Source organism: Diprion similis, chromosome 8 (genome assembly GCF_021155765.1).
Source record: "Diprion similis isolate iyDipSimi1 chromosome 8, iyDipSimi1.1, whole genome shotgun sequence".
Taxonomy (NCBI): Eukaryota; Metazoa; Arthropoda; class Insecta; order Hymenoptera; family Diprionidae; genus Diprion; species Diprion similis.
In genome coordinates this window covers 10426385-10564551 of record NC_060112.1, presented here as the reverse complement: position 1 = coordinate 10564551, position 138167 = coordinate 10426385, and the positions used below count along the sequence as shown (strand labels likewise).

Here is a 138167-nt window from a genome sequence, read left to right as displayed (position 1 = left end):
AAAGAAAAAAGCGTCTCAAATGACTTGTTCATCTCTATGGAAAATCACGAAAATCCTCAATTTTCTAGTCTTTCACCTCACCCTTTGACGATCCATGGGGCAAATAAGACTGCCGCAAAATCTGCAAGCCTTCCGACAAGGAAATATTTGCGACTTGATTTGTCCATACTCGACAATGAACTCGCTGATGATCTGGGAAATTGGATTGACCTGCTGGCCCATCAGCGACGCTGCCAAATTTACAGAAACAAAAACGCAACCATGCACAAGTGTGAATTGCGCATAAGCAGAATTTCGTCACCACACGATTCGTCATTGAACCTATGCAACAATTATATTACAGAGAACAGACCTGCGCCAGGCTGACCGCATGACATCAATTTATTCTTCATGTTTCTAACCACCGATGACAATATCTCTAGTCTGCTGGCAACAGCGGCGCATGGCAGCCTCGCGATCGCACGAAGAATCCCTTTGATGCAGATTTCCAAGTCTCCGAAGCTTCCCATCGTAATTTCCTTCAATCCTTGCAGCTTATTATCGACCTGGAATAGGCGTGGGCTGATATTTGGACTGGAGTTTGTTCAACGCGTTATTTAGTCGAAACAATCTCTGTAGAATCATTCCAAAATTGAATTTATATTTTGTAGAACTGTATGAGCACGTAGAAAAATATTTCTGTAGAAAGATCAAATTTAATATTACATCATCAATTTTTACAACGTTTTGCGCAGAGACACTCTATGCAGGGTTTTCTGTATATATGTATATAGAGAATAAATTTTAGGATATTCCCTATAGAACTTGTATTCTGTAGAACAGATTTCTGTAGAAACGAATCAGACTTCTCATGAAAGACGAATCCCAAAATTGCAACTCTGACCAGATATTCTACCTCTTCTATCTCTGGGAGCTTTTCATATTCACATCTGCTGGTTCTGTTGACAGATTGACGTCCGGTGCATCCGGATGTTCGAGTACAGTTAAGGCAGACCGGCGTCGAAGGTGGTTGCTTAGGAACAGCCGAATGCATCGCAGAGATCATGGCTCTCATTGCGACGTCGAGGGCCTCGCTTAGCGGTATTTTTACGTCGTCGTAATCGCGAGGTCGAGAACCACGAAAACTAAAAGCTCAAGGGGCAATAAAAAAAGAGATCTTTGAAAGAAATTATGAAGGAAACCACCAAGTGGATCCTAGAACAAGAAAGAAGAAACTACTGTAGCAATACAATCGATGGATAGAATGATCGTTGCAAGAGAAACCACGTCAAGACTCAAAATCAAACTACATAAGATTCCCATTAAATACTAAAAGATTTAAGAGGATAAAAAATCATCAATTAATCACAAACTATTCTTATCAAAATCCTGCCTCGATATTATAGCGGTAATTCTTCATCATCTTAAGTATGAGAATTAGGATCAAAAGAACAAATCTTCTGATATTATTTTTAGTAGTATTAGCGTTGAATACTTTAAAAGTAGAATTTCTCAACTTTTTTCGCATATCGTATAAGGCAATCAAAGTCGAGGAGTTTCCGAAAATCTACTCACTTCATCAGGCCAATATAGTTGTGGAGCATCTGCTGCAGCTTAACGAATACGTCGAGGGTGATTTTCATTGTGTAAGAATCGTCCTTGCACATCGTTCTCGGGTTTGGACAGGACCTCATGCGTTCCGCACACTGTGCACCATACCAACTGTGATCCTTGATCAGCCATTCTATCTCCGCCACGAGGGTGTTCAAATCTGCATCGACGAGACGTTGGTTAGAACCGTGAATGAGATTCTGCAAGCACATTTCGCCCACCTGGTTTGCATGACATGATGGTTTTACCACTTGAGAGAAAATCACTCTGCTATCTAGTCCTAAGTAGTATAAAGTAATGAAAATTTGTTTTACGCGACGTTCTCTGAATAATAATTATTATAGAAAAATTGTTCGCTTCATTTAAGTTCACTGAAGTTCTGACAGACTCATTTGCAATTTGTTTCATTGCAATTGAGAACGACACGGTATTTTTTTTTTTTTTTTTTAATGAGAGTTTGATGATCACTGAATTAATTGATCTTTAACTGATACTAATCAAATTTCGAATAGCGGGTTCGATGAGGCAGATTGATGTTTCGGAAAATGATGTGACTAGCAGTTCCTCAGTTTTTGAATTCTCTGAAAACGATACTGAGACCAGAATTCAAGAATTTATGGATTAATTTAACACAATTGTAAATGATTAGATTTTTTGAATTTCCAAATTCTTGGAATATAATCGAATTTGTAAACTCTGCGCACATTTTCGGAATAAAGAATTATAGTAAACGCATCTATATTGAAAGTATCGGTTGTTTATGTTCTGGATTGAAAGGAATCTGAGGTGAGAATGATATTATTACAGTCGTAAACCACGTCGCAATAACCAGTAGATCTATCATTGACAACAAATCGCATTAAGAGGATTTGTTGGCTAAAAATTTAATTGTATATCAATTATTATATCTATGAGCCACGAAGGACGCCTAGAAAATACAAAAATAGAAAATACTGGGATTATCAAAACTTGCAATATCGATACTCCGTTTTAAATAGTTTTAAAAAATTTCAATACCTATCAGAATCGTTAGATTTCACTTTACAACGAGTAATTTTATTCAGAATCCTGTTTTCTACAAAGACAGTGAAACAGCTATTTTTTCTCAAGTATTGAATTCAAGATTACCATATTTTTTAACATAATCGGTATCGGTGCAATATTATAGAAATGAATATTCAGTAGTATCAGCACCATTAAAACGAAGTGCTTTAGGGGATTAGTAGAAACAGTATTCTGAACATAATGTTTGATTTCGATTTGAAATAAAGCATCGACATCTAAAAGTCTTTATAATTTAAGTATTTTCTATTCTTCATGTGTTTGAAGAGATCTTCGTGAATTTCGAATACAATAATTTGACGAACTCTCAACATTCGATACACTCGTGTAATAAAGTTAATAAAAAGTATTCACATTTGGCGAACCAACCCTCTTGAAAGTTTATAAGCAAAAATCTGATTTGATTTGAGTTGCGGAAAAGCGAATTGAACCACAAATGAAAAGAGAGAAAATAATATTAGCAACGCGTAGACTAGATTTATTTGCCGCGTTCCTCGCCTCAATAAGATATAATTCATCCAACTTCTTACCACTTCCTTCCACTTTATACGACTCTTCCCTCTATAACTGCAATATTCATTTGAATATCTCGGGGGGGCCGCCACTCGTAAAAGGGGGAGTAGTAAGTCGAAAATAGGAAAATCAGCATATACGGCCACGTAAATCGTTGGAAAAAAACTTCTCCCATCTCCCGTCTCGCACTCGCCTTGTATGCAGAAACTGCCAGACCACCATCCAATTTCACCGGGAAACTCATAAGTATTATAGTGTAGAAAACAAAGATATGCATGTACGGGGAATTCTGCGGCACTTCGGCCCAACCCTTTTCAATTTTCACCCCCATTTTTCTCATTACGCCAAAGTAGGATCTTCGACGAAGCGCTTTTCGATTTTTATTCCGCTATTTTATTTTCTAAAAACTTGTTTAAGTTCATGACAATTATTTTTATTTCGTTCCTCCGACAAAAGTCGCACCGTTTTATCAATTTCAAGATCTTTGCAGCCCGAAATTCAAAGTGAATTAGGCAATAAGGACGAAGGACACCCAAGGGGCCTCAAAGGAGAAAAAACCGACCTGCAAGATGCCCTGACGGCACGTCACCGAGATATGATAACTGATGGCCAAAATCCGTCATGTGCACACGGTACTCACGCGGCCAAAACTTCCCACCGCCGAGATTCTCTCTCTTGGCTCTCTCAATTTTTCTTACTTTGGCCAAATTGCGAGCTTTCTTCTTCCATCTTCCTCGGCATTTACCCCCTCTTTTCATCCCGCTTTTATTTATTTATTTTTTTCTCTAATTTCTTCACGTTATACTCCGTGCAAAGCGACATCCGTTTTTTTTTTTTCTTCAAATTTTCGGGTGAACTGGTTGCGCCAAATTCTTCCTGCGGATTTGTAGGCCGCTGTTCTGCGGCAAGGAATTTCACAGCCGAGTTTATTAATATTACTTCTATAGGAGCTATAGGGGAACGTGGAAGAATTTCACATGCACGAGCCTTTCGTGTGATAATTATTACATGCCGTGATATATTCGGGCTACGGGTCGTAATATATGCCAAGCATTGCTCACATCCATTTTGAATCCTGCGAGCGTTATTAGGGATTACTTAAAAAAGTTAATAATTCCATAATTTACACCGCAAACGTTTTTTTTTTTTCTTCACAATCAGTTTCCGTCAAATGCTTCATATGATACGCAGGTAAAGTATAAATGATAAAAAAGGAAGGCTTCACAAAAATCCGTCGTAGATTTTGGAACGTGGAGAGGCAAGGAACCTTAAGGACCCTTCGATTCTAACTTTGCGGATATTGGAATTCGACTCACGATCGTTGGCTGGATTATAGACTTTCCGACAGCGTAAAACGCTAACCGTTCCTAAGTATAGCGTGTAACGGATGAATGGCTAATATAGATATAAGATTCAAGATTGATCGAGTGTTTGAAATTAAAATTTTCTCCACACTTCATGAAAGTTTCAACGCATAACCTGCAGTATAATTGATGCGCTGTGGCTGCGTTGTCAAAAATAATTCATTGATGGTATTGAATATTTTCAACGATAAAATATCTACTATTAAATTGCAAAATATTCGTGTTTACTCATGCATTTCGCATTCATTGATACTTGTTCTCTAAAATCTATCAAAAGATAAGTTTTGAAAAATTTCAACGTAGTTAACAAACTAATAGATATATCATATAACACCGTGATTAGCATTAAAAATTCTTGAGAAAATCCATGGTTTTGATTTCAGCGTTCCGAATCTTGGCGCGTGAATTCTTATAATTATCCAGATGAAACGTTGTGTGCTTTTTAGGAATTGTACAAAAAAAAAGACGACTAAAAACGAAAACGAAAATGCTTATACCTACATTGCGTTATATACGTATAAAAGCTTTTGATCTCTGAGGGAAAGTGGCTATCTCGACTCCTTTGATCCTGTAATTGATGGCGTTTTATCCCTAAGGAGGGAACCCTCGGATAACTCACCCTCTCTCTATAGTATTCACGTTTGTGCGTAACAGCTCTGAATGTACACGTAAGCAGAAATATCGCACATGTATTTGCACAGACATCAACACAGCGCAACGTGACGCTGATAACTGGGGAACGATTTCTCTTCTCATATTTGCCTTCAATTAATAACGGTAGAAGAGAAAATTTCGTACGCGACTGATTTACTTAAAATAAAGTTCATAGCATGAAGCAGTAAGCAAAAATAATCGAAAATTCCATTTTCAGGTTTTAATTTACATCATCAAACTGGAAACGGAAAAAGTGAGAGACTGGAATTCGTGCAAGTTTATCGTACTAAAGGAGACGCGTGATCATTTTGAAATCAACCACGATTTTTCAAAAATCCATGTAGTTATTTATGCGATGCAAATTTAGATAATTATTATTCATAGAACAAGTCCAACTTTAGTAACTCTTAGCTATTTTCTTAAAAAAAATATCAAAAACGGCACATCCACAAGTGATTCCATATCAGCATCATCTTATTCCTCTTTTAAATTCTCCAAGTCTCATATAAGACTTCTTCTCCTCTCTTTTTCCATTTCCAAGATATTCATCTGGGACGATTAAAACCGACCACCTTATATACCTACTCGTAGAATAAAAAAATAAAACGAATGGAATCGTCAAGTTACGGAAGTGCAGCAGGGTGATTCTAGGCGACGAAGAGGTTGTAAAAATTGAACCGTAAAGAAATTCTATGGAGTCAATAATAAAGTCCATAAACTTATACGCGGTTTTACGGTTCAAGACGGGCTCATTTTCCCTGCTCTTCTATTTTCGCTCGACATTTTCCCATCCCGCACCCTATAGATATAATTTTCGGATTTTCGTTTCTAACTTTGGCCATACTCGCCTCGAGGCAATTGGCTAACTACGGGAAAATCGGGCGAGACTTACGCAACCGTAAAAATAAACATAAAATCAAACTGCCTGGCTCCCTTTTTCCTGCCTTGCAAATCGCCGGCTCAGAGCACTCTGGGAAAATGAGCTTTCCACCTCTTCTTCTCACAAGCTTCTCCAACTGGGAATAGTTGAGGATTAATCGACATCGATCGAAGGCTACGGAATAATCCTTATCATCATTCTAAAGCCGAAGGAAGCGTAGTGTGAGACGATTCGGGATCGCCGATAAATCTACTTGTCGCCGACATCGCTAATAGCCACGATTTCGAGGAACTATTCATTATGTTCGAAACGGACGAACCTTATGCCATTGGCTTAAATTACAGGATGTTAAGAAAGTTAATTATTCAGTTTGACTCTGGGTTGAATGAGTTGAAATCGGAATTAAAGGGGAGTTACAAATATTTTTCTTTTATTTTCCAGCTTGCCTTTTTTCTTTTTTCTCGCATAAATGCAGACCACGAGGTATTTTGCTGAAAACTCCGACAACCTGATTTCGGTGCTGAATAAACGGAACGATACTGTGATTTTTTTATAATTAATAATAACTGTACTTTCTTAAATTGAATTGGTAATTATGAACTTTATTACCTCGAGTTGAAATTTCTAAAACTCAATGTTACCTCTTTTATTTTTACTCCATCAATTTTCCCAGTTTTTGTTTTTGTATGGTCTCGATGTTTTCAGAATTGCGCAGATTGCACTTAAAATAGGTACAACAAAATTACAAAATAATTCATCAAAAAATCGCCAAAGTTGGTTCGTAATCGTCATTTGGAACATGAATCTTGCACTTTGGAGTAAAAATCTTGCGTCGAAACATTATACAAAATCATACATAACAGCGAAACAACGACTATTAAAGAAAAGCGAGTGAATAACGCTAAAACCCAAACGATAATTTATTCATGGAATAAAATGATAATTGAACGATTCCCCACCCTCGGTGAATCGCCATTGATTTCAAAGTAACTTTTGTTGCTAGCCGGCATGCAATGCCAATGAAGGCCCGGTTCTCCGAACTGCTTAATTTTGTATACCTAATTAAACTCGTGGATCCCCTGTCATCGGCACGAAGCTCTAATCACGGCGCGAGCAGCGACCGAAACCCCGCGGGGGACTTTGCATAAAAATTTCCCCGCTTCGAAATGAAATTGATTAACAAACAGCTGCAGTATGGAGTTCCGATCAGAACAACGTATACAGCCGGAGCAAATCGGATGCGTGCGGCGTTATCGAAAATTTTTTTTCAAGGCTTATACGTTTTTCACGTGAACGTTTTCATCGCTGTTACAATACAGGCAATTTCAGCTGACAATATTCCAAGCTTTGCAACTCATTTTAATTTGCTTGTGTATATACATTTTTTGTTTTGTTGTTTTTGTTGTTTTCTGTTTTGTGAAAAAACTGCGAGGGCGAAGGGAAAAATTAATAACGTTTATTACACAAAAGAATTATTCGTTGATGCCAGTTGAAAAGGAATAGATGGACAATGCGTATAACAGGAACAACTTTTTTTTTATTTATAGCTGTTCAATTTATCTAATTACACCAATCGGTGTTTTCTAATGTGAAAGTCCTGGATTGAGCAACAGTTCATCGGCAATAAAATCTATGTTTTAGGTATGCAATACCACTTTCGAAAAGATGGATTTGTTTTTCTGATTTTCTGTTTTTTCACAAAGAATTCACAATCAGTGAAAAATTTATTTTGAACAATATATATAGAACTATTGTTCTTTTGTGATCCCTATACTTATAAGATACACTAACAAGGACATTGAATTGAACTCGGAATTGAAAATGGTGAGCGTTATGGTTAGTTTGAAATGATCTGGAATGCCATGTATATATAGTAAACGCATAGACTGTTTCGAATCAGGACAGATTTATTTCCCGGAACGAGGTTTAAACATTGAAATCTCAAATTTTTGGTGCAGCAAAACCTACAGTAGTGTTCAATAGTATTTTGACAATATGAAATTCTTTACTATTTTGATCCATAATTTTTCTTATATTAACTTCATTTACTAACGAACGAAAGTTAATTTTCTGTTAATAAAAAGTATCATTGATTTTTGTATCTTACATTTGTTTCCAATCAACCCAATTACCAAACACTTTTGATCGCAACCGTATCATGTAAACCTTATCGCAGCAAAGACGGGAGTAAAAAGAAAAAAAGAAAATCCCCAATCAGAAGCACTGCAAATACACTATTATTACAAACTCCAAAAATCGCAATGAATGATAGATAGATATATGTATACAATGAGAAAAGAATTGTAAATAAAAATCGAAAATTACTACACCGTTTAAAAGTAACTATGAAAGAAACGCCGAATTCGTAGATAAAATCGAGGCTCCATTGATCACGTGTCTCCCACGTGTCGTTGACTCTTAACGTCGTCCTGTAGATATGCTAATAAGCGTAGTAACAACCGGGCTAGACGACAGGATCAGAGGGGCCAGGATGCATCGGAAATGCGTGAGGCTATAAGCGCCGGGGATTCCCCGAATGTAAATCGTCCCGTGTCGTTTCGCTCGTGACTGAGGGTGGATCGAAGGGGTGGAAGGGGGCGTTCGTTGATGCGTTTGCAAATTGTTATCGTAATGGCGACGAGGTCAGAGCCGGAGCGAAGAAAATCAGGTGACTGTACCTGGAAGTAATTAATGACGCGGAGTGGCCGCCGCGCCGGTCGTTTATTATAGAGCCAGGAACGCACGACTAAACGGGACAAAAGACAAAAGACTCAAGTTGCAAGCAGAAGACACGGAGGATCTCTCACCCGCGAAACTGTTCGTCTTCCTTCGCTCCTGGCTCATTGTCAGGAGCATTTATCACCGCCTGTGCCGCGTCGTTTGATCCTATCGCTCAGACTTGGACCTTTTTCTTTTCGTTTTTTCTTTCTTTGCTTTTGTTTTCAACGACTTAAGTCACCGGAGTTCACGCGGAGAGAGAGGAAACACCCTTGTGTTATCGATTATGGTTATACCAGAACCGAAGTGATACTACAGGGAACGAGATTGGTTCGAAAATTTTATGAAACTGTGTTGTTTTTTTTTTTTTTTTTTTTGCAAGGAGGTTTTGCTAAAAGATAATTGAAAGTCGTGAATGTCGATACCGCTTTTCTGAAAGCGGAAGTTATCGTAACACAATCACTACGAAAATTGAATATTCAGTTTCCACTTTGGCCTTTATTGTTTTTAAGTCTGGAAGTTAAAAACTCTGGAAATTTGTAGTGTCTAACCCTCCAGCAAGTGGTTTTAGTCATCGAGAAATTCACAATTCATGCCATCAATTCATTATTTCGGAAAACAGAAGGTTCGATAATTGGATCCAAAGGTGTCGATGACAGAGTTTTCAAGTTTCGTCTACTTCCTGTCTGCCACACGTTCGTCGAGCGAGAAATATTCGTGATGCACTCATATCGTGAGCACAGACGTCGTTAGGGATGGAGGAACGCTGTAAGGGCTGCGAAAGTTGCGCTGGCAGCATATCTTATTCGATGGAAGGGTAAGGATAAGGGTAAGGGTAGGTACCGGTAAGCGAGGAAAGTATTTCAGTACCCACGTCCCGTCCCGTCCCGTTCCTTTCCCTCTTTCTCTCCCCTTTTTGTTCCTCCTTATATGAACGCTGGGAGAGACTTACGGGATTACATGGGAAGCTGTGATGGCATCCAGACAAATTTCGCGATGCCAAGAGCTCGTAAAAGTTCCGAGACCCCAACGGCGCGGCGGGCGTACAGAATTCAGGCTAGTCCTCTCTGGTTGTAGATTTTTTTATTACACTATTTGTTCCGAGGTTTGAATGGACTCTGCTCAATGGGCCGGAGTTCCGGTATTACTTGTATTACTTTCGACAATAAACCACATCGCCGCCCCGCGACCCTCTTGTCATGCTCTGAACGTAGCCGCGCAATGCCGACTTCTTTCTCTCCTCGAAACTGTTTCGTTCGTACGTATATGCATTAGTATTACACATACTTATTCGCACACGTTTCCCCTACACATGCATCGGCAACTTTTTGGCAATGTTTCAATTCGTTGTGCATAATCCGTCGTTTATACGTAAGGATAAATTTAAAAAAAAAAGAGATGAAGATTTATTTTTGTTTCTGTTTTGATTTTAATGCTGTACAAAGCTAGGAGAAATGAAATCCAGAGATTAAAATCAAGCTCATGGTCTAACTGATATTACGGCTTAAACACACCTAGACAGGGCTTAGCCACGTTATTAAATACCCCAAGGAAACTTCTTCTCTCTGCACGGTTCAAGGGACCAGCGTAAATTTCCTTTGACGAATGGCGAAAGTACGGATTTAGTCTCACTTTAATTACTCTATGAAAAAACTACCTCCTCCCTTTGTATAATACCTCATAGACGTGTGATACATATCAATAATATCAATATGAGTTTTGTAGTTGCATAGGATGCTGAATTAAAAATAATTTCATTCGACTATGATGTATGACAATCAGTGATCAGAATGCGCAGATTCCAAATTCAATGGATCTTCAAAAAAGTTATGTTTTGCTTAATGGGTGAAAAACGAGTATTTTATCAAATTCAGACAATTTTATGTAAAAAATAATGTATTTTTTACGAAAGTTCTGAGTTTTAGAAGCTAATATCAAAATGTTTAGTTCGTTCGATTTTTCTGCAAACAAACCAGGGTCTGATTCAATAAAAACTAAAAGTTTTCTGTAGAAAAATCAGAGGTATGACCCGTCCGTGTCACGATTACCGAAAAGGTTGTTGTAAGCACTATTTCACGTCTCGATACATTAGACCATTCCATTTGAAACTGAGATCTTTCAGTCTCCTGCCCAAGGAATACGCATGGATAATTCCAGAAAAATTCCAGAAAATATGCTCCCTTCGTCGTTGTGTAAACGGCGATTGAAACTCGAGTGCTGGAGATGAAGCGTTTTCAGTTATTGGTCTAACGGTATATATGTACAACAAATATTTGTTTTTCTTGATTGGGAATCTGAAGAGCTGATTGGCGGGTGGGTCGAAGGTGACGATCACGTGGTACTCGGTGGAGCCAAACAACGCGACACGGTGGTAAGCCGCTCCCTGAAAGAACCGTCACGCAGACGGGCTTAAGGGTGGTCCAGACTCCGGAGGTGCTCTTCCGAAGAATGTCCACTATTAATTTAATGCCGGCAAATTGCCTTGTTTTCGAGGCCACCCACGGAGACCAATAAACGCGGTACGCTTAAGAAGACGATAAAACACACCGCCTTCTTCATCCTCCGCACAATATGTGGTACCGCTCTCTTAATCCTAGTCTCAGAAGTTGAGTGCGGAAGACGGTATGCTGGAGTGGTTGGTCTGAGAAATAACTTGATCACCTTTTGCAATTGATTTAATCCGTGCACGGGGTAAATTGCGATTATTAACTGTTCGCGGCTGGAAGCGTTTGCGATGGATTCGTTTTTGATGAGTGGACGAAACTTCTTCGTCACCAGAAGCCTCATGTATTTTCAATTTCCGGCACCCTGTAGCTTGATGTTTCTCTTTGGAACGATCGAATCAACATCCTGAGGTTCGAACCGAGACATTGTGACCGGTTTAATTTTACTCAATAAATTTATCCGTCTTCCCCCGCGGCGTAACCGTTGCAGTGCTAGGGCGGAACTCTTGGGTTGATTATTACAATACCAAGGATCGGAGAGGAAAAGGGAACGGAAGAAAGCGAGAGCGAGGGGGAGTATAAATATTGATATGGAAAACTTTTCGGGAATTGTTAATACCTGTATTTTTATATTAGGCAGAGCCTAACCAAATATTAATACAGGAAGGCGTGTACCCACGCTTGGTAAACGCGAGGGGTTGCTGTATAAGTAACCCTACTGAACAAAGGAAGAATCAAGCACTAAAGAAATTGCCTAAAATTCAAGAAACTCGTCGAGACGGTTGATCTGCTGACTCTATAATGAGCGGACCTGTTATTGCAGAATAAAAGATGCTGGGAAATCGTTTGCCGAGATTTCAGGCACCGGGAAATCGAGCATTTCGTACATTTAGAGCAAAGCTACATTTCGGTCGAAATAAGTTTGTTGAAATTACAAACAGTAACTAGAAATTTGAATTAAATTGAGTATTAGAATAGAAACAATAGGATTGCTATGATTTTTTGAACAAATCATGTTCGGGGAGTATCACTATCATGATACTGCAATTTTTTTTTTTTTTTGTCTAAAAACGTGGCATTATTTTAATGTTTGGAATTTGTTATTAGCGCCAATAATAGTGAATATAAAAACGAAACAATATCTCTGCTGTGGACTAGGAACAAATGTGAGAATAATTGACACAAGCTATCAATAATTTGAGAAAAGAGTTTATTTAGAAAGTTCAAAATGATCAAACTCTGGTGTTTTTTATCCTCTTCTGATGAGGTTTTGTTTATTTTTTCTATCAATGAGATCTTCAAAGATTGTATCAAAAAAATTACAAATACATAGTTACCGTGAGAAAGGGTATTCATAGGTCCTTTGATCAAGCACTAAAAATTCTGGTTAATAACTAAAAATCATGAATAATTGAGATTCAAACCTGAAGAAATTTGAAAAAAAACTAAAAAAAAGTCAAATTTACTTCTCACAGATTAATTATTTTTTAAAAGCAGTTGACAAGCGTTTTCATAAAAATCGTCAACTATATATAAATCTACGATCAGTAACAAAAAAACAAGCATAATTCGCTGTTCGTTTATAATTTTAAGGACCTTGTTTCATTCCAATTCACTTATACCACGAACCCAAGCAATATAACCTGAGGTTTTTCAAACGGTTTTATTCGCGGCCCTCAACTTCCGATTAAGACAGTCGAGCTAAATATCATTGTAAAGAGAATATCCTTCTTGGGGGCTGATGGAGATTCGCGAAGAGCGATTCGATACACGCTCCGGTTCACAATTACCAATTAGATCCCCGATCTCGCGCCGCCATTGATATTCATATGGCGTCTTGCACATTAGCTTCGATCGGAATGCTGGCTGTTTGAGATAAGGGTGGAACCAGGGCGGCGCACCCCTCGCGGTGTGTCAGCCGATGGAACCTTCATCCTGCAATATGCTCTCCTCTCTATAGAAACTTATGCTCTTCCCCACGCCGAAGGATTCGCCGGGTTCAGAAGTGTACGAGGCGTTGCGCGTTGGTGTGTGCATCGATGCTTTCGAAGCCCGGTGCGTGTGGCTCTGCCATGCCGAGGATATTACGGAGTACGCAGGACTTCTTATCGCTGCGGACCACATTGAGTGAGCATCGAAATAGGGATTTCACGTTTGTTTCCCCGCGTTCGCACGTTGGCTGGAAGCCCGAAGTCCTCCGGGGATATTTTCGAATCGAAAATACGGTTGGAAAAATCCCTGGCAATCGATTTTTGCGGTGACAAATTCATGATCATTGGAAATCTGGCCTTTCGATGGGTATCATTCAGCCTGTCGGAACTTTTCTTTCAATTTTAGCGTTAAAAAGTGAATACCGAAGAAAATGATTGTGTATGTTTCTATGACCTAAAATTCCTTTGAATAAGTCAGACAGAAGGAATCGATTTACTCGATTGAACCGAATTTGTAATCTTGAATCCGAAAAAAAAATTATTTTTATAGTTGAAATTCTGTGTAGGTATATTGTGTGAGCAGATGGTTGGAAAAATGTTCTTTTCATGCACCAGAGTGCTAAAGTAGCGTTGCACAGGGTTCCGAAAGCCCTTTCCATTGAATAACATTCATCGAGACGGCTTTTAACGGATTTTAAATTTGGCTTAATTGTTAGGTCGAAAGGGGTGACAGGATGCCGAGTCGCAATAGGGTGGAAAATTTTTTAGCTTCGATATTTGCCCACCCGATGTTTACTCTTCACGTGTAAAATGTTACTGATAAAACGTTGCCCGCCTACAACGAAAGGGGAGCTAAAATTTCGCCCAATCTAATTTTCTAGCTTGATAATATCGATGCGAAAAGTTTTCCAATAATTACGTTTGTAAAATTTAAAAGCTTGTTCAGCATCTGTTTGCAATCTGCTATTTATTTTTTTGCCCCAAATTTTTTTCGCTATCATATATGCTGAACTAAATGTATTATGCATAAAAAAAAAAAAAATCTATTCTCTGATATTCTGCAAGGTCTTAATGTCCGATTTTCTAACTAAAGTTGTTTGGCGTTTATAAATTTCTAATTTATCACGTTTCTGTTCCAACATTTTTCCGCCTCACTGTACGTCCCTCATATCTTCGATAATCTTTGACGATAAGCGTGACCTTCTCAATTCCACTTGTCTCGACCCCTGCTTCCGCATACATCAGCCGCAATCCGGCCAGCAAAGAGCGCGCCGCGGAATTCAAATCTTCAGTGCAAAGGGTCGATTATTATCGGAGGGCCCGATAAAGTGTAGACGGTGAGGTATTGTCAGGTGGTCCACAATATCAGCCGATCGAAGGGTACATAAGTTAATAACGGAAGAATGAATTTTGAAAATTGGGGGAACCCGGGAAGCGCTGCCGGGTCACTTTGTGCAGCGTTCCGTTTCAGTGGTTCGCCGGGTCTTCCGCACCGGCAAATATCATTTAGGTACGCCGCGACGCGAAAATTTCTCGATCGATATTGAAATATAATCGGACGGCCGGCGGATGCACAGATAACGCACGATTTGCCAAACAATTCCGTAAATCCGAGATGCGCTGCACATCCATCGCTTCTCTCTCTCTTTCTCTCTCTCACTACGCACGCACACACAAAGCTTGCGGAGGCTTCGAGGCGGGCTCTAATTCGGCCAATTCCAATAATTTTCGCCTCGCTTTGTCTCATTAGACTGCGCAGCCTCGATTCACACGGTAGGTGATGTTATTATGGAAATATATGCGGCTGGTCCTCGACACCGAGCGATTCCCCGCCTCCAAAATCGGCAAAGAAATATCTCGATTCACGAATCGATCAACGAGACGGAATCTACTGCGGCAGATTTTATCGGAATTATCAACTTTCCTTCTTTTCTTGCGAGTAAAAATTTTCCAACTACTTTAAAAGAATTCAGGCCCCATATTTAAACTCTCCCGATTCTTACAATTAGAGTTCAACAATTTGACTCGATAGAGTCTTGAAGTTCTAAAAAATTCTAGGTAGAAATTGAACCTTGAGATCCTCACATCTCAGTCGACTCAACAAGATAAGAAAAGCTCAAGTATTTATTGCGGTCTAAACTATGAATATTGCAGTTGGGACTTCAAAGGACTAAATGAGTCTTCATTTCAGTTTTCATTAGAATTTGAAATATCGAAATCGGGACTTATGCCTAGTTTTGAGGTATTTTGTACTCCATTTTTTCTCCTAAGCTTATGCTAGAAAACTTCGAATTTTTATAACTTCCAATTCAAGTAAAAAATCTAAATGACTTTGGGTAAAAAAAAAATACCTAATTTTTGTGCATAAAAAGCTTGGGAAGAATGAAAGATCACCTCACGGTCGTGTGTCGCGAACGAAGTGAACTTCTTGCAATAATCTCAATGGAAGAAGTGCAGGAAAGGTCAATTAGAGAAAACCTTGACCGAGGAAAGATGTTGATATAAATATGATGTTTATTACCTTTATCTTGATGGCAATAATCCGAGCCTCTCAAGGATTTCTTATGCTCTCAGGACACACACACACACACACTCGCGGGATGAACTTGACTTGGAGCACGTCGATTCACACCGAGTGTTATGATCCAACTGACGAGCTTACCTGTCAGAGGTGTCTCCCCCCCCCCCCGGGCCCTCTCAAGTGGGTACAAGAACTCGAATATATTCTAAATGCGCACTTAGCGTTACAATTTTCATATTTCTTTTGTCAGTTTCAGCTGATTTTAGATGGTTTTAAGGATGCATGGTTAGGTCGAAACTGTGGATAAAAATTATAAATTCTGAAAATTAAACCTAAGGATCTCATTTCGTCAACAATTTCAGAGAAATGATGTTATGCTATTATTTTTCAGCGAAAAATATGCGTTGTTTGTCCGTTTCTGTTTAACAATAGATCATTTTATTCGTTAATTAATTTTTTATAGACCATTTGACTTGTATTTTGGACAATATTGATGTATTTATAACGAATCGCAAGTTTCTCGTATGTAAATTATAACGATTGTAGGTATTTATAGATCAGATTTTTTTTTCTAAATAACGAATTTAAGAAAATATGGGTGTTAGAAAATTCTTAGTGTATACGTTTATGAATCAAAATCAGACGCTCATCATGGATTTCTCGGTAAACGTCAGGTGAAGTGATTTCTGGAACGTTTTTAATTACAAGACGTTTACGATTGAAATTGAGTATTTATGTATCTGTTTCTGCATTGCAGGGACTTTTTTTTAATTAAACTTAAATCAATAACATTCAATTTTACTTTATAAACCTTCATTGTCTAATTTTTTTGTTTCGACGCATTCAAACTTTTTTAATACAATTATTTAAATCCTTAAATACCATTTAGATCACTTTTCTAATAATTTAAACTACCTTGGGATGATTCAAATTTTTAAGCTTAATACGAAAAACTTTTTTGTTGATTGTTTCAGAGAGGTGTTGGCATAAAACATTTTTTTACCGCAGTCACATATATATAAATATCCACATATAATATAGACTTATAAAAAAAAAATGGAGTAAAAAATAACAACTATTATCACAAGTAGAATAAACTTGATATTTATAAATTATGTCAAAATAAAATGTGTTCTGCTCGACAGTAGTTGTTATATTCAACTCAATTTTTTTCCATAAGTCTATGTTATACGTACATATTTTATAATTCTTACTACATGTATACATTGTTTCTTGTAAAAATTTCAATTTTCACAATTTATTCTTTTAAAAATGTCCATCATTGCCGAAAACTCACGAGTATATTTGCACATTCCAACACCGAGAATCGATGATTTTTCAAGGTCCAGGTCCTCATCCTGAAACCTTTGAGCACAGAATACGTGGAAGCAATTTCCGCGCAGAATTATCACCTCTTTTTCCTTTCGTCCTGCAGCCCTTTCACAACTTCATCGTCGTCCTGCGCCGAGGGCCGAGTAGCTTTGAGTAGCGACACGTTGTTAATAAATTATTGAAAGAGATTCCAAAGCTGTAGGGTCGGGTATCGACTGTTTCTTTGTTCTCGAGGCCCCGGCACAGTGACGGCACTAATTGAATTCTTAGGTACATAATTTTTCGAGTCCTATCTGCAGGCGGTATTAATTGCTCCACACGTCGACTCTCGAAAGCGAAATGAAAATAAGGCGGAAGTGTGAGCGGCGGCTGCTCACAGAGTGAGGATTACGTCGAACCTACGCGGTGCAAACAAGTCATCGATTTCCAATTATTATTAATTAACGGAGTTAATGATCGAGCTGATTGGCGCGAAACTCAGCAGGCTCGGTGTCTGAAGGGGTTCTTGTTAGTCCGTCTGTTTGTTTCCCTCCGCAGGGACTTTAATTGAAAAAAAATTCGATTTTAATTGTCTAGGAATTTCATCAGCCCCTCACCAATCGCGAGAGAGATGCGGATTACACCCTCTAGCTTCCGTCTCATCGTTCCCAAGTGGATTAAATGAATTAAACGTTATTGCGTGCGCGTAGACTATATTTTCCGGTACAAACACGAACGCCGTGTCGCAAACCACCAGTCTAGCTATTTCTTTGCCACTAATGAGAAGCGAGATTGTTTCAACATGGGTCGTTTGAACGCGGGCTAACCGAAAGTTCTCGGCCTTCCAGTTCATAGTTTTTTTTTTTAATTTTTGTTTTGCAAAAATATTCCCTGGAGTTTGAATATTGAGAAAATGTTTTTTTTTTTTTGAAATTCGAACAACAAGCTGTTCTAACTTGCGCGCCAGTTTTTGAAAATTGAACGATCTTTTGACTCAACTCTTGACACTTTTTTTTTTCTCAACTGTTTTGAAAAGTAAATGCTCTTGTTTTATTACTAGATTGAAAATTTCACAGAACGTAATAAATGAATCATTGCTTCTGCAAAGTATGTACTTTTCTACTGAATAAGAAGAATATTCAATCGATCATCATGACGAATAACAGTTATTATCGTTTGATTATTAAAAAGAAACTTGTTTCTTTTTTTACGAGATACAACTTCATATTTGATTTATGAATGCATGTTTCAAGATCAAAAAAAAAAAAATTGTGTTTCAACTTTTTTTAATATCGATTCTCGTTCTTGAGTCATATTTATTCGAAAAGTTGGAACAAGAAAATTTTTTGCAACTTTATAAACGAAGAACAAGTGAAGATGAAAATATCGAAAAAATCATACATGCTCCTTTCGATATGGGAAAACTAAATAAAAAAAAAAAAAAAAAACACTACTAATTCCACCTTAAAATCTGGACTAATTTCACAAAAAATACCCCATATATACGTAAAATAGCTAACACGTCAAGGTATTTAAAAAAGCATACATTTCACTTGCAATGTTCCGAATTTTGAAAGCTTAGGGCAGTAAGCCTGCCACGTTTCCGGCTGTTTCCCCCCCTAAAAGAAAATTCGAGATATACTCAAAGCCACTTGGCCCGCGGCGTTGGTCTCCTGGACGACGGTAGGTGCGCCGATTTCATTCCTCCTTGAGAAATCGGGGGAGTCTAGCCGCGATCCGAGTTTCCGTGCCCCGCGGCTGGGATGTAAAAGTTTTAATTTGCCGAACGGGACAGCAACTTGGGCCCTACTGTGGGGCCCGCTGCAGGGGATGAAACGGCGAAGAATGGATGAGAGGCGAAAGAGAGATCCTGGCAGGTTTGACGGGGCTAATTAATCCTGCGTTGTAATCGAAGTCCTGTTCACACCATGCGCTTCGTGTACGCACGTACTATATACGCAAAGTTTAATTCGCAGAGATCAAATTGGGAACAGTCAAACCGTCGGCAACAAGCGGGGTGCAGATTCGAGTTAATTAAATTCTGTCCCCCATTTTCCCCAGCCTCGAATCCAATTTCATTCTCGGATATCATACTTTTCATCCTTATGATATTCCTGTATCGCGCGAAATAAAACTCCCACCATTACCACGATCAGTTGTTATCCATTTTCTACTGTAATTGCTTTTTTTTCCTGGACGATTGTGGAAAACGACAGGGTCGAAATTATTTACCTATTTTCGTGGACAGAAAAAAAAAAACGGTTGTTGAATTACTAATATTGAATATTATTTTCTGAAATTGCACAAAAATCACAGCATTTTCTAAAGCATCAGAGTCTTCGAAAGCTTTACAGATTTTTACTGGATTTGTTGACTGTGAAGAGTTTTTTCCCGAGATTTGGAAAAACATAATTTGAAATTCCGATTTCACAATACTTCCAGCAATTGCTTCAAAAATGAACCATCAAACATTGCAATGATAAAAAAAAAAAAAAAAATGCACTAATTTTTCTCTGTAATGCACAGAAATATTTAACCTGAGAAATTAATTTGCATCAACGATGATGTATGAATAACGATCGTCAGCGTCGAGCACCAGCGTCATGTGGTATAAATAATTCCGAGTGATTCGTCTACCTGAACGTGAAAAGCTCCTTGTTATAATTAATTTCGAGGTTTTATTGCGATCCCACCCGGCCATCAAACCAGCTTTTCATGTATATCCGCGCTGCTTTAAGGTGCTGGAAATTTTCGCACATAAATGCGAGAGTAAGCTGATATTTCCGGGGTTACGAACACAGCGCAAGCCGCATACGAAGGTTTTCCAGTGCAACGACAAGGTGAACCCGGATTATATACACAGAGAACCGTGCGAACCGCAAAACCGCGATGAGGCGGCGGATGTACTTGGGAAGTAAAGCTTTGTGCACGGCAGCATGAGTTTGGCGAATTGTTTGTTAACGAGGAAAGGTTTGACGTTGAAAATTTGTAGGCGAGAAGCGAGAAGCGAGGAGTGAGGAGCGGCGACGGGACTCTAATTAGAATTTCGAATGGTCGATCAATTTGCCAGAATTACCTACGTATGTATTTGCAATTTCTGAAATCGGATTTCTCCCGGCTTTGGCCGCGTGGCGGGCGCTTGCGCTGCAAGCTCGACCCTCGAGGCGGGCAGGAATTCTTCAGTCGCGTCCCGACGCCAACGACGTCCGTTTCTCAACGTCACCTTCCTGCGTCCTGGGCTTGCAGAAGCCACGTGACTCGGATTGCTTGAGGTGTGACGAAAGAAAAGCGTCAAATTATAATCGGAAATCAAAGCTTCTGTTTCAATTCACTATTTTTCAATTTCATTAAACTCCAAAAACCAAAAAATGGTTCGTAATAAAGCATCGCCAGTGTGAGATATGAAAATGGAATGACAGTAATCGCCGCGAAATAAGAAGGGATCGCATCGAGTGAGTGTCGCAAAAGTGAGGGATGGGAGGGTTGAAAAATGCGCAGTGAAGTTCGGTGCGGCGAGGATATACTCGGAGGGTTTTTAACGACGTAGTGTAACCGTCAAGTATCGCAAAGCATGTGACAATGCGTCGGAGAAGGTACTGCAACCTTCTGACCTTCACTATGGTGTTGCTCATTTTTGTCGGACGCAGCGACGGCTATTTGAACATCTTCATCAGCAAAGCTCAGGTCATGAAACTCCTTGGTGGGTAGAGTGAATGGATAAATTTTCAAAATTTGAATTTTTATAGCGACTATTTAGTCAATTATTCAACAGTTGGAATTCCACTTGTAAATCAAAGGAACTTTTATGTCTGAAATATTCTTTGAAATGACTTGGAAGTAACCAAGGTAGCTAAAATCATTGAAAATCATTACGAATCACTCAAAGTCATATAGTGGCGTTGATGAAATTGTACGAAAAGCGTTAAAAATCATCGAAATCATTAAAAGTTTTATGGTAGACGCTAAATTCCAGTGTAAAAATATGATTTCAATTAAATAAAATTTCAACGATTACTACGCTATCAAGTACTTTCGTTGATTTTCGGTATACCAATTGATTTCCATTGATAACAAATGATTCCCCAGTATTTTCAGTGACTTGTAGTAAATTCGTGTAATTTCGTCTAATTCGAAAATCTCTGAAAATTGCCTAGAACGCTAGGAAATCACCGAAAATCACATGACAAGATAGAAATCATTGGACATCATTTGGAACAAATGTAGATGGATTGAAGAAAATCAGATGAGCTTCGATAACTTCTGAAATGCGTTCAAGACTAAAGTCGTAAAATGATGTGAAATTATTGAAAAAAAATGCATCCGCGCTGCATAATCTTTGCAAGGCTGCAAAGTGAACAGTTTTGAGAAACGCATCAATCGCTTTAAATCCCTGAGACTTGATTAACGAAAGCTTTGTAGTGTAAAGTGCTTGAGAAGAAGCGTCAAGCATCATTGAGGTACCGGACTGCGTCCACTTGATTGTTTCTCTCTCTCAGTATGCAAACGCGATTTTTAAGTACGCACAATGATTGCGGCTGTTGTTGGGGCCCTGAGTGGACAAAGATATTACTTTAGAGCGCCATGAATCACCCCCATAACAAAGCTGACGCACTCTCGCCTGCTCTAGTGCATAAAATATTTTATCGCCATCTAGTGTTTCAAGATTATATAGGTAGCTATAGATGCATGTATATATATATATATGTATGTAAGCGTGATGCCGAGCTCTCGGTGAACGGAGGGCGACTTGTCAAGGGCTGATTTCACCCCATCCCCACCTGCCGTCCCTTGATTGATCGTCCAAACTTGACGCTGATTGCAAATTAACGTTATTATAGATGTTGCACCTGAATTTCGAGGGCAGCTGATGAGTCTATTTTTATTTTCAACAACGCTTATCCCGAGGGGATGTTTCCATCTCGGGGGAATATCTTGAGAACGATCTTTTCCTCGCTGAAGATAAACTTTATTTTCATACTAAAATATTATGCACTTGGATAATGAAGACATGAAAAGGGGAAGTTGAAGGGAAAGGGATTGCAGTAGGACAAATTATTACACCCCGAGTACATAAAATGTTATTCATTTATTTTATCAGTTGTGAAATTAAACTGTTCGAATGTTAAAAAGTTCCTGAAGCGCCGATTTATCTAAGCTGCAAAACGCAGTGCGATTAATACAGTTTATTATTTTTTTTTCTTGTTCCATTCAATCTTATCTTCATGCTTATTTCACGTGAAATTTTTTTACGAAGAAAGGTGCTTCATATTTGATGAACGTGGCGGCTGTTGTGATTGTGATTTGCATGTAATGGAAATTTTAGTCAGAAGAATATTCTACAAAATTTGTTATACAGTCGAAAATTATCGGATAATTCAACCAACAAGGATACGTAAAATCGTATACAAATGAGTGCGAAAATTTTAGTAGATCACAGTTTATTATTCATGGAAAAGCATGAAAAAACATGAAAATTAAAAAAAGAAAAACAAACAGTGAATGACGAACTCGCGGCTACTTCCGCGCGGAATTACGACGCAGCAGCAACTTTTCATAAAAAATTTTCTTCCTCGCATAATTGGGGGAGCTTTTGAAAACATCTATAGAGATCTGAACAATTAAACTCCGGCAGTAACAGAGTTCATTTGATGAAAAATTGTCTCACGTTCGTTTCAATATTTATATGACTGTTTCCAATTGCTGATAACAAATGATAGGTAAAATACGTGTCAGAGTATTTAAGTCACGTTCATTCTTATAAAAATAATTATCGTTATAGTTGTGAAAATGCGATCCCGATATCCCGATCTCCGAGTCAAGAGAACTTTTTACTGTCAAACGATCGAATCAAGATTGCGCATGGTCGATAACTGTAATAAAGTGCAGATGTAGACATAGCCTGAATGTCGGTGATCTAGGAATGGGATTGAGAAACTAACTAACTTGGCCAACCTTCAGACTTTTCTGATTTTTCGAGAAGGCTGCACGACATAGCCGAAAGCGGAGGTTGGGTGCAAGCTGACTTGTTCGTTCAGAAGGAAACTGTCGGCAAGTTCCAACCGCAAAGCTCTCGAAAGTCACTTAACTTAGATTGCACCGGTTAAATGACTTTACTTTGAAGCGAACTTGCCCCTGCAGGTATTCTCACGACGAGCGGCAACGGAAAACGTATAAGGAAAAAGAAAACACCGGCTTTCAGGCATGCAGTTAATCAAAGAAAAGATGTTTCTTCGTTTTCCAAGGTGGAAATTCGCATTCGCAATTTGCATCTGTCTTCTTTATGCTTAAGAGCACACTTACTCGATTGATTAATAAGTCTTTGAATAGCCGCAATTGATCCGAAAAGATTTTCAAATTATCATTGATTATACGATTCAAAAATTGTAGGTTTATTTTTATTGAAAGTTGCAAAATTTCTAAAAATTATTCATAGTTATTTAAGAGTGTTGATTGGACAAAAATCGGTACTTATCATCAATTTTATCACGAATTGTTATACATTGGATATTTATTAAATTATTGTACTCGTTTAGGTACGATGATCTTTTAGAAAATTTATAAAAATTCAAAATTCTGCTTTCTTCAATGTCGCCGAAGGAGATTTTTATTTTTTAGGAATTGATTCAATATTTTGTTTTGTCAGTCATGATCAAAGTCGATACAATGTTATGAAATTTAATATTCAACGACGCCAACGTGATACAAAAAAGTCTTTCCGTGAATTTGTCCAAAATAGTCTTCCGAATAAAATAATAACATGTGAATCGAACAAACTGTTTTTTTTTTTAATACTTTTATTATTTTCTATTCATATTTCCAAGAAGATTTTCGCAGAGAAAAATTTGAAAATTTGATAAACATTTAACCAACGATTATTTCGCAGTAAAAATAATAAAATAAAAAGTATCGATGCTTGGCCAACCAAGATCATTAAAAGTTCAACCTTCTTAACTCCGGTAATTCTCACAGTTAAATTATCGCAGTTAAACAATTACAGAGCATTATTCAAACTTCAAAGTTTGAAGCAAAGGTAAAAGTAGTATCTTTCATTCGTATAATCGTTCGTCATTCGCGAAACGTTCCGTATCGATAGCACATATTCAAAGTTAAGTTGAAAATCAAAGGCAGAAGGGTGAAAACCTCCCTCGAAGCTATTTCGCGCCGAGGCAGGTTATTCCCCAAAGCAATTTGAAATCAATGCTAAAGTTAGCCAGAGTGAATTGACAGCCTGGTTCTACCGCTGCTGGGACGTGCCATTTCATTTTGTTAACTTTCAAAGAGTCTGCGAACAATTTCCGGGCCGTTCGAGGGTCGCGATCCGTTTCCTGCCATGGGCACGAAAAGCAGAGCGCGTGCTGCGAAACAAACGGCTTCGAAGTTGAATTGATTTTTAATTTGCTTTCGATGTAGGTACACGCCGTGTTTGCCCCGTCTGGTGAATCGAGCTGCACAAAAACCTCCGACGCTCCACCCTCGCATAGGTGTGGAAATTCAGATTGGATTTCGGAAAAGACCAACCGGGGCGGAAAAATCGTCTCGCGTATTTTTCGAAAACGCAATTATTTTTTATCTTCTTTCGCTTTTTAATAAAACATTTATATTCCAAAAAATTTACACTAATTTCCTTAAAATATATTTGCTTCACTGTGTCTCGGTGAAACGAATTGAATTATCGAACATATGGTTTCAAAATTTTACTTTAGTATGTGACGAAGCATTTTATGCAAACTCAATTGGGTTTTAAACGCACCATTTGCTATTCGAAACTTTTTGAGGTAACAGTACTGCCTTCGTTGCACCAATTCATTTATTTCTCTTTTTTTATACAATGTTTTTGATAATATCAAAACCTTTTCGAAGCTTCATTTGATTGCTAATTTTCAAAAATTTTCGTTGTTATTCCAACCATTTTAATATCGGTTTTATAATGAATTTAACCTTTTGTATAATCTTAGCATATTTGTCACAGATTTGAAAATTTGTTTCGGAACTTTCAAGCGTAGATTTAAGTGAATAAAAAAAAAATAAACCGTTTCCAAAATATTTAAAACGGAAAAGGAAGCGTTTGAAAACATTGCGAGAAGTTTAAACAGGATATAATTACGGAAACGTTTGAATATTTATAACTTAAGAATGGTTGCGTAAGAAAATGAACATAAAAAACTGAATTAGATTTTTCAGAGGCGCTATCACCCGAAAAAATTTCAATAACATGTAAAGCAACGAGGTCCGTACGTAAGTTAATATCAAAGTTGAGCTATTCCGAGAAATGTTACGAGTTCATTCATACATGAATCGAGATCTGAATTTTGAGTTCATGGAACTGAATCGGTCCGTGAAAATGACAAGATTTATCTCCTTTGTTGTATTCAAGATGCAATTCGCTCGACATGGAGCTTCTTGGAAAAACAATCAAGTGGTTACACCCATGAGCTGAGAGGTGTGCGTGGGATCTGATAACAGCTCCACTGTGAGAAGACGAGAGAGGAGTTTAACGTTCCGTGAACGTGATTTCGAAGTTTCAGTTCAACAGGGTCGGAATACGTGAGTTGGCATGAACAGAATAAGCAAGTCGTATAAAGCATCGTAGATTCATTCGAGGCGAAATTGCGAATCGCGAATGATCAAAGCCGAAAGCTCGATGCTCACGGCAGCGGAATTTCATCGTTCGATTTCAAAATTTTCCAATTCTGAGAACCGGCAGCGGACAGTTTTATTGAAACTCGCGTAAAAATGAAGAAAAATTTGCACATGGGAGGTGTATGAAGTCACTTGGATAAAAGTGAAGAAAAATTCCCGGAACGAGTCACTGATTTTTTTTCTCTGTTTTACCATCAAAGACTTTTTAAAAATGTTTTTTCACGAGCTGTTTAGAAGTGATAATTTTTTCCCTTGTCGTTGAGGAACAAAATTCGAGACTTCCCTAATTAAAAATTTGATAACTACTGAAAAAAAACATCAAGAACTTGAAGTATAAAGAAAAATTTGTGTATTAAAAAAATATTTTTGTAAGCCTGACAAGCCTCGCAGTGATTCTGATTTCTGTATTCAAATTTTCTATATTTCGTATGTAAATTTACCAAGAAAAAAACCAAGTTTATTTATGAATAATTCCTCTTACATTAATCTGTAAGATTCTCTGTCGAAATATTGGACGAATTATTTCGAGAATAAAAGTCTTCCACCTCCTATAAGTTTTACTATAAATATACGTGAATCTCATAAAATTTGAATCGTCTGTTATTCCTGCTGTCAAAAACCAGCGATTCAAGTTGGCAGAAATGATTTCGTGAAGATAAAAATGTCCAGAATAGAATGAGCATAAAGTTCCTGGATGGTCTTTGCAAATTCAAAGGTCATGGCATGGTTGTATGCTCGCCCCATTGAAAAATGCTTGGAAATACGTGATGGAGGACATTTCGCTGGCTCCATGACGCTCACACTGACGGGGATTTGATATACGGATCGACCGGGGAAATATAATATGGCCTCGTATCATATCGGTTGGAAATACGAGAGAGCTTCGATACGAGCTATCTCTCATCGCGTATAAAATAAAATACACTGCAAATTGTCCGACTGCCTGCTGATGCACTCTGCCATGTTATAATATATTCTCGCACTGTGTTGTGAAATTCTCCCAGCAGCGTTCATATTGACAAATATTATTTATGATATGTTACTATGAAGCTAGTTATTCTCCCGTTTTCAAAACTGTGCCGTACATTTTTTTTCATGCCTTTCACTGATCCGAAATTTCAAAGGGTTTTTCAAACAAAATCAGATCCAATACGGTGTGGACGAAAATCCAGGATGTTACTTGATTTTGGTGAAATATGGTAACTGGAATTTTATGAGAAGACCAATTACGAAGCTGAAATTGAAATTCGGTAGTTCAGAATGAATAACTTTCTGATCCATTCCCTTTGGATCGGCTATTTCGAATTTTTCAAGTTTAAATCTGTATATACATATCGGTAAGGGAAATTTCACTTGTCTATCCTTATTTTCATGCTCAAGATCGCTTCCAGTTTATTATACACAAGTTACGGGACATCTTGTATATTATTATAATGTCTCAGAGCTTTGGTGCTGTATATTTTATACCGTCGAACCTACGCGTATCGTTATCTGAAATCATACTGAATAAGCAAATCGCATTAGGAAAAATACACGGACAGCACGGCCTCATTTCTCACTTTTAACTGGTCGGCAATCTTCATTTCGTTACCTTTTATCCTCCCCGTTCATCTCCTAATTAAAGGCAATTTAAAGCGAATAGCGTTCATGATGAGGTAGTACATCAAAACTGTGACACCTCGGTGCATTGTCTTTGCAAGGGAATTATACGGTGGAAAATATAATCGACAAATTGAACCTGTCGAATCTGTTTTATGGTTAGTCGGAAATATGTATTATGAGCACTCAACAAAAATTATTCATTTCAAAAAAATCTTTGCAAACTTCGTGTAAGAATCGACGTCGATCAGTTTAGTTTCATCAATGCATCAGCATATCTTTTTAACTTTTATCATTGAAACTTTTTTACAGTACGCTCTACATAGCCAGCTTAATCATTTCGATTATTATGGAAACTGAATTCAGTGAATCCATGTAGGCAGGAAAACACTAACTGTATTACGAAATTTTATCGATATGTAGTTCAAATTTTACGTCAATTGAAAAGAGATGAAAGTTCATTAAAGTGTTTACGTAATCCGGCTGAAAGTATAAAAAAAACTGTAACCCATGCGTTCGCTTTTTGAAAACTATGCTATATTTCAGAGGCTGCGCGAGAGTTTACATATTTAAATTACGACTATCCGTGATCTCTGAACGACTCGTTGGATTACGTTGAAAGTCATATCACAGGCCGAGGTTCGAACGAAAAAAAAACCCCCTAAAAATCCAAAAATTTTGCCTAGTCGACGAATTTATGCAGCAAAGAGATTCACGGTTAAATGAATATTCCATATGCAAATTGGAAATATGCAGTGTACGACGATATATAGGAATACGCGCAGTTGGCACGATCTGCATAACATCATCTGCTTAATGCAAATCGCATTTGAGTGCGCGGGAGTCTTCTTGCCAGTTCTGCTGAGGGGTATAACAGGAACGTCCTCGACGTCGACGTCACGGGTCGGGGAACTGAGGTGTCCTCGGGGAATACGACATACCGAAACTTTTCCACCTCCATTGTCGTTAATGACTGAAAGCAAGTTCCCTATCGTAGACAACTTTTCGAACTACTGCGGTAGGCATTCCCGCCTAAAGTTGTATCGCACAGTTTTGACGCAAAGCTTCTTCGCTGCAGTTTATATACCTACCACATACGAACTGAGAAACTTCGCCTTCTCTTTTTGACTATACCTATATACAGGTTTCGTACTTGAGAAGACATGCACCAGTGCACTGTACTGTACGATAGTATCACTTTGGGGGCTTCAAATTGTGGCAGGCCTGATTCTGAGTCATTTTCGATTGGTTAGATTCCGTCGATAAGCAAAAAAGGCGGGAACGATATTGAGGTTAGGAATGCAACTATTTAAAACAATATTAGACAAGATGCAAAATAAACAAAATTGATATTGTAACGCCGGAAAGAAATAAGGGCAGAATCAAACCAGAGAGAAAAAGGATGATAAGGAAAGATATACTTTATATTTTCTTACCAATTGTGTCGCACAATCCTGACACAAGGGGGTTTCAATCCGTTTGTATTAAACGAACTCAGAAACTTCTTCTTCTTCTTCTTCTTCTTCTTCTTCTGTTTTTTAGCTGTATAGATTTGACTAGTCATTTTCGCTCAGTGCGATTTCACCGATAAGAAAAAAGATCAGGAATAAACCATGGGATTCGAAATGGAGGAATCTGAAACAACATAAAACAAGTCGCAAAGTCAACAACGTTATTGTAACGTGAAGAAGGTGCCCGGGATCAGAAATTGAACCAAAGAAGAAAAGGATAAAAAAAATCCCTACATTCTTTGTAACTACGAGTTGACAGAGAGGTAAAAATTGCTTCAAAAACAAACGTAGTTACACCGATGTGATACTCGTTGTTCTATTACGTATCCAATATCAATTTTTCAAACATTTGTGAATCATCGTTCAAACGGAAAATTAAAAAGACTGTCATTTTCCGAAGGGAACGATTTCACTACTCAGGTGACTGGAAAAAAGGTGTAAAATACGATTTACAAACTTCGTCGACACTTCGTGATTCCCTTAACAGTATCGAACTGATGTCAGTCTCCGTAAAAATTATACATATACCTACGTAAATCTTATACACCAACGTATATACCTATTGACAAAAGTGTACTTTTGCTACGAATCAGGCTAAAGCCGTGTGGAAATCGAAACCTTAGAACTGTTTGGCGAATTTCTCCATGGGACGAGACTCTAAAGAAAAAGAGAGTAATACAAGCCGGCAGACGTATTCATCCGGTGGATTCTAACGGTAAACAATAGTTCAATACAGCATTGAGCCGCAGTGTGACGTTACAAAAGAACAGGGGTAGGTGCCAGAGAAAAAATGATAGTGAAAAGTGAAAAGACGGGGCTTATGAAGAGATTTCACCGCGTGCGAAATTCACCAACTAATAAATTGTAAGAGAGATAAGCCCCGCTAACAAGGTGAATAATTACAGCTCGATGTGAAAGGTAGGTATACACACCGCAGTCCGCAATGCGTATGTTTGTCATTTGAAAGTAGCACTGGGAATAATTAGCAGGTGAGCGATTAGAGAGCGCAGGTAGCGCCATCACCTCGTTCCCATTCGTACTTCTCCGAAAAGGTTTCGCGCGCGCGCGCTATTCAAACGAAACACGGCAAAGAACTTTTAATGGGGGGGGGGGGGGGGGGGGGTTAGTTTCGTTGCTGTTCCAGTAAAATACACTCCGCTTCAATTGACTTTGTGTCGACGTAGTGAATGCGCAAACGTGTATGTGTCGCATGCATTATGGAATCGCGAACAAGGAAAGCTGACAGAAAGTTTTCGTACCACAGTTAAAACCGACGGCCGTCGTCGCAATTGGCACTGTCTGTAGTAACTCTCTCTGTTTTCGTACTTATCGCGTTGCTATTAATTAAAAACACGGTTGAATATAATTGAATGTGTATTACAAAAAATAAAACTCCACTTGCCGGCACAACTTCGGCTCGTATGAACGGGTTGTATAATGTCACTGTAATTTTAATTAGAAGCAAACATTTCCAAACCACTTGAGAGACCCCGTTCAACTTTCCCGCCTCATGCCTCGCCTCTCGACCTCCTCCTCGTAATTGTTACAAGTTTTCATCCAACGATTTTACCCCACAATTTCTCTTCGCCATTCCACAACGAACCCTTCATCTAGATGGCTTATCGTACGTATGCTCGTGTAATTGTCTACCAGGCATGCTCACTGTCCTGACAATCTAAACAGACGATCCGGAAAGACATTTACTTGGTTCTCTTTTTGATCGGGTGTTGAGAATTTCGATCTGGAATCATCATTTTTTACATAAATAAATGTCGAATAGCTCAGATACCGATTCCGAAAGTTGAACTATATGGTGATAGTTTAGTATAGACTTCGGAAGTTAATCGTGTGTCACGAACATGAGTAAACAGTTTTTCATCAGTTAAAAATAAATGGAAAAGACGTCAGTCGTGGAAAGCATGACTGTGAATTCAGAACTCCTCAGTTCTCCTGTTTCCAGTCGCTCAATTCTTAAAATGTCGACAAACTCTCCAGGCAATTTGGCCATTGTCCGAATCCCTCACCCCCTTGCGTCGGGATTATTGAGTCGGGAAAACAAAGAGCATCGAGCGTCGTTCTGACCAAACCCAATTTGCTGCAGAACACTTTTATTAGATATATTTGGCGACTCGAGATCGGATATTTTTCTCGAGTAAGTCGAGGGCAAAATGTGGAAGATGTTTCATAGCTGCGAACCAAACACCGACCAGCACTCGTGTAAAACAACGGTACACCTAGCCTGTTGAAACCTAAACCCAAAACAATGAAAATCCCTCGCACAGACTTAGTTTTCAGAAATATGAAACGCGCTCAAAGGTTTATTAGTTCGGTAGAATTGGGTAAAATTTATTGAATTCTGAATGGAGGTAGTTGTTGAGCTTTTTATGGTTTACATCGACCAAGTTAGAAAAGTTGGAGCGTAATCGTGACGCAAGGATCAAATTTATGGTGGTAAGCAACGTCACCTTGTAAAATAAAAATTGTCTTTAATTCGCAAACACATTTCTTCGCCAACGTAACCCGTTTTCTAATCCTCCGGAAAGCACTTCAAGTCCAAAAACCTTGGGACAAGTACCTACATTATGAATAGATATGAATTGCATTAGTCAAATTGCAAAAGTTCTTCCATCAAACAAATGTTATAATGAATACATAAAAATTAAATTCACTTTAGTACTTTTGTAAATGTATGTACTTGGTGCCAAGTTTTCGCATCTGAGGTGCATTTCAGTGAAGAATTAAACCATTTTTTGTAGAAAAGTTTTATCGACAGTGGAGTCTTCATAAACCCCATGACTCTCGCGTGCAGGCACTCAAGTGCAGTCACTGTGACTCCGCGAGGATGAAAATGTAATTCGAAAAGCTCACTTTGGCCTGCATTCCCGACGCAATACCCACCTTTGTGTGAGCTACCCAGATGTGTACATCCGTCTGATGATATCCGCCAATCCGTAGTCAACGCGTCGGGTCTCCACAACCCTGGACAGAGTCGCAGCTGCTCCGCTCGGGCGCGCCAGGAGACGACGGGACGTGCCCCTGCAGGATGTTGTATCCTTAATGTATTTACCTTGGCTCCTGGGTCCCGACCCGACGAGCTCTGCGTCCCATTGGATGTTGAGGGTGATGGTGCGGATCCTGCTTGCCTTGCGAGTGATCCGTTCGGCCGGGGGACATATTGAATCAAACGCCGATCTCATCTGCTCAGAATTAACGAAGCCTGATGCTAATTTCATCTCATTAGCATGATCAAGCCAGCGTTAACTTGTCTGGATTTCACCCGAGTTTAGTCTTCGCGTCGTGCCTAGGAATACGCTTAAGGTAAAGGGGTATGATGTGCGAGTATAGATGGCTCAAAAAGTTGTAATTCTTATATTGTTTTGTTAGTTATATTCAAAGAAGTTGCAAGGCTTAGACGAAAAATGGAATTTCAACTTCGAACGGTAGCCGTTTTGTAGAAATAACAGAAATCTTGGGAAAAGAGGATAAAATGTCCAACTATTTGATTGCAATAAAAAAAATATGCAAGCGAAGATCGATCTGCATTCTTTTGAATAAAATAAAAATCCCAATCGCATTCTGTAATGGATTATCGAATTACGTATTATTAAATTACTAAAATTTATCCACTTTTTCAGCCGTCTTATACTCGTACATTGAGACACGCAAGATAAACGGTGGCAAAGGAGCTTTTGGAGGCCGGCGCGACGTCGCGACAGCGAAATGGCTTTGCGGAAATTTACCCGACGTGTAATATCATGGCGACGATGACGTCGTCGTCTCAAACACTGCACGCCGCTTTGCCAAGTAGTGATACCCCTTCATACGGCCAGACACGGTTTTCTACTCACGATTAGTTACTGGACCAGGCCTCTCGGCTCAGTCAACTACACTTAGACTGCGAGTTGGTGGTTCGAGTTACTCACAAGTGCGGTTTAGGTTTAAGAAGGCTTATCCCTTTGCACCGAGACGAAGCCAAAATACAAGAACATATTCTCACGATTAATTTTCGCAGCCAGAAGTTATCCCAAAAATTTGATCAATCTCAGAAAGCTCGTCTCTGGTGAACTGTGAAAAGTGATCGACAAAGCATTTAAATTTCAGTCAAAAGATTCGAAAATGAAAAACGAATCATCTCAGACGTAGTTTTGTCTAAATTTGTCTTTTCAAATACGACGGAATTTTTTTTTATTTTTGTTCTTGAAAAAGAGTGAGATACTCCATTAATTTGAGACTGTTATTTATAAACTAACAATAGTAAGTGAATCATTTGCAGCTGAAGAATTAAAAACTTATTCTGTAATGTGGTTATAATATGTAACGTTAATGACTGCCGACATTATCGGGATATGATCGGTAAACCGTGCTGGAGAAAGGTGTCTGGCAGTTTAGAAAATTGTAAATGCACGTTGGAAGTGTCGTGACATGATGTTCGTACGAATAGAGTTCCACTGGGAATCATTACAATGTCCATTCCAAACAGTTTACATTATCCGGCGTAGCATCGAGGTTTGGTCGACGATTTACGTAAAGATAGCGACCCTGCCGAAGATAATTGCATCTCGTGCATTAAAATTTTCAAAAAAAAAAAAACAACAACATACTTCGACAATCTGGCAAACGTATATAATTTAGCGAACGCAATTCTATTTTACTATAAAACAATGTTATTGGTAAAATCTTATAATGAATTTGAGACAGGATTAAACTGTTTCAAATTAAGGGAATATTTTTCCCCCTAGAACAAGGTTTCAACATTAATTTTTGCCAGTTCAACTGCCTAACCGTAATAAATGATTAATTTGATTTCAGATAAAAATTTTATCCTTTGGGACGATTTTTTATTGGAAAATAAAATAACGTAACAAAGAGTAAAAAAAAAAAAAAAAAGAAAAAAAAACCACCCCAATCCGGAAGTCGAGGGCGCTTTGCGTGTTATCGATGGCATGTAATTCGCTCCGTGATTCGTGGAAACTTTGGAAAGGGTGAGCGAATATTTGGCGTAGATTGAATCGAGGATTACTCTTCTGTTTCAGGACTCACTGCGGAACTGTTCTACGTTCGAGAAGGGGTGGTCAACAATTATGCTATGAACTTTGTCGTCCCAGTTCCGGCCAATATGGCTGACCTAGAGTTTTCCTGGCAGAGCCTCGTTGCACACCCGGTGAGTCGAGAAATGAGGAAAACATACCGTGAAAATACAATGTGAAGTATTCTTTCCTCTATAATTACGGTCTTTATCCCAGTTATAAAAACAGTATTGGAATATCAGTTTTTTTTTTTTAAAGCAATAATTATTTAAGCTTTCCTAAAAAAACACCATGAATTTTTTTTTCATTTTTGAGAAGTGTCACACAAATCCTATGATATAAAATCATGATTTTGAGATGAAAACTTCTTATTCTGTTAAAGGGATCAAAATTTTTCAACCCAATGATTCCGACATAAATTGTTACAAAGTTTTTTTTTACTACGCATTAATATTTAATTTTGCGAAAACCTTGGCAAAGAAAACACTTTATAAGTAGCATACGGTTGGTGATTCATTCCCTAAATCAATTCGCCTCGAGCAAGTTTGCAATTTTCTTTTTCGTTCTTTACTTTCTCTGTGTAAGAATATACTTCACTATCTTCTTAGCATCTCTGGCGAGGGGGACCAACAAAGATCAAAGCTCCGAGACGATCCCTCTTCGCGGTGTTTGCGTTTGTGGCGAGGCGTCTACAAGGCATGCTGTGCGGTGAATTCTCAATGCTGCCGTCGTGTCAAAACAAGAAAAATGAATTCCTATGCATAATGTAAAAAAGCGCGTATATTGATTCCAACGTAAAACGAGACTCGCGGAGTCATTTTTCAGTAGAATTTCCACTCACGTTGATATCTCGGCGAAATTCTACTACCGCAGCTCCCTGCAGCCAAACTGCATGGCACCGTTTGCGCCTAATCGACTTTTCAAGCTTTAATATCATCGCCGGACGCATAATCGTAACCCTTTCCAAGCGCGCGTTACAGCTTGCAAAAATGTAGATCCGCAGCAATCGCAGTTACGATAACAGTTTCGCTTAATGGCCACGGCGACACGCTGTTGAAAATAATTTGTGCAAATGTGAATTTTTTGCCTCGGTTATAAGATCTAAAGTCTTCAGACATTTTGTTATATATTTTTAAGTCAAGAGGGTAGATAAGGGGGATCCTCTTTGTCACAAGTTCCATATCTCCGCCGCTTTTAAACAAATTTTAAATCGCGAAAAAGAGTGTAAACCATCGGAAAATGTTGTTTCCAAATTTCAAGTAAATCGGTTGAGCTTTTTTTGAGGTTCTCGTGATCGCCGTAAAACATATCGCCGAGCAAAATTGTGAACGTTTTTTTCAACGTCAATACTTCCCATTAATTTATTGTAATTAAAGTAATATGCAAATGCAGCTGAATCATCATACTTTTGAATAAAACAAACCGCAATCGAAACGACTTATTGGTTCTCGAGATATGAATACCCAAATTTCATCAATTTTTTTTAACAATCTACTCGTATTCAATATGTACCCCCTTAACTCTCTGAGATATTTCAAACGGTGTATGAATAAACACCGAACGTATCGGGAAACCAGAAATTTGAATCCCATGGTAAAAAAAACAGTTAGTTAGCCTGATTAATACGAAAAAAAAAACGTAGTGAGAAAATAATACATGTTTGCATTCGTGTTTTTTAAAAAATGTTGGCAACGGTTCAGCATCAAAGGATTGGCCATTTGCAAATGTACTTTGAGATACTGCCAATAATTATGCAAGATTTCCCCGATTCGCCACGGCTGCTAGATATTAATGCCTCTCTATCTATTCCCAAGACGATAGCATGCAAGCCTTTGGGGTAAGTGAATGCACTTTCAGATCGTTACGCTGCACTTAGTCGGAAGTGAAACGATCCCCACGGAATGGTGTTTTCCCACTCCTCAGGGGGATCGATTCGCGGCATAATTGGACAATCCGAAAACAGAATAAGTTTGACGCAGTAAAATTGGAATTGTTTGTAAGAAACCGAGAACTTACTTGTCGAAGAGAGCACGAGTTCTCAAGACGTGCAGGGATAAGTGACTGCGGAAACTTTTCCTTCTCGAATTTAATTCCGAGTGACTCTGACGGAAACGGTGACGAGAAAGACGAAAGTAAAGGCGACGCGACATCGTGGAGATAATGAGAAAATTTTACCGTTTGAAGTACTTCGCGCCTGAGTAATTTCCAGGCAACCCTACCGTGTGATCTTATATCTGTCTCTCGGAAATAAGGGTCGGGTGTACGGATGTCAAAGGGCAAAACGCGTTGGAAAACTTCCAGGCGTTAAGCACTCGCCGTCCGTGATGGTTCATTTGATAATTAACATGCAGAGGGAAACGAACGAGTGGAAAGAACAGAAAGAACGAAATCGCGAGATATTTCTCAAAAAGTGTGTGTGGAAAAATGATTTGGACCAAAAAAGCTTTCCGAACATTTTTCAAATAAATTTGAAGTAACGTTTGGGTACAGTTTGAAGACATATTGTGTGACTTTCCAAAGTATCCAATAACTTTCAACTTTCTTTTTGCTTTCTACCGCAAGCAGAGAAAAGCTTTTTTCCTGTATAATTACAAAATTTAGTGCTTTTTACTATTTTTTTTTTTTTTTTTTTGGGTTTCGTCACTTGTAGATACCAGGATTGATACGGTAATTAATTGATGTTAGTGCACTAATATAAAGTCATTCTTAGATATTGTTTCACTGATAAAAATGGAACGAAATATATTTCTACGATTGCAGCTATAATTATTCGAACATTATCGTAATGATGACAAATTCACTAAAGTTTTATACTAACTATACATATAAAACTGAAATCTTTCTCAATGCAACGTACCAAGAGTCCATTGACTTCCTCCACTCCCTTTCAATGTTATTAAAAAATCTCATAAGACGATGTCCCTCAAGTAATTGCGAGTTCAATTTCCACAAGGATCGAGTAAGCAAGAGCTTTTACTGATTCGAATGACTAATGATCAAGCTCTCGTAAGAGTTTAGTTTTTTTCACGGAAACACTTAGAGATAGAAAAAAAAAGTAAAGTATACATCGTGACAAATTGCATGGAAAAAATAGCCCTCGACTAGCTAGCTCCATTAGTAATTCGTCGGTCCCCGCAGAAGTAACAATGCGAAACAGAGCAAACACGGCTGATGTAACGGCACCGTTCAGACAAAATACTTCACCGCGATGGGGGGGAGGGGGAGGGTGATCGAAGGGTATCAATACTCTATCAATATGAAATACAAACAGTAGAATTGGGCAGGGTCTGACGGTGGTTTGGTTTGTGCCCTCGATGGTCGCCAAGGAAACGTCGTGCACCCCAACGCAAATGCAGCGAGTCCTTCCTCCTCGTCCTCAATCAGAAGTTAAACGACAAGGAAATTGACATGCTCTGCGTTGCCGTTACTTGTACCGCAGATTGTTTTTTTTCTCTTTCTTCTTTTCTCGCCACTGAGCTTGTCGTATTGCTCGAGGTAGAATAGCGGGGAATTTAATACGTGCAAAATCAACGGAACCATCAGGTTGAGATTTGTTGTTGGCAAAAAGGTTTCAAGTTCTTGAAGAGAAACATTACCGAACCGAAAAGCATTCACAAAAAAATTCAAGTAAAGACGTTTTTGAAACACTTGGAGAAACATATGATAATTATTTTCATTTTTCATTTTAATAATGATATTTTGATAAGAATACTTCATGACGTGCTTCGGATACTAGTGATTGTAAGTTTTGTTTCGTCAGCTTATTTCATAAAAAAATTATAAAGTCCGATTTTTGAGGGTAATTTAAAAATCGCAACGCAATTTCTTTCTCAGGTTGCCAAAGGTCGAAAAATTATTACTGAAAAATATGAGCTGTCGTTTCTTAATCGAACTTCTAAATTCATCAGTCGTATGTACGAAATATTACCGTGTCTTTGATCGAAATTAGCGTTCAGCGTAAAGTCAATTTTTATCCTGAATTTGTTATGTCACGTAAAACAGAATTTAATCAAATACCAGCTGAAATATGTTAATCGTTCTTTTCATTCACCCAAAATTGGCAATTAAAAAACCTCATTTTCGGTGTTTCACACCGTCCCGTGTAACAGCCCATAACCTTTTGATTAAACTTTCTGGCAAAGGTGTTCATGAAAATACACTTTAAGGTGAAAATCTGGAATAATTCTTTTTTGTAATATCTCCCTCCAGAGTTTTTCATCATTTTCTGTCTTCAAGGTGTATAAATATAACACGAAAAAAAAGCAGGATCATCAAATTTTCATTAAACGAAAAAATGATCATCGGATTGGGGTTACACTGACTATAAACATGTTCCACGAAATTCCAAATCCTTCTAGGTTTGTTTCCGCATGAGAAAACAAAAGTTTTCAAAGTTTGGGTGCTGGCAAAAAAAAAAAAAAAAAAAAATCCAAAACAAAAAAACGGTCAACTACACGCGATCACGTTAAAATGACGGATTAGTTGCAAATAGCGGAGTGTCTATCGGATTTTTTTTATCGTAGCAGCATGCTTCATGACTCAAAAGGGAAAGTTTCGAGTAAGCTAATATTCGTTTGTTTCCTCACTTCGTACCTCACTACGAAAACTATCCTTGAGAACGTCCATCATGGGATCTGGTTACCGCACCACGGACCTCAAGGATCAGCTCAACACGAAAGTGCAACCAGCTAAAAGAGGGAAGAACTTCACTCTGACTCAAGATGAATGCCTATATACGTCAATAATACACAAGATGGTGCGTGAAGCACAACGAAGACCCCCAGTTATCAAGACTTCTTGACCACGAACCAAATTATCGAGATACCGCTACTGCCACTCGGGTCTACATTTGACTTCAAGTAACTTTACGCGGTTTGATGACTTCAAGTGACTACATATATCTAGCTTCGTGATTTAAGATGACTCCAATTGCCTTTATGCGACTTGAATTAATATCAGATGACTTTACAGAATTTTCTGACGACATAGCCATGACTTCGGTTTTGTTATTTTTCGCAAAAAGGACGATACAGTTTTCCTGCGATTAAAATTTTCTTCCAAGCACACAACCAACGAAACTTTCGAAATCGATTTCCAAGGAGTTTCAGCGCGCCTGAATTAGAGAACTGAAGGGTTTCAGAGCAAGCAGCTAAAGGTTGGCAATGCCGAAGACAAGATCTCGATAGGATTGCGAAAGCGGTAATCAGGGCTGCCAATCCGATGGCTATCCGTGCAGAGGATTGCAATTGCTGCAGCCGCTGTTTCGCCCCCTCGAGAGAGTTTTCCATCCCGTTATCTCGGCTCCGTTCCTCCGGCTCGTCGCGTTTTGATACATAATCTAAAATCGGAGCTGCGACGGTTCGTCGGCGGTGGAATTATCAGCCGCACCGCTGACTCATATTACGCCTCACCCCCCACCCCCCCCCCTGACATGTACCGAGAGTTTTATCCCCGCATATCTCGGGCACATCTCTTCGATTCGATCGACCGCCCCGGGGAATTTCCATCGCGAGTCCCGCTTTTCCCTACCCCTGTAGGATTGCCGGGTGAAACTTTTACGCTTGTAAACGGAGCTCGCGGAATTGGGAATGATTTGTGAATCATCCACTTGTTATACGGAAGTTACAGACTTCCCCGAAAGACTCGCAGCTCCCCTGAAACGAGTGGCTACAGGGTATTTCGGATCGACGAGGGCGGCCGCCCTTCGCGACAATTACTACAGTAATACCGTTGCCTCTGGCAATGACGCTGTCGTGAACTTGTCAGGGGTTCGACTGATCGCGTGTACCTACTCAAAAATGCGCTGTAACAAGCGATCCGGCTCTGCAGCAGCGATCAATCGTCTTGCAATAAAAATCCGACTGTGTCCGATATGGTGACTATTTTGTCGAGTCCGATTGTGAGGATTTGAATTGTGTGCAATTTGTTCTGTGAATGTAATTTTCTAAATTTTTTTTTTGATTTGTTTGTTTAAAAGTAGACGTTGCAGTTATCTTCCTGGTCAATTAGCGGCAGAAGACGGAAAATAATCAGTCCTTAAAATTGATCTTCACAAATAATAATTAACGTGAAAAGTCAGAAGAGACAGATTCTTCTTTTTGCTCAAATTTTCTTTGCTTCCAAAAATTTCTATTCCAGCTCAATAAAAGTTGTGAATAGCGATTATGTATTTGATAACGAATTTGTTGAGTAAAAATTTTTTCAAATCTAAAAGTTTTAAAAGCATCTCTCTTAGGCTCTTAGAAACTTCATAGACAATCGTTTGAACACCTACACTTCGAGAACATCTTGTGAGGATTTCCTAATACAATTATTCCGAATTATTCTTCATCAAGTTTCTTCTTTGATTCACAGAACAAAACACAAACATGGATATTTCTAAAAAAAAATCCTCAAAATATCATTTCACGAACAGTGACGATGAAACTTCCGAAATGGAGGAATTTAAAAATATGACAATCGGATCAAAAACCCCAGAATTTGATCACCTCGAACGTTTCGATCATAAAACGTTACATCAAATCGTTGAACCGTCATCATATGTCATGAGAATTTGCTCAAATTCATATATAAATTTATATTACTGGCAGAAATGCGATTGCTAAAAAATTTTCAAACGGTTTTTTCCTCTTTCCCCAACTTTCGATTCGGACGATGGATCCTGTTTCAAGGTATTCCGAACCGTTTGTTTCGCGTCCATCGCGCGCCTATAACGCGTCTACAGTAATTTACAATTAATTAGAAATTCAAGCGGGGATCAGGGTTGATGACGTTCCGTGATTAATGCCTTCCTCCCCCTCGATCCTCCGACTCCTGTAGACTGGCGCCAGCCTTCCCATGGCGTGGATACACATAACGCACGCAGCCATGGCATAGGTGTAGGCTGCAGGCGCGGGTAAGTCCTGTGGGATAACAGCCCCGTGTTTCGGATAACAGAGAATGTAACAACGGGATATCCTACACCCTGTAGGCCACCCCTGCTTGAAATGGGAGGGTGAGTGTAGACCATACCGCGGAACACCCCGTTCTTGTGACAAACACCCCGGGATTATGCGACATAATTACTTGTAACCGGATATATCTGCGACGTGTAATTTCCGAGAAATACTTGGCTACTCTTGCGGGATACTCACGCATCTTGTGTTACGCGCTCAGCACGCCGCCGCAAGCTTTGGAGCAAGAAACATTTCAAGCTCTGCACCCCGTTCACAATGCCAAAAAATTATTGGATTTAATTGACTGGATTGTGATTGGAAATTTCAGTAAGAATTCTGACCAATTTTTAGACACAGCAAAAAGAATTACAAAAGCTGCGTGTAATTGGCTTGATTCTTCTGGTTTCAAAGAGCTGTGAAGATAGAAATGTGATGTAAGGAAGGTGCGTAAGCGCAACTGAAGTTAATCGAGTGAATTTAGTTTAACCAATATGTATACCCTGATCACGGAATAACGATAAATAAAAACATAATTTTCAGCTACAATAGCATATTTTACACCCTTTCATACATTATAGCTTATGTACGTCTGATTATCGTGATGAAGTTTCCATTTTATTCGCAATCTAGTTACGCGAGATTGAACGTAGAGAAGCAGAAAGGAATAATAATAGAATGGGGGAAAAATTGATGTGAAAGCCCACTTTCCACACGTGTACGTGCCGCTATTTACTATTGCCACAAGCTCAGGAGCAGAATATTCTATAAAATGTGCTGGGTACGATAGGTTATTGAAAGGATCTGAATCCATAACGCGGAGTATGCATACACAGAGTGCAAAGGCGGGCTCTAAGGGCGAACGAGTGTTTCAGTAATGGAGTTCCGAGCTGCAAATGCGGTAGGTACGTGTAAAGGCATTTTAACGCAAACTCTGGAAAACTTCACATCAAACTAATCGAGTTCAGGTGAAACTTGTACAGACATGTATTGCCATTAAGCAAAACTGTTACGACACTAGTTTCAATGTATTTTTTTATAACTATTATTGAAGCCATTAAAAAATTTTCGAAACGTATTTATCATCTTTATCACGAGACAGTCGTACGCATTAAGATGCATGATTTCAAGAGCAGACAATACCTAACAATCATGAAAAAAAGCTCAGACATCGATACTTCGTTTCTAAATTAGTAGAAAGCGTCAATTATTGGACATTGGCAAAATATTTCTGAACTCAATTATGAAAGGCAAACGTTGAGTATCCGTAAAAACTCGATGATGCCATCGCACTGCCCACATCGCGTTACCCGCAGGACAGGTTCTCATTCTCGACGAGGAAAGTTTTCGACACTCGGATGAGTTATGAACGTGTCTTTGGTCCGTGCCACGAGGCTTCTGATGTAACTTCCTTTGGAAATATCGTTGGTTTCGTCATTAATTTCCCACGGCACCGACACCCGCCCATCGAACGTAGAGCTTTGGTGTGCAACGCCTTCTTCGGGAAAAATGAAGAGTGCAGAGTCTAGGCGAGCAGGTAGAGCAACGTTACATGGACGAAGGGAGCCGGAGGAGCGGCGGGCATTGAGCGATCATCTCATCTTCGCGCTCAAAGTTAGATGAGGAAATTTGTCCCTACGATGGCTTCCTTGATAGTTTCCCAACTCCCGGTCGACGTCCCGAAAGCGCGAGGCATTCCCAGGTCGTTACCTACCAACGTTCCTCAGACCCTCGGACTCACCCTCTTCCAGAAAATTAGAGGGACAATAGCCGGGATGAATGCGAAAGCCAAGCTCGATGTTCGTGTCAAAGATGGTGATTTTTATCGAAATTGACGAGGGTGGTGGAAAATTTTTTAATTCAAAATTATTGCAAGAATAAAATATATTTTCTTTAATTTCAAAACAGGTTTCATCAGTTTTTTACGGAATTCTCGGAATGTTTCGATATGATTCATTCCGGGAAAAGGATTTTACAGATTTCGATGAAAGTTGATTGAAAAGTTTTTGATTTTTTAATTCACTTTTACCAATTTGAATACAATTCGTTCCAAAACGTTTTACTTGATCGTTCAAATTATTTTTTTTTTTCACCTATGTACCCATATTTGTTTTCAATTTCGGTATCGTTCACTACTTAGAAATTTTTCTCACGTGTCCGATAATTTTTCCCGGTCAAGCTATATTCTTCCTATCATCGAAATAAAATTACCTATTAATTAAGGACTAAGAATGTGATCGACTGATCGTGAATTTTCAAATAAGCTCAGGTTTTTTGTCCTTTCAGCTACTTTATTGAAGGTAGATGCTGTTTTATGATCGGAAATTATAACGCTAAATGAAAGGTTTTCCAAACAAATTATTTTCGACTTCAAAGTAATGGAAAGAATTACAAATTCAATATTACAGGCACCCAGTCTTGGGAACGTGCCTAAAAATGATATAATCAGTAACGACGAAGTCGAGAAGGTGTAACAAAGAAAATATATATAAAAAACGAGTGAAAAGCAGGGAAGTAAATAGGGAATTAACGAGGCGAGTACTCGGCACCTTTCATATAAATTTTGCGTTGGCTGAGCCGAGATGGAGCAGAATATTGTGAAAAATCTCAGCTCATAATCTTTGCTTTTATTGGCAATTTCCGTCCTCCTTTAGGACGATGAAGAAGAAACAAAAAAAAGAAGAAAAATAAAATAAAAAGCTCTCACGGAGGAAGAAAATGAAAAATAAATAAATGCGTAAAAATGATACAAAGTTTACTCGAAAACCTAATTTATTATCCCGTGTTTGCGCTCGAACTCTTCGCCGTTCCGCAACTTTTCTCTCTTTCTCTCTCTCTTTCGCTCTCTCGCTCTTTGCAATACACTATTTTCCTGACGTGACTCCACGGCTATGGAATATCGCACGACTTCTTCCACGATTTTCCACGGCTTCTTTATTTTTCTACATCCGGACCGGCGATATCTCAAACTTATCCGCGGGTAGAATTGGTCCAATATGCTCCTAGAATACGAGATGGCAAAGTGAGTTATAACCTTCTGTAGTTATATACGCTTCTCTCCGTTATATACTCTCTGTCCTCGAGGCCTTCGAGCTTCTTTTGCTAACAAAAGCGGAATGAAATACACCCGTTGAAGTATGAAGCAAGCGACAGCGGCCTTGGCAAACAGGAAGTCTTATTTTTGCACCGGGGAGATACACTTGTGTGAAAACAGAAGAAATGTGTTGAATGTCAAAAGATGGGAGTCGAGAATTCGAAAATATGAAAATTATCAGAATTAAAAAACCGTACGAATTCGGAATTTAAGCAGAACAATATAATTGGAAGTTTTATACAGAGTCAAAATTCGAAAGATTAAAATAATGTAGTTTGGAAATCGAAATTTGGTGAACGCGTTATTCGTAGTTGGATAAAATATGAATGACGAATCATCAAAGATTGAAATCTTGAACTATTGAAACTTCAAAAGGATCAGGATTCCAAATTGGTGAAGTCGAAATACCAAAAGCTTGAAGTACAGAATCAGGCTTATAAACCTCCCAAGCATTTGAAATGCACGGAAACTATACGGGATTTCATCGCTCCAGAAGTCGTTTTTGATTTCAAAAAATTTTTCATTTACAACTTACCTATAAATAACCAATTATCAATATTCGACTATATTGAAGCCTAATTAGTTCCAATTCTTCCCGAAATTTTGTTTCATTTCTAATTTTTTTGAAAAACCAACAGAATGTGAATAGTTTTCAAAAAACCACAATAATGACTTAAGAGAACTCGCAGTCTGATTGTAAATCAAAAATTAGGGGAAGAGAAAAGCCGTTTAAAAATCCCGAACAATATTAGTTCCGCTGGAACCGGTAAACGTCGACGAAACATGAATTCGAGCAGATTTGAATAACAAAAGTTAAGATATATCAACGATTTGAGAAAAGTCTCTTTATAATTGAGCCCATTTAAACGGTGGAACCTTTGGGTTTCCGATCTAATTCTAACGTTTTTGGACTCATTTTCCTCGCTGATCACATCTTGCTAAATCGTCTCAAAAACTCTGCAAAAATCTTACATTATCGTATAGTTATAACGTGCAAATGTAATTGTCGATAAATAATCGTTCTACCAAACTGACAAAAATTTATGTTAATTAACCCTAAGGATGCGACTGCTTGTAAATTTTTACTGAAAAAATTTCTGGAGATCATTATGGTGAGTAAAAAAATTTCACGAACATTAGAATCAACGAAAATACACTCATTTTAAACATTATAATTCACGTAAAGCATTTCTTCAAATTCTTCACATTTCGGCTTGTGTTAATCGAATGTGCTTAGTTTCATTCCCATATCATTTCGATTGTTGTTCAATTCCCATCACCATCATTGTCGCAAATAACTATGTTGAAGTATTTTCGTACGTGTTTTTCCTCTCTTTTCCTAACTCTCGATTCAGACTGCGACTTCCATTCGTCCTTAAATCGCGCCTCCATGCGCACGCGAAGTCAATCGAGGTTGAAATGATATTGACGAATGGGTCCAGCTCCTTCGAAAAGACGTCATAAATTCCCGGCTCATCAACTACACTGCAGAAACTCCGCATCACGAGGACAAGTGGCTTTAATAACAATGTACCCACCTAGTTACGTCATGGGGTTTATGTTACGGTGTAACCGAGGCACAAAGGGTTCGCCATAAGTAAGCAGCTAGCGGTGGAAGCAAATGAGGATCCGAGTGGATGGGCGGGGGTTGCAAGCTGCAGGGGTTGGACTCTGCGGCTCGTTTATCAACCGGTGGATTCCAAACGTCTGTCTACCGTCCCGCGGGATAAATTTATCGGTTTTATAATTAAGCAAGCCACGCGATGTGACTCGGGTTTAATTTACACCCGTTAGTTTGGCCAACAAAATAAGAAAAAAATAATAATCATAGAAAAAGTATTTACGTTTGCTGTTTTGACTTTTCTTTACTTTCTTTTCTCCCTTTTTTTCATCGATGTTCAAACCGCCGATTATTCCTCGGGTCTGAGTTCGAACCAACGAAGCCAATTCGTGATTTAACACTCCTTCAAAATCACCCGCCATCAAGAAATGTGCTTGATTCGTTGTTCAGTCGGAAAAACGAGGTTCGTAAATCTAGACTAGTGATGTTCGATTATTCGACTATAGCGTACAAAATATGTTCAGTAATGATTTCTCGCACGAAATCTGTTATTGCTTTAGACCTCAATTCAATATGATCCCGCTCAACTTTGCTCTAAATTTTACAATGAACGGCGTCCGAATTTTCATGAAAAATTCAATATTCCGTTTGAATTGATTTTTTTTTAACAAATCTCTTACACAATCACACATCACTACATTGGCGAACACATTTTCACATTTTTCTCCTTGCCTACGGTGAAAAAAAACAGAACAAAAACAATTACTTGATAGAAACGAAAAACGAGTCTCGTCATGTACGTTGATATATATATAAGTACGTACAACTGAAAAAAACAAAAAGAAAGTATAAAAATCAGAGAAACACGTAGGTGACAAAATCTGCACCTTGATGAAAAAGAAAAAGAAAAATTAATGAAAGCAAGAAAAAAAAAAGTAACGGGATTGCGGGAGGGTAAAATCCAGGTAGTTATTACAAGTCCCTGTGGGGTGTGCGCTTCCACGCCTGCACCTCGAACGCACCCGTGTAAACGCGTGGATAGGCATTCGAGGCAGGCCATGAGGGGGTGGAAACCGGGCGTCGCGTAGCGCTCCTGGCGGCGGGGGTAGAAGTCGGGGGTTGTTTGAACAGCCTGCAGCTTCCAAGGAGAGCGGAGGCAGACGGGGGTTGCTATGACGATCACGCCCCATCGAATTACGCGAAAATTGCCCCGCACCCCCCGCGCCAACGCTCGAAGAGAGTAAGCGACGATAAACGCTGCGCTAAACTGTATTTGATAAACCTGCAGCGGAATGCGCGATGCCATGGGAAACCCGGCATGCATTGCTGCACTCCATCCTCTGGGCTCACGGCCTATTGTCACTTCTGCACACGAGCCCCGGGGGATTATGGGAACGAAATTGAAAAACGTCCCGCCTAACTCGGGCGACGCTCAAAATCTTCTCAAGTATTTTTTCGAGGGCGCTATACAGCCATACAGGGTGCCGAGTGCCGTGGGATGCTGCAGAGATGTATCCAGAGTCGCGTAGAGGCTTTGTAGGGAGTCCGGAAATATACTAACGTGGCAAAAAAGTAAGCACGAATTCATCCGGTCGTCTGATTCGAAAGTTAGGAGAGAACAAATCGTTTTGAATAAAATGGAAGCCCAGTATCAGTAATTTGAGAATTAAACTTTGCTGTTTTTGATCCGTATTTAATGTTTGTCGACTTATTTTCATCGCTGACAAAATCTTTAGAAACTGTCTGGTAGTCGTTGGAAAAAAATTTACATTTTGAGTGTTGACGCAAGTTGAGAATGTACAGTTGTTGAAGAATGTCTCTGTTGTACCGTACTTGCACAAATCAATTTTTATACACTCTCGAGATAACGATTTAAAAAATTTTCACTTTAAATAACAATAGTAGGAAAAATTACATAAATTTCAAGTCAATGCTCTAAATTTTTCGGTCCAAGTATTATTGTACAAGTATATTGGAGAAATAAACAAACCGTTTCCGACAGGATCTCAAAATCTTGTTTGTTACCAGTTTCAATCATCTTTACAATCTTATCCCGCTTTATCTACCGATTTTAGAGATAATTCAACGATATTTAGAAAAAGTTTAGTTACAAAGAAAACAAAGAGTTAACCGAATTTTTCATAACCAAATTGTACTTTTTGTTTCGACAACTTCGAAAAGCAATAACCTTATACACAGTAACAAGAACTAACGCACTCGACCAATAAGTTTGTATCAAAAGAAAGGGAGCTGAGGGAAAGAAATAAGACTGAGAAATAACATATCGCGTGTTCCTGGAGGAACTAACCGCGTAGCTTATTAAGGTCATCGACTCACGGTTTATCCCATAATCTGTATATTTTATCCTAATATAAGAAGCGGACAAGATTACAGGATTATGTTGTCCAATATCGAGTAAGCTCGCCCCGTATTCGGTAAGACGACCCCCAAAGGTCCTGGCAATCCTTTACGTGACTGTACTCGCGTTTACTGGCGCCGCGAAGCAATATCTCTGCAATATATACACCGGACAGTTAACTTTACGTAATCTCACTTCATCCACATCTTCGTTAAGATGCTGCACGCAAATGTTTCACGACAGGCTGATATTTTTACCTAACAAGTGCGCAACAGAAATTTTCTTTCGAACCACAAGATTTGCAAGATGAAAAATAACTGCCGAAAGGATATAACGTGATACACTTTTTTCTTCAGAATAAAAGATAAGACAAATTATTAACTATCAAAAGCCTCTAAATTGATGCAGAAAGGCTCGGTTGTTAATGATCGAAAAGTAATAATTATTTTTTAGGAATCCTCGAGATGGTTAAGGACCTCATCAGTCAAATTTTGGTGTTCTAAGGTTCATATTACATGTAGATGAATTTCTAACTGCTCAACTGATTCAGGTTTACTTTCACATCTACTTTCACAATTTCGAACGAATGAACGTTTATTTTTTTCAACCCTACGATGATTTTGAGAAAGTTATTTGGCCAAAAATGATATCTACTTCTTATTAATTCCATCACAATTTTTTTTCATCTGATCGCTTGCTGCTCAAGAATCTTATATTAATGTCATTAAAAAAAAATTATTTAAAAAATTTACCTGGAATTATAGACATTTCTTTCTTATTCTTCGTCACATAATGATAAAAAAAAGAATTTATCTGATAACTCACGCATCCTCGACATCGTTAAGACTCTGCAGCTGCGGTCGAACAGCAGTCGCGAGATTCAGAGAAGGGTGCAAAAGCCTTGGAAATTGTTTATCCGTGAGCGCGTCTATTATCCCGACGAATAGAGTGATGGTATGTTACTCCGTCATTCCCCCAGACACAAAACTCGAGAAAAAAACGGACTTTGTGGTAATACAATGCGCGGCACAAAAGTGGTACACAGCCGCGACAAAAGGTGACGGCGAAGTTCCTAAAGGCCATTCAACTTATATATTACTTATATATATATATTCTGCTGACAAAGGTCCTGGGAATGAATGAATGAAAAAAAAACCACAAGCTCAATTGATAGACGATTTCAATGTAATAACGTTTCTCTTTCAGATTTACTAGCAACAAAGTCGCAACTCATTGTCAACCTGAAATATCACATTAATTGATAAGAAACGATTAATTATCTCATATTGATGATAAATTGGTCATATTTTTTTCAAAATTTGCATTATTCGCAATCACTATAATGATAATAATAAACGATACCCATTCAATCTACAATCAAACAAGGTACTCAAATAATTTGAACGATAAAAAAAATGTCCGTTAATACATCAAGCTCCCTAAGTGCTCACTCAGAATTCTGAAAATTCACCCTCAACGAAGCACTGCTTTCTAATAATTATCGCACTAACAGGTAAAAAGATGCAACTGACGTTTATTTTAATTGAATAATAACGTGGAATTGAAACACAAATTCTCAGTGACAAGTGAGGTAACATGAGGTGATTCTCTGCACGCGAGTTTGTGTTGTGTTATGCAGCACGTAGCAGCGGCTAAGTGAAAGCACTTTCATGCAATAATTGCTGCCGTGTAAGCGAGGGTTGTTTGCGCCCCCCGGTGTGAAACTGTGAATGCAATATGCTCCCTTCACGCACAGATGCAGCCTGAGGCCTCTGTAACTTCTCTGTGTCTAACCGTTCCTGTCCGACGAACCGCGCTGTCACTCACACTCAATCCTAGGATATGTCCTTTGTGAAAACTGCAACTTCAACGTGCAAGATACGCGGCCAGGATTCTCCGTTTTGCTCCCATCACTTCGGCCACGAAACCGTGAATCCAAATTTAAATCAATGACGATTCTGAGATCGACTTTGAATGGCTGTTATGCCTTAGAAAGTCGGGATTTAAAATCTTCCAACACAGATGATCATGGAATTCATGCGAAACTTGTGAGTATTTTCTATTACTGTCTTGGAGTGAAAAATCACTAAACAAGAATAATGACTGCGCAACTCCATATCGAGTGAAGATTCCATTGAAATAGAATGCATAGTCACTCCAATCGAATGAAATTTAGAGTGATTCTTTTCACTCCAAGCGTTTGGAGTGGAAAAGTTCACTATGAGAGAGTGAATATTCACTCCATCATGCGAGTTTGCGATAATTTTACTCCAAGGAAATCTAGGGACATTATTCAACTGTGGATGGATCGATATTGGAAGCAGTTTTGGTGAATAGTCAGATAAACTGTTGCATCTTCTAATTTTGTTTCCAATTGTTCGGACAACAGTGTTGTATAAAACTTAACTCACAGTTTAGCTTCTAAACTTTTAAATGGTAGGTATTGAAGGAAAGTTGATCGGTGGGATTATTGAATACTTTAATTCGATTCTGAAGTCCGAATAATGGTGTCCAAAATGACTGTTTCAATATGGTAGACTCGAACAGAGTACAATTAATCAGACTTTATAGCTCATAAATGAAAGATTGCCGGACCGTTGCAAGTTTTGTTCGAATCCAGCTATCACCATTTTGTAAATAACTTTCTGGAATTCAAAGTCGAATCGAGTGACTAAAGAAGTCACAGGAGACCAAGTTTCACTAAAATCTACCGCTGAGCCAAGAAGTTAAATGGCGAACTAAGAATTGTTAATAAGCAATTTCGATGCTTTGTTTGTCGCTCCATACCGATTTTGTACATTGATATTGCTTTTCAGATAATTGGACACAACATTATAAGCTGCTACAACCATTGATCTGGCTATTCACTGAAACTGCTTTCATTACTGATCCATCCAACGTTGAATAATGATACTCACATGAATTCCACGATCGTCTATTTGGGAAGACTCGAACAATCATCTGCTGTGATTAAACTGTCGGATCAAAACATCCATTTCAAACATCCAAGTTCTTCAAAGGTAATCCGATCTATCACCAAGCAATTTCTGGTTTAAATTAATCTTCTTCTATCCTGAAGATGCAATATAGGCACTTACAAATCGTACATCAAGTTTCCGAATTGAATATAACGTAACCGAATCACACTATGGTTGTGAAAAATCGTTTTCTTCATAGATTCTGAGATCTGTAGGTATAATACTCATTGGTGTGGAGAATATCGTTACGTTGACAAGATCAGAGTTTAATTAACTGATATTAAAAGAAGATGAAGACTTTCAAACGATGTTGCCCTGAGATTTTGGAAACTGTTGGTATTTACACGCTCGTATCTATGTTACATGCAACACTCCGTCGCACAGCCTGTTTTTACTTCTTTCGCAAATTCCTCTCTCTTTGGAGAGTCTTAGTTTGCCAACCATCCCGAGGCAGGCTTAGGTGGTAGACTTTACACAAGACGTCTACACGCAGGGTGCTCGTCTGATGTCTGGCAGCCATCACCATCAGTCCTGGTGCCCGCGTGACGACGCAAAGGGACGATTGATAGCTTCCGAGCGCGTTTGCAGCCAGCCGACGGAATGACAGACCGACGAACCGACAAATCGGAGCAAATCCCTGGCGAGAGTCGAATCCCGACCATGCATAAGAAGAAGAAGAAGAAGAAGGAAAAGAAAAGTACACGAAGAGACGAGGAAAAAAGAACACACGACATGTGAAATATTCAATCCCGTTGCCTCGATTTCGATTTATCTCAGACGACGAAGATGGAAAATGACTTTTAAATTGGACTAGCTGCAGTTTTATCAAGCTTGGTAAATTTTCCCGACGGACCGCCAAATGCGACATGAAACGTTACGTCGCATCAAGTTGAAACGAACAGTTTATTCACTCGAAGGTTGATCTCCAGTTCCGACAATTGAACGAAAATGAAAAATTCGCGTGATGTGAATTCTTCAGATTGTTTGAAACTTATTTCGGTTTATTAATTCGGATTATTGTAGAAAGTGATGACGACGTTTTCAGGAGACCATTAAAGAACCTATGGAACATTGTATTTCACACTGAAAAACTTGCTTCTGGGTACAGAATAAAAATCAATATTCTAGCTGTGATCGAAAGACCTAGTGTCTGACACTATTCTTCTTGACTATGATCTCGTGTACAATATTTTTATGCAACAAGTGCAATTTTACGTTTCAATAACAATGTGATCGTAGATGTAAGAATGACGTTTTCTGGTTATTGCTACATTAAATCGTTTTTTTTTTTACATTTATCAGTTGAATGATGCTTCAAGATCAATTTCTTGTTACACTTACCAACATCAAATCATCCTAAAAGTTGCAAGAAAATATAGTCCGAGTGATCACAATCAAGAAGAATAGTACCAGATTCAGAATTTATTTTCTCTTTCTATCCAGAGCTATATTTTTCGGTCATGCTAAAAAATGGAGGTGGTATCTAACGACAACTAGAAGTTCCTCCCAGAGTGGAAAAAAATATACGAAAGCCGGTTTATGTGTCTGTATAAGTACAGCTAAATTTATCAAGCTATCAACTCGTGAAAAAGGCAAAAAAAAAAGAGAAAAATACACTTTTGCCACAACTTCCCCAAATCTAAGCATTCATCGCGTAATCATGGATAAAAAATGTCGGTCAGACGTGACTAATCGACGCGTGTGTAGCACAACATATATATATATATATAGGTATAACATAATTGTACATTTGTCCAGGCAAATACATATTTTCGATACAAGCAGCAGCTGCCGGGCGGTGGAAAACAGCTCGTCAATTTGGGCGCAAGAACCCTTTCAAGTCCGAATTCTGGCGTGGAACTAACGTCGAACCATTAGTGGCTGAATATTTGATTGAAATATTAGGGGGTGGCCTCGCGTGTCGCTAAAGAGCTTTGAGGGAGGGAAGTTTGGCGTCGTAGTGGGGGACGGGGATCAACCCCGCAGTTTGCAGGGCCAGGCACGCAACGCAGGAAGTGTATTACAACATTAGTATACATCATCATTAGCCGGAAACTCTTCCCGGAAGTTATATGACGGATATAATACCTACACACGTCCCGCTGCCCGTCCAATTCGGATTCCCAAGTCCCAGGCACATCGCAGAGTGTGAAAAACGCATAAGAAAGAAAAGCAGAATAACAGACTGTTCATATCCGCATCATTGAACGGGGCTTTTATGCACGTTTTCAATAAAATTCATGGAAAATAATTACCAGCGGGTTTGACGATATCCTGAAACTTGAAGAAAAAAAAAAAAAAAACACGAAATGTATCCATTCATGACCATTTACTTTTCACTATCTTTGGTGATATTATAAAAGGGTTGTTTTCGGTCGATAATCAATTTTTCTATTTTAAATGAATTTCCACGTTTTCGAACTTATAGAAGCAAAAAATAGGTTTTTAGAAAAATGTCGACATCGGTCTGGATATCGGTCCGTTGGTCTGTCAAGAAAACGGCTTGATGAATAAATTTGAAACTTACAGGATTTTAAAATCAAATGATGGACATGATGAATTGCCATATTCAGTTTAATTTAAACTCCCGGTTCTACCGGGAATAAATCGATTTTCAATGTTTTATCGACAAACATGTACTTTTTTCTCTTTATTACTTTTTATAAATAAACGATTATGTTTTTTTCAGTTTATGTATTTATTTCTTAAAAAATTCTTAAATTTTATGTTTTTTCAGGAAGTTACTTTTTCCAATTTTTTTTTCAAAACTTTTTCACTTGCTTGCAAAGTTTCATCAATTTCAGATTTTTCACTCGGCCATTTTTGACATCATCGCGGAAGTTTGTCGGACAGACAGACAAACTTCTTCTTTTTTCATGGAGATGAAAAGTATTTGTGATTTGATTTTTGGTGCATGTGTATTATTTGAGTTTACACCATCTTTCCGCGATTGATATTCTGTGTGTTCAGATTGTTCGTCTAGCTAGAAAAATTTCTCAAGATGGCCTGTACATTCACAGAAGACTACTTCTAGTGATTCTATCTAGACAGCAAGTAGTTGACTAAAACTATAGAAAACCGTAAGATTTTGGAATTCGATATTTTTTAGCCAGAAAATAATTAATCATTTTCCATGACCTTGCGGTTAAGAAAATTAATTAGCCAGAATTTAAGTGCCCATTTACTTTAAAGGTGCTCAGCAAAACGCACGAGAGGTCCAAACTAAAAATGATCAATTTCACCGTGGTACCGTTTTAAGTAGCAATCTACGATGGTGGCTGCGAAAAAATGGGGATGAAAAATGGGCGTGAGGAATTCCTGGGATAGTTTGGTCGGCGAATTCCTTCCATCTACGGAATCCCTATCAAAGGGGTCGATTTAATTCGAGTTTATAGCAGAAGGAAAATCGTTTGGGTGCCACGCCGGAAGTTCCCAGTGACGAATCAAAGCGCAATTTCGTCACATTTCATTGGAAAAAGACAAGCGGAATTTCTTCATTAGAGAATCGATTTCTGGAAGCTGAGAACTGCAGGCTACGATTAGACGAGGTAGAACCGTTTGCTACACTGGCTGGCAAAGAGAAAGAAAAAAGAAAGAAAAAATATCGAATCTTCCTTTGATTTGTGATCGCGAATCACTTCGCAGGCGGTGAAAAACCCGCTGAGCTCTAAAATATCAAAATTAATTCCTCGTTATCGATAAGTCGGCTAAGCTGACGTGGGCTGTAATTAAAACGCGGAGATTACTTGTACGCTTTTGTTGATAGATTTCCGGAATTCGGGCTTGCGCGTTTACTGCTAAAAGTTTCTGTATGGAACTGTATCCTACACTGTATTGAAAGTTTCATTCGGATACGAAACAGCGAATTAACCATACATTTACTGTACATTCAATTTACTACACAACTTAGTAAATTCAAGTTACTTTTTCGTACGTTTCTTTAAATTCAAGATAAATTTATTGTAATTTACGTCACTGCATTAAATTTGTAAATTTGCAGCCTGAGTTTGGAAATTGACAACATTTTTGTACAGTAAATTTGCAGTCAATTCAGAATCACCTTTAACACTGTAGCAACCTGTTACTTCGGATGCTCGAGCCGAACTGCGATCTTTTGTTGCTCCGATATTCGCCTCGATCGCCGGTCGCCGCTCTCTTGAATTTTGGCGAGCTGGTAGCGCCCTCTGCGTGCGAAAACGGGTTCATTGAACGTTTGCCATACTTTGATTCTTATATACGCTGATACACTTTCCGACATATTCATCGAGGTGACCCGGAACTTTGGAAACGAGAACTTGAGCAACACGAGCTTCATTGATCAATAATTTACCTATTTTTAATCGTAACCGAACGATTTCTGGCGATTCTAAATTCAACCAAAATATGTCGATTGAATGCGAGAGATCAGAGGTTGTAGAATTCAGAAAATAAGTAAACCTGTCCCATCCCAAACAACACAACGTTGACTATCAGTTGACTAGAAGACGACCGAAAATATTTTAAGTCAACTAAAATCACTGACTAATTGTCAACGAAAAGTCGACACATAGTTGCTTTGTGACCCTGTTTATTATAAGTCAACATAATATGTTCAACTTATAAAAAGCCGACTCCAAGTTGCCTTAAAAAGCAGAATTTGAGTCAACCACCGAGTTTCTCAAGTCGACGTAGAGTCAGCTGTAAATCGACTATTAGAGGTGCGTGACTTCACCAAATCTGCACTAATTTTAATAAATGTTGAAATGCCGACAACACGCCAAAATTATGTCGCTTGTGTTGATTCTACGATTTCAGTTAATTGCTGTTCTTGCAAAGAACAAACTAAGAACTTGAATATGATCTTGTGCGACAAGATTTTGGCTTGGCACAGGTATCATTTTCAGAGACAATATTTCTTCCAAGATACCTGAACGGCGCTTTTTTCCCTACTTTTACAAATAACACTTACGGATACCAGTAATTTGTCTTTTTTTAAATCTTCCATTGAAATCAACGATTTTCAATTAGACAGAACAAAATTACAAATAATTTCGTTTAAGCAATTGAGGAAAGCGAATTTTTGTCGCGAGAAATCTAAATCTAAAATTTTCATTCTATAGAATAACAAAACTGAAAGACCTACGCATAGATTACACTCCACTAGAATAATGAAAAACATCGGCGACTAACTTGGCGAGGATCGCGTGGGGTCAAACTTTGTTTACAATCATTGAGAATACCTCGATCCCTTCCGGCTACAAAAAACATTCTAACCTACCGATTTACTACCATTGGATCACGCTCGTCTTCATCACCGCAAAATTGGTGAATTTCGGGAGTAAGAAAGCTACGTCAATACGAAAGTGTAAAACGTACCACAGACGCGTCACAGACGAGGTTACGTTTTCACAAAAAACCGAAAGTTGTGTCAATTTTTGTACATTTACGGATGAAATAAAATTTCTTACCTTCTGAGGATATTCGGTTGTTGATCGGCCAAACTTCGGTCGTTGAGACACGTTTAATCACTTTTATCTCACGATTATGAACACACTTTAGAAAATAACTGCCGTGCTTGAAGCTTGCTCGATATAACACTTACAACATTTTTTGTACGACCCCTTTGAAAACTTGTCTCTTCATGCATGCGGAGCGGGTGGGAAATAGCGCGTTTCAAGCTAATTCGCGGAATCGGGCGGACAAGGACTTTCCGCCCGGCTCGAGGGACGCAATGGAATCGGACCGAAGCAAATACAGCGCCTCTCAGCGTTACAAATTCGTAGTATCAGTTGTTGACATGTCGGTAAAGCAGTCTGCGACTTTGGAAATTTGAACACCGAGAGAGAGTAGAGACGTTAACGACAATAAAACATGGAAAAGTATATTATTAGGTGGAAGGCCCTTCCCCCGCTTGAACAGTAAACCTGCTCTCGGGGATAGTCTCCGACTTTTTTTTTATCAGATTATATAAGATAATACCTACTCGTATAATGTATGGAATAAAATGCAAATAATTGTACTAACCATACGTTTACTGTTTCGTTTTTTCTCTTGTATAACGAAATAACTCGGTGGCACTGCTGTTGTTTTCTCAGTAATTCATGTTTTCAAAAGGGGTTGGACAAAAAGTATCGCCTGCGTCACGGGTGGAATGCGTTTTTGTCTCTTCGCTCGTGCCGCTACCTTCACACTCGTCGAAATCGCCGCCAGATGACTTGAAAATCAGCTCAAACATGGCTAACAGCCAGATATCGTGTTGGCCCGAACATGACTCGACTCCCAATTTTTGACCTCCGATTCGGGACTGTTTTTCGGATCTGAATATAGGCCGAATTTCAGAATACTTTAGCTTTTGCTTCATTTTACGACAATCGCGTCCATTTTTCTCTGATGTGCCGTATTCTAAAGCAGCTCGGTAATTGTTTGGGTTTTCGGCTTCCCGCACAACTATTAGTTTAAAGTTCGCATCATAACTATTAGAAATGTTTTTGTTTATTTGATTTGTATGTGAACCACTTCACTCCACTCTATCTACACTCCGAAGATTCATTTTCTCGATTATTGCACGCACAAAACATCTAACAGACAATTTGTTTATTCCAACTTCAGACCGATGCTTGGAAACAATTGATTTCGAATTTTCGATCTTCGAGATTCGGCGCGCACGCGCAGTGCGCGAATATTGCATTGCGGGAATATTTTAATTATCGGTCGATAACGAATTTTCCAGTTAATAATGCAAATCCCCTAAAATATCCCGAATATACGTCGAGTACGGTTTTTGAAGGTAAAGTCGCGTACCAAAAATCTCGACTTATATTCCGGCCAACACGGTAATGTAAGTCGACTATACGTCGGCATTTTCAACTAGACTTAAAGTCCGCTCCAAAAAATCGTCTTTGTGTCGGCATTTCAAGTTGACTATAGGATGACCGAAAAAATTCGACTTTAAGTTACCTTTTTGGCAACTGTGTTGTGTGGGATGTGTCGGATCGTAATACCGCTAACAACAGCTTCAATATGCAAATTCGATTAATTTCATTTTTTCACATTATCCCCTTCTCACATTTTATAATTCGATAGAATGTCGATTAATCCTCAGCGTCAACAGCCGAGAATTACTGCTGACGTTATTCAATACGCCGTGAGAAAATCCACTCCAGTGTAGATGATAGAAATTAGTACGCATTTTAAGCGCCGATGCAAACCGTTGTAGAATGCAAAGTGATCTGATGTTAAAAAATTAAGTATTTGACACTCCGTCAACAGTTTGTTTTATCACTTCTTCAGCAGTTCTAATCACGTGTGATCAATTATCCCATATTGACAGGTAGAATTTTACCGTAATCTGGAAAGTTCTCTGCTGTTTCGCGAACAAGTATTGAGTAAAAAAAAAATTGAATATAACTGCGGCGGGTCTTTTGAAATTGCACTATGATATGTATCGATGTTGGGCACCGTTTCATTAAACCTTGCTGGAGTGAATTGCTTTTCAATTGGAAACTGCATACGTTATAGTACTTTGTAATTGATCCAAACTCAAATATGAAATATACTTCTCATTTGTCACTGTATTATAATAGAATTCGGTTTCAATTATTTTTTGATATTTCATTTGAATAAAATGAATAATATTACACCGTTTTATCAACTTTTAGAAATTCTAATTGAGCCAGACAAAGACGAATTCTACCTAAAAATTGTCATTGAACAAAAAGAATAAAAATATATTCTGTAATTAATTTCAGTTTACTTTCAAATTAAAGTTCCACGTGTTGTTAATAAATATATAATATAATTTATGCATGGTGAACAATATTCTATACTTACCCTGCTGAGCAATTGATGGACCGTTGAAAAAGATTATAAAAAAAAAGCTTTGTCAATATCGCTTCCTGTGTACACAGTACACGCTACGCGCATACGTACTATAAGTAACATAATATAGTAGCGTCGAGAAAGGAGTCTCTAGGTGGTTTCCGGAACTGCAGATTGTCCCAAATATAATCTCGACCTCCATAGATCGCAGCTCCTGGAGGAGAGGCGAAATGGTGAATCGCAGTAATTAACAACGCTGTAGTTCCCCATCGCCAATTAGTCGGATCTCGTAACTCCTCTGAAATAACAGACCTACGAGGAAAACGAAAACCGGTGAGAAGGATCAGAGGCAAAAATATATCAAGAGTAATTATTTATACCTGAATACAATAATCCGGTTATAAATACAGTATAATACATGTTTTTACATCCTCACGATATCTTTTTGGTTAAGGTAACATAACTTCGGCATTCACTCTTAGCTGTTTCGAACATAAAAGCTGAGTCACCATTATTCTTAGAATAGCGAATGAACGAATCTTCTCAAGCGGTTTCTATAAAATATTACACACATGTCGTTTGAAACTTCTCAATTTAAAGCATTTCAGTAATCAACTTATCCCATGGACAGACGGATAGATCGATCGATCACACGTTTTATTATTTGCACGTTTCGCATTTCGATGGTGAAGTTTACTTCGTACAAAATCATTAAAGTTGCACTTTATTGCAGTACTTTTACCATCGTTTCACACTGAAAAATGGTAAAATTTCAGAACAAGACTCCCGGAAAATGGCCGATGCATTCTTACACCGAGTGTTCGTTCTGTATGCTCAATATCTCATTCCCAATTCTTGAATGTAGCTGCGTGAAAATGTTTACCAAAGGAACGTCTGCTGCCCTCGTGTAGTACGAGGAGGGTGACAATAGCTCAGCTCGTGCACCCGCCGAGAAACCCTTCGGCATAACCTCGGAAGTATAACCGAGGAAATTTTTCATCCTCTGATGCAGGAACGAGTTCGCGGAGCCCCTCAAAGAGTTGTGATTATCATTATCGAGGTAGTTATCGTCCTTGTTTTTATTTTCGAATCCTCCCCACGTATTCGTCTCCAATCCTCACCCCTCGGAGAAAAAATAATAAAGCCAGGGAATAAAAAAAGCTAAACGTTCTCTCTTTGAAGCTCTGCGTATATTACAGGGTTGGTCGTCAGATTTTATTCGGATAATCAGGAAGGGCTCGGAGCAATAGAGTCGTTGAATAAAATGTACACGAGAATGGTTTAAAATTCTGTGATGACTAAATCACTGTATTTTCCTAAATTTCTGAAAAAATTTTTTCAAATAACTTCTGTAAACGATATTGGCGGGGTGCTAAAAAAGCAGGAAATGCCATTCAGGAATTTCGTAGTATACCCAATTCCTGAAAAATCGGTTTCATCGCGAAATTAATCTCAAAATCGTTAAAATCGACAGTACATACCTATATTTATGACGAATTTTGGAGAAACGAAGCTGTTCGAAGTTGCCTTACAGTTTGGACAATGAAATTCAATCCAAAGTTCGCAACCCTCGAGTGATTTCCTCGCGCTCGCTCAACGCACGCTTCAGGATGGATCGAGGATCGGCGTAATCGGTGTAAGAAAACGATTCGCCCTCTCGGTCGTCCATCCGCTCCACTCCGTCTTCTGCTCCTGTAATCTCTGACACGTTGGATCCCTCGCATATCTCAACCAGTCTGAAGCATACGTCGTATCTCTAAGAAGGTTCGTGAGTCAAAATCGGATGACTTTTATTTTATTACGGCATAATACTTGTTGAGTTAATATATTCGTAAACCACAGTGTTTTTTTTTAATTGTTTTGTGACTTAAGGTTTTTTTTAATTATCAAAAAAAAAATGCGCAGGTATCGACGCTTCGTCTTAAATTATTGAGAGTTTATCAGATCTTTTTTAATCCGCATCCGCACGTCTACAAGAGAATCAAAAGTCTAGGAATTGTTTGAATTAACGGTGAAAGAAATTACTTTTACTTTCGAAACAGTTTCAAAATTATTGTTAGCTGACATAAAACATAAGATATTTTTTGCACAAGAATTTCGAAGAGCCGCGGTACATTTTGAATTTCTAACTAAGAATAATATAAAAAATGTGGGTCAGTTAGGCTTAGATAACAAAAAAAAAAAAATATATATATCTAATGAAGACCGTGATACCGATAAAAACCGATGTAATTGAATTTGAAAATGCAGAAAATTGAAATACCGATGAGTAAAAATATAAAATGTCGAAGCATAGAAAACCAAAACACAGAATCGTCAGAATTCTAACGATTCCAATCTTTCGGTTCGCAGTAGCTATTCTTATTTATAAGTCTGACGATTCTATATTTGTATCATCTATCCTTTGACTATTTTCAGATTTACGCACGTAACACTCTAGAACAATAAACTTTCCGAAATTCATCCACTCCTTCGGCACTCAATGAGGTGGTACAAAATCCCCGAGGGTCTACCGAACAAACGACGACTCAATTACCCCGTTTAAGCGACAAGTCGTATAGTTTCGCAGGCTAAACGATGTATTTTAATCCTATAAGCTGAAGTGCCGGCACGCAACGCGTGCCTGCACCTCAACCCCCGGGTCAGGGGCGAGAAGGTTGACGAGGCGTCACGAGAGTTTTTATTTATTACACACCGTAAAACTTATCGCGTGTCTAACCACCATATTCAACCTCAGAGTCCGCTCGCTGAACGGATATACGTATCTGCATTTCTGAACGGATAAGCAGGCCTATCTCGCGCCATTCTCCGGTGTGATATTCTGCGATTTCGTGCGCGACTTGCCGAGCGTTTTACGGAAAATGTGAAAAACCGCTTCTAACTGGTGAGATGATGGAATTTCCGCCGGAATTTCATGATTTCAGGATCTACGGGACGTACAGTCGGTCAAGATATTTGTCAATAACGGTTTCAAAAGTCTAGCTAAACCTCGTCAAGTTAAATATCATTCAAATAAACCACGTGATATAGGATCAAATTTTTACGCACCTAAATTTCAAGTGTAAACTTCCTGTTATTTAGATTCTCGGAGAATCCACAATATTCTTTTATTTTATTTTTGCCGAAAACTCTATATATATACTTATTCCATTCCTTAATGATTGCACTACAAATCGTCCAAGACAGGTTTTTCTTCAGTTCGTCGGTTGGTGAAAATAAATTGTTACCCAAAATCTAATTCAGACGGTCTTTGGAAACTTCATTTGCTAATGAAATGAGCTGTTGCTAATTAAAATCAAATGAGCAGTGTGAATTTTTCGATGAATTTATTTTGTGAATTATTTCTTCGAAGGTCTTAACGTTTCAAATCCAGCATTTTTAAATTGCTTTCTCTGTTCGGTGGACATTTTTATTTATATGTAACTATATTAGCTTGAGTGAGACTTTCTAAGCTTTCGTTTCAACTACTTTTGGACCAATAATCTAACTCTTTTTATAACACTCACAACACAGTATACTTCTGTTTTTAAATTTCAAGGTTTTAATATCTTTTTTATTTAATCACAAGAGATTCTCTAAATTAAATTCAACTTAATTTACTTCAGTTAAATTTTGCAACCTTGTTTTGATCATTTTTTGTACTAGTTGTTTATTCACTACAATCCCTGATATAAATCTCCAACTTTGCCATATTAGTCAACTAATTCTCCGCTGATTATACGGCGATAGAACCAGTGATTCGCATTTGATTCACTTTGTTACATAATACATGAATCCTTTAAGACCTACATAATAATAAATGATTTGACATCAAATTAGTGATGCTTCTGCCCAAATGATTGCAAACAATAGCGATCATGAAAGCTCAAGAGTTAAAGAAAGTCCCTCCTACACGACTTCGAAACGGGCACATATCATTTTCAAGCAATAAACATACAACGAGATAAACATCACTGGGACTGATGCAGAATTATCAAGGTTCAAAAATCGACTGTAGACACATTTTTACCGAATAATGAGCAATTTTTAACGGGCTGATCACATCTCTAGAATTAAAAACATGATATTGCTTCCTGTAAAGGAAATCTACGACTGAGAAAACGTGCTTTCCATTTCAAAGAGACAAGTGTGATGATTATAATCTATAATTCAACCCACGCCGTTCAACGATCACTAGTAAGAAGCTCTGGTAATTGAACAGAATAATTAACGAACCGAGTTGGCATCAATTAGATTCATTATATGAAATTGAAGAATATTAATTCACATCTAATGGCCGAACTTAGTCATCTGCATGTATTCATGGAGGATTTTACCCAGATTATCGTTAACTCATTATCTCGGGTACACAGAATCTAAATCAAGAGTAGCTGAAAAAACATGCTCGATGTTATGAAAAATCTCGATCAAGCTTTAAATTGAAAACTCAATAATTACGCTGTCAGCTTTTTCAATACGCGGTTAAATCGTTTTGGTATGCATGAAAAAGGAAAAGCGATTTCCAGTCAAGCACGCGGAATAACGAAGCGAAAGTGAAAAGCCAGAAAAACTGCCAAAATAAAACGGTGGAAGCTTTTAACACGCGTTCTTTTTTCACCTGCCAACAGCTTCCCTACTCCATGCAGCTCGACTACGAAGTCGTCGGGACGCCAGGTCGAGGCAACACGGGGATGATGGCGCTACTGCCGCCAAGGGTGAACGTCTCGGCCCAGGGAGAAGTTCCAGTCAAGCTTCAGGTGTTCAGGATACGTTTGCCCTGTTCAGGACTCGCCAGTGCCGAGATTCCGTTGGTCTTGAGACTGAATGTTTCGGCACCACCTGGGACTCGATACAACGACACTGTTCTATTATTCAGACGCAATAAAATTTGTCTCAAAGGTAAGCTTAACGCGGTTGAATTATACTTTTAACCACGCGGGGGTAAAATAAATAATGTCCAATTTTTTACTTTTTTTTAATCACTCGAAATTGAATTTTGTAGAAAAGGAATTCGATTATTTCATGAGTTTAGAGCATCTCAGGAGCGATTTGCTATTTTTTAATGTAAATCAAATGTTCGAAACCGAATTTCTCAGGGAAGAAATTCATTTAGGTAACTGATTCTCGGCAATATCAGTTTTACCTTAATCCAGTATTAATTACGTTTTATTTTCTTTCATTTGGTGCAAAAAAATTATGTCAAATTATTTTGAGGATTGGACGAAATTCGAGTTCACGTAGATTTTGTGCTGTGAGTGAAATCTGTGGCCTTTCAATAAAATTTGTGTTTCACTCACAATCAGCTATATTTTACTTGCCCGCTCGATTCTCCAGCAGGTTTACCGCCAGCATACGCACACTCGATAACACCTAGTGTCAAAAAAAATTTGAAACACGGTATCCCCGGGTGGTTTGTTGAAATTGACGGGAAACAGGGTGAAGCTGGTGGCGTCGAGCATCAGGTCGGAAAGTCGCAGGGCGACATCCCCTCGCGTAGTTGACAGATCCGGTCTCGGATCCGGTTACAGTACTCGAAGCAGAACAACGAAAAGCAATCCCGTCCCAAAATTGAATTTCGCGCGGAGATTTAATGGAAAAAAGAAAGTGCAGAAACAGAGTGAATGAACGTATCGCGAAATATGACCATAATGCAAACCCACCCTCCGGATTTCATAACGAACTCCTACACACGTACCATTCGAAATTCACGAGTTTATTTCTTTGTATAAACAAGCTCATGTGATGGATGCAGAGAAAAGCGCGAAGTGAGGATTGAAAAGTTTTGATGAATTGTGAAACCTCCGCTCGACTCGGGACTTTTCTGGCTTTCCGGTTGACGGAGGGCTGAGAAACAGGGCTCGATGAAAATTATATTCCGAGTCGTAATCCGCGTCGCCTCGCTCACGGGGAAGAAAGGGAAGGGAACTCGAATATCGGGTGTACGATCTGTTGTTCGGTACACCCCCTCGACAAGAACAGGCTTTTTCCTCCCAGCCTTTCGGATTAAATGTAAGGGCACCCTTTCACCTGAGCACCGTGTTATTATCTTCTTTGTCGGTCCGCTTCCCCCGGCCGTTTCTGAAACGAAGTTAATACCTCACGGAGCGGTTCGGCTGATTGCGAGTGGAAAACAGGGCGCAAAGTACACCGGAAGAGAATTGCTGTAGATGTGTTTGGAAGAAGTTTTTTCGTTACGACTCGTGTTTTTCAATTGGGGAAATTAGAAGCTGATCAGCCTCTGTAGGTTGAAAAACGATCGGAACCGTTTAAGCTTCATCTCCCATTCGGGATAATCTCAAAAGAAAGTCTCGAAAATCAATTTTCTTTGATAAAAACGCACATGCTAGTCGATATTCCGAATTGTCGCAATTCCGATTGTTCACACTTTTTTAGACGTGACAAAAATCCGAGTGACTTGAGGGCTCGGAGGGTTGAATGACCCAATGGTGTGAATGAACGAAGGGTGAATATTCAGAAATGTTATAATTTTCAAAGGTCTTTGGGTTGAGAACTGAGAAGTCGATTCAAGAAAATCTTTCGTAACTAACAGAACCGTTGAGAATTCAAATCTTGCGGAAATTTGAACTATTCAGAATTCTGATCCTTCAAAAATCAGAACCAGTCAATGAATTTCGATCTATAAAGCAGACAAGTTTCAACTAGGTACGTACTTTTTAGAATAACAACAATTTAAACCAATTTTTATTCGCTGATCTCTTTCGCAATTCCTGCAGAACTGGAATATAATTTTTTACAAGTAATCGAAAATCCGAATAACAAAGATGATTTATTCTTTCGGAGAAATATTAATAATTATTTCTTAAGACCAATTGTATAGACTGAGGATTTTTCGACTTCGGTCGATACACGATTGAGGAAAAAATTTCTGGGTAATCGTTCAACAATGAAAATTATTTCTCAGAGCGACTGTCTATGTCAATAAAATTGTAAACAAATAATAGAAAGTAAGAAAATCACAATCACAAAACAAATGTCGAATGAATCAACCCCTCTAGAGACCAGAATGTGGAAACAAGAGAACGCGTGAAACCGGATATCTCATAAACCTTCCGCGCGCGTGCGAAAGAGAAAAACAAGAAAATTCGCAGCTATCCGCAAGGCGAATCGGGTTTCTTTTTTCAATCAAACAAACGCAGCTCGTTCATTTACTTAAGCTCGGCAAGCTCGAGCCACTCTATTTTTATAACTAACAACGGAAAAAGGGGTTCCCCACGGAACGCGATAGCGAAATACCTCGGGGTTCGTGTTAATCCAGCTGGACTTAATTTCGGACGAGCGTAAATCTCAGTTTGCCACCATTTGATTGCGGTCGTCCCGAGGTCGGCGGACGGCGGCGGTTTATGTCTATGCTGGCCAAAACCTGTGAGAAGAGGAAGGGAAGCCTCCCTTTCGAGAAGGCACGGTCAATGGACCGATTCCTTGAAGCTTAAGTCGCGTCGAGACACGGACAACGTCATAGAAGGTATAGATATAGGAGATTCCACGTCAAATGGATCAAGAATTAATCTTATATTTTGTAAATCGATCCAATTTTTTTTACGTTAAATATTATAGGTACAGAGAGAAGGTACGTGTTTTTTTTTCTACCGCAAAATGACTTTTTTCTGTTTCAATTATAGAATGTACGATTAAAACTCTTGGCCTTCGATTTGCTTATCAGTAATAACGCTGCTGGTCGTAACTATTGATAGCGCCTCTTCAACTCAGATAGTGATTATTCCAAAATCTCGCGTATCTCAGTAAAAACTTTCAATTTTATATCCACATATTATGTGCGAAAAACAGATGTAATCAAGCTAATTATGTACATCATATCAACGATGTTTTGGTGTCACCTGCTCATGAAGCTTCTTATCCTGTGGCGTAGCGTCGACTTTCTTCACACCGCAATGATAACAAAGCCCCGGTTTCAAGATAGAAGATCACAATAGTTGTTTATATCGTCGTCTGCTTGCGTCAACGTCTTCATGCAAAAGACAACGCCATTTGAGGATCTTCAACCACGTGTTTCGGGATTTTACTTTATCAAAAATTGCTTTTGATGCTCATTCAGGCCTCACGTTGGCCGCCAGTTGTGGCAAAACACCCGCAATCGAGTGGCGAATTTGCTCGCAGGCTGAATGGGGTACAAATCGGGCCTAAACTACGAAATAGCTACTCTCACCGTCCTTCTTTTGGACGCAAGGTCGGGTGCGATTTTACTTACCTAGCCGCGAACTGAAGCGCGGCTGCTGCAGCGAGTTTTTTGTGACGATCCCAAGAAAATAGGGTGCAAGAAAGATGGCCACGGAATAATCTTGATATGTTATAAGCATAAAATTACCAATGTAATTTATTTACCTGAATTGCAGGTGAATACAGCAAGTCTTTGGCTGGAAACAGGATCGGTTCTTGGCTCTCGGGCACACGCACACACTCGCATACAAAACTAATTCACTCTACACACGAGGCGGCTCCTAACTTGAGCGTCGATGTGACGCTTCTCGCGATAATTAGCTGACTGACGCCCCGCACCTTGTGGCGGCTCGGGCCTCTCCCCCTCTGGACCCCCCTATTGCGGGGTGCGCGAACTCGATTTGAAATTTATTTCGTGCCTGGCGCCACAAGATATTGAAAAGAAATTAGTAAGATTGGTGAGGTGAAAATTTTATTTATATATGAGACGTAGCGGTCGATGTCTGATCGGAAATTTGTCGGTTACACAAGCATAATGAGATTTTCTCAAGGTTTACTACGCTGGGCAGAAAATAACCGACGTAGTTTATTGCTCAACATGCCAATTTAAGTTGTCGCCACGGCCCTTGCTAAATCTCTTAGTTTTCGGCGTTGGTTCTTTCCAGTCGAGGTTTTGGGAAGCCTCTCGAGAAACGTAACGCCACCACGAAGTCGATTTTTGTCTGGCATTCTTGCAGCTACGAAATCAACTATTTCTGTTTCAGTGACCTGAAATGTTTTAAGTGATTTGTGAAGGTAAAACCTGCAGTGCAAGGTCTTGGACTCATGGCTAGACGTGAGAATGATCGATAAAAGATACCTTCTTCCGTACGTCAGAACCAGTTGCCCTGACCACAAACGCCATCGGATGTTCCACGTCAAGAGGGTGAGGTTGTCCCACAACAGCCACTTCCATGACTTCAGGATGAGTCAGTATCACGCTCTCGATGTTGGATGGATATACATTGTGATGACTGTACCTGATCAACTCCTTAATTCTGTCAACCACGAAAACGTTCCCATCCTCGTCATAATAACCGAGATCTCCAGAGTGGAACCATCCTTGGACAGATAAGCGGACATCATTTCAAGAATCACAAATATCATCTAAAATTTGCACTAAAGGTCTGTAAAATCAGCTAACCTTCCTCGTCGGCGGCCTTGGCTGTGGCTTCAGGATTCTCGTAGTAACAGTTCAGCATGAAGCTGTTCTTCAGCAGCAGTTCACCCTCTTCTCTGGGACCCAACACGCGTTTGGTATCCAGGTCGATTACCTTCAACTTAGCATTTTCCACAATTTTACCGCAGAAGGTGGATGACCCTGTGTCCAGCGACTGGAGTGAAATACAACCAACTTCCGTCAAGCCGTAGTCTGTGACGATCTGGACCTTCGGCAAGCACTTGGCCAAAGATTCGTAAGACGTTGCGGATAGTGGTGTTCCACCAAACATGACTCGACTTAAAGAAGAAAGATCGTAGTGGCCCAATGCACCAGATTTTGCGAATCTGTTGAGCATGCTGGGAATCGTATGAAGCCAGTTTACCTGAAACATAACGTGCCTGAAGTTCAGAGTGTTTATTTGAACGGAAATTCTAATGACTTCTCCCGGACAAGTTTTCCAATACATTTTTACAAACTAAATTGTAACTTTGGTAATCTAGACCTGGTTGTTGATAAATATTTTGTACACCGTAGAAGTATTAGCGGAATCTTACATAAGTTGTTATACCGCAGATTACGCCACTCGATACCTGGAGAATAATTCAAACACATCTGAACTTACTTTGTATTTTTCTATCAGGGCGCAAGCTAAGCGCTCGTCAAAGGCTTTTGCGATCAATCTAGGTATGCCGCAAGCTAGACTCATAAAAGAGCAGCGTAGTCCAGTAATGCAACTGAAGTGTAGAAGGTGCAGGCAAACCTTTCCACTCATGCCAAAATTATTGGATTTTATGCAAAACTGCATCAGGAGAGCGGCGTGGCTCATTGCAGCACCTTTTGGTAGGCCCGTTGTTCCAGATGTAAATATGATTGATGCAATCTCCCTGGAAGATGCGATCGGGGTACACTTGAAATTCATCACCTCTTCGGCATCTGGTTTTGCGATTGCACTTTCGAGATCAATGAAACTTGTACAACGGCCAAGGACGACTATTTTTGCATCAAGTTTCGCTTCTTTAGCTGATTTCTCTACAGCCGCAACTCCGTTTTCACTGACGAATATTATTTTTGGTTTAGCGATACTCAACTGGTGATGAAAGTCAGCTGCAAATAAAGTTTCATATGTCCATTTTATTGCATGAAGGGTCATCAAATTATGAATAACCTCGTAAATAACTCTGGTATAAAGAGTGTTTCGAAACTTGCAGAGAGCATGCAATTAAATTTGGAACTGGAGAATATCAAATTTAACCAGTATATTCTCAGGTGGACACTCACGTATCATCACACGATAACGAGCTATGGCATACCCAAGTGTCGATAACATTAATTAACCACTGGTCCACTCGAATTTGTTTCACAAAGTGTGTCCTCGGTTTTATTCTTCTATCAAAATCACGCGCATTCTTCGTTATATATGAATTATGTACTCACATGTGTCCAATGCTACATCAGAAGCACTGAATATAGCTCCGAGATACAACGCTGCGTAGCAAGGAATCATTGCGTCGAGTTTATTATCGGAATAGACTGCAACGACGTCTCGTGGCATCAAACCCTGGGACTTCATCCATAGGGCGCATCTAACGCTTCGGTCTCTCATACGTCCGAAAGTGTATACTTCGCCGGTCGCGGTGTCAACCTAATACGGGAAATCGAAAAGGAGTCTTTTTACTCAGTTTTGCCAAATTTAATGATAAAGATTGCTTTACTTTCATCTAATTTTGACAGGGGACTCTGAATGGAAAATAAAAAATGTTGTCTCTCACAGAAGGTCCTTTTTTTTAGTTGTAATACTCAAACACTGACATTCAGTACATTAGTAAAATTTTAATTTTTTTCACAAAGTACGTTCCAACCTGGATAAGGTTTCGTTGGGACTATCCCGTTTTGTGTTATATTCGGTTGAAAGAATGATAATTTGATAATGTGAATTTCAATAAAAAAAATCCTATGTATGTGGAAATCCATTTTGCATATCGTGCTTCATATTGCTAATATTACCTGACCCGTCAAGTCTGGATTGCTTTCCAGTCTATCCAGTACAAATTTCCCAATACTGTTGTAATCGGAGTTGTAAGAGACTTCTTCGCCCTCCAGTACATGGTTTCGTATTTTAAATCCTGAATTATTCTGAAGAAAGACTTAAATTGATTCGGTGTCTCACACGCAAGTAATCAGTGTGTAAATATCAAAGTGTGAAAATATTTTACCCACCGCTTTCATATTCTTCAGAAAGGCTTTTTCTGGCTGTTTTTTTTTTTTTGCTTTGGAAGTTCTAATGAATGTCGCTTTACCACACTTTCAGGAATTCGAAAGAAAATACAAAAATCTTACTCAAAATGGTGCTGAGATCGTGAAACCTAGGACGATCGACGAATGAATGATAGAAAAGATATCTTGTGAAGACCTCACATTGAGGTGGCCGCAAAACCTCAGCGGTCGTCGTGGCACCCAAAAACAGTTGTTATAATTTACATAAGTATGCGACAGCCATTCCTCGAAGTTATGTAATTTCTCAAACATCCAGCGTGCCACTCATTTAATAATAATATATAACAGACTTCAGTAGCAGTAGTATGTTGGTTCTGGACCACCGCGTGTGCGTGCGTCCGTGTGACCGGCTTGAGCTGACAACACTTTGCCCAACAGTGGGCTCGAGTTCGTTGCGGCACTGTTAGCGTTGTTAGCATATGTACCGGGCTACATTTGCCTGCGCTGTTTCATCGCCCAGTGAGTAAAAAAAAACACCTTTAAATCATCTGTCATCAAAATTGTCAACTCATATAATTTTTTCAGTTCCGACATATCCCAATTTCACAACAATGTACTATTCCACATCTCATATGTTAAACCCGACTCGTGTACGCGTCGAGTTTGTGGAGACAGCTTATTCGAAACAACCCGGTCAACAGAGGGTTGTACCAAGTGCGACGAAGTGACGACGAAATTAAAACATATTGTCGAAAGTATCAACTTTCTGTTTTAATGCAGCGTAGGAACACGCCTCCACACATTCCCCTGAAAATATAATGTCTGCAGTATCATTTCCGGCCTCAAGCTCAAAGGTCAGCAACTTCCGCCTCCTAATAGTCGATTACCCTGCCATTAATTTTCGCAAAATGCAGGTTTATAATCAGTCATTTATATGCTCTGCTTCCATATGCAACAGAATTACATTGTATGCAGAACGTCCTCACGTGAGTTATTGCTCACAGCCCATCATTGTTTCATACTTCCACCACCATTTTCCCCTGTATATAAAAACTTCATCATACACCGCCTGAAGTCACAATCACTCCGCAAGCTGAACAATCCACACGCAATGGCTGAACTTCGAGAATTGGAAAATATACACCGCGCCGTCGGCGTTGATCGCATTCTAACCAATGAATTATATTTTGTCACAGACAAACTTACTCGATGAGCAACCAACCGCGTCGAAACAACTAATTTTTCGGAGACTTTGGTTTGAGTCAACTGCTACCCGAATGGGATGTATTACCAGAGAACGAGCCGAAGACTGGTATTCCCGAATCCATCAAACTACTCACCGACACACATTCCTGTTCTCTCAACAACGACGTCGGCAACGGAGAGGTAACCGTCCAAATTAAAATCTACAATACCAAGGATATTCTACGAACTGACAAGGCTGACTGGTGGCGAACCGCTCTGTCCAACATGCAGTTCACAACCAACCGAAGCTCTCCCGAATATCAGCTTTTGGGTGACCTGACTGCGAAAGTCATCTTCCGAATCCGCAAACTCCCCGGCAGCAAACCTGAACGCAAACGCAGAACCACTCAAAAAAACAAATTTAAACCTTATTGATAAAAAAAAATGTATTGATTGAATAAACAACTTTATTAAAAATATGATAAATTTTTTATTTTTCAGTGTACATTTATTTCATTCCTCGAAATTACTCTTGTCCTGATATTCATTGTACCACAGTCTCATGAGTTGCACGTTTTCAAACGCACAAATCCCTGCATGAAAGCTGCAATCAACAATCTTCTTGTCGCAGGATTTCCTCAACATTCCAATCGCTGGACAGCCCAGTTCCATCATATCCACCGCATTCAAATTTTCCGCATATTCCTCCAACCAACGAATTTTTTCCAATCCCTTGACAAGCACCAACGGCGTTCTGCCCAGGTGATCGCGCATAATCCTCCTCAAGTTGCCGTAAGTTGTAAAACCATCAGTCCACTGGAATCCATGATGATTATGCGTAAGATACTTCACTTGATGGCGCAGTTCATTCGACAACAGGTTCCAGGCGTATGGATCTCGAAATATGTAATGGTTCATAGTCTTTGCTACGTTCTCATAAAATGCGACTTCTTTCACCACGAATTTATTCCCAACGCCGATAAATCCCTGCACATCCACGAACATACAATCCATTACAGCAATTTTCGAACAACGTTCGTTAGAGGTGTGTACTCGACGATTCGATCGTGCAGTATGAGACAATATGCAGCCGTACCATCCTCTATATCCGTTTCGCTCTCAAATTCTATTCGTATGTCAACTGTAGCACTTTTTATAGATTCATTTTGTCGTGAACAATCTATCACTATTATTGGTGCATCCTTGATGTAAGTTTGCATATCCAGAATGGGTCTATTCACAGTTCCATAATACGAATTCTGGAACTTAGCATACATATCGTACAGTAGAGCAAATTGTTCATTTTTACAGCTTACGTTTGGATTTTCATATGGATATGAATCACTGTTCAGAAATAGCTTAACGTTGCGTAAATCGCAATGGTCGAAATAACTCGCATGATTCTTCACGTTTTCCTTCCGATTTCTTTGCAATGCAAATATCACATATCTTGGTTTTTCCAGTTGCCTTGCTATTTTGATGGGCCAAACTTGCATTTTAGATTTCGGTAAATTGGGATATTCGTGCAACGACCAAGATCTGAAGCACATCTGTATCGGTTGATTTTTCTCCAATATTCTCAATAGCGACAGCTTTTCAACATCCGATGGCATCACATGCGGTATTCTCCATTGTAATTTTGTTATTTCCAAACGCATGTCTTCCGCAGCTGCACCAGTTTTGTAGCAATTTTTATCAGTTCTGCTTCGTATGAGAATGAGTTCGTGTCGAGCGTTGGCAACAATTTTCTTATAATCTTCTGCGAAACCCAGCACGGTATTCAACGGAATACACAGGCTGAAATTTTATATCCACCATCCTTCCATCCAAATGTTTCCATGGCATTTTTCTTACTCTGTTCCAGCGAAATATAATTTTTCAACGTTGATGTTATTCCTACATTCTTACAACGATCAATTTCCACACCATTCAATTCGTAGCGTATTTCATCGAAGAAAAAACACGGAAAGTTTTTTTCTAGCTCAGAATCAATTTGATAATTTCTCGCACCCGCAACAATTTTGAAAGCTTTTCCCTGAATGTAGATGAAACTCTCACTCGACAGCACACACAAATCCTGCTGTTGTATCAAAATGCGTATCTCGTCGTTATTGTTGTAGAAGGAATTTGCATACGGATTATGTGCATGCACGATCGCCTGGTTGATGCTGTTGTCGTAGACCGGCGATGCATCGATTCTCAGGATGTTGGACATCATTTTCGAAGTTTAAACCCCAGCGAAATCAAAATCTTCTTGCTTTTTGAAGTAAGCAAACGTTCGGAATTTAGTGACCCTTTTGTATCCCTCGGCGATTCAGTACTGACCGAAACAGTGCTGGATGCTTGATTATATGCGTTATTGTATGTTAGCATTTTCAATCTTCTTTCAAGTGAAGTCGTATAGTGATTTCTTCCCCTCTGAAATTGACCGGTGCTCCGCTCTGGTCAACTATACTCAGCGTTATGTTGTAAATCACGCGAACACTCACCGGCATGTAGATGATGCTCCGGGGCGATTCCAAAATTTTATAACCTGGCGGAACGTCTGGCGAAAATTCGTGTATCGTGTGAGCCTGCGAACTATTGCCGAATGCGCCATATGTTACGCTACACTCCACTTTAATGGAATTAACTTTGGATATTTTTATCGGGTTTGTCGACTCGTGCCATTCCCCTGCTTTACGTATCTCACCATCATCAAACCCTAACAATGGCGCTATCTAGTTATCATCCAAGAAATCGATGTCCCATCTACACCAAAGTTCCGATTTAAGTGTATTATTATTGGCTCGAATTATTATGTTTGGTCCTTCGACCACCTTGTTACCAGCGCTAACATTTTGTGAAACATCAATCACGTATTCCATATGTTTTTGCAGATATTTGTTTACATCCTCAGTGGTATACGACCCCGTCGGTATAGTAATTCGATTATTGTAATTATAACCCAAGCTGTTGCGTGTTTCATCAATGTTGGGTATTGAATTGTATGATTGAAACGTGACCAGTCCCATTGAATACGATTTGCGGTGATTTAGAATTATCGGTGGAAAGTAATTCGCACTCAGGGCCGATGTATTACCCGTTAACGTGAAGGTTATAGACATTATTCCTGGTGCGATTTTACTTACCTAGCCGCGAACTGAAGCGCGGCTACTGCAGCGAGTTTTATATGACGATCCCAAGAAAATAGGGTGCAAGAAAGATGGCCACGGAACAATCTTGATATGTTATAAGCATAAAATTACCAATGTAATTTATTTACCTGAATTGCAGGTGAATACAGCAAGTCTTTGGCTGGAAACAGGATCGGTTCTTGGCTCTCGGGCACACGCACACACTCGCATACAAAACTAATTCACTCTACACACGAGGCGGCTCCTAACTTGAGCGTCGATGTGACGCTTCTCGCAATAATTAGCTGACTGACGCCCCGCACCTTGTGGCGGCTCGGGCCTCTCCCCCTCTGGACCCCCCTATTGCGGGGTGCGCGAACTCGATTTGAAATTTATTTCGTGCCTGGCGCCACAAGATATTGAAAAGAAATTAGTAAGATTGGTGAGGTGAAAATTTTATTTATATATGAGACGTAGCGGTCGATGTCTGATCGGAAATTTGTCGGTTACACAAGCATAATGAGATTTTCTCAAGGTTTACTACGCTGGGCAGAAAATAACTGACGTAGTTTATTGCTCAACATGCCAATTTAAGTTTTCGCCACGGCCCTTGCTGAATCTCTTAGTTTTCGGCGTTGGATCTTTCCAGACGAGGTTTTTGGAAGCCTCTCGAGAAACGTAACGCCACCACGAAGTCGATTTTTGTCTGGCATTCTTGCAGCTACGAAATCAACTATTTCTGTTTCAGTGACCTGAAATGTTTTAAGTGATTTGTGAAGGTAAAACCTGCAGTGCAAGGTCTTGGACTCATGGCTAGACGTGAGAATGATCGATAAAAGATACCTTCTTCCGTACGTCAGAACCAGTTGCTCTGACCACAAACGCCATCGGATGTTCCACGTCAAGAGGGTGAGGTTGTCCCACAACAGCCACTTCCATGACTTCAGGATGAGTCAGTATCACGCTCTCGATGTTGGATGGATATACATTGTGATGAGTGTACCTGATCAACTCCTTAATTCTGTCAACCACGAAAACGTTCCCATCCTCGTCATAATAACCGAGATCTCCAGAGTGGAACCATCCTTGGACAGATAAGCGGACATCATTTCAAGAATCACAAATATCATCTAAAATTTGCACTAAAGGTCTGTAAAATCAGCTAACCTTCCTCGTCGGCGGCCTTGGCTGTGGCTTCAGGATTCTCGTAGTAACAGTTCAGCATGAAGCTGTTCTTCAGCAGCAGTTCACCCTCTTCTCTGGGACCCAACACGCGTTTGGTATCCAGGTCGATTACCTTCAACTTAGCATTTTCCACAATTTTACCGCAGAAGGTGGGTTGACCCAGTGTCCAGCGACTGGAGTGAAATACAACCAACTTCCGTCACGCCGTAGCTTCCGACGATCTGGACCTTCGGCAAACATTCGACCAAAGATTCGTAAGACGTTGCGGATAGTGGTGTTCCACCAAACATGACTCGACTTAAAGAAGAAAGATCGTAGTGGCCCAATGCACCAGATTTTGCGAATCTGTTGAGCATGCTGGGCATCGTACAAAGCCAGTTTACCTGAAACATAACGTGCCTGAAGTTCAGAGTGTTTATTTGAACGGAAATTCCAACGACTTCTGCCGGACAAGTTTTCCAATACATTTTTACAAACTAAATTGTAACTTTGGTAATCTAGACCTGGTTGTTGATAAATATTTTGTACACCGTAGAAGTATTAGCGGAATCTTACATAAGTTGTTATACCGCAGATTACGCCACTCGATACCTGGAGAATAATTCAAACACATCTGAACTTACTTTGTATTTTTCTATCAGGGCGCAAGCTAAGCGCTCGTCAAAGGCTTTTGCGATCAATCTAGGTATGCCGCAAGCTAGACTCATAAAAGAGCAGCGTAGTCCAGTAATCCAACTGAAGTGTAGAAGGTGCAGGCAAACCTTTCCACTCATGCCAAAATTATTGGATTTTATGCAAAACTGCATCAGGAGAGCGGCGTGGCTCATTGCAGCACCTTTTGGTAGGCCCGTTGTTCCAGATGTAAATATGATTGATGCAATCTCCCTGGAAGATGCGATCGGGGTACACTTGAAATTCATCACCTCTTCGGCATCTGGTTTTGCGATTGCACTTTCGAGATCAATGAAACTTGTACAACGGCCAAGGACGACTATTTTTGCATCAAGTTTCGCTTCTTTAGCTGATTTCTCTACAGCCGCAACTCCGTTTTCACTGACGAATATTATTTTTGGTTTAGCGATACTCAACTGGTGATGAAAGTCAGCTGCAAATAAAGTTTCATATGTCCATTTTATTGCATGAAGGGTCATCAAATTATGAATAACCTCGTAAATAACTCCGGTATAAAGAGTGTTTCGAAACTTGCAGAGAGCATGCAATTAAATACGAAAATCGTACTCAAAACTGTGCTGAGATCGTGAAACCTAGGACGATCGCCGAATGAATGATAGAAAAGATATCTTGTGAAGACCTCACATTGATGTGGCTCACATTGAGGTGGCCGCAAAACCTCAGCGGTCGTCGTGGAGTGATAAGCACCCAAAAGCAGTTGTTATAAGTTACATAAGTATGCGACAGCCATACCTCGAAGTTATGTAATTTCTGAAACATCCAGCGTGCCACTCATTTATTAATGATATATAACAGACTTCTTGTTAGTGTCTTTTAGTTTTGTCTATCCTGATAGTCTGAACGTTGAAATTACTACGATTCATTATTTATTAGCAATGCTTATGCAATGCCCAACGAACTGTGATGACTTAAGTTAGTAGTAGTTATCTTCCAAGCGCACCAAAAAACAGTTGACGCAGCAGAATAAAGCAGAAACTATAAAAACTGACGTATATTTTCCTTCTCCTCCTGAGCAACTCGGGTGAGAAAACTCTCGATGAAAATTTGTTGTGAACAATTGATTGACGGAATTCCCAAGTGGAGGGGAATAACGGAAAATTTCCAAATCGAGATTTGAAGTATAAAGAAAAAACGAAAAGCTGCGACAAAGCTCAAGTATGGTATTTAACCGAGTCCGATTCTCACAGCGACTCATTCAGCTACATTTTCACCGTATTATTCGTATCTTGTGCTCTGGTTCTCTTTGGTCCTCTTCTCTGTTTGTCGGTATTTTCATTTTCTTATTTCGTTTTATTTTCACCCGTCTCATCGCACCCGAGCGATTCTCTTGATGTTTTCCCTCACTCGATCTTCCCCTTGGTTATCTTGCGCTTTTGCCTCGCCGCCTCTTACCGTCCCGATCCACAACCTCGGCTGCCCTTATCGCCAAACGGACAGACAACGAGTTGCATTTCCTCGGAACCCTGGATATACACGTCCGACTACATCTCTCCCTCTAAGGCAGTATTCTGCACTTTTCTCCCCCTGACATTCTCACTTTTTGCCACTTTCTACGCCATCTGAGTAAAGACTTTGACAAAGAAGCGTGGACACTTGACGGGGGTTGTGAGACAGGAAGATGCTAGATTCTCTGAGAGTTTTTATTTTTAAAGTTGTCGTTTAGGAATCACGCAAGTTTACAAAGTGGTCAGATTCTCTTTAATTCCAGCCTTCTCTAACAGTCAGATCCTTGACTGAGATCTTTCTCAAAGACGTTTCACTTTTCGCCACTGCTGCAGCAATGCATTTTAAATTTGCATTAGGCTCCATCTGGTCATCTGCGACTGAAATTCCTACGGGAGTGGCCAGTATCAAAGGTACCGCAACACGTCACTTTGTCTTACTTCGTTTCGCTGCGAGATGATTGTACCAAATTGAGAAACACGAAAGTATATAACGGGGAAAACAAAAAAGCTTTTTATCTTTGTGGGAGGCAGGATTGCATCGAGATTTATGGAAGTTGTTAATTATTCCAAAGCTGATGATGGCTGATGCGATTTTCGAAATTTTTTATTTACGTCTGATTTATTCAACACCTTGACAAACTCTATGGGGATGTAGATGAATGGCAAAAAATTACACCTGAATTTGTATTAAAATTCATGGATAATCCTAAAAGTTTTCAATTCTTGTAATATTGATACGGCTGCCATTTTATAACTGAAATTTGTAAACAATTAATCAATGCTGGAAGTTGAATGGGCAAAACGATGTGTGCCCTAGTTGGAAACGATTTTGTCCGAGAACACCGTTTTTCGCTCTAATAAAATCTAAGGAGCACTCCATTTTGTAATCGTGTAGGAAATAGCTGCAGGATTTTCTATTCTTTGGTTTGAACAATCGCTTTTCATCCCTGTTCCAATAACGCAAATCGATCAAGACACTCGAACGAAAATCCGATGTGCGAGTACTCAGACTTTCGAAACTAACGTATGGTTTTGCATCCCGATATAAAGATGCGCATTTTTCTTCAGTAGAAAATAAAAAACCTGGCCAACTATCCGACTTCATTTGATTATCTCCGTTCTCTCGGGAGTAAAAGTTTCTTTGTCGAGTATTAGCGTGGCTTCGGATCGGTTTCGGTGAACCCAATGCAATTTCGCCTCCGTCAGTTTAATGAAATCTGAAATAAACGTCGTGCTGTTCACGTCTGAAACAAAATTTTTCCAATTCTATTTTGCGGAGTAAAACCGCGGCTGGACGTCGACTCTATTTCAGTCAATCATTTTTATTTGCAGTCTTCTATATTTCAACCTAATACGTTCATATCTGATTCAAGATTCTGAAGTGAAATGTCTATGCGCAGTTTTTCTTTTCCACTGACGTCTATATAAACATGAATATTTAAATCGCAATTGCACGTTTCCTAATTTGCAATAGACCAGTCAACTGTTGCTTATATTTGCGACTGATCGCCATGTTCTGACTATCACGGTGAAAAATGTTCACTAACTGAAATTGATATATCAGACAAATCGCAAGTTCTTACAGAAAAACGTAGGTAATGTAATAAATCTGGTTCACTATCAGATGAATTTGATGAATAAAGAGGAATGATCACGTCATCTTTAACATATGGACATCGAACAAAAATTAGTCAGATTGGTAAGGTGAAAATTTGATTTATTGTTAGATGCGAGTCGTAGAGCGTTCATTATCCGATGAAGAATTTGCCTGTTATACAAGTTGTAACGAAAAACGTTTAAATGTCAGCGTGGTTCCAGTCCGCGTGCTTTTCGGATGAGGGGCCCAGAGGAGGGTCGGCTCACAAGCCAACTCTGACCGGGAAGTTATTCAGTTGGCGAATTACAAAGTGAGACCCTCGTGCGGAGTCAAGAAACAATCGGTATCGGGAGTGCGATCGTGTTGAGTGTGTCATCTGCAGGGAATTATTCGTTCAGGGTTTTACTTGAAGATCAAGGTAACAACGAATCAATTTAATTCGCGCTATATCCTGTGTCAAGGTTTTTTGGATTCCCAACTACTCCTCCTTACTCCTTCCTGGGATTGTCACCAATACCTCGCTCGGTTGCCGTGCTCTGGTCACGAATACACGATTCTCAGGTCACCAACTGCAGTTATTTGGAGGTAACTATCCTCCAAAATATAACTAACGTAGTTTATTGACAATCAGGTGAATTCAAGTTGGCACTTGCTAAATCTTTTAGTATTCGGCGTTGGATCTTTCCGGACGAGGTTTTGGGAATCTGTTCGACAAACGTAACGCCACCACGAAGTTGATTTTTGTCTGGCATTCTTGCAGCTACGAAGTCAACTATTTCTGTTTCAGTAACCTGAAAGGTTTTAAGTGATTTGTGAAGGTAAAACCTGCAGTGTAAGGTCTTGGACTCATGGCTAGACATGAGAATGATCGATGAAAAGTTACCTTCTTCCGTACGTCAGAATCAGTTGCCCTGACCACAAACGCCATCGGATGTTCCATGTCAAGAGGGTGAGGTTGTCCCACAACAGCCACTTCCATGACTCCAGGATGAGTCAGTATCACACTCTCGATGTTGGATGGATATACATCGAGATCACGATATCTTATCAACTCCTTAATTTTGCCAACCACGAAAACGTTCCCATCCTCGTCATAGTAACCAAGATCTCCAGAGTGGAACTATCCTTGGATGGATAAGCGGACATCATTTCAAGAATCACAAATATCATCTGAAATTTGCACTGAAAGGTCTGTAAATTCAGCTAACCTTCCTCGTCGACGGCCTCGGCTGTGGCTTCAAGATTCTTGCAGTAACAGTTCATCATGAAGCTGCTCTTCAGCAGTAGTTCACCCTCTTCTCTGGAACCCAACACGCGTTTGGTATCCAGGTCGATTACCTTCAACTGAGCATTTTCCACAATTTTACCGCAGAAGGTGGTTGACCTTGTGTCCATCGACTGGAGTGAAATACAACCAACTTCCGTCACGCCGTAGCTTCCGACGATCTGGACCTTCGGCAAGCACTTGGCCAAAGATTCGTAAGACGTTGCGGTTAATGATGCTCCGCCAAACATCACTCGAGTTAAAGAAGAAAGATCGTAGTGGCCCAATGCATCAGATTTAGACAATCTGTTGATTTGGCTGGGACTCAAATAAATCCAATTTACCTGAAATATAATATACCTGAAGTTCCGAGTGTTTGTTTGAATGGAAATTCGAGTGACCCATGCCAGGCAAGTTTTCCAATACATTTTTTCACAAACTAAATTACAACTTTGGAAATCTCGACCGGTTTTTTATGAATCTTTTGTACACAGTAGAAGTATTTGCAAATTTTTACAGAAGTTGTTACATCGCAGATTACGCCACTTGATACTCGAAGAATAATTCAAACACATCTGAACTTACTTTGTATTTTTCTATCAGGGCACAAACTGAGCGCTCGTCTAGGGCTTTTGTTATCAATCTGGGTATGCCCCAAGCTAGACTCATAAAAGAGCACAATAGTCCGGTAACCCAACTGAAGTGTAGAAGGTGCAAGCAAATATTTCCACCCATGCCAAAATTTTCGCATTTTTTGCAAAACTGCATCAGGACAGCGGCGTGGCTCAGTGCACCGCCCTTTGACAAACTCGTCGTTCCAGAAGAAAGTACAATTGATGCAATCTCCTTGGAAGATTCGATCGGGGTACACTTGAATTGTCGTCGCTAGAAGAATAATCAGTCGTGGTAATACTCATAATTTCACATAAATTAAAGATTTTTATTTCATAAAAGACAATTATATAAATAGTTTTGATTTATAAGCTTCAAAGTGTGTACATATGAACACGTTTACGATTTTGAAAACTAATTATGACATGAAAAATTTTACAATAACAATATATAAATGAAGTTGTATATTAAAAATGAAAAAATAGACCTCGCAGTTGGTGCATAGAATTTTTTGTAGTGTTTGAAACTGCCCTTCAATTTTTTGTGCTATGTTTGGTTCCTGAGATATTGCCCTACGGACATTTTGTCTCAATGAAAAATATCTATTATGTACATTCCGACTTGTAAAATATTACGTGAGAATGATTTTTACCCCCCCCCCCCCCCCCCCGCCCTCTGCTCCACTCACCCGAAATAACGTCATGTGTGGATTTTTGAAAGCCCCCCCGCCGCCTTAGACCCTTACGTGATTAATGAATGGCCTCTTATCACACAGACAACGAGCTATGGCACACTCAAGTGTCGATAACATTAATTAACCACTGGTCCACTCGAACTTGTTTCACAAAATGTGTCCTCGGTTTCATTTTTCTATCAAAATCACGCGCATCCATCGTCATATGTGAATTATGTGCTCACATGTATCCAATGCTGTATCAGAAGCACTGAATATAGCTCCGAGATACAACGCTGCGTAGCAAGGAATCATTGCGTCGAGTTGATTATCAGAATAGACTGCAACGACGTCTCGTGGCATCAAACCCTGGGACTTCATCCATAGGGCGCATCTAACGCTTCGGTCTCTCATCCGTCCGAAAGTGTATACTTCGCCAGTCTCGGTGTCAACCTAATACGGGAAATCGGAAAGGAGTCTTTTTACTCAGTTTTGCCAAATTTAATGATAAAGATTGCTTCACTATCCTCTAATTTTGACAGGGGACTCTGAATGGAAAATAAAAAATGTTGTTTCTCGCAGAAGGACCTTTTTTTTAGTTGTAATGCTCAAAAACTGACATTCAGTACATTAAAAAAATTTTCAGTTTTTTTTCACAAAGTACGTTCCAACCTGGATAAGGTTTCGCTGCGACTATTCTGTTTTGTGATATATTCGGTTGAAAAAATGATGATTTTAACATGTGAATTTCAATAAAAAAATCCCATATATGTGGAAATCCGGTTTGCATATCGAGCTTCATATTGCTAATATTACCTGACCCGTCAAGTCTAGATTGCTTTCCAGTCTATCCAGTACAAATTTCCCAACACTGTTGTAATCGGTGTTGTAAGAGACTTCTTCGCTCTCCAATACGTGGTTTCGTATTTTGAATCCTGGATTATTCTGAAAAAAGACTTGAATTGATTCAGTGTTTCACACTCTAGTAATCAGTGTGTAAATATCAAAGTGTGAATATATTTCACCCACCGCTTTTATATTTTTCAGAAAGGCTTTTTCTGTCTATTTCTTTTTTTGCTTTGGAAGTTCGAACGAATGTCACGCCGTGTGTTCAGGGTATTCGCTGACACCTCTTGGGTCTTACTAAAGACGGATTACACAGCTACTTTGAATACTATTAATCGTAATGCACGTACGTTTTAATTAGTGACAGGTTTCAACTTTTGAAAAGTAAGAAAGACTTACTACGAGACTTTTCGAAATTCCACCACAAGATCTTTGTATTAAGTTAATAGAGAGTCCCGCGGGAATGTGGGACGAAGGTTCGCGAAAAGAAAAACACATAAGAAAATTAGTAGAAATATTGATGCTAGGTACGTTTATTTTGATTTGTACTGCTCGAGACGAGAACTCCAAACGGACTGGCTCTCGTCTCTTCAGCACCGAGAGTGTAAGGTGAGTGAGACTGTGTGAGACTGTGTGTGTGTGTTGTCTCGCGATATAAACAGTTCTCCCAGTATCGGAAGTGTCGGTTAACGCGGTATTGACGATTGCTCAAACAATCTTCGAGTACTGATATAAACAACCCAGAAATTGTACCCAGAATTGCGCTGAGATCGTGAAACCCAGGATAATGGAATATTTGAAATTTTAAAACCTCGAATGTTCGAAAGTTCAGTTCATGGCCAGATTCTGAAACGTGCAATTTATTTTCTTTGAAAGCACAATGTGGTGAACTATGACATTTCATTCCGTTTCAAACTTTTCTTCGTCAAGATCAAAGAAAATTCTACTTCATCGAATGAAAATTTTTGGTCTATTTTGTTTTTAGGTGTGGAAGCTCCACTGAAGAACAATTCAGTAAAGCTGGAAGCTGGTTCCTTGGTAACTGGCAGTGGAACACTCTACGTGGCAGCGGCTTGTGCTTGCGCCCTGGTCCTCGTCGTTGCAAGCGTGGTCAGCGCCCTGTACATCAGAAATAGCAAGGCCAGGGTTCAAGAATCACAGTAAGTACCTACGGCGATAAAGCTTTCCCAGGATACCAATCCTTATCTAATTACCACGAGCGTTTTCCTTATTTACACCGCGGAAACACCGGAAAGGTGGTTCATCTTCGAGCACTGCAGAACATCAATTAATGAATGAGTATTTTATTGCATTTGCAGATATTTTTACTCCATCTCGACTAGCGGGGCAGGCAGAGACGAAAAAAACGTCATGATACTTGAAGAATCCTTGGTGAATCCTCGAATATAAAAAGTGCAAAAGAGGCACGAAATTATTTAATATCCTCGTTACGGAGAACCGTTTGAAAACGGCAATGAATGTCCTTCTACAAAGTTAGAACCTTTTGCTTTAATTATAAAGATATAAAGTCAATACGTCAATGCCCGAGTCAAAGACTCTGCGAGTGTTATGACCTGTTATATATATATATATATATATATATATATATATATATATATATATACTATACGATACTTGAAGCGAAGTCAGAAATAATCAGGTATAGCGAAATAATGTAAAACAGGTATGATAGAAATTACAAGAGAAATTAGAGAAATACGTAGGTTCTAGCTTGCGATATATGCGATACGACGAAATATTATAATCACGATAAACAAGAAATAGATATCTTGACGTGTCAAGAACAGGTATTATAGAGAGAAAAATATTATAATGCGATATATTACAAACTAGAGATCTACGGACAAACTACGTAACAGCGGTATTAGCAAAGAAAGCGGTGAAAAAGGTGTTATTCGGTACGGCACAATACTCCAATGTCAAAAGAGAACAACGGCTATACCGCGCAGCGATATAAGATCGCGCACGCGGTACGCTTACGATATAATTCCTCCAAGATATTCGATAATAATTAAATCAGAAAGATATTCGATAATATTCAAATCAGCAAAATATTAAGAAATCAAAGAAACGATATTTGAGAAATTATAAAAGAGATACAGAGAGAAAATAGATATTAGATAGCGAGAAACGAAATGAGAGACAAAATTAGAGACTTTATAAGCTAACTGATTTAACAATCACTACTGAGAACAATAAATCAGAGATTCAAATAAGATACGGTATTCAGAGATATTCTATGAAAGCATAAGTAAGGCGCTGCTATTCAGCGATATCATGAAAATCATTCGAACAAGATAAATCAAGGAAATAGATAATAGTCACTACAAATAATAGTAAACTAACCAGTCGCGAAATTACTTGCAATATTCGATAATAAGGGAGAGAATAAGATAAGAGATAAGAAGAGAATACGATACGAGCCCACGTGGCTCACGCAGAGCAAACTGCGAGATAAAAGAGAGAAAATCGATAATAGGTAAGAAAAGAGAGAAAAAGATATAAAGCAAGTAAATTCGTGGCTTCACAAAATAGATAGAAAAACCTCACTTACGAAGATAGAAGATAGAAGAAAGCGTAGAGACAGGTAGTAGCGAAAAGGTAGAAGCACTGAAGTTAGAGTATAAAAGTGATATAGAGAGAGCGATAATACAAGGTACGAAAACACGTCTGGCGAGATTAATAGCTGGACGTAGAGTGTGAAGAGACGAGCGGCGATCCTGACGATCCCGGTCGATTTTCGGCCAGATTTCGTCACGTGATCCTTTACCGGTGTTCGGTGATCGATAATTGGGCCAGAGGGTCACGTGGTACGGGTCAATAGGTGTAGATGGGCGATAGTCCTGGGTGTCTTCTCCTCCCACGATGACATATACGGAAATATCGATCCGTCGAGCGATATGTGGGAAGGCTATGGTCAGCTGCTTGCGATACTCGTGAGAGGGGAGGGTCTACCCCTCACGGTATTGCGGTATCGATGTGTGCGAGAAGATCTAGGAACGACGACGAGAAGAATGATCCTAATCACACTGTTGCGATATCGATACTTTGTAGAATTCGTGATTGATCCGTCGTCAACTTATGCAGTGTTAGTACTCCCCGCGCTGACTATCTCTCCGGTACTGCAACTCGGTGCGGGCCCTACGGCACTGTTGCACCGAGCCTTCCTGATGGTGATGATTTACACGCAGGGTTCCCATCCTTAAGACCATCAGTCCGGCGTGGTCCACCACTGTTTCTCGGACTTGTCCTCACGATGCAGTCCTTCGATAATCGTAGGTTTGTAGACAGCTACGATTCTGCGGTATAGTAGGCGAGACAGTAGGTATTATGCTGGTTCAGCTCCAGGCTGATAAGTACCGCGACGGGAGGCTTGATTGTGTTTTTGACGCACAGCCCTGTACGCCGTCTACGATGCATCCATGCGGCAGTGGCGTTGTAGCGATGGTTCGGCTCCTGGCCGATAAGTCTAAATGATCGGAGGTCTTCGTTGTGCTTCACGCACGACCCTGTACGCAACCTAGGTAGGCATCCATCTGAAGTTGACTTGGCGGTATCCGATCTGTTGCAGTTGACGATAGTTGGCTGTTGACCCGGTACGTGCCCTCTGCTTCGCGATATTTAGTTCCCTCGAAGCGGTGTCGTTGAAGATAGTTCTCGTAGTGCGATACAAAGATACAAAAAAAAAAAGAAGACAGGAATTAGCTTAATAATTAAGTCTCACTTGGAAATTAATTAGTTGTTCTTTTTGGAGTATTGGCCCCAGACGTGTTTTCGTTACTTTTTACGACATTCTGAAAATAAGGAAAGCGATATTCAAACCATGTGACGGGGTATAAAATACCACGTCACAATATACATATATACCCAATTACCCACTCATTGTCTAAATTTCGAAAATCTCTTTCTCGTATTAATCGTTTGGAATTAGATTAATTCTGCCGATATTTTTTTTCGACAAACGTGAGCGGCCTGAACCCAACGCCAGATGTTTATCATTCCACAGTTGACAGTCAACTATAAAATCTCTCTCGCGCCAATCAGAAACAGTAAATTAATTCGTCATCATAAGAGCCAATCTAATGACCTCACTTATCGAGCAGACAACAAAACCCTGTCGCAGGGATTATTACAGACTCAGTTAACCATTTTTCGGAGAGCGAGTCAATTGATTGGATATTTTTCGGAAGAATAAGCACCAGCTTGGCCGTTTCTAAACGCGCCTGAAGTTCCCTCGTGTGGGCAAGTAACTCTTGGTTGGCCACAGTTTACGGTCAGACAGACACGTGTGGACAAAGTCAGTGTGTAGAGGTGTACAGGCGTAATGAAGGTTAGGTTTCCTCACCGTCGCGCCGAGTCCCATAACCCTAAGTTAACCCCAGCGTCCAACGCGACCGCAGCGCCACCGCAGGACGCCATCCGCCCGCCATTAATAATTACTTTTCTCGATGCGTCCGGTGAATTGCCTTTGAAATCGATTGACTTTGACGCGAGCTTCCGTCCCAGAGACGCGGAGGATGAACTTTGACAAACTTCACGCGCACTGAGACTGCATTGGGGAATAAACGACCTCACCAAGGCGATATCGAATCCATAAAAATGAGCGTGAATCTCGGAAATGGGGGTAGAAAACTACGCCCATCCTCTTGGGAATTCATAGGACCTCATCTGAATGAAATATCCTTTCAATAAGCCGGGTGATCTGTCGGTTGCTTGGCACGATTCCCCGACATTTTATTACCCGCTTCTCCTTCGGTTCAAGGATTTCCTTGAAGAGCATATAGAAGTCGACATCCCCACTGCGCTGCAGCAGCTCGATGTAAGGATGAGGATAAGAGGAGACCCTTCGCTGCGAATCCGCTGCTCTGGGGTCGGGCAATTGTCTCTCTCAGGATATATTAGCTCTTTGAGGCTCTGCACCCTAATAACCAGGCGCGGATCCGGTCTGCCTGAAAATCCCCAACCCTCCGAATAGTGTAACGGAAATCTTACATCTTTCGTCTGTTTCTCGAGATATTGGCGGGATTTTCGCCCCCGATCCACGCGCCGCGTTTCTTATAGATCTTTCCATACGTGGTTGAGAGGGGAGGTTCTGATCGACTGGAGACACACGATGTATGTACACGAGATGTATTAACTTCGCCGAGCGACCCTCCTTCGGCGGAACACACACGTGCTTATATTTGAACTGTGACTACCCCGCGGACTGACTCAGTGAGGAAAAAAGATCCGGAGGGGTGAATTCATGGAAATGAAAAAAAGGGAGGAACTGGATTGACAATAGCTATAATGTTTCAGAAAAACGCTACCCTGCTGTAGCTACACAGCAGCTACTACCGGAGGTCTGACCGGGAGCTCGGTCCTCGTAAGGGTGGACACTCGCCCCGGAAGTGCAAACTCTGGAAGCTACGCGACCATCGCTGACTTGGAGCCACTTTACGCTAGACCTTGCGGGTCAAGGGCGAGCTACTACGCTGCCAGTCATGTGACGCATCTCAGTCAGGTGAGCTCTCAGGTGGAAATGATCGTTTCGACTGATTTTCTTGATTTCTATTATTTGTTCGTAACTTTATTCATGATTAAAGACGAAAAATTCTCTGTTTGTGAAATTGATCGTAAAGAATAATGATGAAACTTAGAAGTCTATCACTGATCTAGCGTTATCGCAGTACTTTAAAAAAAAATCGGTCTTATTGTTTGAACATAATTTTTCAATTACCAAAAATTGTTTTAATAGTTCTCTAAGAACTTGCGAAAGCGCAATGCCATAATTGGCATAAATTTCAAACTGAAATTTCCTTAACAACTGGCAAACACGTAAACTTGTAGAGAAAAACTTTACGAGGACTTCCTGATTTGATAACTTTGAATCTTTCTTAACCGCTTGATTTTAGTTGCAAAAAGAACGAAACTGAAAGATAGAGATTACTGATAATTTGTAAATGTCATTTTATAAATGGTGATAAACTATTTGTCTCCTTCCGAAAACAACAAACTTGAAACCCTGGCAAACGGTTAGGTAAGCCATTCACTAACCATTAGAAGCTTTCATAGCCTTTCATCGATTGCTGAGGGGTTGTAGGTCGTTGCTGAAAAATTCAGTGATGTCTGAAACGATATCCATTATTTTTTGAGTAGCGAATGCACAAAGGAATGTCAGAAAGATGAAAGATTGCATATATCGGAAAAGTACTCCAGCATGATTGACTGTAATGAGCTGATATATGTGCGTGATACGGTAACAATCAGCCCTTGCATATTTACTTGGACTGCACCCTATTAGAGATCCAAGAAATCGAGATCTTGAGGTTGGAAAGCAAGCAAAGGTCTAATATTTGTGGAAATTTACTGCAATAAACGTGACGTTATCGAACTAAACCAGGGAAATATCAAGGAATTAAATTAAATCACTTCTAATGGCAAATTTTTTATGTGGTCTGAAGGAAAGGACTTCGAGAAAAAAACTTTGGAATTGTTCCAAACAGAAAAATGCTAGCCATGAAAATAAGATCAACGACTCATGATTGTAGTTTTTGTCGCAAAATCTCAGGTCATGGTTTTCAATGTCTAATCGTAGCCTGGAAAATTCAGCTTCTTCAATCACGAGAAGAGCAAGAGTTTACCGAACGAACCGGCGGAACAAGTTCACCTGTGACCCAGGCGTCGACCAAGTGAGAGGTTAATGATGAAAAAACCATATTTCAAATATGCTGCATCAGCTGTTTGAACCGCCCTTTTAATTGAACGTTTATTCGGGGCAAATAAAACTTTTTCTGCTTTTTCATTCCAATGAGGAGAAAAAATCTGGCCGTATGAAACTTTTTCTCGCATTATTTGCATAGTACATATTCAGAGAATACCGAGAAAGAATAATGTTCGACGGCGAATATTCCCAGCAATATAAGCGAGTTTAGTTATAGGATATTCAGTAGACGAACACCGTTCGTTTCAATTCTTCTATGCATTAAAATTCGAGTGGTATAACTTCCCAACTTAAGTTCAATTTGTTCCATTTCAAATATCAAGAAACTTCGTCCACGTTAGCTCGATTTGAAAAAATGCATGCGCAAATATGACGAAAAAGGAATTGCTCAGAATTTCTAGTCTTCGAGTTTCTGATTTTCAACGTAGGTACAAATTTATGAACAGCTCGGTCCACTCCCGACATTCACAAAGGGGTTCAACGATCTGGGAGTGTAAAATATGTATGCGCATCGACAATTCATCGCCACGTGTACCGATGGAAACGAAGTGAAGCAAATAGGATATGATGCGTCAACATTTGTGCGGATACACGCACGGAGTAGAGACGAGTGCATGGCTGTACTTATGATATTGATTGAGGGTAAAATTATTATTGGTACCGCATTTTCAAAGGCGTGCATAACTGCGTTGTGAATTGTCAGCTTGTACACGTATGTCATTAAACCTATACACACCACGTGTACACGTGGCTACTGATCCTGTGTATGTATAACGCGTATGCAGATAAGGAATTCCATGGAAACGTCACCAATGACCCTCACCATTTCTGATTTTGCTTAATTTTTTTCGGCAACTGTCCCAACTCTGTAACCCTGAACTTTATCAGAAGTCCTTTTAAACTGCACAATACTTAAAGTGATTTTGAAATTCAAGGACCTTTTTTAAAAGTCTCAAAAAATTCTCGGAAACCATACTTTCTATTCCAAACATTCCAAGACCAGGCCCATGATCGGACGATTTTTTATCCATTCTTTTTTCAGCACTTTTAATTTTTACGATTAACTAATACATTGTTAGAAGTTTTACTTATTGTTAGAAGATTTTTAGACCGGTTTCATTGTGGAGAAATTATTGTGTATTTTTTGGCACAATCAACTATTTTTATCAACTTCATTATGATACTGATCTAGAAATATTCGAAGTGCAGAATAGAAGTTTTAGGAATTTTCGGACCGTTTTAACAACATTTTAGTTGATCGCGAAAATTAAAAGTCCTAGAAGAAAGCCCATCATGGGCCTGGTCTTACAATGTTTGGAAAAGAAAATGCAGTTTTTGAGGATTTTAACAAAGATCCTTTTCAAAATCAGTCTCTATATTTATAAATGATTATCCAGTTAAATAAAAAATTTGAAAAAAATCAGGATACAGTTTCAGAGTGAGGAACATTGTAGAAAATTTTTTCAACAAAATAAAAAATGGCGAGGGACAGTCGTTGGTTAAGTTCGCATGGAATTTCAACTTTCTAAAATCAAATTAAGTGGTTTTCAAGAGATGTTTAAAAAATCATAGACTCAAAACGGGTAATTAAAGAAAATGAAAAATTGTTTCGGCGGTTTCTCAAGAATTATACTATCGCTGGGGTGATCCTAGGTAATAATAGAAAATGTCATGTCCAATCCTTTACCGAGTTGGCACATGAAATACCTCATATTAAGGTGTACGCATGCCTACGCAAACACGATGAAAGGTTATCGAATTCGCTTGGCCACGACCCCTCGACTCATCCATTTCGAGGGAAAACTCGAGCACGAACACAGCCCTGAAAATCCACGTGTGTGAACCACACGCGGTACGCGGAAACCAACACGTGTAGAAAAACATACTGACCACGAGCACGAGCCGCGTTCGCTTTGCAGTCTTTTCGAGAGGGAATTGGCTAGATTTTCAGTTCCCTATCCACCCTGTCTGTGAAACTAAACCTCTCTGTGTCCGAGCAGAGAGAGCTTGCGAGAAAACGGACGATTAAAATCAAACTCCCCGTTGCGTGGGGCTTGCGGAATCTTTTGAAGCCCAACGGGAATTGCTTCGCGTGCCATTTCAAGCTGGTATGTTGTTACCCACAAAGGATAGGACATTTCATTTATTTAAACCCGTCCGAGGACTCACGTGGCGCTTTTGGACTGAGAAATTTCATCAGCATCCTCAAATTATCGAGGTCTGCACTTTGGGGAGGAACTTTGGGGTAAAACGAACTTACAGTGAAACTAGACACGGAAAAGTAATACTGTCAATACATACGAATCTTATACGTCGAAAGCTTTCTTCTCATATGATTAAATTTTTATATATCCATCGCTCGAACACATTTCACCCTACAAGCACTAACATGATATATAAATTGAATTATGCGAACTTCTATCTTCTATCATTCCAAAATGGTATTGTTTATTAAAGGCCATTAAAAAATTTTCTGTTTTCTCTAAATAAATTTTTTTTAAAGAAAAGTACAACTCACGAACGAATTCTATCGATCCTGAATTCGTCTAATTGCTTAGTAAAGGAATTGAAATAACTAAGAGACGATGGACCGTAGTAACGATTCCTTTATCCGCGTTATGCCTAAAGGAATTCAGTGGAATTCCATCAAAGTTACTGCGACCGAGAATTTTATCAGAAAAAGGTAAATGGGTTATCAGATGATGTGATTATTTAATTGAGTTTCAAGTTATAAGCCAGTATTTTCGCACTAATTTTTTGCGTGCCATTGACGATCAAATATTATATCAGAAACGATCGATCAACTATACTGACAATGAGAGAAATTTTCAGTTCTGGTAGTATCATTGATTGCGAATAGATTTGTCATTTATCCAAAGTAAATATTTGTATAAATTTTCATTTATTGATCTGTATTGTTTAATTACGATTTAAAAAAGCCTTCAATCCTACAGTGAACAATGAACCCAGAAAAAAGACTGACTCACACTTCAAAAATATGTAAAAAACAGCGATTTTTTAAATCTTTCTATTACTCGTACTGTCCCACTTTTGCTTTCATACATTTGGAATTTCGATGTCAAGGACAAAGGACGAGGGCTCATTTCCAATACCTGTCTCAAACACACACACACACACGAACACACACCTAATTCACATGCGGGGCGTATCGTTGAAATACCTACCCACTTCCCTGCTGCTGCGCCCCTCGAGGCCTCGCATAATACTACACGCTGGCAAGTGTGCAGGGCTAAACCGAAGGGTGCCTGGGATGTTACACACGCGGTTACCTCTCTCATGGAGCAGCGACCTCCTCGGCGACCCTTCGGGATCCAGACGCACTGCGGGATGAGAAGAGGTGGAAGTCCCTGTGATTGTTTCGGCTTTGATCTTGGATCAATTTACCGGGATATAGGCGCTGCGACACGCCGAGTCTGCCCTTCTTCCTCCTCCTTCAGGACTTGCCTCGCGTCTTACACAACCCTGTAAGACGATACGCTTGAGAATCCAGTTTCCGGTATCTTCGCCTACTTCAATCTACTCCGTACAATTGGCTGTATTATTACGTCGCGCCGCAGGGGCGGGGAAATTAATTGCGAAACGTATTTATATATCGCTTTGATATTAACTTCACGGGAAGTTATACGTATAGTCGGAGGTATAAAGTACTCTTGGCCTTTCCGAATGTCGAAAAATTTCATTTAGCGGGTTGCAACGAGGCAATTTTCATCTTATTTAATGAGAAAAATTTCTCTTCTTATAGTTACGAGGGAATTATAGCCAAATGGGTATTGTCACAACGACAGTTTGAATAATGCTCGTGTTACAAGGAAATTCCGAGCTTTTTTCAACTGCAATATTAAATCTGTTTGTTCAGTTGCCACATTCGACAGATTACTGTTGCGCCAGTATCAAGTCAAGTTAAGATAAAAAAATGAAGTGACTTTTTCAAGAAACTGACAAAAGAAGAGTAAATTACCATAGCACTGTAAAATCTGTTCAAATATTTGACGTTGTCTTTATTAAGATCTGCCAAGATTTGTTCCTCTTGACAATTTTTATCCTATTTCAATATCAATAGTTGACCGTGCGCTAAAGGTACTTAAAAAATTGTTACAATTTTTCACGAAACAATCAAAGGGATAAAATGGATTTGAAGATTTTTTTGCATTTCACTACAGTTGTATTAAAAAATTTTGAAATACTTATTTCACGTCGTATTTTTCTGTACAGAGTTAACTTTTTGTGTCACTAGTGATATTTTCTCTTGAAGAGAAGAAAAATTTTAAAGGAAGGATCAACATCTACGCTTCTCTTCATAGTTCCAATATTTTGTAATTTTGTATTTTCCGAGATCTTCGCAGCTTACGAATCGACAATTTGACAAATACTCACAATCAGCCTACCACAATCTCGTGATAAAATAAATAAGCAATATTGAATTCTCGGCCAACAAATCTCCTTAAATTTTAAATTTCAAGACGAATTGGTTCAGACACTCGACACTGTTTACACTGTTCTTCAAGAGTCGACGCGTTCAATACAGCTGGTGTAAGGTTTACACGTTTACTGCTTTAGCAAAAGACGGAAACCTCATCTCCAAGTTTTGGTTAGCCGAGATCATTTCGCAAGTATATTAATGTCTCCGAGAACAGCCTCGCTCGTTTTCCAACGTCGGGAGTCTCCCTTCTAACCATAATTAACGAGTCTCAGTCGTACCGCACGTGCGGTAATGACATGGAAAATCTGACCAACCCGTATCAAAATGTCTCAGGAGGATAATTATCGGGATAAAAGGCTTTGGCTTTGGTACGCAATGTTTGGAACGCAGAACCGTACATAAACCCGGTCTCAGACCCAGCGGATATTGAGAGTTAAGGGCTTAGGTAAAATCCCGGTGGGTGTTTTTATTTAAAAAAATAAACTGATGAAAACTTGTCGCCTAATTATTCGCTGCGGATGATTCCATCTTTTTGAAGTCATTGGTGATGCAGAGGGTATATATACAAGTATAAGTATAATGTATATATATAGATGACTGAAAAAGTAGGTGAATTTAAGAAATTTATACCTTAACCAGCAAATATTCAATTCGATTTGGGTTTAATTTATCCAAAAGTATGTGGATCGAACTTGATTTATGTATTATTTTCACTAGAATCAATGAATAGGAAATATTATTTTTGACGGTATTGTCAGCCATTTCACTCGGTGACATGTTTCACGATTCCCACGATATATTAAAAACGGCTGAATCGATTTACTTCGAATATAGTGACAGTGTTCTTGAATGGTTTATCCGTGTTGCTACGGTTCGCAATTTTTCACCCCTTCAACATGATTCGAACATCCATTTGAAGTTGATTAACGATTTTTCATCCAAAATTGACGACGTTTTTATTTACTTAACACAAGCATATGATGACTAAAAAAAAACTAAAAAAAATTGAAAAAGTGGAAAAACTGTCTGAAAATACTGTTTCCAAATTTGGAATAATTCGATGCACCGTTTTTGAGATATCACGGGAAACGCAAAACATCTTACTTCCGGTTTATTCGGTATTTCATCACCTCGCCAATTTGTTCGATTTTTCGTTATTTAACAGCTAAACGTCTGACGTACAGCTTCAAACACTTTGCGATTCAAGCACCAGTAGAATAACATCTACCCGTGCATAGGTATGATTATAATGCTTCAGGCAATTCATTCTCATCTCGACGCATCACGATATCGTTGCCGTGGAACCTTCTCCATCACTCCATGCAACGTATCAACACCTACCGTAGATTAATTATAGAATACACCTAGACGCGTATCCTGGTCCAGACGTATGTGCACATCCCTCGGGAGCGTGTTGGATTCTGACTGATTCAGGAGCACGCGTACTTTGTTCAAACACGAAATGTAATGAGAACCATTTACTAGGTCGGTAACGCGTGTATTGACACTGTGTAATATTTAATCCCCTCGTGATATTCGTGCACGATTTTACCGACCGGATTACCGACATATCAGACGGTTCTCATCGGCTTTCGTGTTTGAGCCAAATACGCGTGCCCTTGAACGGATCAAAACTCAACACGTTGAGTGTACATGTAAAGGAGAATACGAATACGCCGCTGTCGAAGCAAGGGTGGAGGGCGAATGGATGGAAGGGACGGGCTGGATCGCGCTTGGAGGCAAAACTCCGGAAAATTGAAATTAATGAATAGTCGAGCCCCACCGGCCCTTTCTCTCTTTATCTCGTCAGGCGATGGCGCCGCCGGCCGAGTTTCGCTCTCTCGACAAAGGGAAATTTGCTTCATTCTCGTTGTACGTATCGGTCGGAGGGCAGCGCTGGAGTTCCAGAATTGTTACACCCGTTTGTATCGCGGAAAACCACACCTGGAACGGAAATTGCGATCCGCAAAATTTTCGACAAACCATTTGAATCCCATCGTTCCTGATAAGGAAGTGATGCATTCGGAAGTCGATACTAATTTTATATTACGAGATGAAAGTATACGTTGAATGCAGTTTATGAAATTATTAGTTTCTTAAACTACGGCGTTTCTTCGAGAAATTCAAAAACAGAAATTCGAATTATGAATAAGATTTTTGGTATTGATTTTTCATTTTAAACCGCTTTGAAATCGCGGAAAGTGCAATAGACTTGTTCGATTACACTTCATTATGGCTTATATTTTTTTCATAACTTCATCCCATAAATCATTTATATTTGATTCAATGTTGTTGTTTATGGGTGGAAGTAAGCATGAGTGCAATCTTACTTAATTGAATTTTTAACGACTGTGCATCATTGAAATCTTCTGAAGTCTACAATCATCTTCAGAGATGATGTGAATTCAAAATGAAAATTTTCTGAATCTCATGCATCACTTAAAACTTGTAAAAACATTCTAAATATTTATTCTTTGAACAATATTTTGTGTATCGTGCAAATTCTGTTGAAAACTTCGCGAATTTTTTAACTCTCTTAAAAAATCAAATATCGATTTGAAACCCTCACACCTGTTGAAGCAATTTTGTTTTCCCTCGTAAGATGGAGTTCATAACAACTGGTTATAATGTATGAAACTTATCTATCCTTTTCTAGGCGACGGATCCGTGTGACAAAGCGAAAGCTCTCGCCGTTCCCAGGTCAGCTCTGCACTGTCGAAACCTCGCACAGGTAGGAACCTTCGGCCAGGTTTTCAAGGGAACATTGGAATTGGCTGGACGAGATCAGGAAGTGATTATTAAGACTGTCACAGGTAGGAATCAATTTTGCAAAACAATGTGTATTCAGTCAACAATGCGCAGAGACACGATTTGCCAACTGATCTTGAAATAATTTAAAAAAAAATTCAAAATCTAGTTGAAATGACAGAGAATAATTGATTGTTATGGGACTCATAACAAATTGGAAGTTTCAAAGGGTCACATTTTTCTGGTGCAATCTTTCTTCTGAAACACCAAAAACAACGGTCCCACGAAGTGTTGGCCATCTGGAATGATTGTCATTCCGAATTTTAAACCCCACCCGCTATATTCGTATCAGACTGACTTGTTTAATCTTCCCTTCAATAATGGTTTTGTTTCTTTTTCCCAGAGATCTGTTCAAAGTACAAAATAACTCGTATTTTTCAGGAAGCAAGACCTTGAGTATACCAAAAGTTTTTAATTACGATTCTTCAACTAAAATGAATTCGAAATAAGTTCTAGATACAAACGATCATGAATTATTAATGCAGTAATAAATTTTATCACCATGTCAGATTTTTTCGCTGGAGTTTCAAAAGTCTAAAATCAACTCACTTGAACCGAAGATCGATGGAATATTAGACCGAAAATTTCGTTTCAAGAATAAAGACACTGGCAATATTTCGCGCATAATTGCAATTCAAACCGTTTCTGACGCAGTAGTCGCCAGTCGATATTCGCGCACATGATCTTCGAACGGTAAGAGCTGATGCTTCGGTGAAGCAAGTTGCCTTAAGGAACTTGACTTTGAAGTGGAGCCCGCTATCACCGACCCCCCAGCGTTATCGACTGGGAAAAAATTCGAATCTGTCGAAATACAGACTGAAATCCAGTTGCGGCCACTAAATTCATTGACTGAAGACTAAACTCAATACTTTGAAGGCTAAATTGTTCACTATTTTTCTCATTAAACAAAAAAAAAAAGATACAATTTCAAAGATATATAGCGCGTTCTCCATACGTTTCGCGAAATACACTGTCTTTCTTGTATTTTCTGAAATAACTTCTTCATCTGGCCAGTAGTCGATATATTGGTCGAAACGATGGGCTAGAGAAATAACGTGAATAAATAAATTTTGAACCGATTACACACGCGAATATAATGTAGTACATGTAAATATATATACATATATGAATAGACTGAACAGCTGTTGTTTCCTTTTTAAGTACAACATGGTGCCTAATAAATTAGTTTGAACTTTCAACCCTAAAATCGATACTTCCGCCACCTTGTACGGAGTGAAAGCATGATCGATGTTCGTAAAAATTTCATTTTTAAATGAAAGAATATTTGCTCAAGCTACGCTGACTACACTGGAAAACCATTTTCCAGAAGATCCATCCAGGTGTTATCCATGTTCGTGTAACACCCCCACGAGATTTTGAACGTATAGAGAATTAGATTTATCGGTTTTGTATGAACTATGACGTGCCCACCGTGTTGTTTTGTGAATATTCAAATGGTTCATCCCCCAAAAAATAAATCTTAAACTTGTACCAATGTTTAACAGAATGATTTTGAACTCTGTTTTTCACAATTACAGAAGTGGCTTCCGCCTATCAAGCTTCCCTCCTCGTCGTCGAAGGATCACAGCTCGCCGGGCTCGTTCACGCTAACATTGCTTCGTTGGCTGCGGCCTGCCTCGACAGTCCATGTCCACTTCTGGCCTATAACTCGACGATAAACGAGCTAAACCTGAAGCTCTACTTGACTGATGGCCGATATCACCCCGTCGCTAGGGACCTCGTCCACGTCGGTGCCCAAGTCGCAAGGGCGGGAGCTTTCTTGCATGGACGAGGACTCTTGCATAGGTGAGTTTCCGCTTTCAGAATTTGAAGTTCAATTGTGGCTCAACGATTTTTTTATTTAAAACTTGCGCGTGACTATTTTTCAGTTACTTTTGATACAAGTATAAAATATTATAAATCACAAATTTGCCGATTAACTTTTCAGTCATTTCTTACGCAGATGTGATATTTTGAAATTCAGTTCGTACAGTCACGGTTTGATTAACGAACGAGATACCTTCTTTTTTATCATATAAAGTTTGGATATTTCTTCACTTTTCATAAATAATGGCCGTGATTGATGTCTATCATTTAAAAATTTCAGGGATATCGCAGCGAGAAACTGCCTCATAGAACCGGCCAGCCTTCGCGTCAGGCTTGCCGACGCTGCTTTGGCGCGGGATCTTTTCCCTCAGGACTACCACTGTTTGGGTGACAATGAAAATCGACCTATTCGGTGGATGGCTCTCGAAACTCTCATCCATAATCAGTTTAGCACTGCCACCGATGTGGTGAGATAGCGTAATACTACTCGGATACATAAATTTCATTTGTTAAAGTTATTAGAAAATGATAGCAGAACGGGTATCGTTATAATAACGACTTGAATACTATTAGAATCTGTTACTATTTTTTTTTAGAACTATTAAGTGTGATTATAGTTGTCAATTCTTCATTTTCTGGACATTGTAATATTGAATTTGCGTGTTCAGTTTTACAATTTTTTTCAATTAAATAAAACGTCATCAAATTACTGTCAACTCAAATAGATTTTCGCCAATCTGATTGATGAGAGTCATTTGGCATCTTTATATAGGATACAAGACATTCCATACTAACTCGACATGCGATTAACCTTGCAGATGGCCATGGTATTTTTGGGTAATAGCGCAGGCCTCGAAATTCTTGAAAATAAAAACAGAATACCGAATTTTTCCAGCAATTTGTTTGTGTTGCGAAAACTTTGATTAAAAAAAATAAATATTTTCAGTGGGCTTTCGGCGTTCTCCTGTGGGAACTGGCGACGATGGGGCAGCAGCCGTACCTGGAGGTGGATCCCTTCGAGATGATGGCGTGTCTGAGGGACGGCTACAGGCTGGCCCAGCCGAGACCTTGCGCCGATGAGCTTTTCGCGGTGATGACGGTCTGCTGGCTCGGACTTCCGCGGGACAGGCCGACGATGCCGCAGCTCCTCGCCTACCTCCAGGAGTTCCACGACGCGCTCGGTGGTTTCATTTAGGATTTACGAGATCGCGGGGAATATTCACGGACTTGGGATGCAAACGGCGAGAGTGTAACTCCGCTTCCGTCGATCGATATTCAAGGAATCCGTTTTCTCGACGAGCGAATAGCCCAGCGGATTTCGGCCTTGCCCTGCTTGAGGACGCGGTGTGTCAACGCCTTACGAAATCTTATCGTCGAGATTACGGAAAAGGTCAAGAGATGCGGGAGAGAGACAAAAGCGTCGGGTTACAAACTGTCGAACACAGAGCGACGGACACTCGAGGCGATAGCCATCGACGTCGAAGGATGGTAAAATGCTGTCCCGGATCAAATATATCGAGTCGATAACGCTGGCTTTTCTAATACTCGTACAGCGTGGCTGAATCAAAGTCAACGCGTCTGAAAATATCATCATTGGATTCGCGGCGGTATTACTGGGATATTTTTTTAATTTGCAACAAGTTTAGCTATTAGGGTCCAAGAAGAAAAATTATCCTTTACGGATTGATGAAACGAGAGATTTCGAGTTCGTCGCTGTGTGACTCTCGACTTTGTCTGAGACCGTCATTGAACGTACGAATATGTAGGTATGTTATGTATTGTATACAGGTGTAAAATATATTAGTGTATATAACATGGGATTTTGAAACGCCGAAGTAAACGTTGAAAGTATATACAGTAAAGAAGAATAAGTCCGAAACGCGTAATCAAACTCCGGAAAGGAAAAAAAAACAAAAGTCTGAAATGAAACACATTGTTGCACGGAATTGAAATCGTTCGCTCACGTCAGTTAACAATCATCCCTCGTTTATACGCTGAAAAACTTTTGGTGAGATTCGGCAGGTTTTAGGGATGGTTGCTAATTGGATGTTTAATTAAAATTAAAACTAACTGTATTTCGCACTTTCTGAACTATTCAATCTTACACGAATCGCAGGGCTGTAATATACAAATGCTACGCACAAAAAAATTCATCACTGCCATGTTACAGATGTGCCTGAAAATTTTTACAAGTCTTATCAAACATAGAAAATGAAAAAAACATTTCACCTTGTGAACTTTAGCGAAAATTTTCCGAAACCGTAAAAGTATCAACCAAAAACTAGGCTTCGGTGCTAAAATCTAATGCTTAATTGCAGATCACCAGTTTTTAAACCCACCCTATTAAATCTGTTCAGCCACTAGATCCAATCTCACTTCAGTACTTTACAGCCCTTCTGCCAATTACTATCTATTTCGCTTGAATCTACGTAGGTAACAAAGAGAAAGAGATCAATATGAAAAAAATAAACAAAAGATAGCATGTATAATGTAATTTCTTAAGTGTACTCGATGTATAAATGTCGCATGTTTCCATCTATCAAGATGTCTCTCTATAAGCTATTACCTATATACTGCAGTCTATATACATACTATATATATTATATATATACATATATGTCATAATACTATTGCATTTTCAGGGATATATCGCCCAATTTTTTTCGAATTCCTTTCATTTGACTTTGAGACAGAAAAAGATTTTTCACAAACGAGAATATATGACGTAGTCCTTATTATGTATGATAATAATTTATTTACTATATTCCTCAATGTGTTAATGGAGGTACAGGGTAGGATATAGACTTCACTTCCTTGCTGTCGCTATAGAATGGTTGAAAAAGAGTTGAAACAAAAATACGAAACTGCTCTCCGTAGTTGACATTCGGATAGGAAAAAAGAGGTAGATTGACCTTAAAGCATGCTTGCGCGATCTTTTAATAGATATGCAATATGCATACTATGTTTAACCTGTCACACATCACGGTGTGCATATGAACCGCACTTAAACTTTGTGAGACTAATTTTTTAACGAGGGCGTAGTTAAACTCGAGATTAGTTCCGGTGATGTAAATATACAATAATAACTGCAACTAGATAACGAGCGATGCCTATAGGGGTTAGCTAATCGTAAGTGGGTTGATTTGTGCAGTTTTTTTATTTCCTATACGTAATGATAATAAAAATAATAAAAACAACAATAATAATGATATATACATAAATATATTGAATATATATATATATATATATATATATACACACACACATATTATATACCGATGTATGGCATTATTTTTCAATGGAGAATAAAATGTAAGTGTTAAAAAAAAAAAAGAGAAAAAATGACAAATTTTCATTAGAAAAAGTATCGGCAGTATCGGCAGTACAGAGTGTAAGTACATACCTTTTTTTTAGAACGTAGAATTATGTAGAAAAATGAATTTCACAATACTTATCGTCAAGTTAATTATTCATTCCAATATTATGTAACGGTCAGCTGACCAGTAACATACACAACCAGCTGTTGTGAGATAATATCCGTGACCGACGATACTCGACCGTTGACGGATGCTCTCGAGACTTACTTATTAGCTTGCTGGTATTCACGATAGAAAAGATGATGTTGCGGTTGGGCGTCAGATGCAATCACATCAATTTTTAGAAAACCACAAAAAAAAGAAATAAGAAATTAGATCACATTCAGATCTAATAGAGGGGTGGAGTGGGGAAATAGACGCTTTTCAGGATTAAAAACATGGACATCATTGTGACGTATATAGCTGTTCGATGCTGCACGTTTACTGAAATGATTTTATTTTGAGTGATTTGTTTTGAATTCCTATACCATCTTTGAATACTATAAGCATAAAACCATGAATAAATTCACGGATCAAAAGTAGGATCCATTGAACCGACATTTTTCACAGCTTTATTACGAATAGTAACATATATATAAGCTTTTCGAATTTCTTCAGTTGACGTAGTTGAAAGAACAGGCTCAGTAAATTAATTGCTTGTTCGAAAATCGTAAGATCGATGACCTGATCCTGTTTCAGAATTTAAAACTGAAAGCTTTAAAATAGCAGTTGACCCAACGTAACGAATTTAGTACTCCAGTTTCCCTGCAGGATTGATGAAGCCTGAATTAAATCACCTCTCAGATATTTTTGGAATAAAGATCAAACATTTTCGTATTTGGTTCAAGTGAACATGATACACCTAAATTTGGTATTCCAGCGGAAATCATTTACCTAGATTTAATATAAAAATATCGGATTTAAATCCGTTTAAAGTATTTTTTTAAACTCAGGTTGTAGCTTTCTGTATGTATGTTTGAGTGAATAAGGACTTTTTCATTTTTTACTGTAAATTGAAAAATTATTATTCGAAGTCAAAATTTTACGTCAGTATAAATTTTATTAAACAGTTTAAAGCATCCTATGCGGTTTCTTGCTTCAATATTCAAATTTTGCACAACGCAAATCATAAATTTTCATTTTTTATTGTAAATTTGAGAATTATTATTCAAATAAACCATTCCCTTATCCTTACAGTTTTCCATAAAACTGCAGGTTACTTTTTTCAACTCTCAGCGTTGTTCAGAAACTATTCTATACTTTGTGCTTAATAACTGCGATTGAAATAATATAACTAATGATAATAACGAGCAAAACGAAAACCACGAAAATAATCAAAGTAATGCATGTATTGAGACTGATATGTATAACAGAAATTACGAATTTAATAAAAATAACAAAACTCATTGAAATAATGATTTAAATAATGCGAATACTGCCAAAGTCTCGCGCATTGTGGTTCTGACCATTTCCTGGTACAGTAGTCAACTGTTGACAATTATACGCAAGATTTGCCGGTAAAACAGGTAGCGTTCAATGACTTACCGTCGGAATCGCGACTACTAATACCATCAACCGAGAGCATATTATCGGGCCAAGGTACGTTCACACTGAAAGAATGCGGATTTAAAACTAGATCCTAGATGTAGACGGTGTGCATACGTGAATCGGTTCGTCAGGTCCAAGGATTGCGGTACAGAAATTAATTTTAAATTGACACTCGCCAGGATATATGTATTGTAAATCATGTAGGTGTAAGCCACTGTTCAGTTATTATTTCGTTTTTTTTACGAGTATCGTGGCGTCTACTCGATCGATCGCAATTGGTTTGAACTTCAAACCCTGAAGTCTGTACAGCGGACACCTTGTACGGGGTGAAAGTATGATCGATGTTCGTAAAAAATCTCATTTGGAAATCGAGGTATGTTTGTTTAACGACCGCGCACTGCGCTGGAAAATATCGTTCAGAGGATTCATTCGGGGATTTAAATTCTTTAAACATACCCACGCAATTTTGGAACGCAACTAATAAGATCTTGTGATTTTGTAACTACGGCATATTGGGTTTCGTTAATCGTTTTGGAATTCTATGCTGGCGGTTTAGGTTGAAAGGAATGAGCTTTGAGAGCTCTGAGGATAAACAAATATTGACTATCGAGCAATATTCGTATGTCACTAAATTGACACAAAAAAACACGTAGACAATAAAAAATAATTTCTTCATAGCAGGTGGTGAGTGAAATTGGAAGTGATTTGGACTCGCTCTGTTTGTCGCGAGAGAACTGAGGTTCTTTACCCCGATAAAAATTGATTATATTAGCAGTTATGAGTGGAATGCTGTAATAAACTAAACCTGTTGTGTTTTTTGAAGTTCCTCACTTGAAATTTCGAAGATCGAATTTTGCGGCCATCAGGTTGATTAGTAGATACAACAGTAACTTTCTTTCGAAGAAAGCAAAGTGAAGCAAGTGTCCTCTGATGCCATGTGTAGTAAGGTATACGAAATTCTTATTAATGGACGGGGCGAGTAGATTTTTACACAATTGCACAATTCGAGTCTCTGAATAATGCAAAATTACAATATAATCCGAGTCTTCGAATCATTAAAATTTTTGGAATGAGTTGAATTTCTCGAAATGTTTGATGTGACTGCGTAGATTTCCGATTTTTGTTTCAGATGTAAACTGTAATCAAATGTCTGAAAACTTCGGTAGGATTTTCAAAGATACGTTTTTTCTGAGTTGGCCCTTATATTTGAAAATTTCTCTTAAAATTTCTAAAATTTGATGACCATTAGAATGTAATAACCTTTTAACTTGAAACTTACTCATTATCGATAAAAAATCGCATGTAGTTTTCTGTCAAAAATAATTTTGACAGCCGCACTTTTCATTCAACTGAGTTTTTACAAAACAGAAAGAAGACAATGGGGAATTTAGTGTCACAAGCTGAACAATTTGAACTATTTTGATGATTGAAATAATCTGAAAGTGATAGAGATCAACTGACACCGTTATTTATTTTACCTACTTATCTTTAGCATGTGTTATGAGTAATATGGCAGACCTCGAAATTCTCAAGGTTAAAAACAAAATAATAAATCTTTACAAAAATTTAGTAATGTTGCGAAAACATTGGTTAAGAAAGGGAAATATTTTCAGTGAGCTTGTGGCGTTTGCCTGTGGAAACTAGCGACGATGGGGCAGCGCCGCACCTGGAGGTGGATCCCTTCGAGATGATGGAGTGCCTGAGGGCCGGCTACAGGCTGGCCCAACCGAAGACTTGCGCGGACGAGCTTTTCGCGGTGATGACGGTCTGCTGGCTCGGACTTCCGCGGGACAGGCCGACGATGCCGCAGCTCCTCGCCTACCTCCAGGAGTTCCACGACACGCTCGGTGGTTTCATTTAGGATTTACGAGATCGCGGGGAATATTCACGGACTTGGGATGCAAACGGCGAGAGTGTAACTCCGCTTCCGTCGATCGATATTCAAGGAATCCGTTTGCTCGACGAGCGAGCAGCCCAGCGGATTTCGGCCTTGCCCTGCTTGAGGACGCGGTGTGTCAACGCCTTACGAAATCTTATCGTCGAGATTACAGAAAAGGTCAAGAGATGCGGGAGAGAGACAAAAGCGTCGGGTTACAAACTGTCGAACACAGAGCGACGGACACTCGAGGCGATAGCCATCGACGTCGAAGGATGGTAAAATGCTGTCCCGGATCAAATATATCGAGTCGATAACGCTGGCTTTTCTAATACTCGTACAGCGTGGCTGAATCGAAGTCAACGCGTCTGAAAATATCATCATTGGATTCGCGGCGGTATTACTGGGGTATTTTTTTTTTTTTTTTTTTTGCCACAAGTTTAACAATTAGGGTCTGAGAATAGTACATTATGTAACAAGGGAATAAAGTCGAATTTTATTCCTGTGTTACATAAAGGACTTTATTTCCGACTCAACTCTAGCCGCATACAATTAGTGTATGGGTGTGAGTCGGCGGGAGCTAGGGCCATGGAGCGGGTCCAGGGCTACAAGCCCTGGTGGGGGTGTAGAGGAGCGAAGCCCCCACCAGAGAATTGGGGTGGGCAGTGCCCCCCACCTAAAAATATACTGTTTCAAAAATAAAATTATATTTATAAAAAAACCTGAATATGCGCGTGCAATAGAAATAATTGTCTGGCACTTATACAAGGAAAGGTACACGTGTAACATACATAAGTGTGGATAGTATGAAATTTAGAAACCATGAAGTAACCGTTAAAAGTATATGGATCATTGGATACAAATTTGACCTGGATCTGACCCTTGACCTCGTCGATTGGGCCGCCAATTTTTTACATGATTGTTCTGACTATCAAAAGCACTCAGTTTCTTTCGCACTTTTTCGATTCGATTTCAATTATCTCGTGCCATGTATGAGAATGTCCCATATGTAATAGATGAGAATAAACCAGAAACGTGTGATTAAACCAATAATCAGAAATTAAATGCATCGTGAATTGGCATTGAAATCGATCGGTCAGTTCTTAATTATCCCTCATTTTCACCGTCTAACTCAGCGCTGACAAACTTTCGATCAAACTTAGCAAGTTTAAGGGATGCTTTAAATAGGACTTGGATTTCATTACTTTGTTGAGATATACAAATCTGGTTTTCGTGATTTAAATCCGAACACAAAAAAAAGGGATCGACCTTATCGTACGTGCTCGGTTTTTGATTAGGTTTGCATATTATGTTCACCCTATCACACATCACGATGTGCACACGAAACGCACTTAAACTTTATGAGACTAATTGTTTAACGGGGGCGTAGTTCAACTCGAGATTAGTTCCGACGATGTAAATAAATAATAATAATTAAAACTAGATAGCGCGCGTTGACTGTAACGGTTAGCTAGTCGTAAGTGGGTTGATTTGTGCAGATTTCATTAATGCCTATAAATGACAATAACAATAATAGTAATGATACATACATAAATATATCGAGAATGTTTACGTATATCAAGCAAGCAGTAAGAGGTATTATTTTTGTTAGTTTCATTTTTATACTTAACAGGACTTACCAGAGTTACCTACATTAATTACCAACTTCAAGAAACGTTCTTCGTTCCACAAGCCCTGAATAATTTTCAAACGATCCTTCAGATCTTCTCAACATCGTGATTCCCAGCAGCAATAGTCTTGAAAAAAAAGAAAATGATTATTTTTATAGACCTTCTGAGCGATTCAACCTACTTTTTTCTTATCTCAAAGAAGCCAGATTCAGCTCATGACCGCAGGCTTTCTAAATAATAAGAATTATTCATTTTTCTTGTAACAGAACTTGATGCTTTTTCATTGAAACTGCGTCTAGAATCGGGAGGAATTCAACGATGCATGATGGAGGTTCTATGAATTAAAAACTTGCACGATAGTTAGCCTTAAGACAAAGTGGCAGATTTGATACACTGATCTAGAAAGATGTGCACGCAAAGTTGTCACAGCGAATAAAGTTAGCGAGTAGTGACGTAATGCGAGTCTTGGTACGCTGATTGCGTGAAAGTTTTCACGATCTACGAGTCCGAAGATTTTGTTTTGACACTCGCTTTCTTGACGAAATCTCATCAGGTGAGAGTCAATCGTTTTATTGAGATTTAACAACTTGTTCACTCAACCTTCGAACAGCAGTTCTGGTCAAGTTTCAGACTTTTTGAAACGAAGGAAGAAACATTTTTTGGTGAGACGACTCGGTTGTCTCGAGGTGCGACGTCTGCCACCGATCCGATTTCAATAGCTGAAATCTATAATTCCTTCTAATAGAAACGTGCTTCTAACAAATAGAGAAAATTAGAATCCGTCACTTTCCAGTATCGGAAATTGTAAAATGAACAAGTAAACTAATTTATAGGCTTGGAGTGATTACATAAGAAGAAATTGATAATGTAAGTAATTTTGAAGCCATAATTTCAGTGTAGAAGAGTGTTACACTAAACTTTACTATTATCAATGTACTTTTTTGAATAGTTATGAGTCATCAAAATTGCGGTAATCATTGATTTAGCAACAACAAAATACTACATCTGTTGTTCTGGCTGTCGTATCAATGCAAAACAGAGTTGAACAGACAAACTTAAAAGATGAATGCCTCGCAACGTCTAGATTAAAACTAGGCAACAGATAAAAAAAATTCCAGCCGTATTATTTGTGCAAATGATGGTAAACACGAATGAAATAACATCTCTAATATAGAATAGAAGTAATTGCCATTCATGTTCACGATAATTAACGCAAATAACATTGCTAGAGTATTTTCCCTGGTTTTGTCCTTTTCCTAACTTTTGATATAAAACAATTCGAGGTCTATTCGCACTCATCTTGAAAAATCGTGCCTTCAATTCAATTCTGCGTACGAAATCCAAACACTAAAGTAAAATAAGTTTTGACCTTCTTATTTGCCGTCGGGTTTCTATTTTATTCTAAGTATAGAAATAATGGCCATAGTATAATGAAAAAGTCTTGCAGCATACATCGAGAAAAAGAAAATGGTTAAAACAGTAAAATGCGATTACTCTATTTAACCACACGTTGTTTTATTGTATTATGGTTGAATTAACATCAGTAAATTTACTAAGCCTGAACAGATACCTACTGATTCAATTAAGCGAATATTATTTTCAAAAAAGAAAATTCACAACTGTTAGACTAGAAACTGATTCAATTTTTTGAATCAATTCACTTTTGACAGATTCACTTTGATATTCATTAACCAAATACAATAGAATATTAGATATTTGACCTATCAAAAAATAAAAAAATTATCGGTTTTGCTGCGGACAAAACTGTTTTCTCTCTTATTGTTTGAAAATAATATTCGAACGAATCAATGAATAATTACTTCATCTGAGTAAATTTATTATAGCATCAATTAAATCAGTACGCTGTAACCGAAATTAAGGAAACGTGTCATTGAATGAGAAAATCCGATTTTGCTATTTCATAAACTGTTTTTTCGCATTGAGGGTATAAACAGAAAGTATAAATTTCAACCCTTTCCCTGCATCCCGCAATTATCCAGTAAAAAGCAATTTCTTTATTACTGCTCCAGATTTCAGACCATCTTAGAGTTTTCCTCCTTTGGAAAAAAGTTCTGTACGAAGGACAAGTCTCCGCAGAACTTTGACCCCTTGGCTAAAGTCTAACGAGACACGTGAGCGTCAGGTAAGCCTAATTTAAAGGCGGCAGGAGCGAAGAAGGGGTTCAGAACTGCAGGTGACGAAGTAAACGCGAGTAAGAGACCCTTTCTAAAATCCATTCGAAGACGGAGTGGGGGGCACGCACTATTTCCTAATCTAGCAGAGAGACTTGAAGAACCAAGAACGAATTTGCCGCCGCAGCCATGCCGGCGACCCAGCCCAGCGAACCAACGAAAACGAAAGTGACAGAGAAAGTTGGAGTATTGTTACAGAGCGTAACACTCGGATTACTTTCCTACCGCGGTGTTTCGAACCGCCGTTTCATGATCGTCGTGCGTCTCGCTGCGTGTATTTCATTTTTTTTTTTTTGGTTTTTTTTTCCTCACTACTTACTTTTTATCACATTCAGTGATACAGGAATAGTATTGGGATTGGTCGAAAACCGCTTTTCTTAGGACGAAATCTTTACGTTTTCGGGCATCTAGGATCCGGAAAACAGCTTTTTAATACTCTCGCAATATTATAGATTTTCTACCGGAAATTAATCGATTCTCAATGTTTAACTTACAAACTCATAGCTTTTCCTCTTTATTACTTTTTCTGAATGAAGGATTATGTTTTGCCGAGTTAATCTGTCCGTTGAAAATTTTTTTTTATAAATTTTCTGTTTTTCCCAATTTTTTTTCAGTTTTTCTTTTCATATTTCTTTTATTTGGTTGCGAAGTCACGGTAATTTGGGAATTTTTATCTAACCGTTTTCGAAATCATCGCGGAAATTTTGTCGAGCAGGCAGTAATGGACATGAAAACCGTCGCGAAATAAACTTTTTCTTCTTCTTTTAGCGCCGAAAATAGTTCGTGCAACATTATGGAATGGTAATAGAGCTGTCATATTGTTTTAAAAATTACCCGTCTCAATAAAAAATGCCGCAGAAAAATTTTCTACTGGTCCTAAACAAGATACGCCAAATATTCATCGTCTCATGTACAGTTGTATTTTTTTTTCTTCGAACACACGTTATGTGCAATGAGACTCAAGTTTAGCTTGTCATGCTTAATTGCAACTTATTACAAAAAGGCAGCGGTATACATATAATCGTTGGATTTAATATGCAATATTGTCATTCCGTACAGTTGTAATTTATGAAATTAACTTAAAATAAAGTTAACCATTTTGTGAACGTACGTTTGTGGTGAGATACAGTTTTTCAAGGGCAGAAGCGTTTTTTTCCTTCTATTAGTTTGATATGACAAAATGAGTGAACCTTCGTTTTAATCGTAAACGACGTAAACGGATTCGACAATTTATACTGAAATCGATCGCCTTATCTCAGCGGACTTTAGCCCGGCTGTCTGGCTGTCTCTGTCTCTGTCTTCTAGATTCAGGCCCTATTTTATTGATTATAAATTACACCGTTGCCGATTTTAACCTTACGGTTCTTACGATATTCCATATTTTTCAAATGATCATATTGGAAATCAACTGTTATTGTTGTCAGCATTATTATCCTGACTCGTAGAGTATAATAATTATGAAGTAAGCAGATATTTGTTAACCATAGACTTTGTTCCCCCAAAAGTTAGAATCCCAGAAAATAAAAAATTTGTATGCACATCCAATATTCCATGACCAAAATCAGACAATGTCTGCAGAACTATAACACCGACAGAGTCGTAGTCGCGCTAAGTAATTTGCTTTAGAACAAATTTCAAAAATTGGTTGATTCAGTTGAGATGAAAACTTGAATGAAAACAGCTATTACAGTGTAAAAGACTTCATACCTAACTGAAATTGGACAGATAAATATCCTATGTTCGGTGATTTAAAATATTGGAACTCATGAAAAAAAGAAGGATAACAGAAGAAAATGCTATTCAAACGAAGTATAAAAATCCATCGCAAATGACTTTTCATCGTAATTAAAATTGGACAAATCGGTATTCTGGGCTGGGGAATTTAAAGGGAAAAAAGAAATCAGAAAAATTCTCTCCTAATGAGGTAAAAAAATCCGTCGCCTAAGGATGTAGCGTAATTTGTTTCTTCGAATCATTTGTTTTTATTATCCAATTATCATATCGAGATTCATTGCTGTTTCAACCTTTAACTCTTCGTCATAAAGTGCTAATTTATGTTCTACTATTCCACGACATTCCTCGTTCTATTTGTGGTAACAAGCGACTTTTCAGCGCTTGATGCGAAATTTGTAAACTTCTTCTAAAAAATTTAATGCTCAAATATTCAATTTTCTGATTCGTTTACTTGGAAATCGAAAACACTGGGAATTTTTTTTTTCCAACTTCTCGAACGAAATTTTTCTCCAATTCCGTCACTTGGACACGATACATTATAAACATATTTTCAAGAGGGTATTCACTTAGATCGGGTGATAAGCGATTCCAATGATTTCAAGTGATTTTAAAATGACTGCTTTTCAAAGTGGTTTATGATTTCAACAAGTGAAAACACGTCATATTTCACGCGATTTCATGTGATTTTAAGGGCTTTTATACGATTTCAAACGATTTCAAGTGATTTTAGGTCATTTTAAATGATTGTTTTCGAAAGTGGTGTGCAAGTTCAATAAAAAAAATATACGTGGGTACGATTTTGAGTGATATAATTGTCTTCATTGATATCGGGTATCAGGATAAACAATTAATTCCCGAGACATAGTAACGAGTTTTTTTTTATTTTTAATAAATCACTGCCAGTAAACTCTAACTTCTAACTTCACACGTGTCTGAAGTTTTTTATTTACCTCGAACCAATTTATACGGGAAGCTGAAGAGGATAAAAATGGATTCAGCCATTCTTCACTCCAAATGATACTTTCGAAGCTGCTACTGGCCAAAGTTCGTACATTCGCAGATGCAGGAATCTCGAAGGTCGTTTTTCTCTCGATTCCTCAAAGTCAACTTATCAGCGTACATTTCTCTCCAACCACGAACGAAATTCATTAAACAGTGTATGGGGCATTCTCTGCCAAATCTACATTTATAATGGTTAAAATTTTTTATTTTCTTGAGACTTTTTCAGTGATAGCAGAATTTCCAATACCCCATAAAAAATTATTCCGAAGGTGTAATACGTTTTTTCTCAAATTTCCACAGAATTCCGAAGAGGTATAAGCTAAACTAGATTCTAGTCGATGAAAATTGCCAGAGTGCTTAGACAAAAGAAATAATCAAATAAGAGAATAGATGATCGTAGATTTTGTTTCAAATCTTGAGAAGATAGCAATGTTGTTTGTGAATAATAAAATTCAATTTCTGCAGAATTTTCTCGTGTCATTTGTATAGAGTGAAGGATATTGCAGAATTTTGTTTTAATTTTTTTTTTTAATATTGCACACGATAAAAATTGATGTCTGTTTATTCAAAAACTTACGAAGCGTTGAATAAAATGAAATAGAAAAGAAAAAATCATTCCATCCTAGGACGAATCTTGAAAAATTCGTAATAAAAAAGAAGGAAAATTTCTGAAAAATTTTATAAAAGGTAGAATATCAAAGTATGAATAATTGCAACTTAAAAAGTAATCGTATACTTAGTATATTTCACGCGGAATGCCCCGTAGATATTACACACCTGATTTCTGAACGATTAACGAACCTCGGGCATAAGGCCAAGCGGATTTTATTTACATTGCCAAAGCAATCTTTCCGAGATGGCATGATTGTGTATAAGCATACACATGTGTACAGGATGGATATGAGAACACCTGGACAGGTGAATTAAACGTCGTTATGACGTACGAAAAAAAGAGAAAAAAAAAAAAATTAAAGTGTACTCGCTGACCCCAAAAATCAGTCCCTCAAACGCGCGAGCTTTCCGCCAACATCAAATCGCCACTCTCGTTATTATCACAGTCACAACAGTCATGATGTCTGTTTTTTTCCTCTCTCTCTCTCTCTCTCTCTCTCTCTCTCTCTCTCTCTCTCTTTTCGTCATTATATCGTCAGCGTGAGGTAATAGACATTATACGTGCGTGTAGATAGCTGCACGCAGAGCCATGGCGGTTGGCTTAAGTCCGTAAGAATTGAGCGAGCGCGAGTTAGTGAAACACTTGGAAAGGCGACTCAAGGCTCGACTGCAGCCTTGGACGCGTTAGATTGCCCAATATTGAGCTATGCCCTCCTTCCCCCGTGGCTCCCAGACGTGGGGAACCCGCGATTATCAGCGTTGGCAACGCGCCGATGGAACGACGATGACCCCCAAATCATCCCTCGGTTATCACCGCCCTCGAGAATCCTCGAATCCTCGAATCCTCGAATCCTCGAATCGAGGAACCTTTACGTCTCCTCAGACCTTGAGGATGCGTGGAACCCACAGTCAGGTCGGAAAAAGTGTTGGATCAAAATTGTGATGGACTGTCGAGGTTGTGAGATGTATTCTTCTTTCATCTTCGTCTGGATGAATCTGCTTTTCATCATGATTTTCTCCATTTTATGCAGTATAGAGATGAGGTAAACTGCTTGGATTCCTACTGGAAAATCGCAGGAGATTGAAAAACTTCTGTCTCTATGCTCGTTTTTTTCATCATCCAGGTGAAAATATGGATAATTATATTTTTTTAAGAGATAATTGCATGATAAATTAGCTTTTATCTTAGCTATATAAATTTGTATATGAACGATCTTATCGACGTTTAGATACTAATACTCACTATCTTGTCAACATTGAAAGCGAACAAGAGTTTGAATTGTGTCACAACAGTTAACTCAGTTATTGCACATATAACTGAACACCTGCTCTTCTTACAATTGTAAAAATTTAAAAAACACTAAATATTAAATATGTGTAAACACCTCATCGTTTTAAAAACATCTAAGATATGATATTATTCTATTATTTTTATACCGAAAAGTCTACATTTCTAATTGAATATTCTCCAGAGATGATCGGAGTAAAATTGTGGTTATAACGATAATGAATTTCTTTTTGAATCATGAGTTCATGATGTGTATGACCCTTCAAATCTTTGTCCCATCAGTATTTCTGTTTCGACAGATTTTCAACCTGATTGGTACACCCGAGACATCCTCGCCATTGAGATATGTCAAACAGGTATGCGAGTGCGGTTGGCTTTCATTTTTTTTTTTTGGGATGTGCAATCAACGGAATTTCAGTAATGTAACCGGTTTTTAAATCTATACCCGTGTATTTATATGATGACCCAAGATTTATGCATGTGACCAATTATTTTTCACCCAAATACTGTCGATGATTTCGTATGGAGGTCAGCAGTTTGAGATAGTTTTAGACGTGAACCGTATAAGGTCTCGTCTATTCGTTGAATATCAACTGTGGTTGAACTTTTTTCGAACGACCATGAGGAAGGATCGACAAATTTAAGATTTCCGGTAAAAAATTCTGACCGATTTTTCTATGTCGTGAAACATACTCAACGATATGTGAATCGAGGACGAATTGGAGGATTGAAGGAATCCGTTTTGCGGCTGTTTTCGAACACTTTCCACTCAGCACTTCCGCGATAATACAAAAATGAATAAAACTGTCTACCATTTTGAAATTAACCATTTCTTCGTCACGAATCAACAACTTTTTCGTAAGTAAGTGACATCACGAAGAGTCGTATAGGAATTGAACGAATTCATGCATTTCAGGTCAATTTAAAAATCATCAAAGCTAGATGACAAGCCATTCATGACACAGTAGCGATATAACGAAATTGGTATAGAATTAATATTTAATTTCGTTGCTACATAATGACGAATAATATTTGTCTACGTTTGCGAAATTTGATCTGTTCTTGATCTCAGGAATTCCGACAGAGAGACTTTCTTGTTACTCCTGTGACGTATAATCTATTCGTACATGAACCCCGCTTGGAGTCAAAGCAGATATCGCTATTACGCGACCGCATAAAGCGATAAATTACCCGTATAACGATGTCGTTTGATAGAACTTGGTTTACATCTAATTTTCTTATCTAAAATGCGTACAAGGTATAGTGTTCATTGACTCGCATTACGAAAGTCTTTTTCTTCTACGAAATCCAAATTGTCAATCGTATTCGATCAGGGTAAGTGGCTTTGTATCTAATCACCTTGCACCTTATACATTAGTTTGATTTGTCTCTCCGTTACTGCTACAGTCTATTACCCGAGTCACTGGATTTTACTTGTCCTCTTTTTTTTATCTTGAACCTACGTTTGTTTTAGTTAGTGGTGATTAGAGTCAGTGGAACATTTAATTATGACCTCGCCAATTAGACTGCGACTGTGTCAGCTTTCATCAGAACTCTGATATTCTCGTTCTCATTCAATTTTTTGTGTGATTTATTCTTTTATCAAGAAGATTACCAAGGCGACAACTTCTGTTACAAAAATTAAAAATACAAACTTATGTACTCGTGAATAATCATCTTATCAACGAAGGATATTTTTAAAATAAAAGAAATTTCATTTGATTAAAAATAAAATGATTATAAGAATTATTTGGGTTACCATGTGAAACGACACTTATTTAAATAAACGAACACATTTTTCATTTATCATTTTTGGTAAATTCCAAAATTTTTTAATTTTTTTTTTTTTTTTTTCTTTTTTTTCTGTCGTGTGTGTGTAGTAAAAGTAAAATTTTTCGTTGGATAAAATTTGCCGTTTAAACTCCACGAATTTCTAACGCAGCATACAATGTAATTTGCTTTGATATTATAATCAGCATAAATTAATTTCAGCAAAATATCATCTAGAAGATAAATATCGTCTGATAAACGGTTCAAATGAGGAAAAATGAGTTCAAAAAAAAAAAAAAAAAAAGTTTACGGAAACATGTAACGACAACAAAAACACAATTATTATATTTCTTAGATGCAATGGACATGAGTTGAAGTAAAACTGTAAACGTTTGAATATTTAACAAGCCACAAAAGACAATTCGACACCGATCAAGTCGACTGAAAAAAGTAATTTTTTTTTTGTATCGAATTTAATAATCGTGTGTAACAAATAACGGGTGTCAATATATGAAAAATCTACGATAAGCCCCCCCTACCTCGTCTATCAACCACTCTGACTTCACGTCGTTCCCTTGAAAAGGACGTCGCGTCGTCGCGCGAGAAAAAGATCATATCTTTTCCCTGGCGCGTGCTGCTCGGATCTTGTCTCGAGGGGCCGCAGCGTTAAACGGGTATATACTTGGGTATATATATATATACATACATACACACATACATGATATGCATAGTGTATTATACATATGCGATATGACGTAACGCGATAATGCACGCGGTTGCGTCTACGCGGGTATAACGACGGGGTCCCCGGCGAAAGCACTCACTTTCACCGCGATCGATGTGCGCCTGAGTGTTGTCGAGTGCGCACGCACCCCTCTCCCTCTCCCTCGCCCCTTAGGGCCCCTTTGCCCCTCTCTTCTTCAGCCCTGCGCAACTCGATGCGCGCACGCTCCACGCGCACGTTTTACGTACATGACGCGCGGAGTCGAGACGGGCCCAACGGACGCAACGGCCCTACAACCTGCGTGGTCTTCGGGCCCCAGAAGGGCGCGCTGCACGTGTATTTGCCTTTGCACAGCACGTTTTGTTTGATGTATCGGTTAGCGCCGTATGTCGACTTATTGTATGCGTAACCGTTTCGTAACGGTGTTGGAGGTTCTTCTTTTATTGTACGGAGCATTTTTTTCTGAGGTATTATTTGAGCAAATTTGTAAACGCGGAGGAAATTATGAACTTCTTATTGTGAAGGGGTTGTTTTTTTTTTTCTGTATCCATTGTATATAATGGCGTCTTCGAAATCGGTATCAAGGCACTGGCGTAGAATAGGGCGAGTTACAGAGCACTTTGATCTGGTCGTGAATGTCACTATGTTTTACTCTTGAACGGGCTTGCTTTTGACTTTTTTTTTATAATATGCTTTGGAAGATGCTTCGATTTTGAAAATTTCCAGACACCAAATAATTAGGTCATAACAATGCAACTTAAACGCCTCTAAATTTTGTATTCTGTAGGATACGTACGATTCTTGTGGTATATAATACACATTACGTGGAACTTCACAGTTTTACTCATGCATCTTCTCCTTTTCACCGATGCATTTTTCGAAAGTGCAAAGATGAATATTTGAGCAGGATAAAAAATGAACTCGTCCCGTCCGACTGCGAGATTCTCTCACTCGCAGTTCCTGTTAGTTATTGACACGGCGAAACATCCAGCAACGAGTGAGCGTCGACGAGATTTAGTCCCTGTGAAATACACAGACGTTTGAATAATTTCGTCAGTTCAGCCGAGAACTTTAATATTTCTAACTTTAGATCAGAATAAAATTAATCCAACGAAGGCTTTATTTATTAGGAAAACGTATGATACAGTTTCAGCTGCAGAGTAATTAAAGGTCATGTTTCGTGAGACGGTCGTGTCTGTGAAAACGTTCGTACAGAGATATTTCTAGTTTTTGTTACTATAGTAACGTATACCCTTAACTATTCTAATTTTTTACCACAACCGAAAAATGTAATTCCAGATAAAAAATTCAAATTAGCTTCTCAAGTTGTGACCAAAAAATCTAGTATCTGTTAATATAATTTCGGATTACGGTCACTAAATTTTCTTCTGATAATTTATCGAAAAATATACTTATTAAAAACAATACTAATTTCGCCAAAATTTTCTTGTAACTGTAAATACAACGAAATTTTTCTCAGCGCATATCAGAGGTGAATTTTTATTACACGCAGACTGAACTCTCCGCGCTGATTCTCCCGCGATAAAAAATTTCTCATTTGAGGTAGGCTATGGCTGCGATTCGAAGGAGGGGGAGGTCCGATTCACGAAATATTACACACCGGGCCCGAGGCCCCACGCATTACATTGATCATACACAAACGAGTTCTTCATTCGCTTATAACGTAACGATCAAGCCGTGAATATCCGTTACGAGTAGGTATCGAAGGAATCGGAATGATTACGGAATTGAGGTAATCAATTCTCGAATTATAGGCATATATCTGCCCATAGCTTTCTCAGACACACGCAAAAGCCGATCGTCGCGTCGTGCAGTGTTTGTGAAATTTTGCGTCCGCTTGTGAATTTCCACACCAGTTATAAACAGGTATATTGAAAAATAATGATGATAATAATGGAATATCTGTAATGACGACTCAAAACATCCAAACTTGAACAGGATAAAATTTTCCTGCGATTCATCCTTGAATTCTCGGAATATCTAATCGATTACTATTCAACTTTCTCTGTTTTTGATCGGGACCAACAGATTGCAGAGTGAATTAGCGAAATTGTTTATCCGAATGTCAGATCTTTTACTGGCTTTATTGATTTTCTTAAATTCATTTCTCATGTTAATCTTTTCCCACTTTTGCAACGAGAAATACCGTAACTACAATAATAGAATGGCGTTTTCAACTCCAACTTTGATTGCATTCTCAAAATCAGAATGGAATATTATTTATAGAAAGTTCTTTGGCAAAGAGTCCCACTATTTCTATCAAAACATAGACAATCTGAGTGCTTCGGTCGTAATTAACGAGCGTGAACAGCACACGTTGCACACAACGATCTGTCATAATATACTAGCACTGGCGTTCAGCGCCAACTTTTGGCCAACGCAAACACGAGCTAACGTGAAATTGGGTCGAGAGATTAAGGCTTAGAGTCTAATCTTGTAAATTCCAGGCAGGGTGTACAGAAATTCGAAGCGACAAGCGCAAAAGTCTTTTATACCAAAATACAAATGTGGATTTGTATGTCGAAATTTCTTTTCGAACCCCAATAATATTATTTAAATCTTCTTTAATAGTGTAACGAAAATCTGACGGTTGGGACAAATTTCTTCACACAGAGGTATGACTTAATAGCGAGTAGAAAATGTTTGTTTGTGTTAAAAATTCAAGAAAACGTTAAGAAATTCATAATATCAAGACAGGCGGTAAATAGCCGGTTTCACAATCGAGATGCTCTCACGATTACGCGTCGTACCTACGTTGCATGAAATTTCGGTACTCTTAAAGTAAATTCGCGGTTTATCAGACTAAAGCAGGTCCGAAGCAGCAGCAGCAGCAGCAGCAGCAGCAGCAGCATCGTGCGATTGACCCAACAGAAAATTGAGCAAAGGCAATTGCTCACGGACTATATGATTGCGTAATTTATGAGCCCGTAACTTTCGCGGTGTTGAATGAATTCGGGGGGAGTCATTAATTTTCGATGAGGCTAAATTCAGTCGGGATCGGGCAGACTAATCGGAAAATTGCTGGAGTCCGTAGTCGGCAATCAGGGTCGATCAGAGCTGCGATTCCACGCTTGCCAAGTGCCGTTCGAAGGATCAAAAGATCGATCTCCTTACGACGTATTGATATTACAGTAACGAAATTTTAGTCCTTACCAACGAAAAGGTGTTTTCACCGAGTTTAACTGCCAGACGAAATTATTATGCACAGATGTAGAAATGGCTCTTGTCATTCGAAAATGGCGAAACCCGGTCGATGAATTCTCGAGTTACGGATCTGATCCGAAAATACTCGACATTTGAGTTATCGACTTTCGCTCAGCAATTAAATTTGCTCGAAAGAAATGGTCAAACGTTTTCTAATTAAAAATAAAAATTGTGGCAACAGTCTTTTTGAATTCTTATCTTGTTTTTCCAAATATTTGTTTTCTTCTCAATTACTTCTCTGATTTATCAAATATGGATTATACACTGATAATCAAGTAGGTATATAAAATATTAGAACGGATCGATTTAGAAGAATAAAAACATTTGCGTTTCAATCAAACAGTTTCTGAAAAACTCTAGTCTTCGGGTACCTGATTGTATAGTCGAATCAATTTTGAGGTAAAAATAAGACTCATTAATCAAAATTGTTGATCATCGAATTAGCAGTACTGCTCGCATCCATCGATCGGAATGTCGGGTTATAGAGGAAAAACGATCGATCGATCCCCTGAGTCGATTCCTCATAAAATTTTGGCGATTCCGGCGAAGTCGAACCGCGGATCCAGAGTCGAAGGCAAGAGCCAGAGGTCCGCCGGGTACACGCGATACGTTAGCGCGGGGCAAGTAAGGCGGGCACTTTCGAATTGCATAACCGCTGCCCGCGCCTTCGTTCGATTATGTCAGAAGAAAGCTGCAGTGCCTGGGAAATAACCTCGCTTCTCGCCTTTAAGGATTATAAATATAAATCCAAGCCTCGTCGTTTGGCTCGTGCATGTGTATAACTCTCGGGTCCACCGCGCGCTTCACTTTCGACGACTGCTGCGGCAAGTTGCCCCGATTTCCGCTTTAATTTTCCCGCCAATTTTTACGTCGTCGCTCTAATCGGCTTCGTGCCAAAAAATTCTATACTCACACTTCACGTCTTCGCGTCTCCGGTAATAATATTCTCGAAATTATCTGCGGCGTAAACTTTCACTAGAATTTGTTTTATCATGTATAATCCAATATTGTCAGCTTCTTCCCGGATTTTATATCTGATATTATACATTTTTAGGTTCAATTAATTTGCATTTCTGATTGTCTTCGATTTAGTAGTTGATTTTTATTTTTTTAACAAGTATACGTTTTATTCGTACATGGAGAAAGAGGGGAAAAGAAAAAGAAATTCATTTTATCAGTTCACAATATAATTCGCTAATTACCTAATATAAAACCGAGAAACGATTCGATATTCATGAATATTGCTGGTCTCAATGAAAAATATATTCATCTCAAAATCATTTCGCATTTGAAAGGTTATGGATATAGTATATATAACGTGTCATAATATGCCTAGATTTAAAAATCTGATACGCAATATTTACGCACATTATAGATCCTTCGACTAGAATCGTCAAGTCTCAGCAGTGCTAAATATTTCAAGAATTGACGAAATGGTAGCCAAAAATATAAACCGTTTCTAATGTACGATGAGGAGAACGAGGTGGTGAAATCCCAACGTTGAATTTCTCGAACCCAAGACGCAACGATGAAAAACACAATTTTAAGAGCTGGACTGAATATTTAGCTGATTAATGGGATTGAAAATCAAAGGTTGCGAAACGTAAGGTCTCTTTCTAAAATTATTTCAAACGTTTGATATGATGGAATTGTGAAAATAGTCTGGTTATTACATTTTTCAACGCTCTTATAGTCTCTCACTCGTTAAAGCAGTTCCCACTGTGAGGTGTAAATTATACTCATCCTGTTTTACTGAAAGTAAGAAAAAACGACAAATTTCATGAGTAAATCTTGGAAGATCGTTCTGGTTTCACAAAGTGCGATCTGCTCAATTATTTTTTCTTTTTCTTCTCCTTTTATTATTTCCCCATTGAAGACCGCTATTCACCTGGACATCGAGACTGTCAATCAGCAAGGATTTAGTCCATAAATCACCGATCCGACCTCAATCACGTCCACCGACAGCCTGCACCTCGAGAAAAACGGTGTTTAATTCAAACCATAATAAGAAATACCTCTTGACATCATCAAGAACAATGATCTGGAGAAAAATTTGCAAATATGGTATGCGAAGTCGTAAACATATAAGAGCTGTGACGGCCGGCACTCTATTTCGAAATTTGAAAAACTTGAAATAGTTAAAGGATTTAACTTTGCGAACAGAAAAAATTTTGGAGAAGTTTGGAAATTTGAATATATTTCTGAAATAATTGAAATCTGAACCTCAGAGCTTTTCATCCTTCCAAATATTAAAGTTTCAGCGAAACTCTTACGATTAAGACATGTAGTCTGGGTTTCCTTCAGTTTTCAATAAAAAAAAAAAGTGAAATGGGCGGAAGCTTTAAAATGAATGCACTGAAACGATCCACTAACGCTTTTTCTTAATTCCTTAAATTTCAACACACTGAGGAAAAAAGATCTATCAGAATATATAACTATTAAAAAATTCATTTCTTAAGAAACAAAAATTTATCAGTTTGAATGAATTACACTGGTCAACAGTGGTTTTGTTGCCCTCAATATTTAAGTGGTCTTATTGTTAATAAGATTTGATGTCAACAACCCTAATGAGTGTAAGCGTAGTTTTTCGAAATTGGCTGCAGTTATTTATTTTATCAATATTTTTCACATACGTGACTAACAAAAAAGCAATATTTAGATGAAAAATTCAATTTTTTCAAAATATATAACGTGTTTGTCAAAAAATTATTACACAGCTTGACAAGGGGAAAAAATATGTTCTGTTGTCCTGATTTTTTCCATGAATTTTGATATTTGAGAAGTAAGAATTCACGAATAAAATGAATATTATATTAGAAACCATCTTCCTCCTTACGATACTATAATAACACAAAAACTAAAGCCAATCTAACATAATTATAATTTTATTCCTAAATTCAACCTTCTCAAACACTAAAAATCAGGGCAACAATAAAGGCTGCGTTATTCGATGGATTTATATTTGAAAATATACTTACTCGTGCCAGATTATTATTTTTTTTTAATTCCGAAAACATTAAAACTATGTTATAGCCACGGTTACACTCATGTCACCAGGATTACCCAGCAACCATAACAAACGAAGTTTTCCTTGGGCTGTCTAATTGCCACCTGACCCTGACCAAAGGCACCTAAGTCACAGGTAAATCTGTGAAGCCCCCCGCTAAGCGTCGAGGATTACCCTGAAAATCATCAATTGTTGTTGGACTGGAGCCACGCGCAAATAATTTAGGGTCACTTTGCATGCCGAGAGCGAGTGTCGCTTCATCCCTCGGGATTAGACCTCGCAAATTTCCCCGCATTCCGTTCGGGCCATTGTGCCCCTGCATCTACTCAATTTTCGCAAACGGGGTCAGTAGGCGGCGGCGCATTCAACCCCCCGCCGATTTAACCTGTCTCTCCCGCTGATTTGTTTGGCGACACCGTCGCACGCCGACGTTATTTACGACACCTGGAGGTGGGTCAACGTTGCACATTGTCCAACCCTCGTGCCAACTGTTAACGGATAGGCAACGGGATACCCGCTGCATGCAACAAAGACTGCGGCGTCTCGACTTTTGGAGGTTGCACTCATCGCAGGTCAGATTTATGCCATGCGAAAATTCTGCCAAGATCCGTTGTGCGTAATGCATTGTTGATTGCAGAAATGCGTTTCGCCGATTCGAGTGTATTTCACGGTCCTCGGGCGTTGTTCGATCCAATTTCAATGACCTGAAACGTACACTTGCATTTTTTGCACGAAAAAATGGGGTATCGTTCCGCTGTGAAAGTAAGTAAAGAATAAAACTTTAAAGGTAATGATGAAACAAGTGGTTTCTAATGTGGAATCCGTTCTATTGATGAATGAAATATTTCAGCGTTGGTTTCAGTCAAATACATCCCACTGAGATCATCAAAAAGATGGAAAGAAATCATCCTGTTGGCTGCTTATTTAGGGGTCGTTTTTACCCCCTCGAAAAGGTTTTTAGGCCGATAAAAAAATATAAAGAAGGTAATATTTAAGCAAGTTATTGGGCATATATTCATGTATAATACAAAAAATTGTATTAATATGTATATTGAGTGATTTTTTTTCCAGATTCAAATTTGCACAAAATTCAATATGTCTCACGAGAATGCCCGCAGTATCGTTATTTTTGGATATTTGTTGATAATAGTTTTTTGTATTATACTAAAATATATGCCTTATAACTTCTTTAAGTATCATTATATTGTTACCTTTTCTTGCATTCAAAAAAAAAACGTCTCATAAAGCGCTTTTCTTTTGTTTTTACAATAGTGTTGCCCTTAACCCTTTGAGGGATACATTTTTCTGCTAAACAAATTCAAAAAATCATAGATCATTCATCGGTTTTCGCATTCTCTGATTACGATTCTAAAGTCAGAATAACGAAATTGAAAAACGGCGAGAATTTCCCGAAATTTCCAAAATTTTTTTTTTTCTTCTCAAACTAGGTTGCCGAAAAATTCTTTAAAAAATATGGATTATAAAACTGCGTATGAAGAATATTAAAAAAAAAAATTCAGAACCTCAACTGTCTACGTTACCGATGTTTTTTTTTTTATAACAAAAACTAGTTTATTCACGTCAATCGTTTAGTCTCATCGCAATCGCAATTCTGCACAAAATTTTATCACTACTTAGGCACCCAAGAGCCTAAAAAGTATCACAAAAAGTGCAAAAATATATTATAAATACAAAAAAAAGTGAGACCTAATAGGTGCCCCTCGAAGGGTTCTGCGATTAAAAAAGGGACCAACGCACGCGTCTGTCCATTTGCCCATCGGTTTGTCGATCGTCGCCGTTGTCGCGCGACGTAGGTCTTGCGCAACTTCGGCGGAGGGATGAAAATTAGGTCACCGACGGAGATGGTGTCGGAAATCGGGTCAGGCGCTTTCTTCCGCGGCCTCCTTCTATAAATACGCACATAGTGCGTGAGCATGCCGCACCCCGCGCTCTTCTCCGCGCTCGGCGAACTAAACCGCGTGTATGAAAAGCGCACACAACGTGCGTTCCGTCGTCGGTCGCTCGGTCAAGTTACGACACCCGTCGACATCGCGTCGACAGTGCTGCTGCCGCTGCGGAACGCCGCGGTTGCGCCACATCTCTCTCCTTCCTAAAAGCCACGTATAGAGGGTGGAGGTGTTGACGATAAATGTTTCCTATGGATTTTGAAAAGATGAGAAACCTTGCGAAAAAAATCGGGAAATGGTCGATCGACGAGTCGCCGGAATTACGCGAGTAACTAATAAGGGAAACAATCTGATTTGCAGGCTGCGGAATTTTTACTGCCGCAACGCTATCTTCATTTCACTTTACTTTGGGGACGCTTTTTACACACGGAGATGGTCCTTATTACTTATTCTTATACTTACATAGTCCTACACTTCGAGACGGTATCTCCACTTGAACCAACCTCGAAGGGTGCGGAATTGGTTGTTAGGTATTTCGGAATCCCGAAAAATTGGCGGTAATTTGACATCGTCAAATTTAGTTTATGTTCCTGATCATGAAATTAATTAATATTTTTTAGCCTGGATTTTCTTGATGATTTAAACGTCGAGATATTCGATCAGCAGTTTAGACATATATCTTTGATGTTTTTTCTTAATGATTATCTGGAGTTTTTTTTCCGTTTGGTGAACAACGGTATTTCGGTTTACCGAACTTGACGATTAAAACTTTATTTCGGAAAATTGTTGTCAAATTTTCGATACAAAATGGATTGGTGATTATTAGGAGATTGGAAAATAGACAAGATTACAATTACGAATTTCAGAAACGTGAAAATCTATTTAATAGAATTTTTAAATGAAAAAAAATCGAAATATAGAAAAGTCAAAACGTAGAAATATCGCATGGAAAACCAAACTACATGGAATGATTCGAATTCTGTATTAATACGTTTATACAACAATATTTCTACCAATGCGAGAATGCACCAATAAAATGGCATGTTTATTTCATCTAACTATGAAATGTTTCGATCATATCTCTTTCAGGTAGTTGAGTGATAGGAACAATGACCTCGTTTTTATTACGAAGCTAAAAAATGAACTGTTTTACCGGAATTGAAAAGTTTTCTGTAGCATTTCTCCAATTTGCTGCTCACCGGTTTTTTGCCCAAATTTCCTTTAATTGATATTTACTCGAATGATGTAAAAAAAATTGATTTCCTACAGATAATAGAAATTTTTAACCATGGAGTAAAATCGCAAAGTAAAGTTGGAATCAGGTGTAAAAATTTCTTCATTACTTACCATGAAAATCATGCGAACAGCTATCCATAAATACTCTTTTCTTGTGTCAATAACTGAACTTGAACAGTCCGGTAAAAATTCTGTCTTGATGTACAAACAACATCAAAATCAATCGTCATTGCTAAGTACATCATTCAATCGCAAGTCAACATGTAACACTCTCTTCCTTTAAATTGAAACGGACGTAGAAAAAATACAGAACTAGCGATGAAAAGAAAAACTCATAAGTGACTGATGCTTGGCAGGCCTTTTAGAATAAGCAAAAAAAATATGTGCCTCACATTGTTCTAATAATAAATGAATGACTGAAGACTTAACCACATATTATACATATACAAAGTATCTTGATACAACCGAAGTGTAGACTTTTGTGCAATGTAAATAATGCAAACGTATAAAGGCACCAAGGCTAACTTATCTACGTTACACATATCACTTAGCCAAGTAATTATTACTCAGTGAAAAACCCTGCCTCAGTTCGAAAATACTGGCATTCTTAAGAAATTTTATATCATATAACTGCTGCAGACATTTCAAGAATCACTTGATATACATTTTAACTTCCCAATGATAATTCATCAAACATTCTCGTCAAGCGTTATTGAAAGTTTCTCAGTCCATCAAACTAACTCAAACTAGTTCATGATGATCATGATTTATTAGCGAAAAAGAAGTTATTTGCGATCTCACAGGAATTTAATTTTACACAACGGATTTTTTGTCCAAATTCCATAACCCTTACGAAAAATTACAGATATGAAAAAGGCCGGGACCACTTTCGAAAAAGACAAAATTCTGCGCTAAACGAGAAGTTAAACGTTTATCTAATTTTCTTCGTATTGCTAATCATGGTTTTAATCAAGATTTTAATAAAAAAACATGTTGATTCTAGATTCCATTCAACACTTTCAAAATCGATTGATAGATTATAGAAAGACGGGAAGTTGATGCCGTAATACTCATTCTAAATTTTATCACGCGTTCCTACGGTGGCTATAAATTGTAATAGCACTTTCGTGCGTTTGGGTTTAATTACTCACTGCTAATGCGAAACTGAAATTTCCGTATTGCAATCTAGAGACCCAAGAAATCTCCATCGATACCTCAGATTTGACTATAATTCACAAGAAATATTCGTGTCTAAAATTTCGCGTATTTACAGCCATCTCATTTGCAGTGACCACAAGTGACGAAAAATCAATTTTTACTTTATTTCACTTTCTAATTCGTACAAATTTCTACGGTTAGTATTGTTTCGAAATTATTACCCGTCATAGTTTCACACGAATCGTTGCATATAGTAAAAATTTTCATTCAAATCGTATTTTCTGATTTTCATTGAAGAAACAAAATCATTACATAATTGTCACGTATAAATAATATAAATGAATTTCGATATTGATTTTTCTGCAATCTTTTATCAAAACATCACTTTGCTTTAATGACTTAAAATGGTACGCATACTTTTTTTTAAATTCTCATTCATCCTTCAAAGAAGACTTGTAGTTTTTTTCTGAATTCTTCATACTTTTAAATCGTATCATTATTCGAATAGAGAGATTGAAATTTTAGCCGCCGCGCCGGAAAGAATTACAAAACTAATTATTACTACTTTCTACCTGCTATATTGAGCCTCGGTGTTTCTCATTCGAAAGTAGTAAAAATTGTTCTCTTTTTTTCATTCATCTCAGATGTTCAATATTTATCTAGATGGTAATGAATTCGAGAATGATAATCGTACGATCTACTGATGATCAAATAGGTTTTGTCGATTCAAGTTGATATATTCCATATTTAATTATTATTCTTGTTATTATTTTATTCACGTTAAGAAAAGTGTTATTCAAAATCCTGACCTGACTGCACGTCATAAGACCCCTGTATTACAGGTATATTAATAAATTCTATAGAAATTTGACGATGTTTCTATGCAGCGAAGAAGGAATGATTTATTGAGATTTCAGAAAATTCTAAAAACTGGATCGAGGGGATGAAACGAACTGCAAAATATATGATGATTGCGAGTAAATTCGAGACAACTTGGAAGAAAAAAATTGGGTTGAAATGGTTGTGCATATAACACGTAACACGTTATATGCACGATTTGCAGCGTACACAAACGGGAAAGGGAGGGAGGACGTGTGGCCTAACGTTATTTCGATTCATTACTTTACATACAAATTTATACGCGCAGACTCGATATAACCAAGCGGATACGCGTTATTATGCAGACAAATGGTCGTATTCGGCAATACCTTGGCGGGGGACCAAAGTGACAAGATGTATCTGATGTCATTATGCGATAGGTAAAGCAGGAGCGTATAATATGCGCATGGTGAGGTTAGGTTTGCCGTATCTATCCGTTTGGCAATCTGCGGAGAGATTGATAACCTTCGAGTGTAAGAATCGGGAAGAAAATCAGTCCGCGAAAAACGACATGAGCGATGCGTGGCAACGCAAGATGGCGTCGAAAGTGGAGCATCGAGTTGCCCATTTCGAGTCTATTATGCTGATACGAAGGCAGGGTGAAGCTCGTGCAAGCTAGCTATCTTCTATTTTGTCGAATTGAGTTGCGTCGAAGTGAGTAATGGGACGAAAAGATAGTTTTATAATTAAATATGAGGCTAATGGAGCCGTTATCATATTTTCCCAGAAGTCAGTGCGCGCGCGACGCGCGAAATTCGAATCGGACGCGCGAGTTGGTTGGTAATTCGTCGAGTGAAAATAGACGCGAAATGGGATTTCGACTGTTTGAACTAGCAATTATAATCATCCGGCGGTGAATAAAGCGGCCGGAGGTACAGACGTTGGAAAGGTACAACGTGCGTGCGCAAATAAAGAGAGAGAAATAGGTAGCTAGCTAGCTCTGTGTAGGATATACCAGTTTCACGTACGCAACTAGGCACACACAAGTGTGAATGTATGTATAATGTATATACGTAAGTGGTATGTGTGTATGCGCACACATAATGCGAGGAACGATAGTAGGTATAATAAAAGGCTGGCCACTATTATTTCGACACTGGCGTCGACTCGCGAAGTTACGTAACGTCGAGCCAGGCGCCCGTGCCACCAACGAAACGAAATCGAAAGTACAGTGGGTATACCTAGTAGACAAGCAGAGGGAAGCGAGTCGGCTGCTGCAACGGTGGAGGCACCGTCGACTAACGAAACGGGAGAAGTCAACCGTCAACCGAACGCCAACCGTCGTACCTTCTGCGTTCGCCGAGCCGCCACCTCGCGAAAAGAAAGCTCCTCTCGCGTCTAACGTATTCGAATGGATTTGAAATCCACGGGATTCCCGCGCAAACGCGCGAACGCTGCACATTTTTACTGAAGCAAGTGCGCCGACTAACGCTTTTACGATGCTGGAGCCACGTGCGCTTCAATGCTGCAGCAATACGGCGTGAAGATGATTCATTAATAATTCAGATTTTCCAAGGGGATTCGAAATAAGATTATTCATCTTGCAGCGAAACTTGTTGTTTTTCTTGTTGTGAAAAGATCAATTTTGTATCAATACCTTGAGCATTTTATATTTGTTCTATTTCTTCTTCGCGCGGAATAAATTTTTCCGCGTATACTGGAAATGAGAATATCTTTACATTCGAAAATCTCCTAATCAACGCTAATCACACATGATACTGGATTGCATCGCATTGTGCAATGCTTCATTTGGATAAGCTAATTAAAATGCATCGTTCACATTCGTATAGGTATATCAACAAATCTAGGCCAAAATAGTTTAAAAAGAATTAACAGTAAGTAATTAATCTGCTTGAAATAATTATTTCTTCTTCGATTCCAAATTTTCTCAACATTCAGTCGATACAAATAGTAGATCAATTTCACGTTCGACAGATCTCTCTGTGTATTTAAACGTATTGAAAATAATTGCGATAAATCAGTTTCGATTGAAAGAGAAAATTTAAATTGTTTCATCATTGATCTGCTCAGTTCAATGTACTGAGATATGATTATCTGTAACAGTTTAGTGACTGTGGAACTAGCCTTCGGGTAGCCTCAACATCATTGATTCCAGCGTCCCTGAATTTCTCGATTCTCAAGTCTATTTTACATGATGAAACTAATTCCTTTCGGAACAAAAATTATTGGATCAATTGATCATACTCAACTGGTTTCAAATCGAAATCGAAAAAGAAAGTTTGGAATTATTGATCGTTGATTACAGTTGGCTGATTTCAAGTTTCAAAGACGTACAATTCGAAGCAAAATCGAGTCTCTTAATTCGTTCGCAATCGTCGGTGTAAAACATTTCGTCAACGCTTAAACGAATCTGCGTTAAGAATTCCTTCAGTTTTTTGAACCGGGAAAAACAGACGCTGAATTCTAAAAAAAGGCGACATAAAACACTTAAGCACTTGTAGTCTGTGAGATAGAGGTGAAAAAAAAGAATCAAAAAGAAAAATTCCGGCATTCGTGCCGTTGCGAAACGATTCATTTCTGTTGGCAGCTACTGGAAGGATGAAAAAAAGAAACAAAGATAAAGATGAGAGCAAGAAAATAGACTTGTAGATGGTTGGTATTCGTGTGTGCTTTTATTGGAGAGAGAACGAGAGCGACGAAGGGCGCCAAGATAAGGAGGAAGTGAACAAGATTGTATTTTCGCCTCAGCTTTCAAGAGCTGACTGAGCTATTTTCTTGCTCAAGTCCGTTACTCGGTTAACTATTGGCCAAGAGCCATCTATTGCATCTTAGCAGCTTCTTCCTAACTCCGGAACCTTGCTCCAATTTCTCTACTTGTTTGAATCACAAATAGACTTGTACTCACGCTCATTTTTCGCTCAACACTGGCCATTTACGCAAAGGGAACGAGTCTCCAAACACCGAACGATGCTGTAGATTGTCGAAATTTTTATCGAAACCGACCCTTTTCATTTTTCGGATTTTAAGTTTGGATTCTGAGGAAACTGGTGGACAAGAAAATTTTTCTACTTTATTGTAAAATTTTTAGTCTATTGTTTGGTGGAAGTTTCTGAGAAATTGGCAAAACGGGAACAAAAAATCTACCCTCGTTTGACGTATTACAATCTACTGTACTATATTGAAAAAAAAAATTCCTCCTCGTTGTTCACACGCCAGTAAACTATAAGCTCTGACCGGAAACAGCAATATAATATTGAAGGCCACTTTGAAGGCCATTTTCAGCGACATTTTCCCGGAACGCACTTTTCGCATTGTTGTTGTTTTTTTGTAGGGAAGCCCACTGAGGAAAATTTCATGGGTTATGGATAATAAATAATTCGAGTGAAATGGATATCATTAGTAGAACAGTTAAAATAGGTCAGAAATGATGCGATCATATGTGGAAAATTTCGGAAAAATTGTGTCAATTTATAGGTACATAGAAAAAGAGGCGAAATTAGAAGTCAAGGTAGCGAATTTAACCAAATTTTGACATACGAGCCGTGATACTAGGGCGAGGAAATGTATTCTCAGCGGACACGACGCTCGAAATTAGAAATCCGTGATTGTAAGGATAGCCTTGCAGTCCATTTTGGTAGAAGTATCGCCAGATTACACCGAATTCAACTCCGCTGTAAAAGCATTAGATAGTGTGCAAAACTTTTGACACGGGGCTTTCCATTTCCGAATGACTAGCGTCTTCCGGAGGGGAACATGATAAAAAATTTTGAGTGTGTTCTGTGAAAGTGTCGATCAAGAGGAACTCGGTACAGTCTTAACACAACGTGTGAGGTATAACGAAGCATAATATCTGCGAAAGCGCCGTCGACAAGTGGCTTACACTGTACATTTACTTTCATTTCTAATGCACGTATGTCGAAGAATCATGAATTTATTCATGTAGTACTGCAATGATTACCGGTTAAACACAGTTTTGAACTCTGTCTCGTACACGTGATGGAATACTAACAACCTTCCAAGCCATAGACATCCTTTTTCCCAAACAGATTATCAATCATTTCTAACATACCGCTGGAACTCATGAAATATTGAAAAAAGTTCTCACGTTTCACTAAATCTGTCATTTTCGTGAAAATTTTGAAATTTTTTCATCCTCTGTCAATTCTACCTTCTTAATCGAAGGTGACATGAATATACGAAGATTTTTAAATGATCTCGATTACTTTAACACCGATTCTCTCCACTTTATAATTTATTAGTAGTATTACAAGTGTAGGAATAATCTTCTTCTCTCAGCTACTCGATCGTCGATATTTATGAGAAAATTTTTATAATGGAATATCTCGGTAGCGATCATATCGATCTAAGACAGACGATCTGTGAATATACTGTTACTATTTCGCCATGAGAATGTATACAGAATTAGCATGAGTGCGTATTATCACAACGTATTGTTTTGAAGTCATTCAAATTTCCACGACAATTCCTGGCGCACTGTTTTGACAAACTTACATGTGGATCGATGAGTCTGTAGCCTGAAGTGAATAAATAAATGACACGAATTCGAGGAAATCGAATACCAGAAAATGATCTGATCTTAAGAATCGCAGTCCTTGGCTGTCGAGAAAAGATGGAGAAAAGATGAAAAAGAACGTTATTACGTCACGTTCAAAGCTCGAGCAGTTATATCACGGCGTGGAAAATAACGGAGATATTGTATTGCGTTAAATTTTTCCTCAGAAAATTGTCGACATTTCGTTTGTCGCCGTATAATTCACGGTCCATGCAAGTCGGGTATAATAATCTCTAGACCGAAATGGTCACACTAAAACGGTCTGCAAGATTGAAGGCCAATTTCCTATTCCAACCGGCATGGGCATAGCAGCAGCAACAGCGCGCTCTCAAGGATAAGTGTTACAGTGAAAACGGATTGGTCCTTGTGCACGAACGGTGAGAAAAAAGAAGAAAATGACAAGAAAAAAAAAAAGGTCCAAGAAAAACAGCGTCCAGAGGAGAAGCGGGACAAAGACGTTCCGGGGTATACATACATATAATTCACTGAAGGAGAAAATATTTTCAAAATTCAATACCGCACGGGGGAAAAAAAAAGAAAAGAAAGAAATAAAGAAAAAAAAAAAAAAAAGTATCCGAACAAGGAGTTTCGGAATGGCGAGAAACGCAGGGGGCTGAACGAAATCGCGTTATAAAAACTGATAATCTGCGTCATTGTTCGTTACAAGAGGCCGCGTAATCTTTCCAGGGTCGTATTTCGAGCGAGCCCTTATTACACAAGGTATACAAGCTGCGGTAATAAAGTAATAATTCCGAAAGGGGTTCCGGAGAATTGCCTCTGCAGCTCGCTGGTTTATGTTTACTCGCGAAATTTGCCGAAGAAAATAGGAAAGGAGAGGATCGTTCGGTTTTTGCCTCCGACCGTGGCAGTAAAACGATAAAATTTCGGCCTCCGCCTAGGAGTTTAGAAATTTTATTGCCGAAGAGCGAGGCACTCGCCTCTTAATTTCTACGTCTAATTTCATTCAGACCAGAGGATTATGCAACTGCGGAGGCGGCCGCAACGCGAAGATGTCACCGCGTGCCGTTTATGGCGGGGACAGCTCGGGTCCGATGTTGGCCGAGGCTAGCGGCCGGCCGATTTAACGACAGAAATGTCGAGTTACTTCAGAGAGGCGGCCTCAACCGAGTTGGACGACTCTTCGAGTCTCCATGCCATGCCATGCCATGTGCCATGCCATGCCATGCTATGCCATATGCCATATGCCATGCCGGTATCTCTCTCCGCACGCTCGCCGTTTATCCCTATCTATTCAGTCAAGGTTCGAGCTTTGTTGTGCGTGTGAGAGATACGCGGCTTCTCGAATCTGTGTCAAACGGTTCTTCGTCCGATTTGGCTTTCGGGTGATCGGACTTGATTTTTTTCAAAATTGCCACCAATTGTTCTCGAATTTTTATATCAATATTGATGAGACGCTCCGTTTTGGAGGAAATTCGACGATTTAACATCGATCCCAGTTTTTTCAATTTCTAAAAATAATTTTTTTTTGTTACCGATCGAGTTGACGATAAAATCTATCTATCTAATAAAAGAATAGCGTTCGAGTGTAGGATGGCTGAAGAAATTTATATTCTTTGGGAATCTTATACACTTTGATAGCAAATTATATTGACCAATTTTTTTTTTAAACAATCAATAGATAAGAAGCATCGGTATTGGTAATAAGATGACTCGTTATGCTTTCCAAGATTGTCGAATAATATTTTAAATCAATCTTATTCAAAATCTTACCATTTCATGAATTTGTAGACTCTTTTCTTAGTAATCAACTGTGATTTTCCAACGATCATTGTGACATCGGTTTTTATCGTACTTCATTGATGTTTCAATGTTCCAGTGATGGAGAATTGCTGAAAGAAGCAGAAAAAATGTTACTCTGATAATGTGAATAAATAAAAAACTGCGCACTTGGTTTAACGTCATCCGCAGTTAACGAGCTGCAGTTTGTTTTATGTAGTTTCGTGACCTCTTCAGTAGAAAGTGTTCAACCGATTTTCAGACAACTGTTCAAATATATTGTAAAAAATAAGGCATGCAATATTCTTCTCACATTGCTTCCATTCCGCACGAATTTGTATAGAGTTTCATCGAGAACGAATAAATCTTGCGTAATTAAAAATCCTATGGAATAGTTTATAGATCAGCGATCATTCACCTCGTCACATTTTATGAACTTGTTGAATTTCTGACTAGGAATAGATATCGAAGGTCAATGATATTGGTAAGCTAAAAATCTAGAATTTTCATTAATTGTATAACAAGATAGTCACACGCCGAGTATTTGTCAAATTATTAAATATTTGTTAGCTACGAAGATAGCTTTAAACATGCAGAAATAGAAATTGTTGTGATCGTAAATAAAAGCTGTGATATATCGGTGCCTCATTTCAAACGACTGCAAAGTAGTTGCGAATCAGTGAATTCGTTCCATTTCACTTTGCGATAACTCATTTTATTTAGGTGTATATTTTATATCATTGTACAATGGTTAAATGTTTACTTTTACAAGATTACCGATGATCAACAGTTGGCAATATTGAATCGACAAGTAAAAACAAGCGGTTCAGTTACTGTAATTTGGAGAAAATAATCTTCCAAAAAATAAAACAAGCCAGCGTAGATTAAAACCGATCGAATCTACTATAGTTCTAAGCTATTTAGTAGCGCCTGAAACGAAGCATCGATATCCCAGCTTTTGTTTATAATTCCAGTATTATCTATATTCGTATGTTAAAATATATTTTCCTTAAATAATCGATGTGTGAGTATCTCGCAACAGAATTATAAAATAGTATCAATTTTGTCCCACCGACCTCCTTAAGAGCGCGGTTTAGCCAAACATTGATAAAGAACTTCATTCAAAACTCGGATCTCGTACGCGTATAAGAGACCGAGGCTTGCATAAGTTGATCGCTTCACAGGTAACGTCGCCATGCCTACTATATTATATCTATAAAGTATACTCACGGCTTATACTCGCAGTAATTAATTATTGAGGTGAAGTTGTGTGCGTTATGTTACGGCACATCATGACAAATAACGAATTACAAAACAGCCGGTACCTTGATAGCAAATTCAAACGTCGACGACAGCCGCACAAACACTCACCCACGCGGTCTGGTCTACAGTCTCATACGTGAAGTCCCTTACACGAAGAGCCTCGCGTGTATTGTCTGGTCTTATCAATACCACGTTGCCTACTTCGAGCCATCTCTTCTATGAAAGCAGCGTTTAACTTACTGTGACCTACTTATCGCAATTCTACACACGCCGATGCGTGCATGCCGATGCTTTTCCCAACCGTTATACGCGACTTCTGGTCCATACGTATGCTTATGTGTGAAATAGACGCTTTTATCATTCATACATAGAAATTATTTTTCTTACACATGTATATAATATATCTCTAGGAATTTTTAACGATTAATTCCAACGCAAGCTAACGGATTTACCACCGCTCTCCTGCAGAAAGAATGTTCTCGTACGATTTTTATCTCGTGCATGCTCTACATTCTTTGGCAAATACTCGTCGATGCAGAGACTGAAAAAGGACGTTCGATCTCGTTAAGTTTGCTGTGAGAGAAAAAAAAATTTACACAGCATTGCCGTAATTTTTTAAGAGCCATTTTTCTAACTATCATACGTTGATAAATACTTAATATATTATATGATCATCTTTTGAACCTTCGCCGCGATTTGCATTCATGTGTATTTTAGTATAGTTCGGAAAAAGAAAGCCCGAAAATGAATTATTATTATTTGTTGTTCTCTCTAGTCTTGATTCTCATCAATCTAAAAGAGCTTAACGAATCTAGTCGACTTAACATCGCTTGTCACATTATATCGGAGCAAGTCAAGTATATCTGAGCTTTCATAAAAAATAACTCAAGCCCCCATTTCCCCCCTTTTCACGGTGCAATTAGCCTCAATTAACAGCCCACGCCTGGCAGCGACTAACGCACAATTTCCTTGTGGATTGAAACCATATAGCACGCTGCGAAGCTTGAGTGTGCAAGTCTCCCCCCCCCCCCTTCTCGCTCTCTCTCTCTCTTGCTCTCTCTCTATACACGCAGCACGGCGAGGCTAGATGATCTAGATAATACGTGCGTCGTCGGTGATCACAACGTAACGCAACGCAACGCAACGCAACGCAACGAATTGCAATTGACCCCGGTATTAGAAGCATGGATGCGGCTTATCACCGAATGCGGATGGCGATGACGCAGTCTGGCCTTTCGTACAGGAAGGATAAAAATGGCGGAAAATTATTCTTTCGCTATCGCTCCTTATCCCGAAACCACAATGTGGCGTGGAGGTTGCCGACCTATCTCACAGGAAGGAATATTCGCCAACAATATCGCAATGTATGTATATATATGTGTACAACATTTATGTATGTATGTGTGGTTTTATACTAAAGAAACTCCACGAGCATTTCTACGAAAAGCATGACGAAAAAAATGTGATTCATCCGCGTGTGACGTACGTTATACGCAGCTACAATTTATCGCGCGCTGCGCTCGATCTGCGCAGCTGGTGCGCTGTAGATCCTAAGTAGGCCATCGCACGGCGCTTTGGTGCTTTCACACGATAAGCGACCCCGCGCTTATCGCCGGCGCATGCTTGACGGGGACCCGAGTTGGCGATGTGGTCTGGATTTCCGCGGGTCTTGCCCGCGCCTGTATACTTCTGTTTATACTCGGCACATCCGTGTAGTTCCTTACGGACACCTGCGTACGAAGGAATTTAAGTTCTATGCGGTTAAGGGTGAAAATATAGAAAGATCGAAGGACCGGAAGGTCACAATGTGGAATTTTTAAAGAAGAGAAAACTCGATTTATGATATATTTAAAAATTTTGAAAGTCGAAGTATCGAGAAGTAAAAAATTTGATTGGTCATAATATAGAATGCCAAACTGCAGATTCGTCAGAATTTATTTCGATAGTATAAAATCGTAAACAGATTTTCGATTTTACTGTTCCATGATTTGGCCTCTCTATATTTTCAACTTTCTGTCCTTGAACTTTCCACATTTTTAAATTCTACTAACAAGATTTTCGCATCTATGAAAACTCGATATTCTGGTCCTTTTATCAACCGATAATTAGGTATAATTTTTTATCCTTATCTTTTTAAAGCAGTGAGTGGTTAGACTGAAAAGTTTCAATTCTATCACCGATCGACAAACTGTAATACGTTGGTTACATTCTAAGTTTCTCTTCACCTCATTAACCTGCGTTCTGTAACTTCACTCTATTCTAATTCGGTGAATTCCTACACGGAGAGAATTTTAGTATGAATATTTGCTTTATTTAAAATTGACATAAGATGTAACTATGAAAATACCTAAGTTGATAATCCTATTTAGAATAACTAGTAAGAGATTTTGATTTTTCAAACGACTGAAAAAGATGTGATCACAAATACCTCCCAACAAAATCTATATCATGGTAATATGTGTTTTGAAAAAAAAATTTCAATCTCCTGCGATGAAAGTGTATACGCAAGAAAATTTGGCAGAAAATTTCCAGCGTACCGTTCCAAAAGCTCGTTGCATATGCACTTTCATAGCAGGAAACTGAAATTTTTTTTCGGGACACATACTACGACATCGCAGTCGAAATTTTGTTGGAAAAAATTTTTAATCACATCTTTTTTAGTCATTTGAACAACAAAAAACTCGAAAACACCGAACAGATCGTCGAACATTCTTTACATACATATAAACTATTAAAACAATAATGTACTTTTGATTATTCAAAAACAATACTAGCTTCAACATTCGATATAACAACCGACAAAATTTATCTTAGATTTCACAACGCCGGTATTTGATACGACATTCTTAACCTCAAAAACTACACGTGGCATAGTAGAGGTAATTCTTTCAAGTTACTTTAGTAATCCGCTAATACTCACTCTTTTTTTATGAAAAGAATCCACAGCCAACCACTAAAAATGTCTTTAAAAACAATTACGGACTGTTCTTTCTATT

At 38.7% G+C, this 138167-nt stretch overlaps 1 protein-coding gene across 2 annotated transcripts; it reads left to right on the top strand.

Annotated features, from left to right (window-relative positions):
- Nucleotides 1-20366: 20366 nt before the first annotated feature.
- LOC124409396 (tyrosine-protein kinase Drl-like) lies at nucleotides 20367-99687 on the top strand. 2 transcript variants are annotated; one of them, XM_046886982.1, is made up of 9 exons: nucleotides 20367-20688; nucleotides 33772-33899; nucleotides 63094-63364; nucleotides 83678-83852; nucleotides 88012-88216; nucleotides 96514-96670; nucleotides 98204-98471; nucleotides 98773-98959; nucleotides 99439-99687. In XM_046886982.1, the coding sequence occupies exons 1-9, from the start codon at nucleotides 20568-20570 to the stop codon at nucleotides 99685-99687; spliced, it is 1761 nt and encodes a 586-aa protein (XP_046742938.1). In that variant the 5' UTR covers nucleotides 20367-20567. The 2 variants fall into 2 exon arrangements, with proteins under 2 accessions (XP_046742938.1, XP_046742939.1); XM_046886983.1 differs by lacking the exon at nucleotides 33772-33899 and having other exon boundaries at nucleotides 20571-20688.
- Nucleotides 99688-138167: the final 38480 nt, after the last annotated feature.

Coding starts and splice junctions, on each gene's coding strand:
- LOC124409396 (XM_046886982.1), top strand. CDS start 20,568: ATGCGTCGGAGAAGGTACTGCAACCTTCTGACCTTCACTATGGTGTTG. Junction 33,900..63,093: donor AGAGCCTCGTTGCACACCCG/GTGAGTCGAGAA, acceptor ACCTGCCAACAG/CTTCCCTACTCCATGCAGCT. Junction 83,853..88,011: donor GCCAGGGTTCAAGAATCACA/GTAAGTACCTAC, acceptor ATAATGTTTCAG/AAAAACGCTACCCTGCTGTA.